Source organism: Telmatherina bonti, assembly GCF_933228915.1.
Source record: "Telmatherina bonti genome assembly, chromosome: 7".
Classification (NCBI taxonomy): Eukaryota; Metazoa; Chordata; class Actinopteri; order Atheriniformes; family Telmatherinidae; genus Telmatherina; species Telmatherina bonti.
This window is the reverse complement of record NC_136625.1, coordinates 27,099,453-27,213,863: the sequence shown is the minus strand read 5'-3', so window position 1 is coordinate 27,213,863 and position 114,411 is coordinate 27,099,453. Positions and strand designations below refer to the sequence as shown.

At 38.8% G+C, this 114,411-nt stretch overlaps 6 protein-coding genes and 1 long non-coding RNA gene across 9 annotated transcripts; 3 read left to right on the top strand and 4 right to left on the bottom strand.

Moving 5' to 3' along the window:
• Positions 1-12,185: 12,185 nt before the first annotated feature.
• LOC306758661 (myosin-7-like) lies at positions 12,186-24,366 on the bottom strand. Its single transcript, XM_079244003.1, has 39 exons — positions 24,260-24,366; positions 24,018-24,055; positions 23,313-23,521; positions 23,084-23,227; positions 22,837-22,993; positions 22,728-22,755; positions 22,535-22,643; positions 22,309-22,401; positions 22,149-22,212; positions 21,799-21,897; positions 21,613-21,716; positions 21,371-21,509; positions 20,796-20,914; positions 20,561-20,710; positions 20,305-20,475; positions 19,896-20,205; positions 19,649-19,731; positions 19,130-19,335; positions 18,926-19,049; positions 18,701-18,837; positions 18,359-18,614; positions 18,027-18,269; positions 17,778-17,954; positions 17,549-17,694; positions 17,377-17,467; positions 16,873-17,262; positions 16,654-16,780; positions 16,461-16,579; positions 16,179-16,375; positions 15,918-16,101; positions 15,674-15,839; positions 15,466-15,590; positions 15,065-15,373; positions 14,754-14,957; positions 14,374-14,670; positions 14,149-14,253; positions 13,745-13,840; positions 13,274-13,408; positions 12,186-12,313 (listed from the first exon to the last, which is right to left on the bottom strand). Exons 3-39 carry the CDS (start codon positions 23,511-23,513, stop codon positions 12,293-12,295), a joined length of 5,826 nt encoding a protein of 1,941 aa, XP_079100129.1. The 5' UTR covers positions 23,514-23,521; positions 24,018-24,055; positions 24,260-24,366; the 3' UTR covers positions 12,186-12,292.
• Positions 24,367-28,339: 3,973 nt separating this feature from the next.
• LOC306758663 lies at positions 28,340-45,762 on the top strand. The gene is made up of 5 exons (XR_013771388.1): positions 28,340-28,477; positions 28,650-28,755; positions 36,632-36,821; positions 43,627-43,760; positions 45,325-45,762. It is a non-coding gene; the product is annotated as an uncharacterized lncRNA (long non-coding RNA).
• LOC306758662 (myosin-6-like) lies at positions 30,161-58,712 on the bottom strand. Of its 2 annotated transcripts, none has more exons than XM_079244004.1 (39): positions 41,839-41,939; positions 41,609-41,657; positions 40,673-40,881; positions 40,431-40,574; positions 40,164-40,320; positions 40,035-40,062; positions 39,844-39,952; positions 39,550-39,642; positions 39,401-39,464; positions 39,222-39,320; positions 39,036-39,139; positions 38,778-38,916; positions 38,011-38,129; positions 37,790-37,939; positions 37,535-37,705; positions 37,128-37,437; positions 36,947-37,026; positions 36,658-36,863; positions 36,379-36,502; positions 35,993-36,129; positions 35,593-35,848; positions 35,261-35,503; positions 35,012-35,188; positions 34,783-34,928; positions 34,611-34,701; positions 34,107-34,496; positions 33,888-34,014; positions 33,695-33,813; positions 33,413-33,609; positions 33,152-33,335; positions 32,908-33,073; positions 32,700-32,824; positions 32,299-32,607; positions 32,016-32,219; positions 31,636-31,932; positions 31,431-31,535; positions 31,241-31,336; positions 31,010-31,144; positions 30,161-30,288 (listed from the first exon to the last, which is right to left on the bottom strand). In XM_079244004.1, the coding sequence occupies exons 3-39, from the start codon at positions 40,871-40,873 to the stop codon at positions 30,268-30,270; spliced, it is 5,823 nt and encodes a 1,940-aa protein (XP_079100130.1). In that variant the 5' UTR covers positions 40,874-40,881; positions 41,609-41,657; positions 41,839-41,939; the 3' UTR covers positions 30,161-30,267. The 2 variants fall into 2 exon arrangements, with proteins under 2 accessions (XP_079100130.1, XP_079100131.1); XM_079244005.1 differs by lacking the exons at positions 30,161-30,288; positions 31,010-31,144; positions 31,241-31,336; ... (34 more) ...; positions 41,609-41,657; positions 41,839-41,939 and adding exons at positions 43,650-45,411; positions 46,416-46,550; positions 46,858-46,953; ... (34 more) ...; positions 58,564-58,613; positions 58,697-58,712.
• Positions 58,713-84,825: 26,113 nt separating this feature from the next.
• Positions 84,826-89,215, top strand: fitm1l (fat storage inducing transmembrane protein 1, like). Its single transcript, XM_079244115.1, has 2 exons — positions 84,826-85,854; positions 87,163-89,215. The coding sequence occupies exons 1-2, from the start codon at positions 85,676-85,678 to the stop codon at positions 87,833-87,835; spliced, it is 852 nt and encodes a 283-aa protein (XP_079100241.1). The 5' UTR covers positions 84,826-85,675; the 3' UTR covers positions 87,836-89,215.
• A 905-nt stretch (positions 89,216-90,120) lies between these two features.
• On the bottom strand, positions 90,121-99,662 carry trnau1apb (tRNA selenocysteine 1 associated protein 1b). Of its 2 annotated transcripts, none has more exons than XM_079244298.1 (9): positions 99,504-99,662; positions 97,088-97,185; positions 95,961-96,060; positions 95,060-95,112; positions 92,534-92,662; positions 92,002-92,118; positions 90,964-91,270; positions 90,531-90,576; positions 90,121-90,315 (listed from the first exon to the last, which is right to left on the bottom strand). In XM_079244298.1, exons 1-9 carry the CDS (start codon positions 99,540-99,542, stop codon positions 90,179-90,181), a joined length of 1,026 nt encoding a protein of 341 aa, XP_079100424.1. In that variant the 5' UTR covers positions 99,543-99,662; the 3' UTR covers positions 90,121-90,178. The 2 variants fall into 2 exon arrangements, with proteins under 2 accessions (XP_079100424.1, XP_079100425.1); XM_079244299.1 differs by having other exon boundaries at positions 90,531-90,573.
• A 2,122-nt stretch (positions 99,663-101,784) lies between these two features.
• Positions 101,785-102,867, top strand: ankrd45 (ankyrin repeat domain 45; the record flags this gene model as incomplete). The annotated part of the gene is made up of 2 exons (XM_079243837.1): positions 101,785-102,031; positions 102,665-102,867. The coding sequence occupies 2 exons, from the start codon at positions 101,785-101,787 to the stop codon at positions 102,865-102,867; spliced, it is 450 nt and encodes a 149-aa protein (XP_079099963.1).
• Positions 102,868-103,557: 690 nt separating this feature from the next.
• On the bottom strand, positions 103,558-112,953 carry bpnt2 (3'(2'), 5'-bisphosphate nucleotidase 2). Its single transcript, XM_079243107.1, has 8 exons — positions 112,423-112,953; positions 111,361-111,433; positions 110,502-110,648; positions 109,941-110,097; positions 108,375-108,470; positions 107,903-108,064; positions 107,251-107,385; positions 103,558-106,968 (listed from the first exon to the last, which is right to left on the bottom strand). The coding sequence occupies exons 1-8, from the start codon at positions 112,539-112,541 to the stop codon at positions 106,826-106,828; spliced, it is 1,032 nt and encodes a 343-aa protein (XP_079099233.1). The 5' UTR covers positions 112,542-112,953; the 3' UTR covers positions 103,558-106,825.
• Positions 112,954-114,411: the final 1,458 nt, after the last annotated feature.

Genomic DNA, 114,411 nt, shown 5'->3' with positions numbered 1-114,411 from the left:
CTTTGTAGAGTCTTCAAAACTTAACCATAGCAGAGCACCCTTCACTTTTATAAAAAAAAATAAATAAATAAAATACCTTGTGTAGTTAACTTCAAAGCCTGATAGCATTTGCTGCTGCTGAATCACTAGCAACGCTCATGCTACAGCTAATGAAATGGTATATTAAAAGATAAACTGTCCACTATTTAGATTTGTTTTGTATTAGTTACAACAGCACAATCAAATTAGACAAATAGTAACTTCTATTAGCTATTCTAGTCTCAAAATGTTCGTGGACTGATGAAAACTGTGTGGCTAACATTAAATGACATCATATCTCCTCTTTTTTTTTTTTTTTACAACTGATGAATCTGTATCGGACTTGTTCTGATTCAGTGAGGAAAGCGGTGGACCGCCATGTTGCAAAGAGGATAAAGATATATCATACAGGGATAAGATGAAATTAAAAATGCACATTCATTTCGTACACCAGGACCATTGTGAGTGTAACATTGGTTTGCAGCTTGGACAAACAGTAATAACCAGACTCACCCTGATGTCCGTTCCCCGCTGTTTGATTCCCCAGATATAGCGCTTCAGCAGCACCCTTCCACTAGCAACTTGCACTGTCCCTTGTAAATAGACACCTCTGTGTTTTTATCACTCCAGGAATATCTCAAATTAACTAAACAAAATAAAAACTTTTAAAAAAGCATACTTCTTAACAGGGTGTTGTGGATGTTGCCAGTTGAGCATTCACGTTCATGAACCCGTACTGTTTAGCTTGATAATGGTGTTATTATAAGACTGAAAGCATAAAAAAAGGAAAAGTGTACTTTTTATTTTTTCAGTCTGCCTTTTTTCCCCACTAAGAAAAGGGCTGCTGAAGTTTCAAGAATGTTTTTAAAATGTATTTAAGATGCAAGATTATGAATACATGTATGAGGTTTGTCTCTGTTATGAAAGATAGGTGACACATGGGAATACTAATTTCCAGATTTAAACTACAGAGCAGTACGAGAGGCAGTGTGTGCTGTGTTAGGCATGACCTGAGTACTTATAGCACAGGGGCTTCACAGAGCAAAAGAACACACATTAAAATTAACTTAGCAAGTTAGCAATATGATAGGTGTGAATAGCACCGATACACACTGGCCAGCTCTCCTTTTTGCTTACCACCACTCCCCAGTCAAACTAACAATAACTGGATTTAGTCTTTTGGCATGTGGTATTAAGTCATGTCTTGTCTTAGACAGCTCCTATTTTGACACCTTAGCATACCTGCCAACACTAGACTGAATTAAGGCAAGTGTTGAATTTAGTATTAAATTGATCTCCTTATTGTCACAGTCAAATACAGTGGAATATTTTGGACCATTTCTTTCTGTTAAAAAGCAAATTGTTAGTCAGCGAGTGTAAACTCCGTTAAAGTTCATAATGCCTGAAATGTACCAGAGTAAAAATAAATGAATAGAATAGAAATAGAGGGAGTGTTGGTAGATATGCACCTTGGAGCCCCAGGCTGTGTCTCCCTCCTACAGAGGCTTTGTAGCTCTACAGCACTGAAAAAGCAGCAGCCTATGCTTGTATCGTAACATATATAGCCCAGCTGTATATCACAGTTCCTGATTGGCTGCCCAGCAAAGTCAGCAAGCTGCTTAAATGTCAAGGGGAGTAGAAAGAGAAAAGTGTTACTGAACATTGTCTGTCCTTCTATAGTCCTGTGTTTGTCCTTACATGCTAACTGTTAAATGAAATGTGAGACAGCTGGCAAAACAGCATCTCTTTCAGTACTGTGAGGTGAATTCTCTGTAGGGTGGGCTGTATTGTTATGTGGGGCACAACACCATAGCAAGAGGAGACAACAAAAAAAACTGACTGTTGTGAGAGGCATCTGTTCTATTAGATAGCGCTCATCTCCCCCTTCAATTCTGAATATTTGGTATGAAAGAGATGTTCATTGTGATTAATTGTTAACTAGTGACGTGAATATTAATCATGAAATAAAAAGATGAGCAAAAGATCAGAGTGTTACGGTTGTTTTTTACACCACACTCACACACATCTCCTGTTTTTAATTGATCCCTTTATGCATTGACTGACCTCTTTAACAAAGTATTGTTCTGGTTTAGATGTGAGTGAGTACATGTGTAACTCAGAAACTGCAAATAAAACTTTGGATTTGTATCTTGATTTGCAAATGAGATGATTTAAAAGAAAAGCCGCTTTTCCATGAGTCATTTTCCCATAAAGATGGAGCTCACATGGCCCCTTATGTAAATACAACTTAAGCTATTTTCAGAAAATACACATTTTAATAGATTACTGTCTGATTTCTAAAAAGAATTTCAAATTTTGATTAATCTGACCAACCTGCATTAGCATGCTTTCTCCAGTAACTTACGGGGAGCAATTAGCCTTGTAATTATGATGAATACTTTTTACAGTAAAAGAACACTAGTTCCATCCAGAGTCTGCATTCACAGTAAAATAAAAATGATTTAAACACTGTGTTTTCTCTTGTATTTACAATAACTGTTAAAAAATATCAATTTAATACTGTGATTTCAGTTGCATTTACAGTATCATTTGTTTAAATCAAATACTGTGATTTTTTATTGAAATCACAGTGCTGCTTGATTTACTGCACAAAAAAACAGTTACACAATGTTTTTTTAATGTTATTGTTTGCAACAATACAGAACTATTAATAGTAAATCACTGTAGATTCAGTTCCTCACTATATGAATGCTTTATCACTATGATTTAATATTAGCCATCATTGCTAGAATCTGTCATATTCTAAAGCAGGGATCCCCAACCCTGGTCCTCAAGGCCCAGTGTCCTGCAGGTTTTCCTTGTGTTCCTGCTGGAACACACCTGACTCAGACTCTGGTAAGTTCTGCACATGTCTGCTAAATACACATTGATTTGAATTAGGTGTGTTGAAGATGGGACACTTGTAAAACCTGCAGGACACCAGTCCTCGAGGACCAGGATTGGGTGTCCCTGTTCTAAAGTATTTCAATTAACTACAGAAAACAAGATGAGTTACAATTCTTTTGATTTAAGACATTTGGTGAACAGAAAATATCATAAAACATGCAACCAAACTTTTCAGACTTAGACCAATTTGGTATTTTGCCATTGTGTTTTTTTTTTTTTTTTTTAAATGTTGAACAGTTGCACAAGCAACACAAAACATTGTAAAAACTGTCAAACAGAACATTTGAAATAAAAATGACCAAAAAAAAATCTTGGAGAAAAAAAATCCTCTCACTGTCCTATAAAAAAAAAAAAAAAACCTATCTGAGGGGGTCCTGCATGAAGATTCAGAGTTGCACCCGAAATTGACATATAGAAAATAAAGTTTTCCCAAATGAATAGAGGTACCCAGAAGTTGGACCAAACAGGATATTTTCTTCATTTGCATGTTAAAGGGCTACAACTGATGCACATTTATACAAAAGAAACTATTATTGAACTAGAGTGAAGAGGTTCCTCTGTGGACATGGATGGGAGGTCAGGAATAAGCAGGATAGAAAGAGCAGTGTCTGAAATAATGTAACATACTGAAAAATAAAAAATAAAAAAAAAACAGATGACAAAACACTACAGGAGAAAGGGGACAAGACAGACTGAGACTGGTAATAGATAGACACTAGGTTAGAGAAAAAAAATTGTCTCGATTTACGTAAAGATCTTAAAATCATGAGAGAAAACCTTTTTTGAAATGATAATGTTTTGATCAAGCTTTTTCTTATCGTGTGAGGCAGGAACTCTTTACAAATCGAGCGAAACTCAGTGTTGTTTATTTACATGTGTTGGCAACAGTTCATTGAAATCCAACTGGAAAAAAAAGCTCTTGAAAAATTTTCCATGCATGAAAAATCAGAGGGTCAAAAACTAGTTGTTAGAACAGTTGCAAATGAAAACAGGCCAGTTTCTATACATTTGAGCAGGCCAGTCAGTACACAGCAGGAAAACACAACCTGTTTATCCATTATTTCAAGAATTCTCCACTGTCTTTTCAGTGAAATCCACGGGCCAGAGACTATTACAAAAGTAACTGTTTGAGCACTAGTTTAACCCTAAATTACATGAAAAAAGCTTGCTGAGTTGAAATCATTGGTTCCCTCCAGTTCAAAAATCCCATCTATGCCCCTGCTCCTGATATACCCAGCATGTTACTGACATGTTACAACTTCTCAAATGCTCATCTAGTTGTTTGTAACTTTTCTCAAAATACTTTCCCAGCTTTTTGTTACCCTTCTTCCAAATCTTTGAGATGTGTTGCTGCCATCAAATTCAAGATGAGCTGATATATTGTCCATTCAGTGAAGGGGTAGGCCACTCTGAACTTTGAGGGCCACTGACCTGCAACTGTTTGGAGTTTTCCTACAGCGAAGTGCAATTAGCTGACTTATGCAGAGTTTAATGTCAAGCTCTGTACAAGTTTACTAATTAAGTGTGATGTGTTTCAGGTGTGTTGAAGCCTTGGTAGCAGGTAAATTCCTGTTCAACTGAAAGCAAGAAATCACTAATGAGTTAATGAGATACAGGTGTGGGCACTGCGACCTCTGATGGTCAACACGGCAAATGAGAAGTGTGGACAGAAGAAGAAATAAGAATTATTTGAGGAGCTGTCGTATACTTGGTTGTAAGTATATGAACTGAGTAAAGTTAGATAATTAAATGTAGTGTCTTTACTTTAGAGTTGTACTTAAATTCTGAATATTGAATGTTATCCCAAGTTTCAGCTAGTTGTAAGCTAGCAACTTAACATACATTGCAATACCCGTTCACGCCCCAGCTGTAAACTTCACAATGTGCCGCATCACCATCCCGGGTTACTCGTCGTCAGTTTCTATTAGGAGCTTCTTTTACTTTTATTTATTTTATTTTTTTTAATTTTGGGTTTAATTGATATTCTGAAACATTTTTAGACTAAAATATCCAGTGGACTGGATTTAAATCATAATAATTAAAATAAAGTCTGCTCCTGTGTTTTAAAATAAAGATGGCGGCTCAACGTCTAATTTTATCACACAATTTTGGGAACTTTATGCCCTCAAACTTGGGTGTGAGAACATAGCTAAAAATGATTACCCTGAATATTTTATATCTGTAGTAACAGTCAGGCAAGAGTTTGGGTTGGCTTGTTTGACACTACAACTCGCCTGTAAGTTGAAGTATTTGATCATAAGATTGTTTTTTGATTTTTACTGACTGATTAACCTCAAACGTCACAAATAAACAATTGTTATGACCTACATAATATCTATTGTACAGTCATGTTGGAAGGTTTTAGTTTGCCAAGCCAGATGCTTATTCTTTTATTATTATTATTATTATTATTATTATTAGTAGTAGTAGTAGTAGTAGTATTAATATTATTATTATTATTATTATTGGTTAAGGAGACAGAAGATTACTCTAGAATATTGCCATGCAACGTGGGATTGGGGTGTGTTCAGTATGTGTGTGTGTGTGTGTGTGTGTGTGTGTGTGTGTGAATGATTATGTGTCTAATTGTTTTACTTGTTTTAATATATGTAAAGCACTTTCAGCTAATTTATATATGAAAGGTGCTATGCAAATAAATTTAGATTTGATTTGATTTAGTAATATCTACAAAATAGTGGTAAATGTAAACAACCTCTTTCTTTCAATGGTCATGTAGCTCATGTAGGAATTTAGACTCTTCAGAATTAATTAAAATTATAATAAAAGGGTGGGGGTAGTGGTGTGTGTGTGTGTGTGTGTGTGTGTGTGTGTGTGTGTGTGTGCGCGTGTGTGTGTGTGTTTTTAATGTGTCAGTTCCTGCTTAAATATTGTATTTTCCTTTTAGTGTAAATAGTTACATGTTGGACACACAATTAAGGTGATGAGATGAGTAAAAACATGGATTAATCTAAAGTGACATTTATATTTAACACATTTTTTTGTAATCCTTATTCAATTTGTAATTAATACAGTTGGCCTGAATAGAAACATTAGTAATGGCAACTATTTGATAAAGTTATAATTTAACCCTTTGGTACCACACATCCAATCTGCTCTGCATGACAAATAAATATGTGTTTTACTTAGTCTACCTCCCAAGTACATGTTATATTCTGTTGGAAAGTAAGATTAAGATTCTTGAGATGTGAGGGATGTATACTATTCCAGGATACAATCATAACTGTAAATTCAGTTAATGCTTATTTCTGACCAGTCAAAAATGCAGTTTATCTCTGTAGCTATACTGAACTCCAGTGCAGTGGCGGATTGGGGAGATTTGGGGCCCCAGGCAAAGGCAGGCATGGGGCCCCATGGTGAATATTACACTTTCTACTTCACTACTGTACATTATTTGCATTGCTGGTTACATATTTCAAACCCTTCCTGCTCAGTGGAAACCAAGTGTCCCCAAAATAATGATAATATGTGGTAATATTTGTGATAAAATGAAAGAATCATTTGATCATCTTGGGTATCATCTTGGCCCTGCTGGAAAATGCATCATGAAACAGATTGCATGACAGGAAAAACTAGTGATGCAAATATAAGAAATTCCTAAACTGCTCAACAGTAATAAAATTAATTTCAAATTAGCTCAACATTAAACATCTACAGCAGTAAATGATAATACACAATAAAACAACATTAATACAAAGATATAAGATTGATAGGAATCCAGATAGGCCCAACCGAGATGGGGTTTTTTTTTTTTTTATATATTTGGCAGAAAAATATTTTTGAATTGATTTTATCGAAAAATTAATTTGAAATAAAATAATTAATATCTCCTTTTCATTTTCTTTTCTTTTCATCATCTTTTCTTATTTTTTCTTGCCTCTTTGCGCCGTTTGTTTTCATATGGTTTGTGGTCTTCCTGGGTCCTTTCTGCGCATGTGCAGTATGGAGTGATCCAATATCTTGGAGACTGAAGGGGGGGCCCCGAGACACACATGATATAATAAGCATTCTGCTGGCAGTTTAACGAATGCATTTCAAAAACATTATTTATGTTAGTAATAAGTTACTAAGTAATAAATAACCATAAGTGTATGACAGCTTTAATGGGGCCCTAAGGAACTGGGGGTCCTAGACAAACGCCTAGTTTTGCTGAATGGTAAACCCGCCCCTGCTCCAGTGGCAGCTGATACTGCACAAAAAATATTCTACAATTCTATCAGCAAAGGTCCAGTAAATGTAATAGCTGATCAACAAGTATTTTATCAATAACATGGTTTATGTGAAAGGTGAAAGATTTTTAGGGGTTAGAAAATAATGCCTGTTTTGAGAAGATGACCAAAAGAAGTATATTTTGTCTAACTGATCTTATTTATTTATGCAACAGAGTATGATAAAGCATTATAGTTCAACCACATGTTGATGGGAAGTTGGTCAATTTACAGAAGTCAGATCTTACTTTGATACAACCCTTGTCCTTGATTTCTGGCATAGCAATGTATCCTTGGGCACAAAGATAACTTGTGAAATTCCTGCTGGCTGCCTTCACAGTGTTGACAATTTTGTTGACAGCTGAGGGCCAGCTTCTGACGCACAATAGAGGGACAAAGCATTCCTACCTATAGAGAAGCAGCAACAGGTGATTGTAAGGAACATACAATCCATAATTTAAAGTAGAGCAAAGAAAGGAATTAGATTGTCAATAAAATGGACTGAAGCAAAAACAAATGGTAAACAATATTACTTTTAAAAATAAAATTTGTTCAGACCTGCTTAAGTTGCAGTGCATAAAATTCTGTATATAGTGCTGTAATTTTGAGGCATCATTTATTATTTATTCTAATAGTTTGTCATCAAATCATCAAAAGTCAAAGTTTATTCATGTAGCACTTTTCATATCACATAGCAGCCCAAAATGCTTTCTATAACAGCATTTATATATCAGATTGAAATAATTTCAACATAATATAAAAAATAAGCAGAGGTGTGTCTAAAGTAGAAGTAAAAGTAAAGTAGAAGTCCTGCCATGTTTTTGAAACTACCAATGCATTTAGAACATCTACAGAACATCTACCTCCTGGTTTAGTGACAGGTTGTAAGGAGCTGCTGGACTGGAAAGGACTGGATAGGCAATCATATAATCTAACTAAATTAATTGAGACTTTATTTATAGGAGGATATAACTGGCAATAATGGGTGATACTGAATTATTTTATTTAAATTCATTTGAGGCCGGTTCCTTTTAGGGACTAAGACTTAATGACTGTCAATGTCCGTTTACCTATTTCTTCATATGAAAATGGGTGCTGTAAAATAGTTCAGTTTAAATCTAAAGAGTAAACATGTCACATTATTGCTTCATATCGTGGGGTCCATGTACTAACAAAGATTTGTTTCTATGAAACTTCATTGGGTTAAGTTAAGACTTAACCCTTTCTTTTTCCTTCTCTTGTTAAGGTAAAATATATTGTTTGTTTTTTTTTTTATACCAGCTGAGGAGAAAGCAGACAAAACAACACACAGGAAGGAGGAATGTCAGCACCATAGACAGGGAACGGTTTATGCTTATTACAGAAAACAAACCATGAAGTATCACCATCTAAAGTTTGTGAGTATTCATAAATTACCCTTTTTCCAACAACAACACACACACACACACACATGCACACACAAATTTATTCAGCATATCCTACAACCAGACCATCTGGACATGAAGTTCTATACACAGCTCATGCTCTGTAAGAGAATGACAGTCATAGATAATAAATATGCTCACAACCTTACAATACATCGATCTGCCATTAATCAGGATTATACTGTTTACATTTTTTCCAGTTCAACTCTTGCCATCAACCATTTACATTTTAGGAAAAAAAACATGTCAGTGATTTGTGTGATTAGTGGAAATTGATTTATAAATGTACAAATGTGCTGTCAAGTGAGTATTTTCACCCTGAGACAAAGAAACTTGAACAGCAGCCCCTCTTGCTCTGAGGTAATTAAGTCTTTTTAAAAAATTACACGACAGATTAGACTCATTAAACTCATCTATTTCTTAAAACCAAACAAAGTTATTTAAAATGCAAGCTGTGTAAATAGCAACATTACAGTGATATTTTATATTTGTAAAAAAAATCATAGTTTATATTGATAACAAAAGAAACATGAAAATTGAATGAGAATAATTTTCTCCCAACATTCAGCATATGCTCCAATGTAGAGATAACACTCACTCTGAAGACAGAAATGATAAATGTTCTCAAAGACTTTAAGAAGATAGAAAGGTTTTTGCAGATGAAAATACAATATCTTTAATTTGCACATGTATTTGCATTTGTTCTGCAATATTGGATGATAGATGTAAAGAGTGATTGAAGGACCACCTTTCTTTGTACTGCAGCTGGGCGTATGAGAAACATCTCAATTAGAGAGGTAAATGCCAATAAGAAAAATAAATGGGTGAGGAAGAAGGAGATTAATTAACAGGATGAAGATCTAAACAACCTCTAAAGAACTATAAGAAAATCTGTGGTTTGCGCTTCCACTGTTTTTCACATCCATCCATTGATTTAACTTATGGAAGACTCAACTCTTTCTCATATAATGCGCACAAATGACAAGGTGTCCTGGATCAAAGTGAACTTCTGTTGTCATTTGTTTATACAGTTTTACAGTCATTTATGAAGAATGTGTCAATGAACATGGACAAAAATGCAAAACAAAAACAAAAAAAGATAAAGCATACCACTACACGACATGTCAAGTCATACAATATAATCAATTTTCTCAAACCTAGCTCTTTTAATGCAGGAAATACATGCATATAATAATGCAGTGTGTAATAATGTATAGTGAAGGTTTTAGTCATAAAACTAAAAGGAAAAGATGCTACAGATTTATTTCTCTCTGTTCTCTCCGAGCTCCTTCTGTTGTGGAGTTGCTTCCATAGCCAGGACCCTCTCCTCCTGCTAGCAAACAAATGTTAATGCAGAATTTTCTGACACCAAGACTATCCATTCACAGGCTGCTGGTTAAAATGTAAATCCAACCATGGTGCACGTCAGAGTCCACAAATTACTGCCACGAATATAGTTTTTTTAAATACCAAATCGCCCACGATTAATAATATGTGAGCAGTTTAAGAAAATGAGGATAAGATAAGAGAGAGGCATGTGAGATGACAACTAAGAAAGGAGAAAGGCACGACAATTCAAAGCTGCATATTAATCTGAGGAACAAGTAAGACGTTGTAAGACCTGTAGTTAACTCACTGATAATGTCCCCCTAAAGTGTATAAATCCCCCCCCCCCAATTTTGAAAAATGAATTTCAGGCCCTGCAACAGAGTAGATCCATGGGGAGGCTGTACCACCTGTGTTGATATTTTCTTGATGCAGACCCAATGCTGGCTAAAAAGCTCATTTCAAATGGACATATTAATGGTCAAAACTGCAAATTATGTCATTTCAGCACAATGTGTAATCCACCAAAATAACCTGACATCGTGCAGGTAAAAATGACTTTCCACTGAACTGTAGCTAGCAGGCCTTGATGTACCAAGACCTTGTCAGTAAAGGTAAAGTTGTTTTGACCGTCCTCTATGCAGTGGACATACTTCTTCCATACTGTGTTTGCCATCATGCCAGACTCCTGAACTTCTTTACTTAGCTCTTATCTATTCCAGGCGTTGGGGAACAGTTAGTCCTCAGTTAAAGGTCCCATTCCCACCTGTCTACAGCCCTTGTTTCCTCTGACTTCTGCAGACACATGTCTAATGATGGGAAGGTGTGAGGCACCTTGTGTCTCTTAAGTTTGAAATCTGAGCCAGCTGATTACAGATGAAGTTGCTATTGTTGGTATGCTTGTTATGTACTGATGGTCACTTGAGGAGGTGTTGAATATGTGTCCCTGCCTCCATACGTCCTTCTCTTGTCTTGCCCTTTTCCTTGCCTTCATTCAGACAATGATGTAGTTAGTGGTTGGTGTATTGGTGCATACACTCAGATCTACAAGACATTTAAAGATTGAAAAGTTTTATTTCCTGTTGGAGACTCAGCTGCACACAACAGAAACAGCAGAAAAGGTAGGGTTGTGTTTTACTTTGTTGTATACATTTGTACTTATATAACATCTCTCAGTTTTGGAAAATCTTATTTAAAAAAAAACATTTTCTGTTAATGTTTCTAATATTTCTTGACCTTATATGACTGCAGATAAGTTGGTCAAGTAAAATGAATAAAATAAAAAAGACTTGATGCAAGCTTATTTTGATTAAATAATACATAAAAAATAAGACAACCTATAACACAGTTTCTTTTGCTTGAAAGGAGAAGACGCCTTAATAAACAGAGGCTTTTGAGAATTCAAACCATTTTAGTAATAGATAGTAATGTTATGAGATGGTTATTATTGATATTAATATATTTAGTCAAAATAATACATTTAAATTTTTGTGTGACCCTTCTTTTCGATGTTGGGGTGTTTGTTCAAATCTAACAAAAAACACAACAGTGTGAATGGTTATAATCTTGTGGTAAATTTTTTAAAAAGAAAGAAATTGATCTTAAAACAACTTATTTCTATGCACTCAGTGACGTTTTATTGGGCAGGTTGACATATAGTGTTTAAATTATCGTGTCCATGCAGCAATGCGGCTTGTGATCACGGCTCTGTACTGTACTCACTACTGGGTCTTTTTACAAGTACAACACTATATCCCCTATGACACTGACCATATCCATTAGTCCTTTGAAGCTGTACTTAACTTCCTAAAGCCATCAAGAACACAGTAAATTTACTGATTCCATGTTCTACAAAACGGACATAATGTCCATCACAAATGTACTAGATACATAGATTTAAAAATGCAATATACATGACATCAAAATTTATATTTTCCAAAATGTGTCTAATATAAGACTACTAAATGATTATAAACTTTACCCTAAAATTTATAATTTTTTTTTTTTTTTTTTACAGACCCACTAGACATAACTTGGAGATACTAATTATATATGAAATAATAACCACAGAACCAAGCATCAATGATACTAAAATGAAATTGTCATTGTATACAACCTTTCAAGATATTCGGTAAGAGATGGATGGATGGATGGATGGATAGATAGACGATAGATGTTTTGAAGTTGTGCAATATGAATGCTGTTTGTATAACATAATCATTTTGGCCATTATCAGAAACTAAAGAAATTCCACGTAGGATTGCAAGAAAAAGTCAAGGCATAGTTTCAGATGCAGATTAAATTTATTCTTCTAATAAACTACATAAATAGGGAGACACAATCAATACATCAACTGTCTCAGAAATATTAGTTTATTCCATGTGCCTTTATTCATTCTTCATCGTGTCCTTTCTGAAATGAGAGAAAGGAAAAAGAAAAAAGAGTTAAACAAATATTACATCCAATATTAATCTCTTATACCATTCTTCAGCTTCAGTTTGAATGTTTTCTACATGGTTATTTTATTTGTAGCCTCAATCAATTCTGGTAATACTGTGAATTTTTCTTATTTTCAGACATAGGCCTACTTTTTCATTGTCCACATTTTGTAGTCACATGTTTGTGCACCTGGGATGGACTGGGGAGCTGTCCAGGTTGTACCCCGCCTTTTGCCCAAAAGACTGCTGGGATAGGCTCCAGCTTCCCCACGACCCTTCATCGGACTAAGCGGTTAGGATAGTTTTTTTGTTTTATTTATTTGAAATGATTCCTCTTTCTTCATATTCATCTATATATGTTGTCTGCTCTTTTTTTAGGTGCACAAAACCAATCTTGATGCCCAAACAGTTGCCTTAGCTCTAATTGGCACCTAGTTTTACACCATATACTTCCATGGACATAAAAGAACACACAAATGCAATACCACTCCCACCCCCCACCCATTAAAAGGTGGGGAGTGGTGAAGGTTGTCTCAGCTGCTTTTTAAACGTCAGCTTCCTCTTCTTGTTGTATCCACTGATATGAGTAGCTCTTAATACCCCCCATCTTATGCTTTTATGTACGTTGTCAGGAAATGATACTGAACTTTGAGAGTTTTTCATGTTTAATGGCAGATGAGAGAGAGCAAATGTGTACCTAACTCTATAAATAAAGTGTAACAACACCACTGAGGTACAATTCCCTGATGACTTGGATTATTTTTGCAGATATTTTTATTTTTTATTCATTTACAAGTGCTCATTTGCTATCCTGGTTTTTGTTGTAGTTGTTTTTTTTTTTCTTTTTGTATAATGTAATTTTCATGTAAATTATGTTGACATTTCAGTCACAACAGAAAATTATAATGGCAGCAACACGAGCGCTCTCACTGACCTTTGATCCAGTATCACGGCTCTTGGCACGTAGCTTGTTGACCTGAGATTCAGCGATGTCGGCTCTCTCTTCAGCCTCATCCAGCTCGTGTTGAAGCTTGCGGAACTTAGTGAGGTTGCTATTGGCCTGTTCCTCCTGCAGAGCAGAAACACCAAATCTTCATCAAACCCAAGCATGGAAAGCAGAAATTTGTATGTTAGCAAGAAATTATAATATTGTAACAAATGACATGACTTTAGTTAAATGCAATGCCACTTTTCAAATAATGGTTCTTCATTCATTCACTTTTCTTGTGGAAAGTAATTACACCAAGAATGATGTTATTATTTCTTTTTCTATGTACATATTAGTTGCCTCCTCAATCATCATCATGACTCAGTAGGAAGTGAACAATGATGGTGAATATATGCAGTGGGCTTAAATAGGTATTGTTTGTATTTTTTCTGTATCTGAAATATTATGAGTACTTACAGCCTCCTCTGCAGTTTTCTTGTAAGATTTAACCTTTAGCTGCAATTTATCCACAAGATCTTGCAGACGGGTAAGATTTTTACGATCCTCCTCAGTCTGAAATTAAGAAGACATATTATCTTTATTATGAAGGATCAGCATGTACAACAACTAAGTGACAAATAAAAAAGACAACATAAAATGTGTTAAATGACAGATTTTTTATTTATAGGTTTGTTACACCTGCGATTGAAATCTACAGAACTCTGCTGGTGCAACAGAATACCACTATTAGTTTGTGAAGTATATTCAATAATTAGTATTATAATACTGTTTTAAACCAGTCAGTAGAACGTGATACTAAGTGTACTATTAACATGTTTTAAACCTGTTAATTATACACTTTTATCAGGATAGGAACTTACCTGGTAGGTCAACTCTTTGATTCGTCTCTCATATTTTCTTATTCCCTTGATCGAATCACTTGACTTCCTTTGTTCAGCCTCCACCTCGTTCTCCAGTTCTCTGATCTGTTGGAGGAATTATATTATAATGACATTTTTTGCTAATATACCATTTCTTTTGCTGGCCTCTTTGATAACTCAATCTAGCCTTCTGTATATAGTATCAGAAGTTAAAGAAGCACTCACCCTGGCTTCAAGCTTCTGCACCTGCTTCTTGCCTCCCTTCATGGCGATCTGCTCAGCTTCATCCAGACGGTGCTGCAGATCTTTGATGGTTTGCTCCATGTTCTTCTTCATGCGCTCCAGGTGAGCACTGGTGTCCTGCTCTTTCTTCAGCTCCTCTGCCATCATGGCAGCATCAGTGATGGCCTTCTTGGCCTTCTCTTCAGCATTTCTACATTCCTGCACTGCTTCCTCCACCTCAGTTTGAAGCTGGGATGTGTCACTCTCCAGCTTCTTCTTCTGGTTTATCAGGCTGGTGTTCTGTTCAGATTCAAAGTGTAACATTCAGACTTGGTCAGTAATTCAGCAGTTATATCTGAGAAATAGCCACAATACTGTCTCACCTGTGAGTGCAGTAGCTGCACCCTCTCACTAACATCCAGCAGCTCTTGCTCAGCAAGTTTGCGGCTGCGCTCAGTTTGCTCCAGAGCAGCCCTCAGTTCCTCCACTTCAGTCTGAAGCAGGTTGTTGCGTCTCTCAACAATGGCTATGTTTTCCTTCATATCATCATTGGCTCGCATTGAGTCGTCAAGCTGGAGCTGAGCGTCCTGCAAAATAAACCATTTATAAGAACAATATGTGTAGTTTAAATTGTTAAGTATAAACTCATGGTTACTCTCAGGTAAAAACAAGGAAAGAAAAGAAAAACCCAAACCTTCAGATGTGCATGAACAGCTTTCAGCTGCTTCTGAGCTTCAGCTGCCTGCCTGTTGGCTTGGCTGAGCTGGATCTCCATCTCATTGAGGTCTCCCTCCATCTTCTTTTTCAGACGAAGGGCTTCATTCCTGCTGCGAGTCTCAGCTTCAAGAGAGCTCTGCAGAGTATCAACAATTCGTTGTTGATTTCTCTTAGCTTGCTCCATCTCTTCATCTTTCTCAGCCAGTTTGCGCTCGATGTCGGCCTTAGTCTGGTTAAATTCGAGCTGGACTCTGAGTATCTTCCCTTCTTCATGCTCCAGTGAGGCCTGGTATAGAAGTAGAGAGACAAGGTGAAAAGATGGCTCTTATTGAATGACAAAATATTTTCAACTTCAAATTGTTGAACTTTGCTCGGTACCTCTGCTTCCTCCAAAGCAGTCTGTATCTCAGACTTCTCTTGTTCCAACTGTTTTCGAATCTTTTCAAGCTCATGAATACTCTTTCCACCCTCCCCGATTTGTTCAGTAAGGTCAGATATTTCCTCTAAAATTCAAATTTTTACAGTTAATCAACATATTATGCTGCAGGTAGATTATTAAGGATGTTTTAAGGATTATTTTACTAACCTTGCAGATTCTTGTTCTCCCTCTTCATGGTCTCCAGATGTTCGAGTGATTCTTCATATGAGTTTTTCAGTTTAAAGAGCTCAGTGCTCAGAGACCTGGCTTCCTTCTGTGAGCTCTCCAGTTCAGTTTGAGACTCCTCATACTTTTGTTTCCACTCTGCCAAGACCTGAAAAAAGTGCAGATTTAGCTAAAGGAATTCCTTCATACCTGTACTGAAATCTTATGGTGGGTAATGAACTTAGACCTTGTCAAAGTTTCTTTGCTTCTTGTCCAGAGCAGCAGCAGCAGCATTTGACCTCTCCACATCCACCATGAGATCTTCAATCTCATTCTGCAGTCTGTGTTTGGTCTTCTCCAGGGAGGAACATTTAGCATTCACCGCTTCAACAGCTTCTTCAGCATCCTGCAGACGCTGAGCCAGCTTCTTTCTATCATATAGAAAATTATTTTTAGGGTAGCTTTGTAGCTTTTCTGAGTTGTTCCAGATTAAATATGTTTTACTCACTTTGCTTCCTCCAGTTCCTCAGTTCTCTGGATGGCATCAGTTTCGTACTTTGTTCTCCACTGAGCCACCTCAGAGTTGGCCTTGGACATGCCGCGCTGCAGTTCAGCCTTGGCCTCTTGCTCCTCCTCATACTGCTCCCTAAGCAGGTCACAGTCATGGCGAGAAGACTGCACAGCATGGGCTAATGCATTCTTGGCCTTAAATGGAAGTAAACTTCAATTATTTGCATGTATCAGCATGAAATCTGTATCCAGTGTGGTTTCAGTAGCTTTGGTTCACTACCTTGACTTCTTCCTCCAGTTGTCTTTTAAGGTCTTCAATTTGTTGTGTGTAGGACTGTTTTCCTCTGGTGAGTTGAGACACCAGGGAGTCCTTCTCCTCAAGCTGCCTTGTAAGTTCACCTATATGAAGCCATTAGCTTAAAGGAAATGCTTCTTATCATAGATGAAATGTGCTCATAAAATGAAGTGCATACCATTTTCAGTTTGAAGCTTTGCTTTCTGCATGGTGAAGTCGTTGATGGTACGCTGTCCCTCCTCAGACTTTGTTTTATATTCATTCATCTGGTCCTCCAGAGACCTACACATTTTCTCCAAATTGTTCTTAAAACAAAATACAGTAAAAATGACACATGAATGGTAAGAGCATAGAAAACTTCTGGTCGTCCAAAGACGATACCATGGAAATGATTTACCTTAGACTTGACAATCTGCTCCATATTGGAGACCACATCATCGAGCTCTAATCTCAGCTCGCTCTTCTCCTTCTCCAGTTTCTGCTTGACTCTCTGCAGGTTGTCAATCTGCTCTCCCAGGTCAGCAACACTGTCGGCTTGCTTCTTCCTGAGGGTGGCAGCGGTGGCCTCGTGGTGCAGGGTGGCCTCTTCGAGGTCTCTGCGCAGTTTCTGGAACTCGGCTTCCCTCTTCTTGTTCATCTCGATCTGGGCAGCTGTGGCTCCACCAGCCTCCTCCAGCCTCTCACTGATCTCTTCCAGCTCTCTGGCCAAGTCTGCTCTCTGCTTCTCCACCTTGGCTCGGGCGGCTCGCTCTGCTTCAAGCTCTTCCTCCAGCTCCTCAATGCGGGCCTACACCAAAGTCCAAGCAAATGACAAAATTAAAGTTTTCTAGTATGAATAATGACAACTTTTTAAATGTATTTTACTTTGTTAGTTCAGGATGGTTGCTGTGTGAATTATTACCTGCAGCTCCTTCAGTTTTTTCTGGAGCTGGGCAACCATGGCCTGTTCATCCTCTATTTTGCTATTGAGCTGACTAATTTCAAAATCTTTCCTGTGGAGGATACAAAGTTAAATGTATAGAATACTTCATTCATTAGATTCATTGCTTGTCTTAAAAAAAATGTCATTTTACTTTTTCAGTTTTTCTTCAAGTTGTTGCTTGTCATTTTCCAGATCCATGATACTCTCTTGGGCCAACTTTAGGTCTCCTTCTAGCTTCCTCTTTGCTCTCTCAAGGTCCATACGTATCTTCTTCTCTTGCTCTAAGGACCCCTCAAGCTATAGAAAGATGAAATATACTCCTTATTTCAGCCCATGTGGGTTGTATTTATTTACCTTCACCTGGAATTGTTAATTCTCACATCATCAACTTGCTGCTCCAGCTTGGCCTTGGCCTTGGTCAGGGTGTTGACTTTGTCTTCCTCACTCTGCAGGTCATCCAGGGTTTGCTGATGAGCTTCCTGTAAAGCTTTCTTTTCCTTGGTCAGCTTGGCGATGATTTCATCCAATGCTGCCATCTCCTCTGTCATGTTTTTTACCTGTTGCAAATCAAATCAGAGTCCTGACAGCCATCACGGCAAAATGTCCTCATAAACACTGTTTTATCCTACCTTGTTCTCAGTGGCATGCTTTTCTTTCTCTACTTTAGCCAGAGTCAACTCTAAGTCATCGATGTCTTTCTTCAGCTCGGAGCATTCATCTTCCAGCTTCCTCTTCTTAGCTGTCAGTTCAGCATTCATCTCCTCCTCATCCTCCAGCCTTTCAGTCAGCTCTTTGATTTTTGCTTCCAGCTGAATCTTGCTCTTGATGAGCCCCTCACATCTCTCCTCTGCATCACAAAGATTATCTTGCTCCTGTCAAAAGAATCATCATTACATAACAGTGTGACCATCATGCACATAAAGAGGTTGATGGAAGTATAAAAATCAGTGTTGAAACATACAGTCTGGACTTGGAGCTGCAGGTCGTTCTTCTCTTGGAGAAGAGTAACCATTTTCTCTTCCAGTTCCTTTCTACGAGCTTCAGATTTTGCATAAGCCTCCTTCAGTTTGGCAAACTCTTCCTTCATGTTGGCCATCTCCTTCTCAGTCTCTGCTGATTTCAGAAGAGGTTTGATCTTGAAGTACATCTTCATCCAGGGCCAATTCTTGACCCCCATGAAGGCACGGATGTTCCACTGGATTACAAGTAGGGCATCCCTTTGTGGAACAGATAAGATGGTTGGTGACTTTGAGCGGAATCAATCAAATTTATTAGAGTACGCAAGTGCGTCATGTGAATTTACCTGCGTTCAACAATCTTCTGAAATTCGATTCTGGCTAGAAGACCTCTTGAACGAGATTGGATTCCAGTAATAATCAGTGCCAGACGGTCATCTCGCATCTCCTCTAGTTGACCCAAAAGTCCAGCCTTAAAGAAGACCTTTTTTGAAAGGAAAGATTTAATAATCAATAATAAGGCATTAATCATGCAATTAATATAATCTTCTACGAACTGTAAAAACTCTTACCTTGGTGTGTCCCAGTTTGTACTGGTTGTGATCTATATCCAGAGAACCCAACAGTTTCTCAGCTGCCTTCTTGTTGTCAATGAACTGTCCCTCAGGAATGGCATTAGGGTTCAAAATGCGGTATCTTTTACACAAGTACATTAAATAAGTTTTTATTTCTGTTCATATGCATTTTCAGATATGAGGGTTCTCATCAAAACAAACCTCTGCTTGAAGTCTCCATAGAGGATCCTGTTGGGGAAGCCCTTTCTGCAGATCCTGATGCCTTCCAGCACACCATTACAGCGCAGCTGGTGCATGACTAGAGGGTTCTCCATGGCCCCAGGAGTCTTGCTCTCATTGGGGATGATGCAGCGCACAAAGTGAGGGTGAGTTGACCTCAAGTTGGTCATCAGCTTGTTCAGGTTCTCCTGCGGGTTTTTCACACAAAATCTGAAGTTATATGAAATATATGTCATATGAAATATGAAATATATGAAATTGGCATTGTGTTTGTGAAATACATATAATCATCACTTATATAAATGAGTTGCGGAAGCTCAGGTATTGTATCAGTTTTTCTTTTTTTAAGCATGTGGTGCACATTACTGTAATTAAGTTGTTTATTCATCAGTTTAAAAAAAAACTTTTGCTTACATATCTTGTCAGTAATTCTTACTTATCTGCTTTCTAAGTTTAATCCATGTACACTATATGAAAATTGTAATGGATATAAAATCTTACCCTGTGCAATGCTGACACAGTTTGAAAGGATGACCCTTTTTTCTTTTTCTCAGTCTTTCCACCCTTCCCACCAGAATCTTGCGCTAAAATAGAAATAATCAAATTTACCAATACAATATAGCACAGACTTTTAATAGTGCTATCCTAATAGAAATTTATTTGGAATATGTATTGAAACCTTAATAGAAATTTAATGCATTTGCTGCAGTTTTTTTTTTTTCTTTTTAGTCAATATATTTCCATATACCTGAATCAGCTCCAGCATAGTTGGCAAAGAGGAAGGACAACAGTTTGAGGGTGGACTTCTGGTACAGTCCCACAACTGTCTCATTCAGAGGATCCTTGTTCTTCACCAGCCAGTTGTTGATATTATAATCTACAGTGCCAGCATAGTGAACCAGGGAGAAATGGGCCTCTGGTTTTCCTTTGACAATTCTGGGTTTCTGGAAGTTGTTGGATTTTCCCAGATGGTTGTCATAGAGCTTCGCTTTAAAGGTGGCATCAGAGGCTTTGGGAAACATGCACTCCTCTTCAAGGATGGACATGATGCCCATCGGCTGATGGAGGAAAATATGCATAGTTATAAAAAAAAACATGTATATTTTCATAAATTTTATCTAAAATAAATCTGAGCATTTCACAGTTTGATGTCTCACCTTCTCAATCAGATCGATACAGGCCTGCAGATCCATACCAAAATCAATAAACTCCCAATCAATACCCTCTTTCTTGTACTCTTCCTGCTCCAGCACAAACATGTGATGGTTGAAAAACTGTTGCAGTTTTTCGTTGGTGAAGTTGATGCACAGCTGCTCAAAGGTGTTGAACTAGAAAATAACAACAGATTTGTTATTTTGATGTTCACATTCACTGATTATTAAGATTATTAAAACATCATAAGATGATGCTCACATCAAAGATCTCAAAACCAGCGATGTCCAGCACACCAATGAAGTATTGACGAGGCTGTTTGGTGTCCAGTGACTGGTTGATTCTGAAAACCATCCACAGAAACATCTTCTCATACACTGACTTAGACAGTGCACCAATTGCATAGTACACCTAAAAAAAGAAGTAATTAATAGCATATTTTAATTTTACATTTTATTACATTGAACTACCATTAAAACCTATCTTCCATTTGTACCTGGGCAACATTTTGTCCTTTGGTGACCCACTCATTTCCTACTTTGACTCTTGGGTGACAGAGACCTTTGATGAGGTCGGCAGAGTTCAGGCCCATCAGATAAGCTGCTTTGTCAGTATCTGAGTAAAGAAAATTATTAGTTTGCAGTCCTGGAAATATTTATAAATGAAAATAAAAATAGCCTACTACAAGATATATTTGTTTGTACATAAAATATAAACAAACCATCAAGTAAAACATTTCCTCTTTCCATGTGCAACACAGTGTCAGCTGTCCATTTCACTAAACTAAACACAATTTTAAGAAACATCATTCTAGAAAAAGAAAACCTTTTATTTAAGGCTTATATACACTCATTCATTCATTCATTTTCTGAACCGCTTATTCCAATCCAGGGTCGCGGGGAAGCTGGAGCCTATCCCAGCTGGCTTTGGGCGACAGGCAGGGTACACCCTGGACAGCTCGCCAGTCCATCGCAGGGCGGCTTATATACATTGTTATACATATTTAAAGATACCTCCAGATTATCTGACACAACCATAAAGAGCTGAGATGACTTAACATAACATGTTTACCTTCCGTGCCGTCCGCCTCTGCCTGCTCTTCACGCTGCTTCTGCTTGAACTTCATGTTACCATAGTGCATGATGGCACCAGTCAGCTTGTAAATACTATTCTTCTCCTCTTGAGTGAATCCCAGAACATCAAAGGCATCCTTCCAGAAATGAAGAAATCGCCTTTTAGTATTTCTTTAGTTTGTTTCCAAATGTTATCCTGCTAAGAATGGTTTGCTGCTGTTAACTAAAGACTCAGCTCACATCAGTGGCCATCAGCTCTTCAGAGTCATTGATGGAGGCTACAGTTGTCTCTCCTTGGGAGATGAAGGCGTAGTCATAGGGATTGTTGGTGATGAGCAACATTTCTAGAATCACACAAAAAGGTTAATTATAAAATGCATGAAGTAATGCAGGCAAGGCATAAATATTGAAGTTTTTCATATTTACCCAGGAGTTCAGGCTTTGCCTGAGATAAGATCTGGTAGAAAATGTGGTAGTCTCTCTCAGCTTTGAGCTGGTAGGTCACACGGGACTTTTCCAGAAGGTCTGTTTGAAGTGTGTACAAAGCATTTTTCCTATCAGAACACTGTATGTATGAAATGTGGTATATCACTATCTTTCTCTTGCCTTGTCTTATTGTTTCTCTATAAACAACTATTTGTCTTTGGTTAGGAAACCTGAACACTATCACAACTGAGTGAATTTTTGAGATGCTAAACTAGTACAAGCTTGAGCTCCAGCACTGTGGAACCCTACCACAGATGTGCAGCATAGAGAACAAATTTGGTTTGACGTACAAGTCTCAATATCAGCAGAGGCCAGCTTCCCCCTGTTGTCAAAATGAATCCTGATGAATTTGCCCTGAAAGGAAAAATGTTGTTCACTTATATTTTCAGCCAGGAAAAAGAGGGTTTATAGTAGTCGAGTAAACAAAATACACTTCATTTATCCACTTACAAATCGAGAGGAGTTGTCATTTCTGATGGTCTTGGCGTTACCAAAGGCCTCCAGAGCAGGGTTAGCCTGAATGATTTGATCTTCCAGTGTGCCCTGATGTTGTCAAATAAAAAAACAATCTCAGTCACATCAGCAATTTTGAATAACTAACGCCCTTCCACTGTCTCTTACCATTTATATATGAAGTTATTTTAATCTAAAATTTAAAACTATATGTATTACAAACCTTCTTTTCAGCAGCAGCATCTTTTTTCCCAGTTGGGACAGCAGCAATGCTGGCAAAGTACTGAATGACACGCTTGGTGTTGACAGTCTTTCCAGCTCCGGATTCTCCACTGAATATTAAAGACCCCAAAAGTTTAAGGATATGAACTATGACTCTACCTGCTACCAAGATTGTGAACAATAATACAACTTACGTGATGAGGATTGACTGGTTTTCTCTGTCTGTGAGAAATAAATAGTAAATAGGTGAAAAATGACATCAGAATTTCTGAAAAACATGAAGACTAAAAGTGATTGATTTACCTGACAGCATGTACTGGTAGGCATTGTCAGAGATGGAGAAGATGTGAGGAGGAGCTTCACTCCTCTTCTTTCCTCTGTAAGCAACAACCACCTCCTGGTTGTAGACTGGCAGCCACTTGTATGGATTGACAGTCACGCAGAAAAGCCCAGAGTAGGTCTGGCATGTCAAGAGAAGGATGACATGTAGTGTTTTCAGATGCTTTAATATTATATCGGTGTGCAAAAATGAACCAGTCAGTGGACTCACATAGATCATCCATGCTGCGTAACGCTCTTTGAGGTTAAACAGCACGGCTGGCTCATGGAGGAAAGTGAACATCGCCATGTCTTCAATTTTATCAAACTTTGGCGGGTTCTGAGGATGCACATCGCACTCCTTCACTGTGACGGTCTGCAGGAGGACAAAACAGGTTGTATGAAAATATCCACACTTGTATTTAGTATACAGCTAAATAGAATTTCTATGATGCTGATACCTTATCATGTTCAGTATGGACAGTAACTTTGTCACCATCACGACTCTGAACGGTTGCCTTGACGTATTCAACCTCAGGATCAGGAACAAAACACTCCCTCTTCATGTCAAATGGACGGGTCTGGGCTTCCAGACGCTCCTTGTCTGATTTCCTCAAAAAAGGAGCGGCAGGCCCAAACTCTGCCATGGCAGCGTCACCCATGGTTCAACCTTCAGCCCATTAAAGAAAAAAGAAAAGAAAAGAAAAAATGTGTTTTTAGTAGCTGTTGAGGTTGCTTTTTGCAAACACATGTATATGCATGTGTTTGCATTGGTTCAATCCAATGAACCAAAAGCTGTCTAGTAAACAGTTAGTAAACACTAAAGAGAATTAATTGGTTCTACTGAACCAAGTTTGTGTATTATTGCAAACATACAATATTTCTACTAATGATAGTGCCTGTTGGAAAAAGTTAACTATTTATTGTCAATTTTCTATTTAAATCTTAAAGCATAAATAAGTAAGCCTGCATGAAGGTGTCCTCAACATTAGATACACAGATACAGATAACATTTACATCAGATTGATCGTTATAAGTTACTGTTTTTACATAAGACCAGAAATGTGTCTGAGTCAGGAAAAAAGCAGAAATTAGTGTGTTGTATTTCCATGCACATTTACCAGCTAAAAATATAATTGTGACAAGACCGAGTTGCGGCTGTTTACCTGAGGTGTTGTCACCCTGAAGGAAATTTGAATCTTTGCTATTTGTGTTAAGTAGACAGGAGGAAAACAAAGGTCACATTACCACATTCTTACACATGTAAATGAAAAGAGAATTACTGCCCTTCGTTAAATCAGTCACTAATTTTCTACATTTTCCACAGAGACTAATTGTATTAATCTAAATTCTATCAAAATAGTCAGCCTTGTCCAAATATTCACAACCACCATAACAATTACCTTACCTTTGATCGGCAACCTTGTTAAGTGAAGAGATGGATCCAGTCTCTGACACCAGGCTGCCTCTCCATTAATAAAGGTTGTAAGTCAACCAAATATGGGGATGAATATCATAGAAATGGCATCCAGGTTGTCTATCACAGAAAGCATTCTCCAAATTGGGTTGAGCCCAGTGCTGCTATTTGTTGCTGTCACCTTGAACAACAGACCATTATGCCAGGGTGGACATGACAAAGAAAGGGGGAGGCAAGAGGTGGGGAAGCATAGACAGGCTGCTGTCTCAGTAAGCCTTACAAAGTAGGTTATATTATTGAACAATTATAGTGGTTTAAAATGAAAGCAAGTTCATGTTTTCCATTTATTATTAAAGGATTTAACTACATACATTCTTAACCTATTTAAACAGTTAATCTCATTGAACTACTGAGTCTAACTCTCAAATGAGACCTGCTTATTTAAAGTAATTTATAATTAGTCAAATACTGTACTTTAAGTGTGTGAAGTTAGTTAAGGGGGTGGTGCATCCATCTCCAACTACACTACTTTATCATGCCAGATCAGCAATGATTTATTTCAATATTTTAACAAGTTATCTAAATAAAGACATGAACAATTGTCATGGAATATCATGAGCAACCCCAGGATGAAACCTGATAATCTAAAACACTCAAAGCCATTTGTAGATAGACAACTGTTGCCTTCATGGTTGAGGTAAATAAAGTAGCCTATCAGCTAAGCAATACTTGTAGGACTGAAAACAGTTCAAGACCTGCAATTCAACAGTAGTCTGTCCAGTATTGAGATTTGCAATATAAGTCATGAAGAAGAATAAAGAGCCACAGCTGCTGTCTACAGAGAGGCAAGACAAGGCCAAGGTCACAGCTGTGATGTCTCATTATTATCACTCACCACTGCTCAATATTACGTCTACACTCTTAATCCAGCTTTGCATTGTTTGATCTTCATGACTATAAACATGCTCAAAGTCAGACTAATTCAAGTGCATATTGCATATAAGGACTATTTAAGATGATGTGTTTTTCATTTGCTGAAGCTTGAAGAATACTTCATTCATCTAAGTCTTATAAAGTTTTGAGTCAAAGAAAAATTATGTCTGACATTCAGTGAATACTGCCAGGAAGACAGAATTATTACTTTTTTTCTATCAATCGCTTGTATGAAATGTCCAATATTTGGTTGAGGTCTTTGCTTTAGCATAAAAGTGTATACAACAACCAGAATCCATTAGAGAAGGATCTCTCAAGAGAAGTCTGTCTTTTTTTAGAAGTCAACAAAGGTAAGTAGTAACGTCGACCTGGAACCTTACAAAGATTTGTACCGCTGCCTTGAATTTTAGTAAATTTAGATTTTGGTATGCATATGTGGATGTTGTGTCCAATTTTTATATTTTGTGCTAGAGATGGCATTCTAGGTATTTGTATCGTCCTATTACCATTTGCAATATCAGGGGTGACATATATATATATATATATATATATATATATATATATATATATATATATATATATATATATATATATATATATATATATATATATATATATATATATATATATATATATATATATGTGTGTGTATGTATATGTATGTATAATATAGAGAGAGAGAGAGAGAGAGAGAGAGAGAGAATATGTATATATAATATGTGTGTATATATATATACACAAATTTTAATTATTAATAAAGTACTTTTCATTCATTTAATTTCATTCTTTAACACAATATACACACGCACATATATTCATATATATATATATATATATATATATATATATATATATATATGTATATATATATATATATATATATAATATATGGTGATGCATTGCACGTTTACAATTGGGGTGGGAGAAAAAGTTTCACATAAAAATTGGGAATTTTTGTTTTACAATTTTTAAATTTATTTTTTTGGTCAGTTTTTTGGTGGAAAGCTATTTTCAAACTGTAATGCACATGTCACGTACTGCGGTAGCATGACTAACGCTACTGCCTTGCAAGATAGAGTCCTGTAGTAAATGCAGAGCTAATTGCCAAATGTAGCAGCAGTATGTATGCAGTTCAAGCTTTTTAAACATGACTATAAATTCAAACAGTTGGTTCAGACAAATTGGTGCTGAATAAATCCTAAGAACTGGCAACAGTTGATTTTTTTATTTGGTCATCATGCAACTTTTTCAATTGAAAATTGGCAATATTGAGGAATTGCAATTTAAGTCAAATCGGCACCCAAAAAATTATTAAAAATCAAATTGTGAGAAAAGCATATCACCCCAGCCCTAGTTTTAATGCACAACATGAAGTCTAGAATTCCTTCTTTGTAGAGGTGTTCCTCCAAAAAATTCATTATAACCATTTAAAGCACAGATCCAAGTTATTTAAAGTGCTTACATCATGATTCCACAAACTAAACATTATATATTAAAAGCTTATTCATTTTTACAAAACTTGCTAAATATGCTAAATTATAGGAACTATTTTACATTGGCCTCAATCAAGTTTTTATGCTAAACAACCTTATCCATTAAGCTACAATGCGCAAAGCCAGGTGATCTGAATCAGCTGGTTAATACATTGTTATGATGATGCGCATAACAGAGTGATATAACAGTGATTTAACTTGCTAAACTATAAGTTTTGCAGATGATTGCGTATTCTCACTGGTATTACTATACTGGTATTAATTATTTTCTTTTTTATTAACAATATTCTAGATCAGGGGTAGGCAACTCCGGTCCTCGAGTGCCACAGACCTGTAGATGTTAGGAGTTTCCCTGCTGCAACACACCTGATTCATATTAATGGCTAATTAGCAGACTTGTGCAGAGTTTGACATCAAGCTCTGCACAAGTCTGCGGATTAGGTCGAATGTGTGCCAGGTGTGTTGCAGCAGAGAAACTCCTAACATTTGTAGGACCGTGGCAATCGAGGACCGGAGTTGCCTACCCCTGTTCTAGATAGTTATTTGGATTGTGATTTGTAGATATTCTAAAAAGAAGAGATTAAGACCAGAATAAAACTTTGATTTAGCTTCAGGATGCTAATAGATTGCCTGCTTCCCTCCAGCATGTACTAGGATGTGATCAAATCATTTTTTAAATTTGGTGATTTTTTCTGTTGGGGTGTTTGTTTGGTTTTTGCAAATAATTTTTATTTTTTATGTGATGTAAACACAAATAGTTTAGTTTTTACAAACATTAACATCTACAGCAAAACATGTTATAATACAGAGATTTATATTGCAGTGACCTATACTTCAGGCTTCTGTCCAAATGTTGCATGCAGCAACTGCCCTTGGTCTGCTCCTGTTGACATGGCATTGTTTTCTTCTCTTTATCCTTGAGCACAAAGATAACTTGTGAAATTCCTGTTGGCTGCCTTTGAGGGCTTGGTGGTTCAGAGGATAGCTTGGGGACAGCGTCTGACGTAGATTGTCAGGACAGTGTTTTTTTTCTATGACCAACAGCAACAGGTGACGAGTCTGTCAGCTGCTAATGGTATACAACAGTATAGGTGCTGTATGAAGTTAAGTGTCAGATAAAAATCCATTTTATATAGCAATGTACTTAATGAATCTGTAATCAGCCAAGAATTTAAGAAATTAAAATGAGAAAAAAATTATAATGGAGACAGATGTTTAGTCAAGGTGACTGGAGCAAATCAACTCAAGACTGCATGTGTCAAACAGAAACTTGAATAAGTGGATAACCTTTTTTGGCCAATCACTAAATTTGAACCAGTTTATTAAAATAATGCCAAGAAATACATCAAGTCAGCACCATCCTTCTCATCACACAACATCGTGCCAGGACCTGCCACTACTTGTCTCTGTACTTCAGTTTTCTTCACCTTCAGTCTATTCTAGGCTTCAGGAAAGAGTGAATGTCCAACCATGTATGGTCTCATTCTCAGCTGTTCACAGTCTTTGAGTCTTTGACTTTTACAGTCACATGAGCACACAAAGGAAGGTGTGAGGCACCTTGCCCCACTTAAGTTTGAAACTGGAGCCAGCAAAGCTATTGGTAGTATTTGTTCATTGTCGTTGTTAAAGGTCACTTCTAAGGGGTGTTGAGTTCTGCTGGTGGCTCACTGAAGTTGCTCTTGTCTTCTCCTCAGTCATTTAGGCTGTGAAGCTCTGTGTGGACTCGAACCCCTACTTCTGCTTGTCTTGTAAAGAGTGAGGACATCATGAAATTATTGAAAAGGTATTGTTAACCACTTAAAAGTTTTTTTGTAGACTTTTTTTCTAATCTGTTGCACAAACATATTTAGTTTAGTCATTCTGTTCCACCAAAAGCAGTTTGATGTTTAGAGTATGAAATGCTCTTGCATGGATTTATTAGATCTCTCCTGAAGTCACTTGATATCATACCTCAGACCCTTCACCAAGCCTTCATCTGTTTTGGTCCAAACGGCCCTCCCTTGTCTGGCTTTAAAGATGCTTGCTACTGGAGTAAGGCTGGCCTCACCTAATGATGTGAAGGTTAGTAGTTTTAATTTTTCTACTTTCTAAATTGTATATCTTATAAAATTGCAATAAATTAATATATTGGATAAAAACAATCAAATCAAATATAATTTAAAAAATCCTGTGCCTGAATAATATTCATTAATTTGTGGCACGTGTTATTGGTGTTTTTTTTTGTTGTTGTTGTTTTGTTTTATTACAACAATAGTACAAGACAGGGAGGATGAATTTCTTGATATATAACATCTGTTGCAGGTGTTTTACTGTGATATTCATTCACAAACTTCTCACTGCCTTCTTTTCAGACACTATGTCTACTCATATGCTATAAACATTCAAATTACTGATGCTCCCCAGATCTTCTGATAGAGCTAAAAGCTCCAAATAAATATTATTTTTGCTGAGGAAAATTCTATCCCGGAAAGTACTTAAATTATAAAAAAGTAAATTCTGTAAAATACTCTGTACAATCTTTAGGTTGGATACCACATATTTCCTATTGTCATACTAGCAAGCAAACATTGTTTTGTTTTTTTTTGTTTTTTAAATAAATGAACTTATAGAAGGCTTTTTTCTAAAGTCGATTCTATTTATTTTTTTATGTTATCATCGCTAAAGCTTTTTTATGGCCCTGTTTAGTCTCAGTGTGGAAAATCCAATGATGGATTTCTTTTTACATACAAACGGAATAATTTATTTTTATTTATTTAAATATCTATGAATGATCATGTTTGAATTCCAAAGAAAAAGCAAAGCATCCTTGTGTTAATTGTATGTAAAGTTTAGCTGTAGAACATTTTTAACAACAACAAACTCACTAATAATTGCTCTTTCTGGACCCTCTTATGCTTGTTGGGTATCTGAGTTGCAACAAACTGATGAGCTTAGAAATTTGGAGTGATAATACAGTGTCATGGCCTAAAATACAGATCTCTGAATCTAAAAGCATTCATAATGTTTTTTGAAATATCTACTTATTTATATTGTGTGACACTTATGGGCCAGCACACTGTGAGGTCTTTAAATTGCATTACATGTGTTTGTTCTCATGTTATTTAACTTGTTTTGTTTTATTGTTTTATTGGGCTTTAGTTTGTCATGAGTCAGTGCAATTAGTATTGAAAGACATACAGTTAGATTTATTCTACTGTTATTTTATCTACAAGTTGCAATCCACTTCTACAAAATAATACACCCTATCAGACAGTTTTCTTCATCAGTATGCTTTATATAAATTTATGATTTTATTATTACCCCCTGTATTATACTTCTGCTAATAATTTTATCAAAATTTTGTATATGTACTCTGACTTTTGTATTTTTTGTTTTGTTTTTGCATTTTAAATAATAATTTAGTTCCTTACTCTTGTTTCTGCTACTCACTATACAGGCTTTTATCAATAAAGAGACGAGAAACAACTTTGGATGCACATCAGATTTATTGGACTGAACACAAAAGCATGCTTAAGGAGACATAATCACGAAGGGAGAATATGTCTCAGAAACACTTCTGTCTCATATGAAACTTCATTCTTCATTGTGCCCTTTCTGTAAGGGAAAAAAGAAAACATTTTTTTCTCATATCACAGGTACAGCTTATTCAACTGTGGGTTTTTTTTTTTTTTTGTTAGTAATGCTTCAGATTTATAGCTACTGATTATAAGTCACAAAAGATAAAGTTTGATTTAACTTTGTGATGATAAGTTCTTTCATGGAGGTCAACTTGACTTCTTTTAGTTGATAAAGGTGTCGCCTCTTGTCTGAAAGGCTTTTTCAGTTCCAGCTGGAGGGAAACTTTGGACCCATAAGCTGTTTATGGGACATTCACACCTTGTGTCATTGAGGTCACTTTGTCACTTGCCAACCCATGCAGTTCACACATGGTTCAGGCAGGTAAACATGTCACTGGTGACAATGACCTCCAAAACACGGAATGAATGGGTATAGTGTAAAGTGTAAATTTCCTATAAAACAGCTTAAAGGCTTGAAACTCTTCTCTAGCCATGTGGAAATGAGGAAAACCTTTGGTTGAGAGGTGAAATGACTTCAAGAGATGACAAAAGAAGTCCAGCTGCTTTCTATGTAAGAACTAAGGGCTACCACAGTCTGGATCACTTAAAATCTACACTGTCATTTAGTTTTATGGTTGCCAAGAAGTTCTAAATATTCTTGGCTGCCTTTATTTTCACTATATAAATATACGTATATCATTTTCACAATGAAAGTGTGAAAAGTGTGTTAGTATGCTTGGACGCTTGCACATGCGAACCTTTGATCCGGCATCACGACTCTTGGCACGTAGCTTGTTGACCTGAGATTCAGCGATGTCGGCTCTCTCTTCAGCCTCATCCAGCTCGTGTTGAAGCTTGCGGAACTTGGTGAGGTTGCTGTTGGCCTGTTCCTCCTGCAGAGCAGAAACACCATATATGGTGTATTACATGTGTCAGCTTAATTTCAATGGTCATATTTAAGGGTAGAGTTTAAAGTCAAGTATACATACAGCTTCCTCTGCAGTCCTTTTGTAGGATTTCACTTTAAGCTGCAGCTTGTCCACCAAATCCTGAAGACGTGCAAGATTTTTACGGTCTTCTTCAGTCTGAAGTGAAAAAAGAGAGAATAATTACATACTTTAATTGACATTTCTGTCATTTTGATAACACAACAAAATTGTTCTTCAGGTTAATAATTACCTGATAAGTAAGCTCCTTAATACGTCTCTCATACTTTCTAACTCCTTTTATGGCATCACTGGCCTTTCTCTGTTCGCCCTCCACCTCATTTTCAAGTTCCCTGACCTGTAAGATACCACAGCAAAAGTCAATAATTATCTCTCTTATTTACATGAAACTAAAATTTATTTAATGTTTTAATAAGTCAAACACAAAATACACTCACCCTGGCTTCAAGCTTCTGCACCTGCTTCTTGCCTCCCTTCATGGCGATCTGCTCAGCTTCATCCAGACGGTGCTGCAGGTCTTTGATAGTTTGCTCCATGTTCTTCTTCATGCGCTCCAGGTGAGCACTGGTGTCCTGCTCTTTCTTCAGCTCCTCTGCCATCATGGCAGCATCAGTGATGGCCTTCTTGGCCTTCTCTTCAGCATTTCTACATTCCTGCACTGCTTCCTCCACCTCAGTTTGAAGCTGGGATGTGTCACTCTCCAGCTTCTTCTTCTGGTTTATCAGGCTGGTGTTCTGTTCAGATTCAAAGTGTAACATTCAGACTTGGTCAGTAATTCAGCAGTTATATCTGAGAAATAGCCACAATACTGTCTCACCTGTGAGTGCAGTAGCTGCACCCTCTCACTAACATCCAGCAGCTCTTGCTCAGCAAGTTTACGGCTGCGCTCAGTTTGCTCCAGAGCAGCCCTCAGTTCCTCCAGTTCAGCCTGAAGCAGGTTGTTGCGTCTCTCAACAATGGCTATGTTTTCCTTCATATCATCATTGGCTCGCATTGAGTCGTCAAGCTGGAGCTGAGCGTCCTGCAAGATAAGCAGAAATATTTAACTATGTCTGCATTTAAAAGCATCAACAAAATTATCCCTTTTTCTTTATTTGGACCTTCAGATGTGCATGAACAGCTTTCAGCTGCTTCTGAGCTTCAGCTGCCTGCCTGTTGGCTTGGCTGAGCTGGATCTCCATCTCATTGAGGTCTCCCTCCATCTTCTTTTTCAGACGAAGGGCTTCATTCCTGCTGCGAGTCTCAGCTTCAAGAGAGCTCTGCAGAGTATCAACAATTCGTTGTTGATTTCTCTTAGCTTGCTCCATCTCTTCATCTTTCTCAGCCAGTTTGCGCTCGATGTCGGCCTTAGTCTGGTTAAATTCGAGCTGGACTCTGAGTATCTTCCCTTCTTCATGCTCCAGTGAGGCCTGGTATAGAAGTAGAGAGACAAGGTGAAAAGATGGCTCTTATTGAATGACAAAATATTTTCAACTTCAAATTGTTGAACTTTGCTCGGTACCTCTGCTTCCTCCAAAGCAGTCTGTATCTCAGACTTCTCTTGTTCCAGCTGTTTTCGAATCTTTTCAAGCTCATGAATACTCTTTCCACCCTCCCCGATTTGTTCAGTAAGGTCAGATATTTCCTCTAAAATTCAAATTTTTACAGTTAATCAACATATTATGCTGCAGGTAGATTATTAAGGATGTTTTAAGGATTATTTTACTAACCTTGCAGATTCTTGTTCTCCCTCTTCATGGTCTCCAGATGTTCGAGTGATTCTTCATATGAGTTTTTCAGTTTAAAGAGCTCAGTGCTCAGAGACCTGGCTTCCTTCTGTGAGCTCTCCAGTTCAGTTTGAGACTCCTCATACTTTTGTTTCCACTCTGCCAAGACCTGAAAAAAGTGCAGATTTAGCTAAAGGAATTCCTTCATACCTGTACTGAAATCTTATGGTGGGTAATGAACTTAGACCTTGTCAAAGTTTCTTTGCTTCTTGTCCAGAGCAGCAGCAGCAGCATTTGACCTCTCCACATCCACCATGAGATCTTCAATCTCATTCTGCAGTCTGTGTTTGGTCTTCTCCAGGGAGGAACATTTAGCATTCACCGCTTCAACAGCTTCTTCAGCATCCTGCAGACGCTGAGCCAGCTTCTTTCTATCATATAGAAAATTATTTTTAGGGTAGCTTTGTAGCTTTTCTGAGTTGTTCCAGATTAAATATGTTTTACTCACTTTGCTTCCTCCAGTTCCTCAGTTCTCTGGATGGCATCAGTTTCGTACTTTGTTCTCCACTGAGCCACCTCAGAGTTGGCCTTGGACATGCCGCGCTGCAGTTCAGCCTTGGCCTCTTGCTCCTCCTCATACTGCTCCCTAAGCAGGTCACAGTCATGGCGAGAAGACTGCACAGCATGGGCTAATGCATTCTTGGCCTTAAATGGAAGTAAACTTCAATTATTTGCATGTATCAGCATGAAATCTGTATCCAGTGTGGTTTCAGTAGCTTTGGTTCACTACCTTGACTTCTTCCTCCAGTTGTCTTTTAAGGTCTTCAATTTGTTGTGTGTAGGACTGTTTTCCTCTGGTGAGTTGAGACACCAGGGAGTCCTTCTCCTCAAGCTGCCTTGTAAGTTCACCTATATGAAGCCATTAGCTTAAAGGAAATGCTTCTTATCATAGATGAAATGTGCTCATAAAATGAAGTGCATACCATTTTCAGTTTGAAGCTTTGCTTTCTGCATGGTGAAGTCGTTGATGGTACGCTGTCCCTCCTCAGACTTTGTTTTATATTCATTCATCTGGTCCTCCAGAGACCTACACATTTTCTCCAAATTGTTCTTAAAACAAAATACAGTAAAAATGACACATGAATGGTAAGAGCATAGAAAACTTCTGGTCGTCCAAAGACGATACCATGGAAATGATTTACCTTAGACTTGACAATCTGCTCCATATTGGAGACCACATCATCGAGCTCTAATCTCAGCTCGCTCTTCTCCTTCTCCAGTTTCTGCTTGACTCTCTGCAGGTTGTCAATCTGCTCTCCCAGGTCAGCAACACTGTCGGCTTGCTTCTTCCTGAGGGTGGCAGTGGTGGCCTCGTGGTGCAGGGTGGCCTCTTCAAGGTCTCTGCGCAGTTTCTGGAACTCGGCTTCCCTCTTCTTGTTCATCTCGATCTGGGCAGCTGTGGCTCCACCAGCCTCCTCCAGCCTCTCACTGATCTCTTCCAGCTCTCTGGCCAAGTCTGCTCTCTGCTTCTCCACCTTGGCTCGGGCGGCTCGCTCTGCTTCAAGCTCTTCCTCCAGCTCCTCAATGCGGGCCTACACCAAAGTCCAAGCAAATGACAAAATTAAAGTTTTCTAGTATGAATAATGACAACTTTTTAAATGTATTTTACTTTGTTAGTTCAGGATGGTTGCTGTGTGAATTATTACCTGCAGCTCCTTCAGTTTTTTCTGGAGCTGGGCAACCATGGCCTGTTCATCCTCTATTTTGCTATTGAGCTGACTAATTTCAAAATCTTTCCTGTGGAGGATACAAAGTTAAATGTATAGAATACTTCATTCATTAGATTCATTGCTTGTCTTAAAAAAAATGTCATTTTACTTTTTCAGTTTTTCTTCAAGTTGTTGCTTGTCATTTTCCAGATCCATGATACTCTCTTGGGCCAACTTTAGGTCTCCTTCTAGCTTCCTCTTTGCTCTCTCAAGGTCCATACGTATCTTCTTCTCTTGCTCTAAGGACCCCTCAAGCTATAGAAAGATGAAATATACTCCTTATTTCAGCCCATGTGGGTTGTATTTATTTACCTTCACCTGGAATTGTTAATTCTCACATCATCAACTTGCTGCTCCAGCTTGGCCTTGGCCTTGGTCAGGGTGTTGACTTTGTCTTCCTCACTCTGCAGGTCATCCAGGGTTTGCTGATGAGCTTCCTGTAAAGCTTTCTTTTCCTTGGTCAGCTTGGCGATGATTTCATCCAACGCTGCCATCTCCTCTGTCATGTTTTTTACCTGTTGCAAATCAAATCAGAGTCCTGACAGCCATCACGGCAAACTGTCCTCATAAACACTGTTTTATCCTACCTTGTTCTCAGTGGCATGCTTTTCTTTCTCTACTTTAGCCAGAGTCAACTCTAAGTCATCGATGTCTTTCTTCAGCTCGGAGCATTCATCTTCCAGCTTCCTCTTCTTAGCTGTCAGTTCAGCATTCATCTCCTCCTCATCCTCCAGCCTTTCAGTCAGCTCTTTGATTTTTGCTTCCAGCTGAATCTTGCTCTTGATGAGCCCCTCACATCTCTCCTCTGCATCACAAAGATTATCTTGCTCCTGTCAAAAGAATCATCATTACATAACAGTGTGACCATCATGCACATAAAGAGGTTGATGGAAGTATAAAAATCAGTGTTGAAACATACAGTCTGGACTTGGAGCTGCAGGTCGTTCTTCTCTTGGAGAAGAGTAACCATTTTCTCTTCCAGTTCCTTCCTACGAGCTTCAGATTTTGCATAAGCCTCCTTCAGTTTGGCAAACTCTTCCTTCATGTTGGCCATCTCCTTCTCAGTCTCTGCTGATTTCAGAAGAGGTTTGATCTTGAAGTACATCTTCATCCAGGGCCAATTCTTGACCCCCATGAAGGCACGGATGTTCCACTGGATTACAAGTAGGGCATCCCTGTGTACAGCATTTTGAAAAACATTTTTTTCTGTGGTGCTGAAAAGTTTTCTGTTGCTTCTAAATTATATTATTTAATGTTTTCAGAATACATACTTTTTGAGAACATGAAAAGTCACCTTTTGACTTCATTTTAACACGCACCTGCGTTCTACAATCTTCTGGAATTCAATTCTTGCCAGAACACCTCGGGAACGAGCCTGGATTCTTGTCATAATCAGAGCCAATCGATCATCTCGCATCTCCTCCAGCAGACCAAGCAGCCCAGCCTTAAAGAACACCTTGTTTGTGCAACCAGATTATATCAGTAATGTGGAAGATAAGGCCCCCATGTTCAAAGCACTTGTGCAAATTTGTACCTGTTTTAGAGCATATTAATTAAAACCACAAAACAAGTAAATGTAAAAGCAGTAGTAGCTACAGTATACATAGGGGATTTTCTGCATAGGTTTGTTGTAAAAAAAAAAAAAAAAATGCTATATGTCATCCTTTGTATATTTTTCATAAAATAGCAAGATAAGTTTACTCACCTTGGTGTGCCCAAGTTTATACTGGTTATGGTCAATATCCAAGGAGCCCAACAACTTCTCTGAAGCTTTTTTGTTATCAATGAACTGGCCCTCAGGTATGGCACTTGGGTTTAATATACGGTATCTTTTGTGGGAATTAAAAAAAAAAAAAAAAAAAAAAAAAGAAACAAAAAATGAAAAAGGTTCAGAATGTGGTATCTTTTTCACAAGTACATTAAATAAATTTATTATTTCTGTTCATCTGCATTTTCAGATATGACGGTTCTCGTCAAATCAAACCTCTGCTTGAAGTCTCCATAGAGGATCCTGTTGGGGAAGCCCTTCCTGCAGATCCTGATGCCTTCCAGCACACCGTTACAGCGCAGCTGGTGCATGACTAGAGGGTTCTCCATGGCCCCAGGAGTCTTGGTCTCATTGGGGATGATGCAGCGCACAAAGTGAGGGTGAGTTGACCTCAAGTTGGTCATCAGCTTGTTCAGGTTCTCCTTGGATACGATGAAGCAAATGTGTAGAATTACTGGTGAAGTCTGAATGTGCAGGATATGATAGAGACACAAATATTGCATACCCTATGGAGAGCAGACACAGTCTGAAAGGATGATCCTTTCTTCTTCTTCTCTTTTTTACCTTCTCCGCCTTCACCCATTGCTGTTAAGAAAAGTGTGCCATTTTAGGAGCCCACACAAATAACTTTTCTATATCATTTCTATATTTGGACATTGCATCTCCAAATATTCATGCCTGATTACCTGAATCAGCTCCAGCATAGTTTGCGAAGAGAAAAGCCAACAGTTTGAGGGTTGACTTCTGGTACAGTCCCACAACTGTCTCATTCAGAGGATCCTTGTTCTTCACCAGCCAGTTGTTGATATTATAATCTACAGTGCCAGCATAGTGAACCAGGGAGAAATGGGCCTCTGGTTTTCCTTTGACAATTCTGGGTTTCTGGAAGTTGTTGGATTTTCCCAGATGGTTGTCATAGAGCTTCGCTTTAAAGGTGGCATCAGAGGCTTTGGGAAACATGCACTCCTCTTCAAGGATGGACATGATGCCCATCGGCTGACGGAGGAAAATATGCATAGTTTTAAAAAAACATGTATATTTTTATAAATTTTATCTAAAATAAATCTGAGCATTTCACAGTTTGATGTCTCACCTTCTCAATCAGATCGATACAGGCCTGCAGATCCATACCAAAATCAATGAAAGTCCATTCAATGCCCTCTTTCTTGTACTCTTCCTGCTCCAGCACAAACATGTGATGGTTGAAAAACTGTTGCAGTTTTTCATTGGTGAAGTTGATGCACAGCTGCTCAAAGGTGTTGAACTGGAAGATAAAAACAGATTTGTTCATTGATGTCCACATTCACTGATTATTAAGATTATTAAAACATCATAAGATGATGCTCACATCAAAGATCTCAAATCCTGCGATGTCCAGCACACCGATGAAGTATTGACGAGGCTGTTTGGTGTCCAGTGACTGGTTGATTCTGAAAACCATCCACAGAAACATCTTCTCGTACACTGCCTTAGATAGTGCACCAACAGCATAGTACACCTAAAAAGAAACCACCTTGGTTAGATTATTTATGTATATGTTGGAAAAAGAAAATTTCCTCCTTTTTTCACCTGGGCAACATTTTGTCCCTTGGTGACCCACTCATTTCCTACTTTGACTCTTGGGTGACAGAGACCTTTGATGAGGTCAGCAGAGTTCAGGCCCATCAGATAAGCTGCTTTGTCAGCATCTGAGGAGAAATGTTGATGTCATTCAAAGTCATAAATGCCATCTAAGTTTTCTTTATGATGTTGATTGTAGCGAGTGCACAATAGTGTTTCTCAACAGGGCCAATTACACACCCTAGTGGACATTTGCAGGGTGTCACATATGAACAAACAGTGACATTTATGTGTTTGTGGGAGGGCTTCAGCAAGCAGTTGTTTTGCTGATCAAAACTTCTATTATTCAGTCAGGTAGGAGGAAACAAGGGCTTGCACCCAAATTGGCCATGGAAACTCCAAGGTGAATTTTAAGGAAGTAGGTGCTCATCAGTCTTTTCAAGGTAACACTGAGTCAAAGGAGTAGCAGCATGTTGTTTCCATGGTAAACCATTCTTTATTATTTTGTAAGGTGTTTGTGCCCGCCCCCCACCGCCCCACCCGTCAATTTGGTAAGTTTGTATTGGTGCTTCTGGGAACGTAGATCTTCTCTACAGCACTCTTACATCCCCCTGCATGGGGCTGTCTTGACAAAATGCTTTAAAACAATTTGAGAATAGTGTTCATATTGCTAAGTCAGGGTTAGGGGTGTGGTGGGTGGATAGGCTCAAGCAGGGAAGCTGGAGCCTATCCTCAGTCTGATTGCTAAACTTTGAATTTTTAAAAAAAAATCTCACCTTCCGTGCCGTCCGCCTCTGCCTGCTCTTCACGCTGCTTCTGCTTGAATTTCATGTTACCAAAGTGCATGATGGCACCAGTCAGCTTGTAAATACTATTCTTCTCCTCTTGAGTGAATCCCAGGACATCAAATGCTTCCTAACAGAAATCAACAGTCTTTTTTGTTGTTTCTTTAGTCCATTTTCAAAGATTTTCAACTTTATGACTACAGTAGCACTATAAATGGTTTGCTGCTGTTAACTAAAGATTCAGCTCACATCAGTGGCCATCAACTCTTCAGAGTCATTGATGGAGGCTACAGTTGTCTCTCCTTGGGAGATGAAGGCGTAGTCATAGGGATTGTTGGTGATGAGCAACATTTCTAGAATCACACAAAAAGGTTAATTATAAAATGCATGAAGTAATGCAGGCAAGGCATAAATATTGAAGTTTTTCATATTTACCCAGGAGTTCAGGCTTTGCCTGAGATAAGATCTGGTAGAAAATGTGGTAGTCTCTCTCAGCTTTGAGCTGGTAGGTCACACGGGACTTTTCCAGAAGGTCTGTAAGATGAACTCTGGTTACTCTGGCAAACAAACATCAAGTCTGCCTTCATAGTTGTTACATAAATCCTGTTACTTACATGTTTCAATGTCAGCAGAGGCCAGCTTTCCTCTGTTGTCAAAATGAATGCGAATGAATTTACCCTAACAGAATAAGATCCACTCATTTTAGTCACAGTGATTTAGCTCTTCTCATCTCATTACCATTTACAGTCTGACAGTCACTCACAAATCTGGAGGAGTTGTCATTCCTGATGGTCTTGGCATTTCCAAAGGCCTCCAGAGCAGGGTTAGCCTGGATGATTTGATCTTCCAGAGTTCCCTGATGTGTTCAAATAAACTCACAACATTAGATATTGTGGCAGTTTTGGTTCAGTTTAGACAACTGATTTTTTTAAAGAACTAAAATGTTATTGGTGTACGTGTGTAAATAAAATCTAAAAACTGATATCACATTCACAATGAACCTCCACCAACACACACACACACACACACACAAAAAACTTCAACTTTGTAATCAAACCTTTTTCTCAGCAGATGGATCTTTCTTCCCAGTTGGGACAGCAGCGATGCTGGCAAAGTACTGGATGACACGCTTAGTGTTGACAGTTTTTCCAGCTCCAGATTCTCCGCTGAGTGGAGGAGTGACACAAAGGTTCAGACCTTTTATTTAAAGTGTTGCTTAAAAAAATTATTGATGTCAGCTTGACTTACGTGATAAGGATCGACTGGTTTTCTCTGTCTGTCAGAAAAAGGAATACAAATATATGTGAGACAGGTAAGTGGATAGTTTTCAGACTTTCAGATGCAACAACAAACTCTTAAACATGATGGTCAAAGTACCTGACAGCATGTACTGGTAGGCATTGTCAGAGATTGAGAAGATGTGAGGAGGAGCTTCACTCCTCTTCTTTCCTCTGTAAGCAACAACCACCTCCTGGTTGTAGACTGGCAGCCACTTGTATGGATTGACAGTCACGCAGAAAAGCCCAGAGTAGGTCTTCAGGAAGACATAACAGGTAGATAACATTAAGTGTTTAATTGTCTTCATGGTTTTGTTCATGATCTAATGCTTTACTACATTATAAACATAAAATCGAAGTTTCTCACATAGATCATCCATGCTGCGTAACGCTCTTTGAGGTTAAACAGCACGGCTGGCTCATGGAGGAAGGTGAACATCGCCATGTCTTCAATTTTATCAAACTTTGGCGGGTTCTGAGGATGCACATCGCACTCCTTCACTGTGACGGTCTGTAAAGAAAATAAATTATATTATAGAAACACTGAACTAAACTTGTTTTTGTATTTAGATTATAAACATTTTAATTCAGATCATGAAATTTAACTACCTTTCCAAATTCAGTTTCAGCAGTGACTTTGTCACCGTCACGACTCTGAATGGTTGCTTTGACGTATTCAACCTCAGGATCAGGAACAAAACACTCCCTCTTCATGTCAAATGGACGGGTCTGGGCTTCTAGACGCTCCCTATCTGATTTCCTCAAAAAAGGAGCAGCAGGCCCAAACTCTGCCATGGCAGCGTCACCCATTTTTTAAACTGTATCAAATTAGAGGATTGTATCATAAATATGATCACATTATTATCACCATATGGCAGATTTGTGTTTTGCAAATCAATATTACATTTTTACACAATAATTTGTCACATTTAGAGACTCCGCTATCTGTACCAATAGGGTTGATTATCATTTATGTATGTAGTGTACATACAGAGAATCGACACTGGATATTTTTTGAGGGGCACATTACTGTCAGTAGCACATGCACACAGTAATGAATAAACACCACCTAATCACACAAAAAAGCTAAAAATTAAAATAACCAAAAAAGGGGAAAATAAGACACTTTTAGCTTGTAGCTTAAGGCTAACTAAGCTTAACATAAATCTATAATAAATAGATCACCAAAAACCTTTGAAAAACAGAGAGCTCAGAATTTACAGAGTTCCAGTTTTGATAAAGAAAAAGTCATAGTGATATAACATGTTTAGACCAGAATCACTTTATTGTCTTTGCACAAGTACATTTAAATTGGAGAATGCAATTCTTTAAAGTGTATGGTTTAAAAAAACTTGACATGTAATTTAAAAAAGACATTGTTTCTGATTCTGATTTCTCATCACTGGGATTTTGGCTCAGGGATGAATAAAGTATCTTTGATTGATTTGATTGGTTGATATCAAGAATTTAATTACTAAAGACAGAAAAAAAAGACAAAAATAAGACAAACTTTAAGTCCAGATTGAAGAGTAAGAAGTCTTTTACCTAGGGTGGGTTGGACTCCAAAAGAAGACCAGGGTCAGTCAGGGTCTTTCTGTCCAAACCAGATAACAAAGCAATCCATTATTTCACTGCTCCTGTCTTACATCATTATTTTTGAGCCCCCAGTCAAGAAATAATATACATGTAAAGCGGTTTACATTCTTTGTGTTGATATTTGTTGTTACTATTGTCAAGTTTCTATCCAATACCACTCATACAAGTATTTTGCTTACCTTTGACTCTTAAACCTTTTAGCAACTGAAGTGATGTGACCCCTGTAGCTGATAGCAGCCCTGCTTCCACTAATAAAGGTTGTTTATCCACCAAATATGGAAAGGATTTTTTGAGAAAGATTCCGCATTAAAAAAAAACGTCGTCCTAATTGGGTAGAAGTTACAGCTGCTATTTGTTGCTTTCACCTTGTGACAAACAAGGGGAGGACAGTACATGGCACAAAGAAGGGGGAGGGCAAGAGGTGGGGATCAGGGACATGCTTGATATCAAGTGACTCTTAATTATAATTTCTATTAATTATAACTGGTCAGTTTTTAGCATTTCTTCTTGTTACCTGCTGAGACTAAGTAAAATCCCACAAATGGGATTTTTTGTTTCCATATTTTGCATTTTGTTCTTATTTTATTTTTTTTTTAACTATATTTTCATTCAGCATGTTGCACATAAGAGTCTTCCTTACTTTACAAGTGATGCTTAAATGTAACTTACCTCTTATGATTAATACCTGAAAATGAGTACCAATAATAAAGCCGTGCTTTTAGGTGCATTCCTCAGTTTCTGTGCTGATGACAACATTTATACTTAAGTATAAGATAGAAAAATAATCTAAGCATTGCATAATATCATTAATCTATTAATATTCACATTTAATGCAACAACAAAATGTGAACGAAAGAAGAGACCAATATTTTTCTCCCATTAGCACCACTTGATCAAATGTTCATGTCAGTGGGATTACAGACTTGCGAGGTCATGAAAGATTTAGACCAATTAGCTTTTTAAACACTGTGATTTAAGAAGCTCTGGACTTGTTAGTCATGTTAAGATTCTTAATCAAAAAGGTAAAGTTCACTTTAGGTCAGTCACGTGGAGAGGAGTAAGAGGCGTTCCTGCAGTCACTACATAGTCAATAAAGAGTTGCAGCTGTTGTCAAGTGTGAGTTAAGGTCAGGGACTTTAAATTATCACTCACCACCACTCTGTCCTGCTAAGTCTGCACCCTGTGTCTCATTGTGTCGTCATGGCATTGTTCCTTCTTCTTTGGCCTTGAGGACAAAGATAACCCTGTGAAATTCTTGTCTGGATTTTTTCTCGCTGATTGCGAAGGGCAGCCTTTGAGGGAAGTGATAATGTTGAACAGCAGTCTCCAATGTCATGATAGATGGAAGGTAGCAGGTGTGCACAACTAGAAATACTGTATCCATTGAAACGTACCTTTACTCGATTCTAATATCAGGTTTCACGTGTTTTTGAGTTTCAGTCCTTAATGGGATGTAGGTGCTTGGTGTTGCCTTGCCAGTGCTTGAAATGTAAAAGCAGACTTTATTCTGAGTTTCTACTGAACAATTACAAATATAAATTCATAGTTAGTTGTCCTTAATAAAACAGTGATGACCTTTACTCTGACTGTGACACTTAAAAAGCTTTTGTGAAAGTTTTTTCAGATTTAATGTCATGGTCAGTCCCAGTTAAAATCATAGTTTCTTTCCCACTGTCGGCTTTTATCTCATTAGAACAATACAGCCATATTGGAAAGACCAGATGAGTTCAGCTTAATAGGCAACCAATGTTTTCTGAATATTCCTTAATCATTTGTAAACATTTCAGTCCACTTTGAACATGTGATGCAAAGGTTACAGCATTAAAAGGGTGTGAGGTCTTCAAGAGTCAGTGGAAAATTAAACGTGAATTTGATTGTTTTCTTAGTATTCCAACATAGTTGGCTGAATAATACAGGCAGTTATTTAGCTGTTTTCTAATCTCTCTGTCGATCTTGAAAACCTGTAGGAGGATGGGGTCATGTGAGATGAAGGTCAGCATTTGGTGCCAGCTGACATCCACCCGCCACCTCACTCCTTCAAACACTGCAGGGACATGTGCCTCATTCTTTCCTAGGTGCTGCTGCAGATGTGTGAAATACGGTAAGGATTAAATTTACTATAAGACATATTGATAAAATTACTTTTCAGGAACTCTCTTACTTGTAGAAGTTATTATTTAATCTAATCAAAAACTGGAATTTCTCACAAAAAAAAACTTTGCATGTTAGCTTAAAGAGTGACTGATAATCTTGTGTTACTTACAGTTGAACAGCACAACACAGAATAATTATTACTGCCTTTTTCCTTTTCTATGTTGCCAGTTATTTTATATTTCAATCCCAGCTTTCTGAGAATGACCCATAAAGACAGATACATCAACAGTTATGTTTAGATTTGAGTTGGTGGTGTCAGAAAATGGGGTCTGACATTTTGCATCACAACAAACATTTAACAAACTTTTAAAACTTATAATAGTTGAATGTTTTAAACTCTTTGCAGAAATAAATAAATAAAATATCATTTTTAGTTTAAATATGCAAATTATAAAAGTGTTCACATCAGGTCTTATGGCCAAATTGAAGATACAGCTGCTTTTTATTTTTCTTTCAATTTTTAGTGCATATTTCTTCATAGTGCTAAATGAGATATTGATATTTTTTTCTCTTTTTGCTGTTTACTCCTTTATTACACCTACACTTGTATGATCTGAATGTTTTATAGTAGCATTAAACAAGACAGCAGCGGTTCATGTACCTTTAAAAATACTTCTGGTGCAATGATGGCAAATCTTATCAGCTGAAACTGACACCCACTTCTAGACAAAATAAGCCAAGACAGGAAGGAAATGGAAGCACGTTTACCTTGAAAGTTAATTTTATTTGAGAAAATTTGGCAATTTTTGGAGATGGAGTAGACATAATGTCAATCAAGGAACGCCTCTTTCCGTGGGCATTATGTGTAGGATGAAAATCACATTTATACTTTAGTAGACTACTTTTAACTGGGATTATTTATTTGACTTGTGTTGTCTCTTTAAGGTTTTCTTTATTAATCTGTTTATTTTTCACAGATCTTTTATCTTTACAAAAAGTATTCTAAAAAAACAATGTTGTTTAAATAGTTCTGAAAAGTCAGTATGCTTAAATCTTTAAAAACTTCAATTTTATCTGTAGAATTTTTATACCTAAAAGATTCATTTTCTGACTTCCTGCCAGTTAGTCTGTAACAGGCTACAGCTATCCTCCATGGGAAATACTTAAAAAGTACAACTGTCACACTAAGAAGTAATGAGCTATCATCTGTGGAGGGTGTAAGATAAATGTCTCTGCAACAAAGATTTTAAAACAAAGGAGAAGAATTATGAAGTTTTTTCAGCACAAGGTGGCAGCAATTACCATCAATAACCATTATCCATTCATGATCTGCTATAGAATACGCATACTGATTAACTACATAATGTAATGTTGTAAATATGTGCAAAAAATGTTTATCTTCTGGTATGTCTGTGCTTTGGGGTGCATTTAATCTTTCTATTGACATAAAGTGATCTACCAGTTGGATGATATCCTATAATATGTGGAATTGCTGTACCTTCATCCTGCAGTAATCACAAGGAATGAGGACTCGTCATGTTAATTTGATTGCACTTTGCTTTATTCTACAGAGTTACTTTTCAAACAAAGGGGACTACAGCACAGGAGATCCCAAAGGTCTTAGATGGCCGTCAGTTTCACTCCTCATCTAGCCCTTTCTGTGATGAAGAATGATAAAAAGTAGATAATGAGAGATGGATTAGTGGCAGAGGACTCAACAAGACTTAACAAATGTTACATAGAATGATCCACAAGACATGGGTTATGTTCTGACTGTGACACAACATATTAATTACATTGCAGTCATGAGCTGCTCTATTGCTAGGCCTCCGTTGCTGTGACATGTGGGTTAAGAAAAAATGCTTCAAAACCTAAAATAAGAACAACAAGGAATTTAGTTTAACTACTAGATGCAGTTGTTAAAGAGACAAGTAAAGCTTCAAGGTTAGTTAGTTTTTGAGAGTTTGAAAACACATTTCAACCCAGAAATAAATGTAGTCTTTCTGTTACATCAGCCTTGTTCTTTTTGTCATCAATAATATGGGTAAGTAAAGCTTAACCTAGTATGCTTCACTCAGTATACATGCATACATATATATATATATATATATATATATATATATATATTTATATATATATATATATATATATATATATATATATGAACATTGTCAGTGTTCTTACTGAACTTACTCATTCTAATAACGTATTAAGTAACCTAAACATCATAGAATTTAACCCTGGCCAAAACCCCACACCCGCCATCTTTCTTATCATCATTTTTTAATAATAATTTTATTATTACCATCAACTCACAAATTAATGCATCAGTTGTCCAGCATCAAATCAATTAAATTTAAATATGAATTGCATTCGCAAAACTTGCATTAACCATAACCAGTGAAAATTCACCAATACAACTCCTCCGTTCCATTAAACACCAAATAAAAATGATTTGGACAAAGTGTGGTGTGATTTATTTCCTATCATTTCAAATGATGAACTGGTTCTTTTCACAGACCTTTCTTAATACATAAAGGAAACTTGCCATAAATGATACCGACAAGATATTGAAAGTGATGAGAAAGAACTCTTTGTAATATTAGGAGTGCAGTTGTACGTAATATCAAGTGTTGTGTTGAAATCCAGAGGATCCTCTAACCTTTGACCCCACATCACGGCTCTTGGCTCGCAGCTTGTTGACCTGAGACTCAGCAATGTCTGCTCTCTCTTCAGCCTCATCCAGCTCATGCTGCAGCTTGCGGAACTTGCCAAGATGAACATTAGCCTGTTCCTCCTGGTTAACATGAACAAAACAAGTATTAAACAAGAGCACAAACCACAAGGTTATCTCAATAATAATACTTACAAAAAAGGGCTAGTGTTTTGAATCTACATGGTTTTACATAAATGGGTAAACTTAGCTAAAACCAGCTTGTTTCCTTGACAAAGAAGCCATAAAATAAAATGAAATGTCAAATGAAAGCAATATTACCAGTATAAGATGTACTGTTTTTATGGACATTTTACAAAAGTACCCTATAAAAAGAAAACAAAACATATACTGATTGTCTACAAATAGGGCGTGAATGTGTCACACTTACAGCTTCCTCAGCAGCTCTCTTGTACGCCTTGACTTTCAGCTGCAGCTTGTCAACCAAATCCTGCAAACGAGCAACGTTCTTTCGGTCCTCCTCAGTCTATGCAGAGAAGGATAAAGGAGTATGTTCTTTAGTTAGAGTTTTACCCTTGCAGTTGAATATATTTAAAACTATATGGGAACATGAAGTATGATTAAAAATCTTTTGTGTAAGAAACAGGACAGGGTTTTAAAAGAAGAAATGGCTGGATTTACCTGATATGTGAGCTCCTTGATCCGTCTCTCGTATTTACGGATGCCCTTCACTGCTTCACTGCTCTTCTTCTGCTCAGACTCCACTTCATTCTCAAGCTCCCTCACCTAAAACATCAGGTAATCACTTTCTTTAAACTCACTGATCTGTAAGTAGTTAAGTACAAAATTATGCCAGTTCATTCATGTGGTTGTTGGATTAAAAGTAAATTAAGCAAACTGTTACATGCAATGTAGACAAAGTTGGTTCCTACCAAGTAAAAAAAAAAAGCTATGTTACAGCTATATGTACAGACATGGTGATGAAGAGCATGTGCTAAGCAGCTGCTCACAACACATTTCTAAATGTAACATAACATCAGGTCTGCATGTTACAAACTTGTAGTAAAGAAGCACTCACCCTGGCTTCGAGCTTCTGCACCTGCTTCTTGCCTCCCTTCATGGCGATCTGCTCAGCTTCATCCAGACGGTGCTGCAGATCTTTGATGGTTTGCTCCATGTTCTTCTTCATGCGCTCCAGGTGAGCACTGGTGTCCTGCTCTTTCTTCAGCTCCTCTGCCATCATGGCAGCATCAGTGATGGCCTTCTTGGCCTTCTCTTCAGCATTTCTACATTCCTGCACTGCTTCCTCCACCTCAGTTTGAAGCTGGGATGTGTCACTCTCCAGCTTCTTCTTCTGGTTTATTAGCCCAGTGTTCTGCATATTTTTAGATCAGATATGTAAGAGTGTGAGACAGGCTGTGTATCTGTATTTGGACACATGAACTTTTAGGTATAGTCTCACCTGTGAGTGCAGTAGCTGCACCCTCTCACTAACATCCAGCAGCTCTTGCTCAGCAAGTTTACGGCTGCGCTCAGTTTGCTCCAGAGCAGCCCTCAGTTCCTCCAGTTCAGCCTGAAGCAGGTTGTTGCGTCTCTCAACAATGGCTATGTTCTCTTTGAGATCATCATTTGCCCGAACAGACTCATCCAGCTGAATTTGGCAATCCTTAATTCACAACAGGAAGCACACAAATGTCCATAGACAGTTATGAAAAGAAAGAGAAAAAAAAAGTGAGTTTTCATTTTCTAATTTACCTTCAGATGTGCATGAACAGACTTGAGCTGCTTCTGAGCTTCAGCTGCCTGCCTGTTGGCTTGGCTGAGCTGGATCTCCATCTCATTGAGGTCTCCCTCCATCTTCTTTTTCAGACGAAGGGCTTCATTCCTGCTGCGACACTCGGCTTCAAGAGAACTCTGCAGGGTGTCGATGGTCCTCTGCATGTTCCTCTTGCTCTGCTCCATCTCTTCATCTTTCTCAGCCAGTTTACGCTCAATTTCAGCCTTAACTTGATTGAATTCCAGCTGGGCTCTTAAAATCTTGCCTTCTTCATGTTCCAGGGAGGCCTAATGAACAGGATGATGCAAATTTATGCATATGAAATTTATATAACGACAGTTCTCCTTTGAAATGTCTGCTTAGCCAACATCATCTTTACCTCAGCCTCCTCCAGAGCCGACTGGATCTCTGTCTTCTCTTGTTCCAGTTGTTTTCGCATCTTCTCCAGTTCATGGATATTCTTTCCACCCTCACCAAGTTGCTCAGTGAGGTCAGAAATCTCCTCTGTAGGATGTCAGACAGAGTGATTAGGTGACATAATTGCATTTCTGATGCTAATTCACAGAAACCCTGTCACTGGATCTCACCTTGTAGATTCTTATTCTCCCTCTTCATGGTCTCAAGGTGGTCCAGAGCTTCCTCATAGGAATTCTTCAGTTTGAAGAGCTCAGTGCTCAGAGACCTGGCTTCTTTCTGAGAGCTCTCCAGCTCACACTGAGACTCCTCATACTTCTGCTTCCACTCAGACAGGACCTGGAAAAAAAGGTTTGAAATTATTATAAATTCTTTGCTTCCATAAATAAAATTCTGAAGTGGTTTGAGTTCTGAGAACATGTACAATTCACCCTCATCATTGATAGAATTGCTTTATGACTGGTACATAGATTTATTACGCCATGCACAGGCAGCTACTATCACTGTGCAATGATTTCAGAGTATTCTACCTTGTCAAAGTTCCTTTGCTTCTTGTCCAGAGCAGCAGCAGCAGCATTTGACCTCTCCACATCCACCATGAGATCTTCAATCTCATTCTGCAGTCTGTGTTTGGTCTTCTCCAGGGAGGAACATTTAGCATTCACCGCTTCAACAGCTTCTTCAGCCTCCTGCAGACGCTGAGCCAACTTTTTCCTTGACAAAATCATTCAAACTGTTTAATGTTCCTCCACTTAGAAAACTAAACCACAATGAAATTCAGTACACTACGACTGGCTGCTCAGTCATCTGACAGACAAACTTTTTGTTCGTCTTACATTTTAGTAGGAACATAACACAAACAAAAAGCTGATCTGCTAGACGAAGTGACTTGTCATTTTAGGAATTACAGAATAGCTCATGAATGTGAACCTTAGGCTTCCTTACTTTGCTTCCTCCAGTTCCTCAGTTCTCTGGATGGCATCAGTTTCGTACTTTGTTCTCCACTGAGCCACCTCAGAGTTGGCCTTGGACATGCCGCGCTGCAGTTCAGCCTTGGCCTCCTGCTCCTCCTCATACTGCTCCCTAAGCAGGTCACAGTCATGGCGAGAAGACTGCACAGCATGGGCTAATGCATTCTTGGCCTGCATAGATAAAAGCAAATGTCAGAAAACGCTGTAAAGATTTTCTCATGCTGTGAATTGGCTTTGAAATGTCACTTGCCTTGCTCTCCTCTTCCAACTGTCTCTTAAGGTCTTCAATTTGTTGGGTATAGGACATTTTTCCTCTGGTCAGCTGAGACACAAGGGAGTCCTTTTCTTCTAGCTGCCTTGAAAGTTCACCTTGTTTTTTTATAAATGAAAAATGTTATTGTCAAGACCCATTAAGCATATTTCCATAAAGGTCACTTTGATGACCTGTTCTTCATATTTTGCTGGCCACATTAAGAAACCAATCCTGACATGAAAACTCAACTATTAAACCACCACATACCCCCTAAATTTCAGTTCATATAAGTTAAAGATTATACCATTTTCTGTTTGTAGCTTTGCTTTTTGCATGTTGAAGTCATTGATGCAGCGTTGAGCCTCTTCAAACTTGGTTTTGTATTCATTCATTTGATCTTCTAGAGTCCTGCATGTCTTCTCAAGATTGGTCTGAAATTGTAAAATTTCCCATTGGAATAAGAAAGGTAGATCCACATAATAACATCACAGACGCTGACATTCAGTGGCAAAGGTTTGGAAACACCTGATTATTCAAAATTGATAACATGGCGCACATCATATTTATCTAAACTTGTATAAATCATTGCTGTAAAAGCATACAAAACATCCTTTAAGCCAACCTTTGTTTTCACAATATGTTCCATATTGGAGACCACATCATCGAGCTCTAATCTCAGCTCGCTCTTCTCCTTCTCCAGTTTCTGCTTGACTCTCTGCAGGTTGTCAATCTGCTCTCCCAGGTCAGCAACACTGTCGGCTTGCTTCTTCCTGAGGGTGGCAGCGGTGGCCTCGTGGTGCAGGGTGGCCTCTTCGAGGTCTCTGCGCAGTTTCTGGAACTCGGCTTCCCTCTTCTTGTTCATCTCGATCTGGGCAGCTGTGGCTCCACCAGCCTCCTCCAGCCTCTCACTGATCTCTTCCAGCTCTCTGGCCAAGTCTGCTCTCTGCTTCTCCACCTTGGCTCGGGCGGCTCGCTCTGCTTCAAGCTCTTCCTCCAGCTCCTCAATGCGGGCCTAGTATGGCAGAATTAATATTGCTATTGTTACTGACCTGTTTTGGCAATCACTCAGGTATACTGTATATTATTCATTACCTGAAGCTCTTTCAGTTTCTTTTGAAGCTGAATGGCAATGGCCTGCTCATCCTCTATTTTACTGTTCAGCTGATTTATTTCAAACTCTTTCCTGTGGCAAAACAATGAGGATTAAATCACATTTGGATCTCCGATACACACTTCTGTAATGTTGATCTGCTCTGTATGGAACATACTGTTTATAGAAAGATGAACTTACTTTTTTAGATGTTCTTCAAGTTGTTGTTTGTCATTTTCGATGTCCATTAAACTCTCCTGGGTCAACTTTAGATCACCTTCCAGCTTCCTCTTTGCTCTCTCAAGATCCATCCTAATCTTCTTCTCTTGCTCCAGAGAACCTTCAAGCTGAACATTATTGCAGGAGGATCAAAGCATCTTCTCCATCATACACACAGAAGTGAACAAGTTCTCTGAAGAGAAACTTAGACAGATACAGGTTGTATTTAAATTCTCACATCATCAACTTGCTGCTCCAGCTTGGCCTTGGCCTTGGTCAGAGTGTTGACTTTGTCTTCCTCACTCTGCAGGTCATCCAGGGTTTGCTGATGAGCTTCCTGTAAAGCTTTCTTTTCCTTGGTCAGCTTGGCGATGATTTCATCTAATGAAGCCATCTCCTCTGTCATGTTTTTTACCTGTTAGATAAACAGTAAGTACCGAAGATTTTTGTCTGACAATAAGGAATAAGACAAACAATAATATCTTATCATTTGGCAAACCTTGTTCTCAGTGGCGTGCTTTTCTTTCTCTACTTTGGCCAGAGTCAATTCAAGGTCATCTATGTCCTTCTTCAGCTCAGAGCATTCATCTTCCAGCTTCCTCTTCTTAGCTGTCAGTTCAGCATTCATCTCCTCCTCATCCTCCAGCCTTTCAGAAAGCTCTTTGGCTTTTGCTTCCATCTGAATTTTGTTTTTAATCAGCCCCTCACATCTCTCCTCTGCATCTGCAAGATTATCTTGCTCCTAAATGGTCATTTAGATAAGTTTTTAAGTATTTGAGGTACAATTTTTGTGATTAACATAAATTTATACTGTACACAGAAATACTTATAAAGTATTTTGACTTACAGCTTGGACTTGGAGCTGCAGGTCGTTCTTCTCTTGGAGAAGAGTAACCATTTTCTCTTCTAGTTCCTTTCTACGGGCTTCAGATTTTGCATAAGCCTCTTTCAGTTTCAGGAATTCTTCCTTCATGTTGGCCATCTCCTTCTCTGCCTCAGCAGATCTCAGAAGAGGTTTGATCTTGAAATAAAGCTTCATCCAGGGCCAATTCTTGACCCCCATGAAGGCACGGATGTTCCACTGGATTACAAGTAGGGCATCCCTGTCAGCATGCAAACATGAGGCATTACAAACTTAATGCAATAACTGTAAGTTGGGTTTGAGATTTCTTAATTACTTAATTCTGACCTCCTCTCCACAATCTTCTGGAATTCCACTCTTGCAAGCAGACCTCTTGATCTTGCCTGGATTCCAGTGATGATTAGTGACAAACGATCATCTCTCATCTCCTCCAGCTGACCAAGAAGACCAGCTTTGAAAAATACCTTCATGAAGCATAAAACAACATGTCAATAACCACTAAGACAGGTGGCTGTTCATTAGGAGGAAAAAAATGCATATCTCTTACAAATACAAAGTTGGCCTGTTATGGATTAAAGAATTATCACTGATGGTTATTTTTTTTTATATGAATGAACAGTTTCCATACAATCCATTTAGTGTTTTTTTTAAACACCATGAGTGCTTAAATGAAAATGATTGGTGATAAAATGACCAATGTTCAGCTATGAACTTCTCGTTGCTGTGTGCTTGCAGGTATTTATTCAGTTTATATTGACATACGTTTGTGTGAAACATTGGATATTTAATTTATAACAATGTTTCAATATCACACATTGAAATGGTAAAAGGGGACAGACCTTGAAAAGTTTTTACTTATGTGTATTCCTTTACTCAGACCACAAGGATTTAAAGGAAATGTCTGTGTTTGATGTAGTTATTGAGTATAAACCTTGATCTCATTTCTTTGCAATTTCCTGTTTTTCTTTACTTTTTGGGTTTTCAGTCAGTTGTTTTCTGAACTATTTGCTCTCATTAAGGAACTGGAGCCTAATCCAGCAATCATTAAAGGTGGGAGGCAGGGTACACTCTGGACAGATCGCCAGTCCATCACAGGCCCAACACTGAGACAAACAGCCATTCATGCTCACGCTCACTCCTAGGGACAATTTATATTAACAAACTAACCTAACATGCATGTCTTTGGGTGGTGGGAAGAAGTCAGAGTTCCCGGAGAAAACTTGCAAACTCCATACAGAAAGGCACTGTTTGAGCCTCTCCCCAGCCAAGGCTCAAACTAGCGACCTTTTTGCTGTGAGGCCACAGTGGTAACCACTATGCCATTGTGGAGCCTACAGCTTTGTTTTCTTTTATGGTTTTAGAAAAGTAAACTAAAATTGACTTCATTAATGTAGGTGGGCTAAGTGGTCATGGACACAAACAGGGAACATTTAAAAGGCCATGTGGGTTGACTAAATTTGCCTCAAGTAGGATCCATTAGGCCAAACACAAGTGATGCAAACGGCGGACAAACCTACATTCAACCCTAATCTTGAGCCTAAATTTTACCCTTCTGGGCCCCTTATTGACAAGATGGCTGGGATTAAATGAACTTGTTTTAACTAAATTAAGATTGGTCCCTAATGATGGACTGTATCTGCAAAAGTGTTTAGAGAACACTGTTGTAAGTTGGTGCTATGAAAACAAAGTTGAAAGCTTAACAATGAAATCATGAAAGTGTATTGTAGTAAGATATTTTGCTTTTTGTAAAGTTTTAGGAATTTTTGGCTGCTGATTTTTTTGTGTATTGACAAGAAAATGTGGGATGTCCCTAATGGTTTTCCTGCTCTTACCTTGGTGTGTCCAAACTTGTACTGGTTATGATCAATGTCTAGAGAAGCAAGAAGTTTCTCAGCTCCCTTCCTGCTGTCAATGAACTGTCCCTCAGGGATGGCAGCAGGATTCAGAATGCGATATCTGGAAAATCACAGAGTAAAAGAAAAAACAAACATGTCAGATCATATTATTATAGAGCTAACCATTATGTAATCTTCCTGTTTGAATTTGAAAATCAAACCTCTGCTTGAAGTCTCCATAGAGGATCCTGTTGGGGAAGCCCTTCCTGCAGATCCTGATGCCTTCCAGCACACCGTTACAGCGCAGCTGGTGCATGACCAGAGGGTTCTCCATGGCCCCAGGAGTCTTGCTCTCATTGGGGATGATGCAGCGCACAAAGTGAGGGTGAGTTGACCTCAAGTTGGTCATCAGCTTGTTCAGGTTCTCCTGTAATCAATGGTCAGTTTGTGTAAATATTGGGACACAATTGGTACTTCTGTGAAATCATTTTAAACAGGTGTGTCTGAAGTCAGACAGGGTTGCTATCCTTCAGGTTTCCAATATGGCCTTGCTCTAAAATGCCGGACTCAAATTGAATGAAGTTACGCACAAAGACTGATATATTTGAGTCAGGTGTGTTGGAAAAGGGATGCATAAAAACACAGCGGGACATCTCTGATTTAAAGTACATAAAATCTATCATTTACATGTTAACTTATTGTCTCTTACCCTGTGCAAGGCAGAAACTGTCTGAAAAGATGATCCTTTCTTCTTGCTTCCTCCTCCTTTACCACCTTTTCCACTGTCAACTGACAGGCCAGTGTACAAGTCATTAGATTGTACCTTTAGCTGGAGACATCTCCTTGTCAATCACAAATAACTTATTAGATATTTCCACTGAAAAATTAAACTTTTTTTTTTTTTTTTTTTTTTTTTTACCTGAATCAGCTCCAGCATAGTTGGCAAAGAGGAAGGACAACAGTTTGAGGGTTGACTTCTGGTACAGTCCCACAACTGTCTCATTCAGAGGATCCTTGTTCTTCACCAGCCAGTTGTTGATATTATAATCTACAGTGCCAGCATAGTGAACCAGGGAGAAATGGGCCTCTGGTTTCCCTTTGACATTTCTGGGTTTCTGGAAGTTGTTGGATTTTCCCAGATGGTTGTCATAGAGCTTCGCTTTAAAGGTGGCATCAGAGGCTTTGGGAAACATGCACTCCTCTTCAAGGATGGACATGATGCCCATGGGCTGAGGGAGGAAAATATGCCAGTTATTTAAAAAAAAAACAAAAAAAAAAAACTATATTTTATATTTTTTAACATTTCACAGTTTGATGTCTCACCTTCTCAATCAGATCGATACAGGCCTGCAGATCCATACCAAAATCAATGAAAGTCCATTCAATGCCCTCTTTCTTGTACTCTTCCTGCTCCAGCACAAACATGTGATGGTTGAAAAACTGTTGCAGTTTTTCGTTGGTGAAGTTGATGCACAGCTGCTCAAAGGTGTTGAACTGGAAGATAACAACAGATTTGTCTTTTTGATTTTACCCATTAAGACAATAAAAGGATTACATTGAGGTATTCAGATAATGCTCACATCAAAAATCTCAAAACCAGCGATGTCCAGCACACCGATGAAGTACTGACGAGGCTGTTTGGTGTCCAGTGAGTGATTAATTCTCACCACCATCCACAGAAACATCTTCTCGTACACTGCCTTAGACAGTGCACCAATTGCATAGTACACCTAAAAAGGGGAAATTCAGACTGTAAAAATTATGCTAAACAGCCATTTTATTAAATCAGCCTGGCCCTTATTTATTTTAGGGTAAAGAGTCTCATCATCCTGTTACATTTTATCCCTACCTGCTGAACATTTTGTCCCTTGGTGACCCACTCGTTTCCTACTTTGACTCTTGGGTGACAGAGACCTTTGATGAGGTCAGCAGAGTTCAGGCCCATCAGATAAGCTGCTTTGTCAGCATCTGAGGAGTACATAATAAAAAATTACCACAGCATTTAGTGTTTGGATCCTGACATATTTCATGTTCTGTCTTTCACTTTTCAGCTTGTCTCACCTTCAGTGCCGTCCGCCTCTGCCTGCTCTTCACGCTGCTTCTGCTTGAACTTCATGTTACCATAGTGCATGATGGCACCAGTCAGCTTATAAATGCCATTCTTCTCATCCTGAGTGAATCCCAGGACATCAAAGGCATCCTGAATTGGAAAGGGTGTTTTAGTTTAGTTGTCATTGTTTCCATGGTAACTTGGCATATATTGTTGAGTGACAGAGGTCCAGAGATTGAGGGGATACAATAATATGTATTCTCTAAGCCACCGGGATCCCACATTAAACCACAACTGGCATCTTATCACATCAAATATTTGATCCCATCTAAATAGTTTGATCTCACATCTGGTGTCCCATTGTCTGATGTGAGTTAGAAATTACATCAGCAGTTCCAAGTTGTTTTGACCTATCTCAATCACTAGTTTAAAAATAACATGTTAAAGTTTTGATATAACTTGAAAGCATGAAATATAAACTTTATATTGTTTAAACCCCAACAGATTGCTCAGAGGGAAGTCTACTTCTGTATTGGCAGTTTTATGCATCTTACTCACATCAGTAGCCATCAGCTCCTCGGCATCATTAATGGAGGCTACAGTCGTCTCTCCTTGGGAGATGAAGGCGTAGTCATAGGGGTTGTTGGTGATGAGCAGCATCTCTGACAAGCAGGACAAAAAAAAAACATAATTTTGCATGATGTAGTTACAACAAAGCAACAATATTGGTCCAAAGGTCATATTCTTTTTAATTACCAAGCAGCTCAGGTTTCTTCTGAGACAGAATCTGATAGAAGATGTGGTAATCTCTCTCAGCCTTAAGCTGAAAGACGACACGGGACTTTTCCAGCAGATCTGTAAAGATGTTTTAGTGTAAGATGATCATGATGAATAACAATCAACTAGCTGAAAACATAAGAAGGAGACTCCTTACATGTCTCAATATCAGCTGAAGCCAACTTTCCACTGGCTGCAAAATGAATGCGGATGAATTTGCCCTAAAATGCAAAGAAAAAATTAAAATGAGGCCAAAGTGAGCAGGCACAAAACATTATTTCACCATGTGGGGAAACTTACAAATCTGGAAGAGTTATCATTCCTGATGGTTTTGGCATTCCCAAAGGCCTCTAAAGCAGGATTACACTGGATGATTTGATCCTCCAGAGTGCCCTGACAAATAACAGTGATATGTTGAGTCAAATTGGTTAAAAAAAAAAAAAAAAAAAGGGGTATGGTTCAATTTGAGCAATGAAGAGAATAGTCTGATTAAATGTAAATTCTGCATTATAACCTTTTTCTCAGAGCTTCCCTCCTTTTTCCCACCTCCAGCCGCGATGCTTGCAAAGTACTGGATGACTCTCTTTGTGTTGACAGTTTTCCCAGCACCAGATTCTCCACTGGAGACACAACCTGAGTTCACTTTTTCAAACTCGTAGCTCATAGTTTCACTCAATCAATATTGATCTATTCAGTTAAACTTTTTCGCAATCTCAACTGTTCATTGACATATGAGATAGATTAACTAAACTATATTAGAGAAAACTGAAAGATTACTAAATTGATTTATATAAGTTTTTATAGCCATTAGATCATTTCAGTGCAACAATTATGCAAACTACAACTTACGTGATGAGAATAGACTGATTTTCTCTGTCTGAAAAGGACCAAAAAAAGATAATGTCAAGACTTTTGGGGATTTTAAAATTTTACCATTCTTAGTACTCATTAACTGAAGGTAAATTACCAGTTAGCATGTACTGGTAGGCGTTGTCAGAGATGGAGAAGATGTGAGGAGGAGCTTCACTCCTCTTCTTTCCCCTGTAAGCAACAACCACCTCCTGGTTGTAGACTGGCAGCCACTTGTATGGATTGACAGTCACGCAGAAAAGCCCAGAGTAGGTCTACAGGAATAAGAAGTGGAAACTAAGTATTTAAAAAAATTAAGTAGATCTACATTTGATGTCAACGTTTCAATGTGATCTTTAATTGAGGATCTTGTCTGAGCTTTCAACTCACATAGATCATCCATGCTGCGTAACGCTCTTTGAGGTTGTACAGCACAGCTGGCTCATGGAGGAAGGTGAACATCGCCATGTCTTCAATTTTATCAAACTTTGGCGGGTTCTGAGGATGCACATCGCACTCCTTCACTGTAACGGTCTGAAAATAGAAATACTTTATGTTCATGGATGGTTTTCTTTTTAATAGATCATATTTGTTAAAAGTTATCATATATGCTGCATCTTTAACAGCCTTTCTTTTACTGACCTTCCCTTTCTCGGTTTCAGCAGTGACTTTATCCCCCTCTCGGCTGATGACGGAAGCCTTTACATACTCCTCATCAGGGTCGGGAACAAAACACTCCTTCTTCATGTCAAATTGACGGGTCTGGGCTTCCAAACGCTCCTTGTCTGACTTCCTCAGGTACGGGGCTGCTGCCCCAAATTCTTTCATGGCAGCATCCCCCATCTTTTACCTTGTCTACAAAAAGGAAAAAAAATCTTATTTTCAGTTGAGCTGTACTATATATTAACCTTGTGTCTCCTTGAGAAGGTTATTCTCTTGTAAAATTGTCACGTAATGGTATTTAATTATTATTATTTAATATCAAATTAAATCTTTTTCTTTCAAGTCAAACCAATTTTCATTTTAGAGATGGTCTTACCTTTGCAGCCTCTACTCAAAAGATGGAGATGTAATGGCCTTGAGGAGTGACTGAATATAAAACGAAGACACAGTTCAGGCTTTAGCATCAAAGTTAAGTCTTGTGTTTGAAAGCTATTGTCTTCATGCCTTACCTTGAGACAGAGTGGTGACCTGTCAGGGGGCTTCTCTGTGAGTTCTCTTTATAAATAAACCCCTTTCCCAAATATGGAGGAGAGCTTTGGGTTCAGGAATGTTATTGTGTCCATATTGTGTTGGAGGCTCATGCAGGGAGGGGGTTAATGAGTGGCAGAGAGCAATATAGAAATCAGCAGGTCCAAGTCTTATCAGTAATGGGGTCTCCTGACCAGGCCATATTAGGAGCTCCATGCAGTGCAGCCATTAATCATAGGCATACTCAAGCAGCTAGTGGACCACAACTCATCTTTAAATAGGCACAGGGAGGAATTCCTCTTAAATTTGATGTGTTTCAAGAAAAATACATTTACTTATGAGAATACTCATCACTATTATACTGACATGTCAAAAGTTTGTTTAGATTTTGTTTGATTTTCAAAGAAATGGTGTAAAACGATGCTGCCTTCAACATCAGATTCTCAAATTATATACAGAAAGTCTTAGTAGTAACACATCACCTGTAATGTGAACAAGCAGGTGTTTACTACTAGAAAACAAAAAGCTTACCACAAAGTACTATTACTGACCAGTATTTTTTCCTTATTGGAAAAATAGATTGATTAGACAAAATCTGAAAACAAAATATTAGAAAAGAAAAAAAACTATTTAATAAACGTTTAAATGGTTCGTGATCCTTTTTTTTTTTTTAACTTAAATATCCGTAGGATAATTGAAATTAAAAATATCTTCAAATTTAAACTAAAAATCTTCTTGCGTTTAAAATAATTTCATACAAGCTACAAAAAAAAAAAAGGGGGGGGGGGTTAAATAACATGTAGCCATCATTAATATGTCTTAGATATATGTCTTGTAAAATGTGTACAGATTTTTGTATCAGGCTAAGGAATTCAATAAATGTAAACTACATGTATTGTTGTCTTAATACAAAGCAGAATACATAATATGTCTGGGGAGATATTTTAGAGAAGTATGTAATGAATGATCCCAATTACTCTTAGAGCTTAAGTGCAGTCGCAGTGAGGCATCAGCAACATATCATATTTAGTTATTATAGAATGGACTTTGTGGTAACAAAAAATGCCCAACGCATACTGAGTGTGTCGGTCTAAATAAAGAACATTAATCTGTGAGATTAACCAAGCGACAAATGCGAAGCAACAAAGACCGAGGTCTGCCACAGGTGACATGCTTGAAATTCAGTAAAAGGCAATAAAGATGGCACACAATCGAGGGCTGGAACTGCATGACAAGCTCCAACGTGATGCCAAGGTCAGAGTAGTAGCCTTTTGCCATTATCAGGCTCCATCTTTTAAAGCTGGCCCCTCAGTTACAGGCCTGTTGACATGGGATTGTGTGTGTGGTCAAACATAACTGTGTGGGATGCTTGCTGAGAAACTCAGTGTGATTGAGGAGGGCAGTCACAGACTTTCAGGATCCTGCATTTGCCTGCATGAAGGATTATAGTCTCTCACTGGTTCAGTCTCACATACTGTAAATATCTTGAGAGTGACATGTGTTTCCACAGCTGAAGCGCAAACTTCAACTTTCTGATGAGTGTGAACCGAGCTGCCTTCAGTTTTATAGCAGGATTTATCTCCTGTCAGTAATACTGATGTCTGTCATTTCTGTCAAAAGATGTTAAATAACAGATATTCATCTGTCAGTCATTTAAACAGTGTTGTAAACTTACTTATTTACAGTCCAGGATGTGTCATGATTATTTTTAATAAATCTTTCTGAACTGACTTCAAATTTACTTTGTACAAAGATTAAATTATACAGCAGGCATTGTTATCATACATGGTGACTCCATTGCACAAGCAGTCACCACAAACAGTAATTGCAGCCCCTTCAGAGGTTAAGAGATAAAAAGGAGAGTCAACAGCTGCTGACAAGTGCTGAGATTATTTCCATTCTGATAGCTTCCCCAGCCCTGTTACTGACAGCTGGCGTCGCAGTGCCAAATGGAAGTGAGAGATTCCATGAGCCCACCAAAGAGCAAGTGAAGATAACTCCAACCCCGCAGGTCAGACGTCTACTCATTAAAGAAAAACATCATTTGAATACCTTATGTCAAAACCAATTCCCCTTGTCACCACATATATGTGATTGAATACAAGTTTTGGGGCAGTTGTAAGATGTAGCATTTAGCTGCATGTGTCTGGGCTTCAGTCCAAAAGGAACAGCTCATATCAGCAACCACAGCTCTGTCACTGTGTGACCAACTAATAGGCCAAATATTTACATTCAACTTTGATGTTCTTGAATATATAAAAACCGTCACATTTTGTTCTTCATACCTATTGTAGCTCGTAGTTTAAATAAAAGATCACAAAAATCATGTGCAGTTAAATCTCTAATTTCATCATCTACTGCGTCTGCCTTCAGATACAATCCTAAAACTGTTTACTTGCTTAACAAATTTGTGATAAATATTTGCTAGTTAAACACTGATTTTGCTTTGCATAATATTTTTTAAAAATGAATAACTTTCTGTGTAAAGGAGAAATATTTTCTGTGTGTGTATTCTTATTCCATATCTTAAGGATTGAAGCTTTTCTGCAGTCCTAAAGGCGGTCTAATTACAGAAGCAGTGAAATACTGCCATCCTGTTAACTATGCTGATAAGCCTCAGCACATACCGTGCTGTATACAGTCCACCACTTTAAGCTAAGGTGTGAATATGCTTTCGTCATCTCACAGACACCTGCAGAGTCTAACGGACTTGACATGCAGTATGAGAAAACACTAGGATTCCTGAAGTACACCCCCACCCGCCTGCATCGGATCATTATTAGTTTCCAGTAGAAGCAACGATTTAGACCTGACACCAGCACAGCAAAGCTCAAGACAGGCAGGTAAGAACAGCTGTGTTAATAAATAACAGAGGTGATCGAGTTGTCCTCATACCTCTATAGCAGTGGTAACTATTTCAAGTAATGCTTTGAGCTTTGTTTTAATTTATTCTGCACAAAATCTTTATCAACTTAAATTATAGAGTTAGGGAAATCAGAAATCAACATTCTGAATAGCGTGTTAATGTAAACGTAGCAGTAAATACACCTTCGTGAGCTGATAGTCATTTTTCTGTTTCTGTTATTTTTGTATATGAAGTAAATATTTAGGTACTGATTCTGTGAAATCCTCCCCCAGACCTTTAGAGGAGCCGGAGGACTTCAGCAGGGATTCGCTGACCAGCTGCAAGTGATTATGTGTGGAATTATAGTGGGCCCGCTTATGAGCATGGGTTTAATGTTGACTTTGGCATCCAGGCTTGTGGGCTTTCTTTAACTCTATTTTTGGAGCAAGGAGATTTGTTTTATCTCTTCTATTCTTACCATCACTTAGTTTTCAGAGCCAATTGAAACATTTCACATGTCCTCAGTTTCCTGGTCAGACCTAACTCTGATCATCCTTCCCGCTTTATCCTAACATCAAGCCATGATTCACACCATATTTTACCTAAAACCATTATAATCAGTCTCACTCCAAGTCTCATAATGAAGCATTTACATACGGGGACAACCCTTTATCACACCGATATCAGTTATTTTTGGTACTTTCATTTTATGGAATGACATGAAGTGAGGATATTGTTAAAGCTTAAATCTATCAGGTAAATAATTTCTTTCTTCAGATCAAATCCTACCGTCACTCTCTAGGCAAGCAAGTACAATTAATGTTTTAAAAATGTCCTCACTTTGTCTTTACCGCTTATCTCCACATTAATACTCACAAGCTAATGACAAAGTTGCTTCAGAAATGCAGCATTTCAAGTAAAATTTCCCATCAATTCACCACTTAGGAAAGAAATAGAAAAACAGTATTGTGCAGCATCTTAATGTGACTTTATTAGCACTACAGGTTATGAATAGAGTTGAGTTGTTGAAGGGATCTACAGCACACAGCAGACAAAGGGATGTCTGCAGGGTCCCAAGCTTCACTCCTCATCAAACCCTTTCTGCTGCAGCCCAGGAAGTTGGAGAGAGAAAAGGAGAAATGGCTGTTTAGTCTTTGGATTAGTGTTGCTTCAGCACAGCAAAGCAATGTATTCATATACACATCAGTAAACAGGTAGATGCAGCAACAGGGGGCAGTATGTGTCAAGGTCAGGTAGGAATGCATGCTTCAAACCTTGGTGCCAGTATCACGGCTCTTGGCTCGCAGCTTGTTGACCTGGGTCTCAGCGATGTCTGCCCTCTCTTCAGCCTCGTCCAGCTCATGCTGCAGCTTGCGGAACTTGCCAAGATGAACATTAGCCTGTTCCTCCTGGTTTAAATACATAAACAAAAATGTATTTATACACTATCCAAGCAAGAATTCCCATGAACAGCAAACACATTTCCACACTTACAGCCTCCTCTGCAGATCTTTTGTAGGCTTTGACTTTCAGCTGCAGCTTATCCACCAGGTCTTGCAGTCGGGCAATGTTCTTGCGATCCTCCTCAGTCTTTGAAATAAAGAAACAATGTTAGTAACCTAATTTCTTTTTTAGGAATTGAATTCACCTACGCAGATTGTTAGAGCTTGCTGTCACCAACCTGATAGGTGAGTTCCTTGATGCGGCGTTCATATTTACGAACACCCTTCACAGCATCACTGCTTTTCTTCTGCTCCATTTCCACCTCATTCTCTAGCTCTCTCACCTGGTCATGCAGATTTTACTTATTATTGACATAATTTTTTTTCTGCATAATGTATCACAGATGGTAAAACTCACCCTGGCTTCGAGCTTCTGCACCTGCTTCTTGCCTCCCTTCATGGCGATCTGCTCAGCTTCATCCAGACGGTGCTGCAGATCTTTGATGGTTTGCTCCATGTTCTTCTTCATGCGCTCCAGGTGAGCACTGGTGTCCTGCTCTTTCTTCAGCTCCTCTGCCATCATGGCAGCATCAGTGATGGCCTTCTTGGCCTTCTCTTCAGCATTTCTACATTCCTGCACTGCTTCCTCCACCTCAGTTTGGAGCTGGGATGTGTCACTCTCCAGCTTCTTCTTCTGGTTTATCAGCCCAGTGTTCTGCATATTTTTAGATCAGATATGTAAGAGTGTGAGACAGGCTGTGTATCTGTATTTGGACACATGAACTTTTAGGTATAGTCTCACCTGTGAGTGCAGTAGCTGCACCCTTTCAGTAACATCCAGCAGCTCTTGCTCAGCAAGTTTACGGCTGCGCTCAGTTTGCTCCAGAGCAGCCCTCAGTTCCTCCAGTTCAGCCTGAAGCAGGTTGTTGCGTCTCTCAACAATGGCTATGTTCTCTTTGAGATCATCATTTGCCCGAACAGACTCATCCAGCTGAATTTGGCAATCCTTAATTCACAACAGGAAGCACACAAATGTCCATAGACAGTTATGAAAAGAAAGAGAAAAAAAAAGTGAGTTTTCATTTTCTAATTTACCTTCAGATGTGCATGAACAGACTTGAGCTGCTTCTGAGCTTCAGCTGCCTGCCTGTTGGCTTGGCTGAGCTGGATCTCCATCTCATTGAGGTCTCCCTCCATCTTCTTTTTCAGACGAAGGGCTTCATTCCTGCTGCGACACTCGGCTTCAAGAGAACTCTGCAGGGTGTCGATGGTCCTCTGCATGTTCCTCTTGCTCTGCTCCATCTCTTCATCTTTCTCAGCCAGTTTACGCTCAATTTCAGCCTTAACTTGATTGAATTCCAGCTGGGCTCTTAAAATCTTGCCTTCCTCGTGCTCAAGGGAAGCCTTACAAAGATGTAAGTAATTAGTTAATTTTCAACTGCTCTGTCAGTTCATGTTGACCAAAATTATGAAATTAGATATTAGATATTAGTTTATAATTATTATATGTTTACCTCTGCCTCCTCCAGAGCAGACTGAATCTCACCCTTTTCTTGCTCCAGCTGCTTACGGACTTTTTCCAGTTCATGGATGGTTTTTCCACCCTCGCTAAGTTGCTCAGTGAGGTCAGAAATCTCCTCTGTGTATAAAAGTAGAAGCGTTTAGTTGTCTTTCTTTCTGCAAGTGTAATATTTAGGTATTCTAATGTAAAGTCATTAATATATCTTTTTCTGGAATCTGCCAATAGATCTCACCTTGTAGATTCTTATTCTCCCTCTTCATGGTCTCAAGGTGGTCCAGAGCTTCCTCATAGGAATTCTTCAGTTTGAAGAGCTCAGTGCTCAGAGATCTGGCTTCTTTCTGAGAGCTCTCCAGCTCACACTGAGACTCCTCATACTTCTGCTTCCACTCAGACAGGACCTGGAAATTGAGATACAAGCTAAGACTTTATTGCCCCTCAGTTGAGTTATTTTCCACTGATCAAGCTCCTGAATTCATGTTGCACAGAACACAACATGCCACAGCGTCAGAATGCAACACAGAACACAACACAACAACTCAGTAGGCCCTGTTGTTCAGGGCAGCTATGGCTGCAGGCATCAGGCTTTTTCCGAAATGAGCCTCCTACACCCTATATGGAGTCCTGTGTTACTGAGATTGCAGTGTGTAGTGGCCTTGTTACTGAGTTCATTGAGGTCAGATGTGGGATAAGCAATGATTCTTGCAGCAGTGCTGCTTATGCATGTACTATAATCTGGTCTGCTGAGGCTGAAGATGCTCTTAGAGGAGGCTTTGAGGCTACAGACTGGAACGTCCTCTGTGAACCTCATGGAGACGACATCAACGCCATGACTGAGTGTGTGAAAACCTCCTGTCTTGTTCCAGTGCCTTAAAAAACACAACCAGCTGAACCAAGTGACTACAGACCAGTTGCCCTGACATCTCACATCATGAAAGTCCTGGAGAGACTCTTACTGGCTCACCTCAACAAGCAAGTAAACACCTTTCAGGACCCATTACAGTTTGCATATCGTAATGGACTTGGGGTTGAAGATGCCATCATATACCTGCTCCAGAGAGCACACTCTCATCTGGACCATTCAGGCAGCACTCTGAGGGTCATGTTCTTTGATTTCTCAAGTGCTTTTAATACCATTCAGCCTGCTTTGTTATGTGAGAAGCTCCATAAATTCCAGGTGGATACCTCCACAACCACCTGGATCTATGACTACCTCACAGACAGACCCCAGTTTGTGAGACTGAAAGGTTGTGTGTCTGAGATGGAGTTCAGCAGCACTGGTGCACCACAAGGAACTGTGCTCTCACCATTCCTCTTCACACTGTACACCTCAGACTTCCAGTACAACTCTGAGTCCTGTCATCTGCAGAAATACTCTGATGACTCTTCAGTTGTGGGGTGTATCAGGGATGGACAAGAAGCAGAGTACAGAGAACTGGTCAGTCAGTTTGTTAAATGGTGCGGTGACAATCATCTCATATTAAATACCAGCAAAACAAAAGAGATGATTGTTGACTTCAGGAGGAACAAGAATAAACAAAGCATTGTTTCCATCCTGGGAGAGGAGGAGAAGGAGGTGGAGGAATACAAGTATCTTGGAGTTCAGCTGGACAACAAACTGGACTGGAAATGCAACACTGACTACATCTACAAGAAAGGTCAGAGCAGACTGTACTTCTTAAGGAAGCTGAGATGGTTTAACGTCTGCACCAAGATGTTGCATATCTTCTATAAGTCTGTTGTGGAGAGCGCAGTCAGCTTTGCAGCCATCTGCTGGGGTAGTAGCATCAGAACCAGAGACTTGAAGAGAATCAACAAACTGATCAAGAAGCTGGTTCTGTGCTTGGAGTAACTCTGGAGCCGCTGGAGCTGATTGTCCAAAGAAGAATGCTGCTCAAGCTGATGAAGATGATGGAGGATTCTTTACACCCTCTTCACAATACAGTCAAGAAACAACAAAGTGTGTTCAGTGAGAGGCTTCTACAGAAGATCATTCCTGCCAGCCGCCATCAGCCTCTGGAACAAGACCTCCTCAAGTTAATTATGATCTACTACAATATTGAATTTCCCTTTGGGGATTAATAAAGTATTTTTTATTTAATTTTTCCTGTCATTTTCATTTCTTTAGTCTGTTTTTAATGAAGTGCACTTCAAAAAACATGGTTATACTTAAAATGTTCTTTGATAGCCTTTGATGACACAATTGACAGTAGATTAAAGTTAAAATTAATAAAATTGAAGAAACAAACTCTGGTATTCTACCTTGTCAAAGTTTCTTTGCTTCTTGTCCAGAGCAGCAGCAGCAGCATTTGACCTCTCCACATCCACCATGAGATCTTCAATCTCATTCTGCAGTCTGTGTTTGGTCTTCTCCAGGGAGGAACATTTAGCATTCACCGCTTCAACAGCCTCCTCAGCATCCTGCAGACGCTGAGCCAACTTCTTTCTAACAATGAATATTAAAATCATTCTTCATTTTCTTTTCATTGTGGATGTTATCTGTGTGTTTATTTATGTCCCACAAAATAACCCTTTAATTGAGTTTTTACTGAACTCTTCTTTCATCTCATGTTGATGAATGTCAGTGGATGTAGTGGACTTACTTTGCTTCCTCCAGTTCCTCAGTTCTCTGGATGGCATCAGTTTCGTACTTGTTTCTCCACTGAGCCACATCAGAGTTGGCCTTGGACATGCCGCGCTGCAGTTCAGCCTTGGCCTCCTGCTCCTCCTCATACTGCTCCCTAAGCAGGTCACAGTCATGGCGAGAAGACTGCACAGCATGGGCTAATGCATTCTTGGCCTGCATAGATAAAAGCAATGTTACTAGTATGTTTAAACAACTGTTTTTGAGAGGGATTTGTACAAACCTTCACTTCCTCTTCTAGTTGTCTTTTTAAATCTTCAAGTTGTTGGTTGTAGGAATTCTTTCCTCTGGTCAGCTGAGAAATAAGAGACTCTTTTTCCTCCATCTGTCTCGAAAGCTCATCTGAAGAGGAATAATACAGATTTTTACATGACCTTGCTCTACATTATAGATGTCAGTATTCCAGGTGAAAATTCATCTTACTAACCATTCTCAGCTTGAAGTTTGGCTTTTTGGGTTGTGAAGTCATTCAGGGATCTTTGGTATTCATCACATTTATTTCTGTATTCATTCATCTGATCCTCAAAGGTTCTGCATGTCTTCTCCAACATCGTCTTGAGAATAAATGGACATAGATAACAGGCTTTGTGATGACTGTCAGTGTATTTAATCATCACTATTCAGAAAAGCTGACCATGCTTACCTTTGACTTAACTATTTGTTCCATACTAGAAGCCACATCATCGAGCTCTAATCTCAGCTCGCTCTTCTCCTTCTCCAGTTTCTGCTTGACTCTCTGCAGGTTGTCAATCTGCTCTCCCAGGTCAGCAACACTGTCGGCTTGCTTCTTCCTGAGGGTGGCAGCGGTGGCCTCGTGGTGCAGGGTGGCCTCTTCAAGGTCTCTGCGCAGTTTCTGGAACTCGGCTTCCCTCTTCTTGTTCATCTCGATCTGGGCAGCTGTGGCTCCACCAGCCTCCTCCAGCCTCTCACTGATCTCTTCCAGCTCTCTGGCCAAGTCTGCTCTCTGCTTCTCCACCTTGGCTCGGGCGGCTCGCTCTGCTTCAAGCTCTTCCTCCAGCTCCTCAACACGGGCCTGTTGTCAGAACAACGTGCTTTGATGTGTCTGTACTTGAACCAAATTCCAACCTTTTCATAAAAATCAAGCTGGATGTTGACCTGCAGCTCTTTCAGCTTCTTCTGGAGTTGAGCGACAATGGCCTGTTCATCTTCAATTTTACTGTTCAGCTGGCTGATCTCAAACTCTTTCCTGCAGCACTTTTTCTTGTTAGTGTTTTTTTATGAAAACAGTGCAAACAACAGTGAATTAACAATATTATGATGAATGTATACTTTTTCATGCGTTCCTCCAGCTGTTGCTTGTCATTCTCCAGATCCATGACAGACTCCTGGGTGAGCTTTAAGTCTCCTTCCAGCTTCCTCTTTGCTCTCTCAAGGTCCATTCGTACCTTCTTCTCTTGCTCAAGAGATCCTTCAAGCTTAAAACAAATGCATATAATTTCAGCAACGTGAATTGTTTATTGTTTTGGTGTTTTCTGTGTAGTGTAAATTCTCACATCATCAACTTGCTGCTCCAGCTTGGCCTTGGCCTTGGTCAGAGTGTTGACTTTGTCTTCCTCACTCTGCAGGTCATCCAGGGTTTGCTGATGAGCTTCCTGTAAAGCTTTCTTTTCCTTGGTCAGCTTGGCGATGATTTCATCCAACGCTGCCATCTCCTCTGTCATGTTTTTTACCTGTTGCAAATCAAATCAGAGTCCTGACAGCCATCACGGCAAAATGTCGTCATATTATTTGTTCAAAAACATTGTTTTATCCTGCCTTGTTCTCAGTGGCGTGCTTTTCTTTCTCAACTTTAGCCAGAGTCAACTCTAAGTCATCGATGTCTTTCTTCAACTCAGAGCATTCATCTTCCAGCTTCCTCTTCTTAGCTGTCAGTTCAGCATTCATCTCCTCCTCATCCTCCAGCCTTTCAGTCAGCTCTTTGATTTTTGCTTCCAGCTGAATCTTGCTCTTGATGAGCCCCTCACATCTCTCCTCTGCATCACATAGATTATCTTGCTCCTGTCAGACATTAACTCTTATGAACATATCTTAAAGACACGATTAAAGGAAAATGCAACTATAGTGCTGTTCTTACAGTCTGGACTTGGAGCTGCAGGTCATTCTTCTCTTGGAGAAGAGTAACCATTTTCTCCTCTAGTTCCTTTCTACGAGCTTCAGATTTTGCATAAGCCTCCTTCAGTTTCAGGAATTCTTCCTTCATGTTGGCCATCTCCTTCTCTGCCTCAGCAGATCTCAGAAGAGGTTTGATCTTGAAATACAGCTTCATCCAGGGCCAATTCTTGACCCCCATGAAGGCACGGATGTTCCACTGGATCACTAATAAGGCATCTCTAGAAGGAATAGAACGTTTTAGTTCAGGGTTGTCCAAAGTCAGCCTTCAGGGCCGATGTCCTGCAGGTTTTCGATGTATTCCTGTTCCAACACACCTTCCAATAAATGGATCTAACAGTCAATGAAGTTCTGCACAATGGGTGATTATTTTGAGTCAGGTGTGTTGGAACAGGGATAAATGGAAAACCTGCAGGATTGTGGTCCCTGGGCACCCCGGTTTAGCTTGTTTGAAAAATGGAAAAAAAAAATAATCGGGGACTATGTAATGTTTTAAGTAGAATGTCAGCTTGACATAAATTATACCTGCGTTCCACCATCTTCTGATACTCAATACGAGACAAAAGGCCACGAGATCTGGCTTGAATAGCTGTAATGATTTTGGAAAGACGCTCGTCTCTCATCTCTTCAAGCAGACCAAGCAATCCAGCCTTGAAGAAAACCTAACAGCAATATTTTTCACATTTTGGATTCTCTCTTTGGTCATGTATCACTTTGGTTACTTTTCCATTTTTAAGATTATCTTCTCTTACCTTGGTGTGTCCAAACTTGTACTGGTTATGATCAATGTCTAGAGAAGCAAGAAGTTTCTCAGCTCCCTTCCTGCTGTCAATGAACTGTCCCTCAGGGATGGCAGCAGGATTCAGGATGCGATATCTGGAAAATCACACAGTTGAAGAAAAAAACAAACATGTCAGATCATATTATTATAGAGCTAACCATTATGTAATCTTCCTGTTTGAATTTGAAAATCAAACCTCTGTTTGAAGTCTCCATAGAGGATCCTGTTGGGGAAGCCCTTCCTGCAGATCCTGATGCCTTCCAGCACACCGTTACAGCGCAGCTGGTGCATGACCAGAGGGTTCTCCATTGCCCCAGGAGTCTTGCTCTCATTGGGGATGATGCAGCGCACAAAGTGAGGGTGAGTTGACCTCAAGTTGGTCATCAGCTTGTTCAGGTTCTCCTTGGATACAATGAAGCAAATGTGTAGAATTACTGGTGAAGTCTGAATGTGCAGGATATGATAGAGACACAAATATTGCATACCCTGTGGAGAGCAGACACAGTCTGAAAGGATGATCCTTTCTTCTTCTTCTCTTTTTTACCTTCTCCGCCTTCACCCATTGCTGTTGTAAAAAGTGTGCCATTTTAAGAGCCCACACAAATAACTTTTCTAAATTTTGATATTGCATCTCCAAATATTCATGCCTGATTACCTGAATCAGCTCCAGCATAGTTGGCAAAGAGGAAGGACAACAGTTTGAGGGTGGACTTCTGGTACAGTCCCACAACTGTCTCATTCAGAGGATCCTTGTTCTTCACCAGCCAGTTGTTGATATTATAATCTACAGTGCCAGCATAGTGAACCAGGGCAAAATGGGCCTCTGGTTTCCCTTTGACAATTCTGGGTTTCTGGAAGTTGTTGGATTTGCCCAGATGGTTGTCATAGAGCTTTGCTTTAAAGGTGGCATCAGAGGCTTTGGGAAACATGCACTCCTCTTCAAGGATGGACATGATGCCCATCGGCTGACGGAGGAAAATATGCATAGTTTTAAAAAAAAACATGTATATTTTTATAAATTTTATCTAAAATAAATCTGAGCATTTCACAGTTTGATGTCTCACCTTCTCAATCAGATCGATACAGGCCTGCAGATCCATACCAAAATCAATGAAAGTCCATTCAATGCCCTCTTTCTTGTACTCTTCCTGCTCCAGCACAAACATGTGATGGTTGAAAAACTGTTGCAGTTTTTCATTGGTGAAGTTGATGCACAGCTGCTCAAAGGTGTTGAACTGGAAGATAAAAACAGATTTGTTCATTGATGTCCACATTCACTGATTATTAAGATTATTAAAACATCATAAGATGATGCTCACATCAAAGATCTCAAATCCTGCGATGTCCAGCACACCGATGAAGTACTGACGAGGCTGTTTTGTCTCAAGTGACTGGTTGATTCTCATGACCATCCACAGAAACATCTTCTCATATACAGCTTTTGACAGAGCTCCAACAGCATAGTTTACCTGTAAGTGGACACACAACCTCATATTGTACCTCAGTCAGTAAAAAGTATACGCGGGGCATCATTTGTTATCTATTAAAGACATTTGAATGAAAACATTTAAAGACACATTCTCCTCTTTCACCTGGGCAACATTTTGTCCCTTGGTGACCCACTCGTTTCCTACTTTGACTCTTGGGTGACAAAGACCTTTGATGAGGTCGGCAGAGTTCAGGCCCATCAGATAAGCTGCTTTGTCAGCATCTGAGGAGAGAAAATGAGCGCAGTGAACCTATGTTGGTTGAATCAGCCTGACAAACAGGCTCACTTCACCTTCAGTGCCATCCGCCTCTGCCTGCTCCTCCCGCTGCTTCTGCTTGAACTTCATGTTGCCATAATGCATGATTGCACCCGTCAGCTTGTACACAGAGTTCTTTTCCTCCTGAGTAAAGCCCAACACATCAAAGGCACTCTGGGGAAGAAACAGTAACAACTCAACATCTCCTCTTCTAGTATTATTTTAATTGAATCATCTCTTTGCTTAAAACAAATGTCTATCCATAATAGCTACTCATTGATTCATTTTGTCATCTTGAGTATAGCAGTCAGTTTTTAAAACTGTGAAGCAAAGAAAGAGGGAAAGGCTGACATCTGTTGCCATCAGTTCTTCTGCATCGTCTATGGAGGCCACTTGGGTTTCCCCCTGGGAGATGAAGGCGTAGTCATATGGATTATTTGTTATCAGCAGCATCTCTGGGAGAACAGATAAGACAGAGAGAGATAAAGATAAGATCAGGCTGATTAACATGCTGCAATGCAAACTCAACAACATAAAACAGCAGCTGCACTAACCCAAGATTTCCGGCTTCTGGTTGGACAGAATCTGGTAGAAAATGTGGTAATCTCTCTCAGCCTTGAGCTGGAAGATCACTCGGGACTTCTCTAAAAGATCTGATTAATAAAAGAGGCAAGACATTCCTGAGATAAATTATACCATGTTACCAAACACAAATGATCTGAAAAGGAAAGTTTGGCCTCACAAGTTTCAATATCAGCAGAAGCCACTTTTCCTCTGGTGTCAAAATGAATTCGGATAAATTTTCCCTGGAAGAACAGAGATTACATCTATGAAAGATTCTCATCACTTTGTCTTTTTACAGCTCAGCGACACAGTTGCAACAGACACTCACAAATCTGGAGGAGTTGTCATTCCTGATGGTCTTGGCGTTCCCAAAGGCCTCCAGAGCAGGGTTAGCCTGGATGATTTGATCCTCCAAGGTTCCCTACCACAAAGGATACAAACATTACATGTTTGCTGTGTTCAAAGCAGCTTTAGCGACCTCTGGTGGAAAAAAAATGCTAATTTTATTCTCAGCTATGATTTGTTTTGTATTCCAGTAACCCCCACATTGATAACCTACCTTATCTTTGGCACTGGCATCTTTCTTTACAGTTCCAGCAGCAATACTTGCAAAATACTGGATAACTCTCTTTGTGTTGACAGTCTTCCCTGCACCAGATTCTCCACTGTAATTACAAAGTCTGCTTAAAACAACAAAGCCAATGTAGCATGGATATATAGCACTATGGATGCTTTTGAAGTGGAAGATATTACATACGTGATCAGAATTGACTGGTTTTCACGGTCTGCCAAAAAGCAAATATTTGGTGAGAGCAAACTATAGTCATGTGAGAGAAATCTCATATAAAATAATGCTTATATTATTGATCTGTACCTGACAGCATGTACTGGTAGGCATTGTCAGAGATGGAGAAGATGTGAGGAGGAGCTTCACTCCTCTTCTTTCCTCTGTAAGCAACAACCACCTCCTGGTTGTAGACTGGCAGCCACTTGTATGGATTGACAGTCACGCAGAAAAGCCCAGAGTAGGTCTGAGAGCACAGAGATATCACTACCATTTTTCCAGATGCCCTTAACCATTTACAAGCAACTTTTCATCTGGATAAATTGATCATTTTAGTTTTTGGACACAAAGTTCTTCTCATGATAAAGAGATTTTATTTCTTTAAGTTGTCAATTCACTGAAGCAAAACTAGTGAAATTGTGTGAAATTTGTAAGAGACAAATAAAATATAAATCATGATTATAGTTTATTTTTAGTTTGGTTTGAATACAAACCTTATTTAATAAAGTTTGAGTGTTTAGAGTTAGACGTTTATTAACTTTTTTGTTACTGTTTTTGTAGGCTGATTGTGTGCTCACATAGATCATCCATGCTGCGTAACGCTCTTTGAGGTTAAACAGCACAGCTGGCTCATGGAGGAAGGTCAGCATGGCCATGTCCTCAATCTTGTCAAACTTTGGAGGATTCTGTTGCAGAACATCCGACTCTTTTACGGTCACTGTCTGGAAGGAGGAAATTTAACAGCAGCATTTTATTATTCTGTGTATATTCTGGTTTAGCAGAATTATTCCATAAAGGATGAATAAAGGATGATATCCTTCTGAAATCAGCTTTTGCTTCAACATTGTTTGTGTAACATTAAAAAACACATGATGCAGTGCCTCAATGAGATAACTGGCTTTAATTTCATTCACACACTATTTTCCTTTTTCACTAATATTGACATGCATCAAGGACACATTATCACACCTTGATTTACTCTCATATTTATTTTATATATTCAGCACTCAGACTGATATTTAATGCATATTTTGTGCTGCTCACATTAACCTCAGTAAGTGAAATGGCTTTATTGTTAAAGCCTTACACTGGTAGTAAAGGTTTCACTGCAACTATCTTCAGAGCATATGGATAATCTGAATTAAATGTATGTAAATATGAACTGACCTTTCCACTCTGTGTCTCTACAGTGACCTTGTCTCCATCCCTGCTGGTGACGGTTGCCTTTACAAACTCTTCCACCGGATCCGGGACAAAACATTCCTTCTTGATATCAAAGGCACGTGTAGAAGCCTCCATGCGCTCCTTCTCCGACTTCCTCAGGTAGGGTGCAGCTGCACCAAACACAGACATCTCTGCATCCCCCATGGCTGCACTAATGTACACACACATTATTCAGGCTTTACTCCCTTTATCTGATATTTACTCATGTTAGATTATCAGATTGTAATTAATCAATGATTTTTAAGCATTGATTAGAAGATACTTGTATATTAGAGTTTCATTATTTGTTGAAAGTTGCTTTGGAAATGTAATTTACCAGTGGGTTCAATGCAGATTACAGGTAAACTCAATCTTCCGAGTACAGATCAGTGATCAACCTGAAGTGGGCAGAAAAACTTTATGAAAACCTCATTTGTTCAGTTAATTAAATACCTTAATTAATAAACTTAAACCAGCATTAGTTAAAAATAAAAGCATATTTTGTTTTCAGCATAAGTTATGTTACAGATTAATTTGGTATACAAAATTAATATTTGAATAAAATCTTTTTTGTCTGTTGTCATGCAATGTTTCCACTGATAAATCATTTTGGATTTGGTCTAAACAGTGGAAAAATAAATACAAACACAAAATGTAAGCAGTGGTTTAACTTACAGAATCCAGGTGAAGATGAAACAGCTGCTAGACCTGCAGGAAAGGCAGGGATCAAATATATAACCCCTGATGACCTGCCTTACAAGGCCAAGGACACCACCCTGACCTGCTAACACACACACACACACACACACACACACACACACACACACACACACACACACACACACACATGCACTCCTTCAACACATACCACATTGTTCTCTCTCTCTCTCATGAACACACAAACACACACATGCGCTGTGGTAATCGGCATCATTTTCATCACTTATGGCAGAGCTCGTGTTGGCTCTGGTGATGCCTGGCTGCCCTCTCTGCTTGTTTGTCTCACGTCCAAATAATGTGATTTTTTGGGAGCAGCGCCAGGAACTTTCTGCAGCATAACTCATCTATGACTCACCCGAGCATAGCGTCTCTATCTCTAATTCTGCCACACTTTTCCATGTAATCTCTTGTGTTAAATTCTTTTTTCATGTTATGACTGTCAATAGATAGAAACCAGATTCCACATAAACATACGAAGAGGAGCAACAAGGCAAGTAGAAAAGCTCAACTTGTTTACAAAAATGACATTTCTGGGGGGGTTTTTTTGTCATGATGATACATTATTTTCTGTGGAAAGATTAATCTGTGTGGTCAGAACAGTTAGAAACATTTTCTTGTCATTTTCTGCAAGTACATTTAAAGTTTTAATTCTGTATTTTAAAGAAACCTGAACTGAGTCTCCAGAGAGGATGCTAATTTTCACTGTGTCAAAATAATCATAAACCTGATGAGCTTTACAGACAATTGTCTTTTACAGTTGCATCGTTCTGATCGTGGTTTTCACCCATCCACTTTTTAGCTATCTTTTTTTTTTTTTTTACCCTTTCTTTCATCTGCTAATCTACACACACACACACACAGACACACACATACAACTACAATGGCGATTGGTTGGTTCTTAACGACACTTGAATAAAGATAGTCTTTTCTTTATGTTGTGTGAAAGCGTGCTATGTTAGAAAAAGTCTGTTAATGACACTTTCCTGTATAGAGACAGTATTATTGTCACATTTATAGTCAACAGTCCACCTACACTGATGTGCACAAAGGTTTCATAATCTCTGGTACTGGTGTGGAAACAAGACTAAAACACCAGACTTCAGTAAAATTAGAGGTGTTTGTTACAACAAACAGAAAATGCTGCTGAAACAGGATAAAACTTTTTTTTTTTTTAAATCTCAAAGTCAAAGGATGACTGAATAAACTAAGACTGAGGGAAGACAAACCTGGACATGGAAGTTAGTAATGACATTATCAAAGATTTCACAACAAACAAAGGAAACGAAGGAGTATTAATACTGAAGAGAATCAGAAACAAACAGGCCAGGAATGAGAGTGAAGCAGGAAATAGATACAATACCACAAATACATAAATCTGCTCAAATAAAACAGGAAGTTAGAGGAACACAATATAAACTAAACCATTTGATATAGAATACAGAGGAGGAGAATAAAATGATTTTTAAAAAATACAGAAACCTCAATCTGAACGTAAGGAAGCCCAAATTAAACAAATGCTACAAGACAAATTACCAAAACAAAAAGGCACTTCTACTGCATCACAAACATTGTAGTTAACAGTATGCAGAGCACACCAGCAGCCAAGCAAAATGTGTTTCCTCACTTGTACAGAACACTGACTTGTGAAGAAGCTTATAGCTGATAAATGATGATGAAATCTGGAGAGGATGGTCGAGATTAACAGATGATCATGGGTCAGTGGGTCAGCATGAGACAAGTAAGACATGAGGAGGAAATATCCAGCTAAGGTCAGACGGGTGCTCAGCTCAAACATCTGAGACACTGTTATGTTTTAGAGACACAGTGTGTCATTATGGAGACATTTCTATCATTCGCTCTATTGACTGGTGAGAACAGTCAAGTGGAGAAAAGAGGCTTTAAGGTTTGGTTTGTCTGAGAGGTCAGAGTGTGTCTGAGGACTCTGTCAGGAGGAGGACATGATACTTTGGGAACCTCTTAAACTGGACTGTAGTGGTCAGATAAAACCCAGACTTACCTCATTGTTTAAGCTGCATCATCTGCAGACGACATGGGCCGAGATAAAGACACAATCCCTCCTTAGAAATCATGCAAATCAATACTTTCATGCAGTTGATGTACAGGGTTAGACTCTATCTTATGTAGTTGTCTATTTTGTTGTTGATACTTCAGCGATAAGCAGATTTAGTTGTGAGCACTGTGGTGAAGCTTTTTTCAGTTTATTGCTACTAACAGAGTCCATGTTCTGCACCTCCTGTTCTATTTTCTGAAACGACGTCACCTTTGCAGTACAAACAATATGTCTCAGTTTTAATCATTTCCCTCTAAATAGTAGCTTTATTGCTATAAAAAAAAGCCAGTCTGAAAGACAACAGCTTTACATCTAACCTTACAAAATATTTAACTTAAATCCCCTCAACATGTTGGCAAAATCCCCCAGTGAAAGACTGGGTTTCAGGCATCAGTCTGCTGTTAATCTCAGTATCTTAAATCATTACCCATCTTGTTTCATACAAAAGCCACAAACTCAACAGTTGCCACAAAAACATTTTGGAAAAATTAATGAAGGAATGGATGAATGAGGGAAGGAAGGAAGGAAGTAAAACTATAAATACATGAAAAAGAAAATAATCTAAATAATAAATGTAAAATGTTCTGTTTATGTTTGCATTTATTGATTTGTATCTAAAAATGTTTGCATGTTGTTTTGCTGTATGCTTTATGTTATTTCCATTTATTTATGTCTCTACTTACTTAGCTGTTGATTTACCTTCTTTCAGTTATTGTTTATGTTATTCATAAAAAGTGAAAATGACAGCCTGGTGTTGAACCAGCAAACCTTTATCTTCTCTTTCCAATGTTAAGCTGCACATTTCCTGTAGGATGAACTAATAAAAGGCCCTCCTTACAGGTCTTTCTGGAAGAACACTGTAGATTTGCAGCATTCAAAAGACCCCCACCAGGAGAGACAGCATTGTGATCATGATGCACTGGTTACAATTTAATCATAGATAGAAATTAAATTTCCAATTCTTTGTTCGTGAAACTTGCTTTGACTCCAAAATAAATCACAGATACTGTATGTCTGCTGTGTACAAATGTCTGGGAGCTGCAGGGACTGGTCCGCTGCAGATGCCCAGAATTCAAACCAAACAAGGTTAAATGGCATTCAGCCACCATGCTGCCCACTGCCCACTCCTGGAATGACCTCCCAGTCTATCCCAGTTGGAGCGACTACTGGTTTTGCCACTACTCATAATTTTTCTCTTTTCCAGACTTTTACTTGTGTGTAGTCTGTATTTTGTATCGTCAGTTTTCTTTTTTGACACATTTATCTAAAATCTTTTCCATCTCTTGCCTCTTGTCTGTGTAGAAGTATGCATCATATATGTAAATTGGTACTTTTGCTTTGTCTCCTCTCCTTTGTTTACTTCATTCAGCTTCATTTGCTCAACCACAAACCTCAACTCTTCCATTTCTAAAAAAAAACATAAACCCTGCATGTCGCCATTACCAGAGCTTGTTTATCAACACACATGATCAGTGTTGGAGTATGTTGGGATAGGGCTCCATCGGCTCGTAGTAAGCAACAATATTTGTGATATCTCATTTGGACAGGTTACTGTTTTGGATTAAGTTGTAATTTCTTCCACTGAACATGTGACCAGGAAGCACAACTGCAGTCCCTGTAGCTGCTAGCAAACCCCTACATCTGTCACATCTCAGAGCTCTTTGTTGAGTTCTTTGTTTCAATAAAGTCTCCCCTTGCCAACCTTCATTTGCTCAAGATTTGTTTAATACATGTATTTATTCCAACAGTAAGAGTTTTACAATGTTTAATTAACTAGATTAGTTATTGTCATTTGCAGTTAACTGAGTACAGATGTTGTAAACACTCTCTCCTCAGACTCTTTTCTGATCTATGCTGAGTTGTTTGTGCTATTTAGCTTTCTCATCACTCCTCCCTGAAGGTTTAGCTTAGATTGTTGGGTAATACTTTTAAATTAACACTTGTCTCATTGTGACATGTTTACACAGCGCCAGCCTTTAAGCCTGCTGTATCTAATCTCAGCCATTCAGGCAACATGTAGTTGGCATCTTTTAAGAAGCCACTACTGACATTTCCGCGACAGCTCTATCGTCCTCTTCTCAACGTGGCTTCTTGAGTCGATGAAATGCAGCTGAAACAGGTGGATAAACCTCAAAGATGGGACGGTGAGTGATGGAAATTTAGATTATCACATGCACATCAGCTGTTCAAGAGCAGTTGTTCCAACCAGTAACACTTGAGGATAGCAGCTGGCTGCCTCTTTCACCCTAAACACCCGCCCTCTGATAGCACTGATAGCAACAGTTTATTTCCTTACAAACTGCTCTAAAATCACAATATGCAGTTAATGCACAACTGTGGTCAGAATGTCTTCATTCTTATAGAAATATCTCAGTACAACATAAACTTGCATCCTGATCCATTACTTTGAAAGAACACCTATGAACCCGATAAAAAATGCTAGAAACAGCAGAAAATCAGGAAAAATAAAGATTTCACAGATTATTAAATAAAGATAAGTATTTCAGCACCTCAGCACACACTTCCACACAGCCCTGCAGGAAGACGTCACATCTGTGAGTTTCATGTGAAATCTGTTGTTCTGGTGAATGACCCCGGGTGTGTGTGTAAATAACAGGCATGAGACAACAGGAGGAGGAGGAGCTGCGGTTTGAACTGATCATTATGCTTTTTTAGTCCGCACACCTGCACACTGTCACGAGCTGGTAGCCAAACACCCGGCAGTGTAAGACGTCCCAACCACAGCAACATATGAGAAACATGGAAAAGCATGCTGGAAAAAACACACCACTACACGCCTCTATTTAAGGAACTGAGGGGGGATTTTTGCACATGGCTAGTAGCAGAAAGCAGCTGGCAAGGGCTCATTGATTTTAAGTTGAAAAATACCAAACTTAGTTTATTAAAGGCATAACTGGACAGTTTTTTTTATACCAGCTTCACTAATCTCTGAGTATGAGGTGGATGTGGACCCTCAGCTGTAATGACTGGAGACTCAACACTTGATTTTCCACATGAAGCATAAGACGACTGCACAAGTCCCACCCAGAAAAATGCAACTTGCACATAGTGTGATGCACTAAATAAGTGAGCAGATCAACACCTGCTGATATCTGATGGCAGGGATTAGCATTTATTTTCCAAATGATTTACTATGAGCAAAGGAAGTCCTGTTGAGCGTGTTTGCACATCAGGGAATAACAAATTGACCTTCACACCAACTTAATAAGTGGTGGAAAGCATAACTCTCATCTTTTTAATTCCTGCTACATCCTTGTGAAGTGAATAAAATTGTGAATGATCATTAACTCATCATTTGGCCACTTCAGCATCCTAATGTTAAAATAAATACTGGTGACATGTTTTAGATCCGCAGCAATGTTTTGAATAAAAGCACTCCAACCATAAAAAGCTGCACTCACTCCTATTATCTCATTGTTTTGGTATTAAGCATGTGTGGACTTTATTAATACTTTGAGTGTGATGGGATATTAATAGACCCCATTGTGTGACACCTTGCCTGACCTCGCAGCCTTCTGCTGCTCAGTCACACCACACAAGCTGTGTTGGAGCCTGTTTGCTGACCACATTTCACATCAGAGGCATTTCCAGCTTAACAACAACAGAGGAGATAAAAGTCTACCTTTACAAGAACTAATTGGAGCCATGCATAGAGTGAAAGAAAGAAAATGACCACAAGTAGACCATAACAGGACAAAGAATTCAGTTCATTTTATTCTCACACTGCTTCATATCAGACATAGAAGGTTTTACGATGCTACAAGATATTTTGACATCTTTTAGGACCACAGATTTGTACTTATTAGTTACTGGTTGTTGTACACACACGTATGTTTCAGTAATCCTTGTTAACATTGTAATCCATTTATATTTCTGTGTGATTCAGCTGCAGCTCTATGTGAAGTATGACCTCAGATTTACTCTGACCATTGGGAACCATTTTAAGTGAATGTTTTAGGCAATGGTATCGATTTACTATGTTTTGAATGAAAATTAGATGGTCTTTTTGTAGCTGCTGCTGTGATGAACAACCAAACTTTTGTTAGAATTTGGTTTAACCTTGGTTTCCAGCTAATTTTATGACAGCTAAATGAAACATGTTCCACAGTAGCAGAGAAGGGATCCTTGAAGGATCCAGGATGAGGCTGTCGATTAGGTAATTGACAGTCTTATCGAGTCAATGTTTGATTTGACAAACTGTGTTTCTTGTCAAGCTTCTCCTCCTCCCTCCAGAGTAACTATTAAAAAGTTAGTCGGAACCCTTTGTTAGTCAGACGGTGGTCTCAATCTGGTCATTGTGAACATCTTCTCACAGCAGCTGCAGTTTTAATAAAACTTTCTTAGACAAAGATCTCTTTCTCCAATAATTATTTAAAGTCAGATTCCCACAACACTGTCTTCACTGTAGTAACACACAAAATTAGAGTACTTGCATACACTTATTTTGTGAGCTGTATTAGTAACTACATGTTATAATAGAGTTTTCTCCAAATAAAAGACACTGACTCATTGCTATAGAAAGGAACACAATGCCCCTACACACCCATCCTCATCCATACTTGCTTATTGCTTTGGATAATTTTCGGCAGTGTTCCTTCTCTCTGTTAGCTCAGATTGTAGGTGAGAGCATCAAGACCTATGGATAAGTTATGCATGGAAACAGGCTCCATACATCAATACTTACAAGGATATCTGCTTGGTTCAACTTCAGAGTCTTCAATAGTGTAAAATATATCAACAAAATCTTCTAACAGACTTGTTTACTAGAATTAAGCAGCACAGCAGAATTTCCAAGTCACAACCAGTTCCACCATAATGGAGCTGCTGGGAAAGTTTGTCTATTTGTCCAGTTAGTGTTGTAGTTACGTGAGTACTGTAGTGAGGAAATACTGTCACTGAGGTCTTGCTGCTCTTATCACTCACACCCATTGCTGGTACCTGTCTTGATACATTACATTCAAATCCAAAGGAGAGCCAAATTACACCAAATGACCTTGTTCTAATATCTAAGTTAGATATTACATATTTAATAACTAAAAATTAAACTGTTAGCCTACATATTCTTACATGAAGACTTGCTTCTTGCAGGTTAAAGAAAGGATTGTAAGAAATGATGTACAAGTCTGTGTTGGAATAAACTGTAATATCACAGTTTATCCACATGGTGGCAGTGTTTCTCTCCCAACACAACAACACCGCCCAGTCTGTCTGACTCAGACTGTATGGTCTGACTTGATCTTCTGGGCAGTTTTAGCCATAGACATCATATATTCATATGTAAAGCGTTGCTCTCTTCATGGGAGGCTGGAAAGTATGCTGGTAATCTATCAGTAAACGTGTGATCTTTCTAAAGGCAGTGTGTTGTGTGCATGTTGTGTCTTTTAAAGCCAACATGTGGAATGAATTACTAGTGTCATTGACTAAATTATTCTGTAGAAAGTTTGTGTAACGTGGTAATTATTGTAGCTACAGTTGAGGTAAACACATTTTTGGATTAAAAAAAAAACATGATAGTTAAATATTTAAGATTAAATGACCAAATTTTGGTTAAGTAACAAACTAAGTAAGAGGGCACCATAATGCTGGACACCTGATGTGTCTTACGTGTAAAAATAAATAACAGAACTTAAAGGAGAGACACTTTCTGTATTTTGAATTTTTCCCTAAACACTATAAAAATCTCTTTTAATAAGTGTAGTTTATAGTTTAGTTCCTTGTTATTGCAGATGCTGTGACTGATCAGGACTTCATAACAAGAGGTGATTCTTATCAGTTTTGCCAGAAGGAAAACAGATTTTCGGTATTTGACAACAGCAAGGGGCATATGAGTTTATATTTGTACCTTTCCCCCAATAACAGTACCAATCATGCCTTTCATCAATCAAAATGATTAACTCCGGTAGTCTGTCTCTGATTGCCACGCTGCACCCAGTCTCTGGTGGGTACTCCTGTGCTCATTTGGGGAAAATAGCACATATATTTATCAACTATTCAAAAACTGCTTCTTCAGAGCGCAAAGAGATTTTCCACAAGATTCTTGTAGGTTTTGAAACATACAATGAAATATTTCAAACCAGCATTTACAAATAGTTTGTTCTTCTTCACCAGGGCTTTTTTGACTCTGGTCCATGAGGGCTGGGTCCTGCAGGTTTTAAGTGTTTCCTATATTATTATAGAGTGTTTCTCTACAAAGCCTGTAGATGTCAGCAGCTCTGCAGAAATGTTAGACCTCAGCATTTCTCAGGAAGTCAGTGTCAGAATGGATGAAATACTGGAGGACAAATGCTTTGCTGTGATTGAAGGTTCAGATTATAAGTAGCAGGAACTCAGAAGTCATGGTGTGGTTGTAAACGTCACAAAGAGAGCATACTACCTGATGTGACACCTGACTTTAGTGGGAGTCAACCCTTTATAAAAACAGATGAACAAAAAAATATTCCTTTTTCTTTTAGTGTTTAATTACTTTTCCTGTTAATACTGTTATGGAAGGTGTTAAGTAACTTTAAAAGTTAAATTCAGGTTATTCCACATGACAGTCATAGCTGGTTTCTGGTTTCTTTACTCCATAAATGACAGTGACATGTTTTAAAAAGCACACAGCTGAACATCTGGTAGAAGCAAATAAAATGAACCTCTAATTATGTGGCGTCCTCAGACATGTATTATGCCCTCAGTTCCAGCAGGATGCTATTTTTAGGATGTTACATAACAAATGAGGTGATTAGCTAATCAGATGATGTGTGAAACTTTAGAGGAGGTTTAATAACTAGAAAACTCAACTTCTGTAATAAACAATACACGTTAATCAGTAGGTGTTAGACTCGTAGGCTATTTAAAACCATAAAAGAGCTGCTGGATGTTCTTTGAGCAGTGAATGAATTAAACAAGATGGTCCTCTTTCTCCCCCCTGATAGACTGTTGCTATGGAGATATTGTCTCCTTAAGTTTTATACAGAAATATTAGATTAAATCATCTTCTAATCAGCCAGCTCCTTCCTTCATTTTGATCTGCTCGCTGAGGTAAAAGTCAAAGGCAAAACTCGCCTTGACAAAAACAATACTTTCTGTTTTCTTAACAGAAGCAGTCAAACCTCAGAACAACCTAAGATGTTTTGGATTTTTTTTGACACAGCATAGCACTACAAGTACATTATATATGTTGTGTGTGTTCATAAAAGTAGCTGTTTGCAAGAGGAGTTTCATAGAGTTAAGGTTATAAAGTAATTCATGTCACAGGGCTCCTGTCAGGTTCAATTGACCAAAACTACGTTATTTCAAAGAGGGAAATCAGTAAGAAAGGAATGACAGTAACTGTGTGTGTGTGTGTGTGTGTGTTGCCTCTCAGTGACTGACAGAAACAGACTGCAGCAGCAGCTAAATTCAGGACCAGATATAGTGCAAAGGTTACTGCTATTAATACACATGAACCATTTTCAAACACACACACACATCCACACTTATACACACACACAACATAATGTGTTATGTTGCATCTAATTGATAACATTTAATTGATGACTCTGCTCTTTACTGTGTTCTTCAGCTCTCATTTGTCAGCTTCCTATTCTCATCTTCTTCAAGACTAACTTCTAAGCTGTCATCCTTCTGGAGAACGGCTCTGCCTTCAGTCATCTCAGCAGGAGCAATGTGACACCTACGAGGATACGGAGACATTTGACAGGGTGAGAACACACTATGTATTTTTATATGTGTGTGTGTTTGAGAGGACGGGTGTCAGTGTCCAGAAAGGAGTAAGAGAGGGTTCTGTCACAATGGAAATAGAAGAGTACCCTGAAGCTACAACTGCTGGGTGATTCAGGGTGAAACACAGCAGAAGACACTGCCTTTCTGCAAACACAAACAGAGCTGGTTGATGGAAACAAGAAGGGAGAACCTGCACGAATACGGCAACACTAAACTGCAGCTGCAGCTACTCACACGCTACAAGCTGATAGAAGTACACCATACTGAGTCAGCATTGTAGTCAGGACTGGACTGGAGAATTTTTAGGACTGGATTTCACAGCGTGCACATATTTGGAGTCAAATGAATGCAAGAAACCAGTTGTCACTTCTTTCAGAGACTACGGCGCATTCTCCACGTGGCTGCAGAAACTCTACTAACGTCAGTGAATTTCAGCTGTTTGCAATGCACAGCTAGCAGGATTTCTGAAGAGTCAACCATCAAAGCGCCAAAGGATCTGATCTCAAGCTGGGAGAATAGAGTTTAGCTTGTATTTTTTTCTGTATCCCTCTTTGCTGGTACATTTGAAAAAGACATTTTGCACAGCACAAGATACAGACGTTTTCCTGTTTACAGCAGAAGTAAGTGGTTTTTAGGTGCATTCTGTAGAGGATTACAGCTTTATCACATGAAGAAGTACACGCCGTGGGGTCTGAAGTGGATAATCTGTGCAAACACTCTGCTGCATTCCATTGGTTGTTCTCCAGTAGTAGTTTAGATCTGGTCAGAGTTTTGGACCTGGATTCAAATGTTTCTCAACACAGTGTTGGTGGTCCTGACGGACCTGGCAGCCAGGTTGCTAGGTAACAAGCTCTTCCGGCAACACTTCCACCTGCTGCTGTCAGCTGTTGTGATGTTCGGTCCTGCGCTGAGCCTCTGGGTGTCCCCGCACAGCATCTTTGCCAAGAGAAGCCACTTCCTCTACAGGTGAGACCACTTGCTGCTTACTCTCATCTACTTGGACCAGCCGTCACTGTGCAGTTCCCTGCTTACTAATGAGAAAATACCAAACTATGTATAAAAACAACTTCAGGTGCATCTGGAACCATCACAAGTGTTTTGACTGATATGTGCAAAGCTGCATTTAATATGAAATCATTGTCCTCTTCTTTGTTAAAGTGTTGCTACTAAACAATGACATCCGAGCCATTTTTATGCATTTCCAAAGATGACAGACTGAAAACATTTATTTGTCACAATCACATATCTACGGCAGGGGTCCGTATAGTATGGCAGTGGTCTTTAAATACCCAAAGTGAAGAAACATTTTCATACTAAGTAATAAGTAAACAACACTGCATTAAAAACTGACACTCATAATCTGAAGTGAAAAACTATCCTGAGGTCTGAAACATCTATAGTCATTTCACGGAATATCTATGGAAACTCACAAGGAGCAGAGTGGCCATCTTGTTGTTACCACATGGTTCAAAGACAGCAGTTGTGTGTACATAGTAGGATAGCTTGTCTGGCATCATTTGCCATCCCAAAGTGTCTTTGCCAGGGAAGATTTTATTATTTCAGCAAGACCATGTCAAACCTCACATGCTCAAGAAAACAGTGCAGACGAAAATCCTACCCACGTACAGCCCAGACCTGTGATGTATTGAAAATATTGCAGGGATTATTAAATGAAAAATGAGAAATCTCAAAATGTTGAGTAGCTGAAAAATCTAGAAAATGCAGGAACTGTTTTAAAATTACAACGAGCCTCAGTTTTAAAATAAAATACATGGTTGATCTTTCCTGAAAATATGTGTGCCCTTAACTAACTGAGGAGTATCAGATGAGAATAAATGATCAAGACACACAGAACAGCTCATTCAGTCCCCTCTTTTGTTTACTAGTATATTCACAAAATCTGTTTCCCAGTGCATGTGTCGCTTTTCTCTGATCCAGCCGCATCTCACAGTCCAAAAACATGAATGTTAGGTAAATGAGACTTTCTAAATGCTCCAGAGGAATGTGTGGGTGTGAGTGTGTGTCTCTGCGTTGGCCTTTTCATGGACTGGTGACCTGTTCACCTACTAATTGATCGTATAGCATCTGCTTCCCCTCAACCTTGAACTGGACTAAGCAGTGTAGAAAATGAAGGAATGATGAATGTAAAAGTCTTATCTAGCATGTTTTTGAAGTCATTCCATGAGTTTTACATTTTTAATATTTATACAGTTAGTCTTATTTGTGGATTTACATCTCAGTGGTGACCTGTTCCCACATTTTCCTCTTCTGCAGGTTGTTCCTACGCTCTGGTTGGGGCTGGACCTGCATCTTTGTGGGCTCTTTTGTCTTTCTCCTCTCCTTCTCCATCCGGCGTTCCCTCCCTCTGTGTGTCCGTCATCTCTCCAGGCTTGCGGTGGCTGGCGGATTGTGGTTTGGTTTCTGCAAACTGCTGGACCTCCTGGAGAATGCAACAGGAAGCTGCTACGAGCCTCTGCACGGTGGCCCGGAGGTCTCCAACGGGCAGCCTCTGCTGGTGCTGCGAGAAGGGGAAAGCAAGTCTGAGTGTCTGAAAGGTGGGATGCTGTGGAGAGGGTATGAAGTTTCAGAAGACGTCTTCCTCCTCTGTCTGTGCTGCCTCCTGCTGGCAGAGGAAACAGCTGTTTTTGGCCCTTATCTGAGTCTTGGGGGGACCTCTGATGCCCCTCTGAGGATCCTCTTCCTGTTCTGTGTTCTTCTGCTCTGCCTTTGGATCTTTCTGCTGCTCTGTCTCTTAGCTTACTTCCCTCAGTTTCCCACACAGCTACTGGGTGGCGCTCTAGGCTGTCTATCCTGGAGGGGACTGTATCAAGGCTGGTACCGCCTGGGACCCAGTTGGTACTGCCCTGGAAGGCCTGGTCAAGGACTCCTTAACACCAAAACCAGCACTGTAGCAGAAGATGCACTGAGCCACAACCACTACGATTAACTGAAATAGGAAGAAAAGATTAAATCACATATTAGGAATAAAAATGGGATTCATTCAGTCCTGAACAGGAGGAAGTGTATCAGTGTTTTTCTCTCTCTGTGTACCTGCGCTGCAAATTTGAATTAAATCATGAAAGGGTGCGTCTTTTCTATGATGTAAAGCAGATGCAAAAGAAAGTCTGCACATCGACAACGTTTGCCCTTCAAAACCCACAGAATGCTAGAGCTGTGTGAAAAGTAGCGTCCTCTGCTCAAATAGAAAAAGTCAGCTCATCAAGGGGAAACATACTGCAAGTGTAGTTTGTTTGTATTCAATGCAGACTCCAGCCTTACTGCACACAATCCATGATTTTTCTCACTGTGTGCAAAGTTTATTTCTAATCTAAAGTTTAAGTTTAGATGTATGCAGTCGGGTGGATCAGGGTTTGTAATGTATGTATTGTCCAGGATGGATCAAGTGAATTGTGTCATCAAGACTCCATGTGGTTAAGGAGACTGCTTCCACAGCAGGATGTTCCATGAAAAGCTGCTTTGACTAATTTCTTGCATGCTTATTCATAAGACACATCATATAAGACGCATAAAAACTACTCTATTAAAAAGTATTTGGAGGTATCCTGTTGTGTCTGGCAGTGATGTTGGCAGGAGCTTTTGGGGGGTCCGGTTGGTTGCAGGGTGGGGCTGCAGATCAGGTTTAAAAATATAGGTGCAGATTACAGGCAACACCATGTAATTTCAAACTCTTATGTTGCAATTTGGCTCCTAGGTAATCAGTTAACAATTTTCATGCAACTCATTGTAGGAAAAATTGTAAAAGATTTGGTGTAAATTCCACCACATTTCCAATTAGCTGTAATGGTATCAAAACAAAACAAAAAATATTCAACAAGTACTTCAGCTGTTTGGTCTAATCCCACCTCATCATGTTGCTTCTGAGGCTGGCATGTTCATGAAATAAGGTATAAAATGCTTGCGCAGAGCTAAGTAAATACAAGTTATGTGGCAAACTGCCTACCGTGGGCCTCTTGTTCTCATTTATATTCAATACCAGGAAATGGTGACTGAATGACAATAAACATGCAGTGACTTAAACGTTCTAGCTTCAAGTAGTTATTTGTAGTAGTAATATGCACTTGGTTTTTCTCATTTACCAGTGTATCATAGCAGATATTAGAAGTACCACGGCTCCTTGATTTAATTTGGACAATTAAGTCAGCTCTTAATTTAGCTGCTACTTGGACCAGACTACTGGTTTGATCCCATTTGAAGATGGATTTTCTGTGCATTATAATATGCATGTAAAAACTAAAAAGTATAACAATTATTATTTATAATCCATCAAGAAAAAAGGTCTACAAACCATCTTGGTTTGTCCGTCAACAAAGCTATATAGACGTGCAAATGTATCCAAACGTTACAGATTTGCCCTTTGTGCATGTTATGCATTACAAGTGTGGCTGTTGTTTTATATGGAATAAAATTATTAGATTGCTGTTACTGAAAACTGGCATAAAAATACAGCATTTAGTGTATCTATCAGACACGCAGCTCTGCTTTCCTCCTACATTTGTTTTATTGATAAAACATCTCAAGAAAGAAAATATATACAAAATGTAAGTCACTAAATAGCAGAAAACAAATTTCTGCCTTGAAATCTGACATCAAATCAGCTGGAAACCTCATAAAAGATTGCAAAAAGGTTCACAGCAACATATCCGGGGGTGTGCGGCACCATTCATCCATTAAACAAAGACATTTAGCTGCGACGTTTCAGATGTTTATATTTTGGTAAACTGAATATCACCGTCTTCCAACACTGCACCCTACGCCCAGATTAAGTTCATTAGGTCTAAAAGAGAAACAAGGTGTGGCAGTCCTTCATTGAAAGTGAACAAGACAAACAGGACTGAAGTCCTTTACCTACAAAATAACTGTCATAACCATCCTGAACTGACAGGAGAGGCATGGCAAAACACAAGAAAGGCAAACTTTTCCTTTTTGTTTTCAGAAGACTGATGCCAAAGGTCAGTTTCCGTTTGTCATTACAGCATGGATCAATAACAGTAAATGACCTGAGGCGTTTATTCCTCTGTGACATCATTAAGTGTTAAAAACACAGACACACACTATCCGGTTTGTAACCGGACAGCTGCTGTGTGCCAGTCGGCTTCAGCACTTCTTCACAGTACTCTCTTCATGTTGACTGCAGATTCGTGACCAAATTCCTGTTTGTTCCCAGCGTGGTAAACAACACAGATAAATGTATAGATGTGGCGAGATCTGGGGTCAAAATGAAGTTTTAATGACGATGGGGAAACAAAAGTTTTTAAAATAAAAGGAGTTATCAAGAGAGGGACGGTATGGGGGAATCAACTGAGTCCAGAGGCTCCCAGTGACAGTTCATCATGGCGTCGTAAAGCTCCTCACTGCGCTCCATAAAATCTTTGTTCCACAGCTCCACGTCACACTCAAGGATGGGCTCTGCAAAACACAGAGTACAGATTTATACTCACCGTTATGTTATATTCCAAGTTAAAAAAAAGACAGCGGTCATGTTGTCTGGCAGCTAAATGTGATGTAACACATCAGAGTGTGAGGTCTGCAACAAGTCTGTTGTGTTATTTTTCATCACAAGGTTGTTTCAAACACACCGCCTTCACTCTGTGATGATAATCACATCCAAACAGGGATTTTACCTTCTGCATTATCCTCCTCCACTTCTTCAGACTGCTCGTGGCTCTGCTAGAGGAACACACCGAATGTCAGGAAACATTTCATGAACAATCAAATAATGTCAGATGAAAGTGAGACGTGAAAGTATTTTCATGATTTTTCTCATTTAAATGAACGTATAAGTTCAGCTGTTTAGCTAGATGCTTCTGTGTGTAGACGGCGAGTTTCTCAGCTCATTTCTTCTTTGGTTTTAAGTCTCTCAGGTTATATCTGGTGGGATTGTGTGACCTTTCTAACAACCTTTGATAACTGTATCGACAGAAAATGTTGGATATGGACTGATACTCCTTCCCTTCCCACATCTTTTAACATGCACACTGGGAAATGATCAATGCTCACAATCACCGATCACATTTCCCAAAATGTTAAGCGTAGGTGTCGAGTTACTTTTCTCACCTCTACAGCTCCGGACATGTCAGGGGTCATGGGTGGCATCCCCATTGGAGGGGGTGGCATCATATGACCTGGTGGGGGGTATCCATAGGGCCCATAGTTGTAGTTGTAGCCACTGTTGTAGCCGCTGTTGTATCCACTGCCGTAGCCGCTGCTGTTATAGCCGCCATACTGGTCATACCCGCCCCACTGTGAATAGTAGCTCCCTTGATTCGCGCCTGTTTGACCGCCATAATATCCAGACTGGGTCTGGTTGTAGTTGCTATGGTAACTCTGGCCCTGGCTTCCATGGTAGCTACTCATCTTCTGGCTGAAACACGATAAATGCAACAAAGTTTCAGAAACATGAGAGGCGATCTGATGCAGAACAGAAGCATTTCCAGCGTGTGTCATCAGAGCTAAAAATAACTTCAGGTTTGCAACATGCAATGTTGAACCAAAACACCAGGCCTACATTAGAGGGATTATTTTCAGCTGCAGATTAATGTACATTTGGTGCTCTGGTTAGTATGTGCAGTGGCAGATGTAGGATTTAGCCCAAAATAAACTAGTGTGTGTGCATGTGTGGAAATGCTGAGGAAGGATGAGCTCAACTCGCATAACATTCCTGCTTTTTAACAGCTTCTGAAGTAAATCTGTCCTCAGTCTTTAAGCTTTAGAGCCAAATATTATATTCATCAACAAGTCCTATTTATGGTTGATTTTGGTTTTGTAATGATGACCCCAAATTAATCTTAACTTTTAAAAGAGACACATCCTTCCTTTAATTGTATTGTTTATTATATCAACTTGCTATTGGCCATATTTTGTTTATATCACAAAACAGTCTAAATAGGGACACTTTAAAAAAGTTTTGATATAAAAAGTATTACGACTTCCTCTTTTTCAGTTTGAACCAAAACACAAAAAGTTTGTGACAACGATATTTGGCTCAGAAGAAATAAGCTTACATTTAATTTTTGATAGCTAACATTAATTTTAAAACTTCTCCAGCATTTCGATGGAACAGCATGACCTCCATGTTCCTTCTGTCTCTCTTACCTCTTGGCAACAGCAATACTAAGCCTGATTGGCTTTCCCCCCAGCATCGCACCCTGGCACTCCTCAATGGCTTTCTTCTGTTCGCTCTCCTCCCCAAACTTGACAAAGCCGTAGCCTCTGAAAGTTAGACAAGAGTTACGCTTTCTCCACCCACCAACACACGCCACATACTTGCCATGTTATAGCCACGTATGAGAAACAGAATATAATGGGTATTATTATGGTAGAACTGAAACTTGCTGTTTTACTTTTAACATGAGGTAGCATCACTTGAATTGTGAGTTGCTCTTGCTTAGCCTATATGGGGAAAACAATAGTTTTAGCATAAGACGGCAAAAAAACATTTCCTCAGCCTTTTCGAAAATAGATGAAGATGTGTGGTCAACGTCCTGCTATCCTAATAACTAATACAGCAGAGAAAACCATAAACACAGCTGTAAACTTCTTTATATTAATATCACATCAATAAAATCTTACAGTCGTAGACCAACAAATCATGTATCACTCATTCAACCTACGGGTGCTGACTTACCTGGAGTACCCGTACTGGTCGGTGACTACTTTGGCTCCTTTGCAGGATGAGTACTTCTTAAAAACTTGATGGAGCTGAAAGTCATCCACCTCAGAGGCCAAATCGCCAACAAACACGGAGAACTCTGGCCTGAAACAAGCAATAAGCTCAGATGAAAGACTCCTGCACTTGTACTGCTGCAAACTATCAGGAAAGCTGGATTTCTGGCAAATAAGTGACAACATGTTCATGCTATGAATACCTGAAAGCTGCTGGAAAAACTTGCTAATTAGCCTCATAGAGGTTTAAAGAGTGCTTTCATCTATCTGCTACAATGTGTTCACTCTCTCTGGATTATCCACTGAGGTCCATAACCCTTCCCTACTTATGGCTCACTATGATGACAGCTATCAATGAGATGAGCAAATCTTTCCACTGATGAAAGCTTAAAATGTCAAGATGCTCGCAGACTGCTTCAGTAAAGTCGAGGTCTAGGCTTTAAGGAGGACTCATCACTCCATTGGACCTGTTGCCACTTCCAGTATCTTTTGACACAACTCAGCCTTTTCTCATGTCCTTTTATTAAAAATGACATCCTCACAGCCACCTTACTATGAATAAAATTTCTGGTGAGGCTTCAGTGACCATCAAGACGCATCTCTCAGGTATTTATTTGACTTGTTTCTATTTTATGAATACTTGTTCACTTTAAGATAATGTTCTTCTGCTGTAGATCGTTTTTAAAGTTGTTTAAGTTTAAATTTTTCCATTACTTGTGCACAATGCTGAGGTTTGTAGGTTTTCAGTGAACAGCTGTTTGATCATCACAGTGCTGATACAAATCTACCATTTAACACCTGATAGTCTATAAAACTGGTTCTTTACCAAATTGTCTCTTATGTGAATACACAACACTAGTTCTCCCCTGGAGTTGAGTTCCTTTGTTTGCTTCAGTGATTCATAGTGGTATTTATTGTAGGACTGGCTGATTAGAAGAAAAAAAAAAACTAAATAAAATCTAGTTTAAATTCACATCAACCTATGTGATTATTAGGGAGCATTCACATCAGGATAGCCCACTAAACTTGGTCCAACTGGGGACTCGGTGCAGTTGTAGGACAGTATATCCATTCAGACCGAGGCCGTGTTCAAGCTGCACTTTGGTCAAACGTGGCAAACCTTTCCAATAATACATCCCCATTCCCACCACAGGTGGTGCTGCACTGGTATTTAGGCAGAAGACTCTCGCTATGTATTCACTCACAATGCAATATGTCGTCAAATGCAGGAAGTGACTTTTTTGTAGTCCGCTTCCTGCATTTGGTCCGCTTGAAACGGGTCAAGACCTGCGTTTGTAGGTGGACCAAGTCTGCTTCTTTGGTCCGAATCAGAATTTGTTTGGCACATTAACAACTCCTAAACGAAGCAAACTTTCTGAGCAAACGGACTCAGATTGGAATCAAAAAGGCTGATGTGAATGTCCCCTTAGAGACATTTTCAGGCAATGTACAAAAAAGGCCCGACTACATGAGTACTATAGAGCCACAAGAACAAGTAATACAACATGCAAACCGCATCAATTACAGAACAACATGGGAGGCACGGCTAGCTTGTTTACCTAAAAAGGTCTCATCCCAGTGACTATGCAAAAACCATGAAAATGTTGGCTGATGAAACTTAGCGCACCAGTTCTTCCAATGCAAGCATCAAACAGTCATCTTTTCATTTGTGACTGACAAGTCATGTGAATACCTTTGTTTCATGCTGTGATTAGCGTTAATTCACTTTTGAGGCAAGCAGCGTTAACATGACTAAGAGGAACTGATACAAAAACAAAAACTGATATTGTTTGGTATACTGTCCAGCCACAGTTAAGTTACTGAAGGGATAAAACCCATTTCTCTGAAAATGGTCAGGTACAAAGTCTAGAGCGAAATTTAGTGAAAAAGCAGCCAAAGTCCAAATAAAAACAAAGACTTTAAGGAAACCTGGAAAACCATTGTTGACTTTGTTTTAAAAGACTCCCTGAAAATATGGTTCATTGAAAGGAAAATATAAATAAATAGTTCGTCGCTGAAGACTTTTGCACAATACTAAAGTACAGCGCCATATCCAACACGTGCACATCCACATAAAGAGTTTAGCGAATTAAACCACCATTTAAACTAAAATGAGGCTTTTCTGGTAAATTAACTATGCAAACTGGCCTGCTGTCCAACTGAGCCCCAATCACCACATAGTCCTGAGGTAAACTTATGACAAAGGATTTTTTACTTAAACATAAAAATAGATTATTTAACCATTACAATATCAGGGACAAATACAGGGAGGTCCAGCTCTGGGTCTCGAGGGCCAAAATCCTTGTGCTTTTCATTATTTCCCTGCTTCAATACACCTGACTCAAATGAATAAGTCATTGTGTTATAATTTCATAGGCTGTTGCATCAATTTAATTTGAGTAAGGTGGGCTGGAGTAGGGACACAATAAAAACCTGCAGGACTGCGACCCTTGAAGACTGACTTTGAACACAAGCAACAGTAACCTACCCTGCCTCTGGTCGCTTCCCGTAGGTGGCATAGTTTAGCTTAAACTTCCGGGGCTGCACAGGGAGAGAAAAAACACACTTATTAAGCCAACTTCACACACCAAAGATGTGTAGTATAGCACTGATATTGCTGGAAATAGAAAGTAGAGTTATTGTTATGGTTATTTAGGTTTACATACCTCCACCACACAGACCAGCCTTTAGCCCCTTCCTCAGTTAGTTCCTACCAGAGACTCTATTCACCAGCTTCAAACAAAGTACATTCATGTACAAGCAGCCTCTTAGCCACCTTTAGCAGCAGATACAGGCCGGTGAACAGGGGAGCCCAGTAGCTTGGCCAGCCCTCGGGGCCCACAGCGTTTCCAATAGAGCAGCAAGCGGCAAAAGCTCAACTTCACACGTCACTTGAGACTGAAGTTTTCAAGTCTGGATGATTGGTCTAGTTTGACATCAGCAGACTTTTGTGTTGAGTTGATGCCACTTCAGTTTTAACAGAATATCACTTACTAATGCATGTAAAAAATAAACACTTGTCATACCTGACCACTGCGTGATGAGGACAGGTAGTGACAGCACAAACAGAAAATCAAATGGTTTTGGCACATTTTTACCAAGATTTTTGTTAAGACTACGTAAAATTGACTTTAAAGCATCTTATTGCATTTATGATATGACAAAGCAAGACCAAGGCTAGTAGAGCTCCACTATCCACAGTCAAATCAGTAAATAAATACTGCTACGCAACAGGAGTCTAACAATGAAAAGAAGGAAGGTGCCATTAAATTGTGAATCATTATACATTAATTACACATTCATGATCAAACAATGATAGTAGATACAGTTCTTGGTATTATAATTGACAAATGATGAAGTATTTTTGCAATTAATAAGTAAAAACTGACCGGGTTTGATCCAGGGACTAGTTTTCCGTTGAGTCTTTGAACACAGCGGTCAACGCTTGCCTCATCTGCCAACTCCACAAAGCAGTATCCTGCTGAACCCCTGCACAACAAGCAGAGTCATGACCTCATTTTAGAAACACACTAAATATTTCCATTCTATTAGTAATCATGGTGAAAGAAGACCTGGTGATTAAAGAAATAGTGTGTGGTGTCACTGTGGACACACGGCAGCTGGATTAATGGAGGACAGTGTGAACACAACATGCTTAGATGCAAGCATTAGTTTTAGTTTTAAAACACAATTATGTGGACAGTGTGCACCAGGCAGGAAAATTAAAAGTGATTACAATCAGTTGCTATTAACAACAGAGGAAGGTCAGAATATTGTGACATGACACGTAGATGCAGATTGTAAAATTAAATTGCCCGATCATGAACTCTTTGCCTAACTGTCAATCAAAGTCTTCCCTGAGGAAACTAAATATGATTTGCTCAACACTAAGCATCAAATATAAATCTCCACAAATGCACTGACATCCTGACATTTTTTAGAGAGCAGAGATCACTAAATTCAGACCTCTTGGGTCCGTGTCCTGCAGGTTTTCAATTTGTCCCTGCTCCAACACAACTGACTCAAATGAGTCATTGTGCAGATCTTCATAGTCTTTTAGATCTATTTCATTTGAGTCAGTTGTGATGGAGCAGAGACACATGACAAACCTGCAGGACAGCGGTTCAAGAGGTCTGAATTTGGAAATCCCCGTTCTTGAGAGTAGATTGTGACCCGGCAAATGTCTGTAGCATTCAATCCAGATGCTTGCAAAGGTTTTCCAGACATTTTGGCATTTCCACAGAAAATATAGGAAAGACTGCAGTGTAATTTAATGTGCATTATTTTATTTTAAGAGATAACACAGTAAATCTTGGGTTGTAATTTTGGGCCAGAATGAGCAGTTTGTTGCTGATACAAACTGAACCTGCTTATGGTTTACAACTCCCACCATGAAGCTCAAGTTGTTGCCACAAGCAAAACTGTTTTCTAAGAAAAAACCCACCAGCTCATATGAAACTGTACCAGGTCTGACACAGAGGCTAATTTATGGCCCGACATGCTTTGTAATACTTGCCCTGTTATCCTGTGTGTGATGATCTTTACTCCTAATGGTGATTCTCCCATAGCACTAAAGGCCTGCTTGATGAAGTTCTCATCCATGTATGGGTCCAGCTATAAATAAACAAATAATTTAAATATTATATTCATAAAATAACTGTGGCTAAAGACAAATATTTTGAACAGCACATTTTAATTTGTATACAACCTTGTAATGTAGAAACTGTACAAATGACAGGCTTAATGTTCCTATACTTGCATCACATTCACCAAACAATGAGCTTTCATTTAAGCTTGTAATTTGTGTTGCAGACACTAAACAGATGTTAAAAATAGGGATTCACCGATACCGATATCAGTTTTGGCTCAATACCATGTGTGTGTACTTGTACTTGGTATTAATAAAAGTATTCTGATACCCGATACCACACTCATCAAGCCAGCGCAGATGTGTTTGATGACATGCTTCGGACGTGTTTTAAAAGAAATAAATGCAATGAATGTTAAATGGTGACAATTTTTGTTAATTCAAAAGCTAGATCTTTGTTTCAAAATAACACATGTATTGTTGTATTTGGGTAAAATGTGCCAAATCAAAGGCAAATCAAAGGGTCCGAGCCATACGAAGTATGGCAGGGCACTATTGTTTTTCAAATGTTTATGATCATTATTTTAAGCACAACTCACTCAATTTTGACCCCCTTAGGTCCCGTGAAAAGTTGCGAAACTTGGCACACACCTCATGCCCGGCGAAAATTTTGATAATCTGGCGTTTGTATCCACGCCAATGCAAAAATGCCTCGACAGCACCCCCTAGAAACGCCAAACATGGCCAATAGAATGGGGTCTCAAAAGTTTAGTTTGATGTAGGATGACGAAATTCGGCACACATGTCTACGACCTCAAGACGAGTAGAAAAGTCAATCATAGATCTGTTGTCATGGCAACAGGCTGTCTGCCATCTTGGCGTTTGCGACCATTTTTTTGCCCATTTTTGTCAATTTGGGCGCATCGTATTTGAACGAACTAGTCTGAGGCTATTGGCTCCACATTTGCCATGGAGCTTCATGACAAGATGGGGACAAAAAGTCAGGGGGGGTGGGGCACTTTTTTGGGGGGGGCCCCAAGGGGTCCGATCTTCTACTCTGACCTAGGTCTACGAAATTCGGAACACATGTGTAACAACCCAAGGCGAGTAAAAATGTGCATTGACCACCTGGTACCATGGCAATGGGGTGTCCGCCATCTTGGTATTTACGCCCATTTAGCACTGTATGTGCATTGTTTTTAAACAAACGAGTGTGGGATTCGTACCACTGACTTAACATTCAACCGGAAGCTTTGTGACGAGTTCGGGTGGAGGTTTCGGCATGAAGCGAGGACCCGATGGATGCCGCTTGCGGCTTTAATTATATTTGTATTTTTGAGGCAACTTTAAAAAGTTTGGGTAATTTATTACAACCTAATGAAACCTTACACCAGGGGTGTCCAAAGTCGGTCCTCGAGGGCCGCTGTCCTGCAGGTTTCCCATGTATTCCTGTTCCAACACATCTAGCTTCCACTAAATGGATCAAACAGCCAATGACGTGCACAACTGATTAAGCTCTACTACTAATTAATTTGAATCAGGTGTGTCTGAGCAGGGATACATAGAAAACCTGCAGGATTCTGGCCCTCGAGGACTGGAGCTGGACACCTCTGCCTTACACAGTTATAACAGCACAATAATGTTTACATAAATGATGTGGTATCAACAAATATTAGTATCTGCAGACATTCAGATTTCAGATCGGTATGGGATTGCAACTCCCCAAAAGTGTATCGGTGCATCCCTAAAAACAAACAAGGGTTAAGAAAATACTGGGAAGCTTCTTCCTCCTATTAGGAACACTGTCTACCACTGTATTTTCATTACTTTAATCATTTCCAAACAGACCTGTCATTTTTGTAGCTCATGTTTAAAAATAAGCTATTCAACATGGTCATATCATATATACACACCAAATCCTTCTGTAAGCGTGGTTAATTAAACGTAACATTAAAAGGGTTTGGTATTTATAAGACTGTATTTGTGCTCTTTAGTCGCATAAGGGTTTAGCAATCTGACAGGGTCCCCTGGTAGCAATGGCAGCCAGGTAACATAAAACCTTCTGCCTCTGTAACAAGTGCAGCACTTCGCCAGGGGTGGCTAACGCGTATCCACACACAGTATTGACAAGCGACACATTTGAAAAATCAGTACATTGTTTATGCTTTTTATTTTTGCAATTGAGAGGGTTTTACGCCAACTCATTCAACTTAGAAATGTGCAGCAGAGTTTAGTTTGGTCTTCAGCATCACAGGTCGCACATCCGGGCTAAACGAGCTAGCGACCTGCGCGCGAAGCTAAGCTAAGGTTCCTACACAAAACGAAACGAAAATTTTAGACTTACATCACCCATCCAGAGGCTGTTCTGTCTATTAAACATCATGGATCCTGGAGTAAATGTGACACTATAAACAACTCTTCTTTTATTTACAGGCCGTGCAAAAGGACAAAATTTTACAACGTTAGCGATACACCCATGCGATCACTTCTTTCTACGTCTTCTTTTCTTTCCTCATGCTGAGCTGCTTCCGGTAGGCGTCCTTTCAAAATTGGATATTTATTTGCATATGTACGCATATATATATATATATATATATATATGTATATATATATATATATATATAAAAACCAGGATGAAGTGAAAGATAATAAGGCGGTGATTTAAAACAACAACAAAATAAATAAACAGGCAAAGGCTTGTAAATGACAGTAAACATAAGCTAATATAATATAATTTATTAAATGTCCACCAGGGGTGGGTCTAGGGAATATCTGATGGGGCATTGATTGATAAAAGGGTGGCCCACATAAATGATGCCTGTAACATTTAAAAGGAAACATATATTTGGAGAAATAATGAGCTGTTTATTGCTGCTGAAGTAGTCATCTCATATGAAAGTAAAGAAAGTTGTAAATAGGCGTTTTTCATCAACATACCTTGGTCCACTACGCAAAGATTTGATAAACTGAATTGATAATTATGAAAAACAAAATCTCTGAGCCGAATCATAAGTTTTATTGGTGTTCATTTGACAGGCCTGGCTACTTAACTTCACAGTTGTTTTATCTGGTGGTGCTGTGACTGTTCATATCATGTCTTTAAAATTGTAAATAGTATAGATAGACAGCTATTGTTTTCCATTTTAGCTGTATGGTAGAATACTACCTAATAACCAAGAATGTGGTTGGAATAAAGGAGTGGAAAAGTTCAATATAGTTTAAATGGTAGAATTAACAAAGATAAAAGGTGGTGGCAAGACATGATCAGCCGCTATGTGCTGCTGATCATGATGTCGTCTTAATTTGGTGGTTCTGTTACCACAATTTATTTTCACTTTATCTTTAACTTCCTGATAAGTCTTGTTTTGTAGAGTTACTTCACATAACTTAATAACATGTCATTCACTCAAATCACACTTCACTTTATTTGACTGCATAGGCTTTTCATTCTTTTGCTGAAAACTCACTGTCAGCATTCTACCATGTCTTATACATCTGGCAACAGAAGGAGAACGTGATTTCTGAGTATACATATAAGTGCCGCATTCACTTGTACTTGGGTATCTGAAGTTTTAGGCAAGTAAAGGTCAGCTTACACTAGGTAACTCCTCTTGTGTAGTTTGTCTGACCTCCATTTGGTTAGCCATCATTAGTTTACCAGTTTATCTGGAAGTCACGCAGGGTATAAGCTCTGTGGTGGCATTACCCATCTTGACCCGGGGACTTTCAGCATGGACATTGGACAGACATTCCTGAATATTATTCCAGCCTCTTAGATATGACATTCTATGTATGACGTACATGCCTGCATCTTTCTCCTTCCTACCACAATCCCGATTCCAATGAAGTTAGGACATGGTGTAAAGTAAATAAAAAACAGAATACAGATTTGCAAATACCTTTTAACCTATATTTAACTGAATACACAACAAAGACTAAAATATTTAACGTTCAAACTAATAAAACCATTTTATTATTATTATTAGTAGTAGTAGTAGTAGAAGTAAATATTCACTCATTTTGAATTTGATGCCTTCAACATATTCCACAAATGCATTTGTTGTAATTCAGAAAACTTTCTTGGAAGTTGGGTTTGTATGCTGGACTAAACTAGCCATATCATGGTAGATGACAAAGCAATATTACAGGAAAAATAACTATCTTACCACCATGATGGCAGTGAGAGGACTAAATAAGATAGCTCCTTTTCAGACTTTTTTTTCCCGGAATAATAAGAGATTAATCAACCAATGATAAATTCACAGGCTTCATGATAGAAAAAAGAAAACTACAAAGCTGTGCTTTTCTGTTGGATTGATTGACCCTTCAGTATACCGTGGTTAGGATTTGTTTTTTTTGTCACTTTACATTCAGTAATGACTTCTTTTTTTAAACAGGTGGTTAGCTGCATAAGTGAAATGGACTCCATAATCCCCGTTACATTACACAAAGAGAAGTATTCAAGGTAACCAGAACTCGCTTTTCAAACTCAGGTCCCACCGAGATTTGAACTCGGATCGCTGGATTCAGAGTCCAGAGTGCTAACCATTACACCATGGAACCACTGTTGAGCTACATGTTTCCATGGAAACAGACTGAAAATACCGACATAAACATGCGCGAAAATGGCTTTAAATCAAGAACTGATAATCACTTTCATCAAATCCAATAACATAGAATCCCTAAAACAGCTTCTTCATGATACAACTAAGGGGATAGATAACGGAGAAAACGTACAGAGGGAGGATTTGTTCGGAGAAAAGGATGAGGCTGGAAGAAAAGCCTTGTTAACGGCCTCCATGTTGGGAAGGAGCGCCATCGTCCGAGAACTTGTCACGTATGGAGCCCGGGTGGACGAAAGGACAGTCCGGGGTGAGTGGAAAGTGAAGGTTGCATGAACTGGACCCATGGCACGGAGGAAGAAAAATAATATTTACTCAAGCACCTCCAGTACTTCCCGTGACGTGTTTGTTTTGGGGTTTTTTTTTTTTTTTTATCCTGCTGGGTTTTTACTCTTCTAAAGAATGAATTAAATTTTGTTTATTTATTTTTAATGGCACCTCATGTTTAATAAGTTTAACGCTCTTTGCAGCGGATTTCAAGACTGAATAAAGTGTCTGAAAGTTTTTGAGAGGAAGTTTCTCTTGAAAGAACATGTTCATAAACATCAACTCTTAAGTGCAAAACATAATAAATACTTATTAAAAAAAAAAAAAAAAAAAAAAAAAAAAAAAAGAAGTAGCTGCATGTTATGAACCCAGAATTTTTTTTTTTAAAGCCAGGATTTTAATACCTTGAGTTTGTTTGTATATGAACATGCGTGAGAGTTAGTATGTCAGACGGTGCACTCTGAAAATTATTTGTTTTAAAATTTCAATAGATAAATAATCTATTCTCCAATAATTATTTAACCATGAAATATGACATAAAATTTCCCAGTCATGCAGAATGCAGCATGTTCTAGCATCTCACAAGCAGTCATAATTACTTATTGTTGTTTATCAGGTTATACAGCGCTGCACCTTGCTGCTGGTTGGGGCCACCTGGAGACAGTGAGGACGCTGCTTGAACTGGGAGCTGATATACAAACCAAGACCTTCAAAGGGGAGAAGCCTATAGACCTGGCCAGGAAATACTCTAAAACAGACTGTGCTGACTGTCTCACACAAGCTTATGAAGATCAGTTTAGCAATCTAGATAACCAATAAAGTGTAAAATTTTTAAAACCAACCACGTGGTACCTCTGTGTAGGCTAAAGAGGAAATTGTAACAGAGATTACTCTAGAACAACCTCATGCAGAGAGAATGCATGTTTCATGTGAGAATTAAATACCAGAAAGTTAACGATGAACCAACTAAGGAATTGTCCGAGACTGAATAAAGCTGTTTCCATGTCTAGAGGATGTCTTAGCTCTTAACATATAAACTTTATTTAAAAATTCTTGTTCTGGTCAGCCTCTGTAAACATTTTTGGAATTGAAAAGAGAGTGTGAAAAACTGACAGTAATCCAAATAGAAGATCAAGATGATGCTCTGCTGTAGTAGCAGATTTCACGCTACCCTGTGTTTAGTTTAATTTGTGCAGGAACCCTATCAGGTCATTTGCAAATGTTGTGATACAAGTTGTGCTAGCAGGACTCCTTTTTTAGCTGCAGAGATAACCATCAAGCCAGCAGGGGACGATTTGTGCAATATCAGTGATCAGATTAATGTCAGACAATTGTTTAACTGTGGTTAAAACTACACGGTGCTACACTGGATTACATTTTCCTGTTGCCAAGAGACACTTATGCAAGTAAATCTGAAACATTATTGCTATAATCTCTTCCATTTGAAAGGGCTGTTGTTATGGCACACCTGTGACAAAATGACCAAAATAGATGGGGCCCATACCGTCATGCACACACACTTTATTGGAAATTCACAGCAGAAGCAGGATGAGTGACTGACAGAACAGCTGTACAACGAGTTAAAGTTAAACAGAGTGATCTTTAGTTCAAAGTCAGTAAATGTTTTTACTCACTCAATAAACCGCACTGCTTCCTTTTAATGTCTTTGTCCGTGTTCTTTCAATTTACCACCTTAGGAGGCACAAGCATGTTTTCTGAAACCCTGTACCAGTTCACTTCCACACTGAAATATTGCAAATATTATTGCCTCATATGGTGCTTACAGACAGAAGTAGTCACTTTAACTTCACCATTGATTATCTGCCTGTATAATTTCAGCCTTCAGCAGAACAATTCCACACACTTAGAGACATTATTGACAGTGTTAAGATCATTTGTACAGTAGCAGTAGTAGCTTGTTTCCATCTCAGATTATTAAAACTATTCATCTGTCGCTTTTTGTTTTTTCTATTTAAGTAAAAATGTGAATCTCGTCTGAAAGGAGAACAAGTTGAATCTTGCTTGAGAGGTAGAGACACAAATTAAGCACCAGTGCTTAAATGGCCAAACATGACATTCAAAATCTAAAATCTGGCCAGTGGCGTGACCACTGCTAAGTACCGGTATCTATCTGAGGCCCATTGCAGATGAATGCTGACTAAGTCTCATCAACAGATTTTAATTACCAGCTGCTTTAATTAGATTTGGCAAGGTTCTGTTGAAGTCACTGCCAAAAGTATACATTCTCACTGCCACCATAAACCATCCATCCCTGATTCGAGTAACTTAATAATAAACATCATCTACAAAAGGGCAGATCTATTAAACCTGGTGAATCCGCCATGTTGACTGCACCCTGAGGCTGAACGCTCAGAACCGCAGGAAACATGGTGCCCTTTTCTCCGATCAACAACAACTATAGTCACGGATTTTTCAACTTCTTATCTCAACTTCCTGGCAGGTTGGGTTTGAGTTCTGCAGCTGTGTGGCGTTCAGCTTCAAGCAGAGACGAGGAGCAGGCAACAGTGTGTCATTAATCTCCTAACTCCACAAACCTTTTCAAACTTGTGTAAAGTTTGAACATTACATGTTTTAAAAAATTTTCATGAATAAATTTATATTCCATACACTACACAATAAACTCCAACGGTCCTTAAATCTTACGTATATAAGCCAGAGAGCCCCAGCCAACTGTAAAATAGGGTCTTGTTCATTATTTACATGTAAAACTAGATAAATTGAATTTACAATGTTCTGTTCCGACCAAAAGGCACTCAAATCATAAAACTGAAATCTAGCATTAGTTTTAATTTTTATAAAGGCTCCAGTTTTAAAAAGACTCTAATGTTGTCACTATCAACACCAGTTTATTTCTTCCGCCTGCGAGCATCTTTAGTCAGTGGCAGAAAGGCTGTTTTAATATTTATATTTTATTCCTGATATGATTTTTATCCAAGTAATGTTCACACTACACAGGTCACAGAGACAAACTGAATACTGGAAAACACATTTGCATGTCCACCTTCCTCAAGACAATCACATGAGCTCTTTGCTGGCTTTTTTTTGTACAACTTCATACAGTTTCACTGCAAATGTAAAGCCCAACTTAGATGTCTTAGTTCAGACAGACTGACTTGGTTATGGCAGACACAACACACAAAGAGAGTGGCCAGTGAAAACAGAGGTTCAACAAGCCAATCAGATTTCCCCTATGATTAAATTTTCAAGGTTCAAAAGGTTCATCTAAATTCCAAACCATGCAAGTACGTGTCAACAATGTGCAGTCCAGCATTTTCCAGGTATGGATGTGCATAGCACATCTGAAAGGAGAAGTGATGCAAACGTCCATCTAAATTTCATTCCAGACTTGTTAACCATTCTTAAAACATGGGATTGCACATGGAACCAGATTAAACAAAACTCATCAGGTTCTCTGTTAGGACAACAGGGAAACATATGTGATTATTATGGTAAACTGTAAAACCATGACTGAAACTGTACATGACGACCTTGTTAAACTGAAACCATGCTGCTGCCAATTCTGGTCTCAGAGGACCTCCAATCATTAAGAAATGCAACAATCCAACAAACATATGAGGAATGGAGAGAATGTGAAGCCAAAGGAGGAAGCCTGGCTCTTTACAGATGTATATTTTTGCACAGTGACGTTCAGCTTTCTACATTTCAGGTTATTCTGGCTTATTTAAGGTCAGCTCTGGGATAAGGTTCAAGACAAACATGGCCTCATCTTCCATCAAGGCCTGTACCCCAATGCCAGACCTGAAGTGCTCCCCTACTGTGCGGCTTCTTTTAGTTTTGTGCTTTGTTAATACTTAAATCTCTTTACAGGTCAGAAAAAGAGGCATGTCTGGTCAGGATACAAGTTTCATTCTGTTAAAATAAAACGGAAATTATATGATTTCTCTCATTTTTCTCCTTTGATCATAAATGGATTTGTTTGACAATTTAGCTAAAAAAAAAAAAAGAAGATTTTTAAGCTAACTTAACTGGGGTGGTCTCCTTCCTCTGGGACCAAGTTTAACCTAGAAAATAATGTTCCTTAAAAATCTTAAAAACCTCTCCAAGGGTTGGACTTTAGACAAACCAGGGAGTTTACAAGAATGAGAACTTAGCTGACTATGCTCTGATCAGGATTTGTTGACAGTTTTTTTTTTTCTTTTAATGCTATGTAGCTCCAAATGGTCACATTACATCAGTTTAGAGTTTCTGTGCAGCGTCAATGGTACAGTAGGTGCTTCATTCAGGACAAGCTCATTTCTATGTTGACTCCATTAAGTCAGTCTGTGCCTTAGTTCTGTGTGTTTGTGGAAGGTCATGTGATGAAGACAGAGACTTAAGATACTGGGACTGTAGGTTTTGCTCTCACCAGTTAAATAGATTGCATTCCAGTCTGCTTGTTATTCTTTACAGGTGAAAGGAGGAAACTCAGAACCACTGATGTCCACTGAGCAGGTGTTTTTGCATGAGCGCCCAATGAGTGGAGGATGTAGCATTTCTTCAGTATGAAAGATATATGCATGAAGAAGAGTGTGCATTCAGAGCCATTGTGCCAACCCTGTTGGCCCCACAGCTTGGCTCAGGGGTCCATGGAGTGATCAATGGTTTCAGACCAGTTGACAGGCTGATGTTTGGTGTCCAAGAAAGATGTAACCATGCAGGCTGGGTAATGTTTATAGCTATATCTTGGTTACAGTGAAGGGCTGCCAAGTGTCATTGTTACCACAACATGACTCAGCCTCCAATGGCTACGTGTCTTTCAGTGCTTCTCAGTGTCCCAGTTGGGGAGTTTCTCTAGTATAGCCTTATGATCCACACCAACACTGGCCACCAGTCCTTCTTTGTTTAGTGGAGTTCCACTGTAATCGATATCATCCCCCTTAAGAGTGGTCATGTAGCCTCCTAAAACACATGCAAGTGATAGTCACTGAACAAATCCATTAGGAGAAAAAAGGTCATACCTGCACATAGAGTTACACATTCCAACAACTTCTTAGTTTTATGCATGTGAGGTTTAATTTATTTGTGCTTTTATCTCCGTTCTTCTCAGTGCACTCAGATGTAGCTTCGTAAGCAAGGTTTACCAAAAGGAGTCACTCATAATAATAATAATAATGGAGGCAAATCAGAACAGAATTTGATGATAAAAAAGAAGCCCAAATTATAAATTTAGCTGATAATTACCCAGTGCATTCAACACTGCTGCACCAGCACAGATGTCCCATTTTTTGATGAACGTGATGTGGACGTAAACATCGGCTTGGTCCATAGCGCCTGCATCACTCAAAGGCATCTCCAACAGTGAAAGTACTTTGTAACCTAGGAGACAGACACAGAGCACATTAGGCTGCGTCTAGAACGATGATTGTCTATTACACAGACATGCTGCTCGTTTGTTTGGGTTTCATTTCTGGGACAAATATGCTAAATATACTTTGAGGGTCTGGTTTTGATGTCTATTTCATGGCAAACTTCACAAACAACTTAATGCTGCAGCATTGTGTCCACATTTGCTGGTGTGGAAGGAAAATAAAACATCTATGACGTGTTACAAAGTTGTCAACAAGCCATCCAAACTGTGTTGTAAGAAGAGACTAATCATGCACCTGGATCAATTTCTCACTCAAATGGTGCTTTACAGACTAATTCTAGTTGGAAAACAGTCACGAGTCTGACACAGGTAAACAATCATGAAACAAAAATGTCTAGTAATAATTGTATCAGTTTACTGGGAAGAAAAATATGTATTTCTAGCTGTTGTTTTAACTTGTTAATCAGGATGGCAGATGCCACCTTTTGATATTAACTCATAAATGTTGGATATTTCTCAACTCACCAGCTCCCCCTGCTTCAATAACCGTTGTGCTGTTTCCAAAAGCATCAAGTATAAAATTCTTAACTTTTCCAGAGTGGGAACGTGACACCACCACCTTAGGAGGGTTGACACTGTAGGATGACCGGGGTCGCACGTTCGATCCCTGACCTACAAACGCCCAGGCTGACAATGACAGAGAGAAGCCAGACAAGAGGAGGATGTTATACAGTTCGCCAAATCTGAATTCTTTAAGATAAAACAAATTTTCTTTTGATCAAAAGGTAAAATAAGGAAAGCTGAAGAATTGTTATTTTATACATCAGAGAAAGAAACAAGAAACATTATGAAATGCGTTTGAACTACAAGCTAACAATGCATTCAGAAGGAAAATGTCTACTTGACCCAGTTAGAAGATTGAAAATAGATTCTTCAAATATGAGATATAAATAGAGCCACACATCTTAAAAGCAAACAAGTTAAATCACAAGCTTACCAGTGAAGCCTGTAAATGGCTGATGTATGACCCCAATGATGGGTTTTCCATCAAGAGCGACACAGACCATAGTGGTGACATATTTCACCAAGTTCTCTGTAAAGATAGAAATAAGGTAACGGGAAGTGTTTGGCGATGAGGGAATGAGGAAACGAAAACAATGAGAAGAAAACGAAGGAATCTCCACGTCTCAGCCATGTGAAAAAACAGTCTTCTGTACAAGATGTGTCTTTTTGTTGTTAGACATGATCAAGAGTTATACTTTACTTAGTGGTTGATTCTGATAACTTTCTGTTTGTGAATCACCAAGAATCACTAAGGCAAAGATGAGAAGTGGCTTAAAAAAATGTTCATGAGAATACATTTAATTCCAGCAGGGCATTCAAAAGGTATAAACACAGAATCACAGGTCAGATACTTAATACTTACTGCTGAAAAGTAACTAATCTGAACACATCTGTTTGAAAAGATTGTTGGAAATTACAACAACTATGAAATATATGTCCATCAGAATTTCTAAGAGCTTCTAATGCCATCTTCACATTGCTTGTATGATCCAGCCTACAGACAGGACACAAAACATGCAATTTGTTATGAAATAAAAGAGAATCAGAATATTATCACAGCTGAAGTAGAGAAATGGTTAAATAAACCCATCTCATTTATTCTTCTTCATTACTCTATTTAGAACAGTCACAGAACAGGCAGTTCAATGATTTTAAAGCATATTCTATATAATTATATAGTAGTTTCTGGTCTCCGTTTGATTTGTACAGAGCCAGAAGAGCAGGGCAGAAGCGGTGTCTACAAAGGTTCAAACAAAGAAATACACCAGGATCCAGCAATGCAAAACCGTTATCTATAATGTCCATATATGTCTTTCGAAGCTTCAACTATTAGTTGCCCCAGTTGGTCTTGCAGGTTTAGATTTAACAGCATGTTATGCATCATACCAAAACATAACTAAGGTAGAGTGATATTCCACTCAAACCCATCTATTCTATTCTCTTCTACTGTCATTTAGCAGACGCTTTTATCCAAAGCGACTTACATATGAGTGAGAACAACACAAGCACAAAATCAAACAGTAGAGGACATCATAGGAAGGTGCTAGTGGACTGTCCACTTGGATGCAGATCCTTGCATGAAGTGCTACAGGCTTTTTTTGTTTGTTTACTTCCTTCCCACTACATAATATCACCTATGTTACAATACAAAGAATTAATATCATAAAGTTTGTTGCAAAGAACTGGGCTAAGTTCTCCAACTTTCCTATAAATACAGCTATACTAAGTGCTTAAGTACTCCTTTAAGAGCTGAGTCTTCTGCTTGCTCTTAAAAGTAGACAGGGACTCTGCAGAGCGGACAGAGTTTGGGAGATCATTCCACCATCGTGGCACAACAGAGGAAAAGAGTCTGGCTGGTGATTTAGTCCCACTTTGTGATGGTAACACGAGGCGTCTTTCACTGGTGGAATGTAGCTGTCTCCCCATCTCCCCATATAATAAGCATGAGCTAAATCTTTTCTAAAATAACAACAATAGTTTAGATGGTTTAATTTTTCACCTGTATACTCTTGAGTAGCATCTAGAGGATCGATCCACACAGTGATGCTCTCTGAAGGAACCTCCTTGCCCCTCCCGATCTTCTCCAAAATGTCTGCTGGAATTTCCCGGCTCCAGCTTACAGTATCCACCGTATTGTCATGTTCCTCACTGTTGACCTAAACAGACATGCACAAATAATTGTATATTCTATACTGTGGCCATATTTTCAACTTAATATTTGTACTCATTACTCTCTCCGACCTCTACAGTGGAATTGTCTAAATGCACTTTTGTTTCAGTAAAATCACAGCAACTTTGTCAAAGGTTCACTTTTAAATAATTACAAACATAACTTTGTTCATGACAAACTAAGAATATGTTTTTCATTAAGATCTCAGATTAAACATCACAGATATACACTTGTTATATACACTACCAGTCAAAGGTTTGGACACACTTTCCCCCTGGATTCAATGGAATACTGTGTCCAGACTTCTGACTTGTTCAGTATGTTTAGTTTCCACCAGACAACACAAAACCAATAAAAAAGCCAAGTGAAAAATACGGTGGAATTACTCACTGTGATGTCTGGAAATGTGTTTTTTAGCAGATTAAACATCTTTCTGTGAGACTGCAGGTCACCCATGGTCAGCAGCTCGTTGGCTCCCTCCTTCGTCTTCCCCTTTGACTTTTCCTTCAGACTGTTCTCATCACGCACTTGCTTCACCTACAGCAGAGGAACAACAGCAAAACAAATGTAATCTCACTTGCTGTTATAGGTTCAAATGATCAAACACATTTCTGTACTGCATTGACAATCTTGAATCTGCAAACGCAGGTTAAAACATTACTGTGAAATAAAAAACAAAACAAAAACTCCAAACATAAAGCCACCAAACTGGATTATTCACAGTTTACTCTCCATTGGTGCTTTCCCAATGCTGCTGTTGGGTTCGCTTTAAACAGTGTGTGGTCCACTTCCACGGACAGTGTGAGTCGTTTGGCGCAGTGTGAACACCAAACACACTCCGATGTGGACCGAAGAAACATACTCTGGCCTGCCTGAAAGTTGGGGGTCTCTTCACTTCGAGACAGACTCCCAGTGGAACAAACAAGTATGTGACGAATGCCAACTGCGATAAAGCATTTAGGTAGGAAGAAATAACAATGCCAAAAGGTTGTGTTTGGACAACAGAATAATGTATGTGTAAATAAAATATATAGTTTTAAGTTTAAGCTAAATCAATGTATTTATTCATATTTTTTTGTTTTTTACGTCTTCACATTAATGTATGATTATTTAGCTTGTCCATTACATACCCAACGTGTTCTGCACACCATAGTAAAATTAGGAAATCCAAGACATCACTGTGTGGCTCCATTGTTTACTGTTTACTTGCATTGCAGGAGCAGGAAGAAAGAGAGAAATTTGGTTTTACCTCTTTACCACCCAGCACTGCAGCCTCCACTGAGACAGCCAGGAGGTCTCTGAGATCCACCCTTCTCCTCTGTCTACAGACACAAAGGCACAAAATACATTTGACCTGAACCTAACTTTTCTTTAAACCAAAGCAAACCACATCCACTTAAAAATGCAAAACAAAAATAAGCATGAGGGTAGCAAATGAGCAGACAAGTTCTGAAGAAACCCCCATTTTATCAATATAAACCGACAGCGGTGGCTTTGGATAAAAGTGTCTGCTAAATTACTGTAGAATAGAAATAGAAATAGAAATAGAAATGCATGAGTAGAATAAGCATCTTACAATTAAACCACCATCATGTCAGACAGGTACAACAATACAACAACAAAGTATTTCCTCACAAAACAAAATCAAAATACCACTCATAGTTGTATAGTTTTGTCAAAGTAGAGATAACAAAGCCAAACTTCTAATCTGGCAACCATTTATATTATATATATAATTAGGATTTAAACAACAATGGACTTTGAGTAAAATAAGAAAAAAAGGACAACAAACAAGACATAAGCTCTCTCCCCACAATAAAAACTCTTTTATATGGGTATATTAGGACTCAAGTCAGCAGCTAATAATCCTACAACAAACATTTAACAGGATGGGACACTCTGTGTCCTATTGACTTAAGAGGAAATGTTGATGTGTGACCTGCAGGATTGTTACAGAGCTACAGTCAGACTGGACCCTGTTATCTACAGCAATAAACCTTTATAAAATATCCGACTACTGTTGGATATTTCCTCTGGTAACTTGAAGGAACAACTTCTGTTTGTTTTAGGGGAAAAGGCTCTTTTGGTTTCAACTTCTGATGATGTTTCTCATCCAGGTGGTCTCAAAGTGAGTATAGAACATACTAAGTTGTTCTGACACTCCGTCCTGCAGTATTATCCAACGTATACCCCCTTCCCACACTTAAGCAAACCTACAAACACATGCACTGTGTTTGCAGATAGATATTGTACCCCCATTGAGACGCAAGGTCAAATGATACGATTTAAAGCCATAAGAGACTAATCTAACCTGAAAGCAGCCAGATGGCTGGAGATCACCCCGGCATACAGGTGGTAGATGACACCGACTCCAAGCAGGCAGAACACCGCAACACCAAGCGGGGAAAGACGGATTCCCATGGGGGCCATGGCTGTAGGAGGAAACTATGGCGTTTGTTTGCCAGAAACAACAACACGACTAAGAGCACTGAAGTCCTGGGGACAGAGATATGGCTGACGTGGCCGCCGAGTGATAAAAGCCTTCAGTGAGTTGTTTCACACCTGGCGTCTGTCTGATAAAAGTATCTGCAGTCATATGAAAAACAACCTGAAATGCGGGTTCAATGAAGCTGTCAGAAAAAACTACACACAGGCTAATATCGATCAGCTGGCGAGCCGAAATATACAGAAAATAACCGGATAACCGACTGTTGTTTCTGTTCGACAGGACATCCCGTTTCTCGGATCACGCTCCCTGTTGTCGCCGCCGAAACGGTGAGACGAGCTAAGAGTTTGCGGCTGCTAAAGGTACGACACAACAATCACATCTCTGTTCAGTCATTTTTCCTCCTGACGTCACAGCTGTTCCTCCTCTTCCGGGTTACCACTGCTGTCGTCATCAGAAACCGGAAACCGGAAATACACGGTTTGTTTGTTTTTTAAAAACATCTTTATAAAGTTTACATAACAATTACACAACAAGGAAAACATTGAACAGAACCGTACACATACAGAAAAGGAGATCGTTTTCTTTACAATAGAAGGAAATAAAAGCAGAAAAAGACGTATTACAAATTATTTTAAAGATTTACAACTAAAAACAAGTTCTCACAGAGTCATATATTTGTTGATTAAGACTGTAGTTTTCATAGCTTTAGTCTTTGTTTTTTTTTTTTTTTTTTTTTTTTTAATGGAGATTGAGTATTTTCTAATCTCACAAATAAAAACAGGTAAATAAGGCTTTCAATTAGAGAATTTACATTTATGGAGGTAAAATTTAGCCAAGATGAAAAATAAGTAAATTAGTAATTGTTTTTTTTTATTTTTTATTTTGTTTTGTTTTTTCCTTACAAACTTAATTTGTGAAATTCTGGCATTACATTAAAAGATTATACTTGACAAACCTCTCATCTTGACTGAGCAATTCATGTGAGTGCATCACTTTTCCTGGAGCAAAACACAACTGAATTTTCTTTATTTTTCATTGAATGAAAAAAAGCAGTAATTATTTGCTCGGAATGATACTGTTTTTTCATTCAAACCTAGCGTCTATAAAGTGTCTAGTGTCTATAAATTAGCTGTCAGTCCATCAGGACCTAGTGAAGGGTTGAGAGAGATCTTATTAATGTATAAGTAAAATTCTTCAGTTCTTAATTTCTCATCATATCTTTCTTTGTAGGTTTCATCAACAACTGAAATGAGATCTTGTTTAAAGCCCTTGCACCTGAATCTGAAAATGCTAAAGAAGAAAGTTTATTATAAAATTAAAATATTTCTAACTTTAAACTATGAACTGTCTGAGTTAGTAGTTTCACGTCCATTGATTAACAATGATAACATTGTTTTCTTTTCAATGTTTTTTTAAATGTCCAAAATATGCAGTATTCTTCCCAATAATGTAGTGGAGTTATTGTGTATTTTGCACTGATGAATTTCAGATATTTCCATTTTAAGAGAAATGTGCCCAGATAATTGTTGGTAATCTCTTCTAATTATTCCTTAATGTTATTACAATATTACTTGTTTGCCTATAAGGAGGCACTGAATTTCCAATACCCTTCAAACCTATTTCTATTTCTTTCCCAGACAGATCCACATATGCCCTGCTTTGGTCACTAAAATGGACACCTTGCTTTTTTTTGTATTTGTAACCAGTTCAGAGTGATTTAGTAACAACCCCATAATCCTTGATTTGCTTTGACTGTCTGGTTTGCACCCGATGTGCTGCCTTATTGGTTTATTCAGTGCTTTCCGTATGTCTATCAATTTATTATGTCAGATTCTGTACAGCTCACCACCT

Excerpts from the sequence above, each read along its gene's own strand:
- LOC306758661 (XM_079244003.1), bottom strand. The coding sequence starts at position 23,513 with ATGGGTGACGCTGCCATGGCAGAGTTTGGGCCTGCCGCTCCTTTTTTG. Across the intron at positions 19,336-19,648 it reads CTGTGTCAGCATTGCACAGG|GAGAACCTGAACAAGCTGAT; the intron begins GTAAGATTTTAT and ends AAAAACCCGCAG. Across the intron at positions 17,263-17,376 it reads AAAAACTGAAGGAGCTGCAG|GCCCGCATTGAGGAGCTGGA; the intron begins GTAATAATTCAC and ends ACTTTGGTGTAG.
- LOC306758662 (XM_079244004.1), bottom strand. The coding sequence starts at position 40,873 with ATGGGTGACGCTGCCATGGCAGAGTTTGGGCCTGCTGCTCCTTTTTTG. Across the intron at positions 33,814-33,887 it reads AAAGCTTCAAACTGAAAATG|GTGAACTTACAAGGCAGCTT; the intron begins GTATGCACTTCA and ends GGCTTCATATAG. Across the intron at positions 31,933-32,015 it reads TGCAGCTACTGCACTCACAG|AACACCAGCCTGATAAACCA; the intron begins GTGAGACAGTAT and ends GAATCTGAACAG.
- fitm1l (XM_079244115.1), top strand. The coding sequence starts at position 85,676 with ATGTTTCTCAACACAGTGTTGGTGGTCCTGACGGACCTGGCAGCCAGG. Across the intron at positions 85,855-87,162 it reads AGAAGCCACTTCCTCTACAG|GTTGTTCCTACGCTCTGGTT; the intron begins GTGAGACCACTT and ends CCTCTTCTGCAG.
- trnau1apb (XM_079244298.1), bottom strand. The coding sequence starts at position 99,542 with ATGATGTTTAATAGACAGAACAGCCTCTGGATGGGTGAT. Across the intron at positions 97,186-99,503 it reads ACAGCCTCTGGATGGGTGAT|CTGGACCCATACATGGATGA; the intron begins GTAAGTCTAAAA and ends GTTTATTTATAG. Across the intron at positions 96,061-97,087 it reads ATCACACACAGGATAACAGG|GGGTTCAGCAGGATACTGCT; the intron begins GCAAGTATTACA and ends CTTGTTGTGCAG.
- bpnt2 (XM_079243107.1), bottom strand. The coding sequence starts at position 112,541 with ATGGCCCCCATGGGAATCCGTCTTTCCCCGCTTGGTGTTGCGGTGTTC. Across the intron at positions 108,065-108,374 it reads GCCATTTACAGGCTTCACTG|CCTGGGCGTTTGTAGGTCAG; the intron begins GTAAGCTTGTGA and ends TGTCATTGTCAG. Across the intron at positions 106,969-107,250 it reads AGCAGTGTTGAATGCACTGG|GAGGCTACATGACCACTCTT; the intron begins GTAATTATCAGC and ends CATGTGTTTTAG.